The following is a 114,010-nucleotide window of genomic DNA, read 5'->3' on the forward strand; positions in this document are numbered from 1 at the left end:
GGCCTCCCTGTCCATCACCAACTCCCGGAGGTTACTCAAACTCATGTCCATTGAGTCGATGATGCCATCCAACCATCTCATCCTCTGTCTCCCCCTTCTCCTCCTGGGTCTATTCCGATGAGTTGGCTCTTTGTGTCAGGTGGCCAAAGTATTGGAGCTTCCACTTCAGCATCAGTCCTTCCAATGACTATTCCAAGTTGATTTCCTTTAGGAAAGACTGGCTTGATCTCCTTGCTCTCCAATGATGTAATGCAATTATGTTATACTAACAACAAGGATATGAATGCTATATTAATTATATTATAATAATTTATTACATATCACATGATATATGAATATAAACATACTGTGTAAATGTATTATATAATCATGTTTACAACTACATGATATATAATTATATAACATAAACCATATAATACTATATTAATGTATATATGTATGAATACATCATAGTAACAATAATAAATATATAGTAATAATAATTTATGTTGCCATATAAAAATATATATAATATAAATAATAATAATAATATAGTTAATAATATATTTTGTTTAACTCAGTATTTTTATTTCAGCATGTAATCAGCGTGAAAAATTATTACTAAGATCTTTTACATTTTACATTCTTTTTTACACTGAAGTATAGCTAATTTACAATGTTATGTTAACTTAAAGTGAACAGCAAAGTGATTCAGTTATACATATATATATATACATATATTCTTTTTCAGGTTCTTTTCCATTATAGGTTATTCCATGATGATGAGTGTCATTTCCTGTGTTATATAGTAGGCCCTCGATGTTTACCTAGTTTATGTGTAGTAGGGACGGGGGGAGCCTGGCAGGCTGCCGTCTATGGGGTCGCACAGAATCAGACACGACTGAAGAGACTTAGCAGCAGCAGCAGCAGCAGCAGCAGCAGCAGCAGTGTGCATATAGGAGAAGGCAATGGCTCATATGTTAAGAGCTTCCCACGTGGCGCAGTGGTAAAGAATCTACCTGCCAATTCAGGAGACACAGATGTGGGTTTGGTCCCTGGGTTGGAAAGATCCCTTGGAGTAGGAAAATGGCAAGCAGCTTCAGTATTCCTGCCCGGAAAACTCCTTGGACAGAAGAGCCTGGTGAGCTATAGTCCGTGGGGTGGCAAAGACTTGGACACGACTACATGTGTGTGTGTTAATCCCAGACTCCTAATTTATCTCTGTCCTCCAGGCCCTGCTCTCCTTCCTGGTAACCATAAATCTGTTTTCTATGCCTGCGAGTCTACTTTTGCTTTGTAAATAAGCTCATTCGTGTGACTTTTGTTGGTTCCACCCGTGAGTGCCGTCATATGATACTTGTGTTTCTCTCCCTGATTTACTCCACTTAGTAGGGTCATCTCTAGGCCCATCCATGTTGCTGCAGGTGGCTTCATTTCATTTTAGTTTATGATTGAGTAATATCCCAGTGTATGTATTTATATACCACGTATTCTTCATCCATTCATCTGTCAGTGGGCCTTTAGGTAACTTCCATGTCTTGACTTTTGTGAACACTTCTGTCATGAACATTAGGGTGCGTGTGTCTTTTCAAATTAGAGATTTCTCCAGACATATGCCTGGAAGCAGGATTGCTGGGTCATATGGCAATTCTAATTTTAGGTTTCTTTCTTTTTTTTTTTTAAGGAACCTCCATACTGTTCTTCATAGTGGCTGTACCAATTTACTTTTTTGGGGGGTTGAGTGGGTACTAAGTCTTCAAAATCCTGGGTGTGTGTTACACTCACAGTACATCTCCATTCAGACTGGCATATTTCAAGTGCCCAGGGAGCCACACAGAGGTGGTGGCCCCTGAATACGACAGTCACGTAGATATCAGCTCCTTCTTTCTCTTTGCAAGAGCTGGCTGAGTCTAGGGAGCAGCCTCAGCACGGGGCACTGGACATGGATGTTATCTGATTCTGATGGGAACTGAAGCTGAATCCTGCTATTACCATGTTGTCGTGTCTGCCCTGGGGACGATTTTATTAGAAGATGCTGTGTGAGCACCTAAGTGCCGGGTGCTTGGCAGGACTTCCAGAAAAGGTTGTGCGTGCATTTTGATAGTAAATGTTGGTACCCATACAGACTCTCTGGCAGCAAGGTCATTGGGGGAAGAACTGAGCCCCAGCTACCTTCTGCTCTGGTACCCCCATAAAGATGCTTGTGACCTTAGAGGTCCCTTCTACCTGGACAGCCCACTTGCCTCCTTCCGCCTTTCTCCCAGCCACTTGGGCCCTTCCCTGGCTTGTTCCAGGTGGGCTGGTTAATCTCTCACTTTCAGCATGATCTTTCTCCGCTTCTTCTACAGACTTTCTTCTGCCCTTAAATGTTGGCTTTCTAGAGTTCTCTTGAATGTGTGTCTTACTTTTGTGATGTCATCCAGTACATTCCCAGCTCTCTCGCTCTCTTTAGGGTCTGGCCTCTACACCTACCTCACTCAAAATGATCCCAGTGTCTTCTCCCAAACTTCCCCTTCCGTTCTCATACCCTACTCAAGGGCTTGCCCCCACGGTTCATATAGTCACCCAAGCCTCAGTTGGAACCCACTCTGGAAGCCACCCTCTTCCCATTCCACATCTTTCCTGGTTCAAGCCCTCCATCCTCTCCCACTTGGGTCCTTGCCTTTTCTCCTGCCTGGTCTCTCGCTGCCTGGTCTGTTTTTAAAAGACCGCCCCTGTTGCTGTTCTACCTTCCTTCAGGGTGCAGCCTCCTCCAGGAAGCTCTCCCTGACTTCTTCCTCCCATCTCCCTATCCCTGCACTCCATCCCTGTTCCTGGCCACCCTCAGGCTTTCCTAGGTTGGGGGAATAAGCTGTAGGCAGTGGGGTCTTTTCCTTCACCCTGATTTGGAGAGGAGTTGCTTCCTAGAACCTGGGCCTCACAGTGGTCTTCTAGAAAAACTTGGATACCAACATGTGGGATCCAAGTGGCTTTTCTAAGGCCTGGTGTTGATCAGTGCTGCCCAGGAGGGAAGTGGATTGATGGGCCAGGCGATTGCAAAATTGGGAGCCCAAGGAATCTGCTGGGTCAACAAGTACCAAAGAGGAAGTGGTGGGGAAAGGAAGTGGATGATGGGTTTGGCTAAGCTGGGAGGGCAGAGCTCCCAAATCCTCTGCATCTGGGCCATATGACCTTCTCAATTACCCCATCTCCAACCTCCAGGATGGTATTACTTCAGATTCGTGTTGTCTGAAAGGAATATGACGTGAACCACGCACATAATTTTAGATTTTTTTCAGCAGCTAAGCAAGAGACAAGCAAAGAGAAGCAAAACGAATCAGGTAAAATAATTGAATGTTATATTTTACTGAACCAAATATATTTCAAGTACTGTCATTTCAAAATATGATTAGTACAAAAAGTTATTGAGAGAGTTCACATTCTTGATTTTTCTTCACACCAAGTCTTTGAAATCTGGTATGTAGCTTTCACTCACAGCAGCTCTCATTTCAGATCCACCTCATTTAAAATGCTCAGCAGTCTCATGCAGCCAGTGGCTACCGTATTGGACAGCTCAGGGCTATATAATTCCTTGATTAATGTTCAGATCATCTACAAAAATTTAACATCTAATTGCTGGAGTTTGTACTTCTAACATGCGAAGATTCTGGTGTGACATTCTAGAATCCTGTGATTCAAATAGTGTGTGGCTAACATTGTAGGATCCCTTGGGTCAAGAAGCCTGTGATTCCAATGTTCTGAGAGTCTGTGATTTCAACAATTTAGGCTTCAGAGTCTTTGACCTAGCTCAGCCATCAGCAAGCTCCAGCCTGTGGACCAAATCCTGCCTGTTGCTTGTTTTTGTGAATAAAGTTTTATTGGAACACAGCCATGCCATGCAGTCTGTGGCCACCTTCATTCTGCCAGAGAATATGAATGGCCTCTTGACCAGCAAAAGCTAGCATACTTACTCTCAGTTCCCTCACCAAAAATTTACTCTTGAGCTAGAAATTCAGATTCTAAACTGGGTGGTGATTTTTACAGCTGCTTGTTTTGTGGTACTTTTCACTTCGCACGTTACAGACACTCTTTTTCATGCATCAGATATCTTGTAATAATATATATTATTCAAAAGAGACTGGTTTCCCTGTCTGGGCCACTCACCCTCTTGGGCTTCTGGAATTCTATTAGCCCCTGGTGTGGTGGTTTAGTCGCCAAGTTATGCCTGATTCTTGTGACTCTATGGACTGTAGCCCACCGGGCTCTTCTGTCCCTGGGATTCTCCAGGCAAGAATACTGCAGAGGGTTTCCATTTCCTTCTCCAGGGGATCTAACGGGCCTGGGGATTGAACCCTGGCCTCTTGCATTTTACAGGTGGATTCTTTACCGACTGAACCACTAGAGAAGTCCCATTAGGCTGAACTTTATGAAATTACCAGACTTCATCCTGTTTTGGGGTGAGGGGGTATAACAGCTTATTATTTCCACAATGTTGTGCAACTCTGACTATTTCTAACTAGTACCATTTATAACAGACTATTGTATGTAACTAGTTCCAGAACACCTTCTTTTAAAAAAAAACACATTTTATTTTTAAAATTTAATATTTTATATATACGTATATATATATATGCGCCATACTGTGCAACATGTGGGATCTTGTTCCCTGACCAGGGATTGAACTCGCGACCCCTGCATGGGGAGCATGGAGTCTAAATCCCTGGACCACCAGGGAAGTCCGTCTAGAACATTCTCATCACCCCCAAAGGAAGAACCCATTAAGCAGTAACTTTCCATTCACATCCCCCACTTCCCCTCAGGTTCTGGCCATCACTAATCTGCTTTCCGTTGCCACAGATTTGCCAGACTTCAACCTATTATGACTCACAAAAAATGACAAATTTCATATGAGTGAATTGAGCAAACTTCTAGAGGGCTTCCCAGGTGGTGCTAATGGTAAAGAATCCGCCGTACAACGCAGGGGACTTAAGAGATGAGGGTTCCAACCTTGGGTCAGGAAGATCCCCTTGGAGGAGGGCATGGCAACCCACTGCAGTATTCGCGCCTGGAAAATTCCATGGGCAGACGAGCCTGGCAAGCTACAGTCCATGGGGCCCCAAATAATCGGACTTCTTAGATGTTCTCATTGTATCCAGTGTTGAGGGGCCGATACTCAGCATCTCAAAGGGCGTCTATAAAAGGAACCCCACTCCCTAAATGACCCCCCAACTTTTCATAACATCTGTGTCCCTGTCTCCATTCACAGCATCCCCCCGCTCCCCAGATAAGAACCTCCAGCTCCAGAGACAGTGGCAAACCTTAGCTTCCTAGAATCCGAGAAACAGTGGGATCTGGGACTCGGTGATCAAGCAGTTTAAGTGATCTGAGAAATACATTCTGTAACCTCAAGATCAGAGGAGGTTTGAGCTCATAAAGGACAGCATCCTCTCCCATACCTGCCCCCACCCTCTGGGACTTCTCCCATGTTACTTTTCCCACGGGGAGCTTAGGGCTGGTGGGATGTGGGGGACGAAGGTGGTGAGAGGGAGTGGTCTAGGTCAGGCTCAGCCAAGACTAGGTCGCCCAGAGACACCCCTGCTCACACTGAGAGTTACTGTCTCTTGACCCCAAAACAACTTCCGCTACCAACGAGAGTTTCTTCTCCAAACAACAACAAAAGAGATGTATAAATATATCCCTTCAACCTCTGAAGCACGCACACAGTGGCGCAAACACCAAAACCACTGAATAAAGGATTCTGAGTCTGGAATAAGGGTCACTTCCTCTTGCTAAGCCTTTCTCCCTAAAATGTAGCTTTTAAGAATTGATAACATATGCTTTTTATTGTTCCTAATTTAACAAATGTGTACACAGCATCTCCTGTGTGCCAGGCGCTATTGTGCATGTATATTTTAAATCTCTTCATCCATTTAATGTTCATAGCTAGAATGTCCATTTCACAGATGAGGAAGTTGAGGCTCAGAAGGGTTGAGGCCCAAGCAGCTTGTCAATGGGGAACCTAGAATATGTACCCTATTGCTCTGGCTCTCAAATCCATGTTCTCAGACTCTATGCTAGGCTGGGAGAGAGGTTAGGAACCACTATGCTCAAAATCTTCCCATTTTATTTATTATTATTTTTTGTTAAGCTTTTGGCTAAGTTGTGCAGCTTGCAGGATCTTAGACTCCTGACCCAGGATCGAACCTCGAGCCTCGGAAGCGAAAGCGCAGTATTCTAACCATTGAATCACCAGGGAAGTCCCCCAAATCTTCCCATTTTAAAGAGGGAAAACCGAGGCCCACAGAGCAGATAGGACTTGTTTGTGTTTTGTCTGCCTCTGACGCCTCGGGCCCTGTGCTGGGCACCCTTGGCCTTTTACTGGAGGCTGTGGCCTTGAGCTGTCTCCCTCAGAACGTGGGAGGCGGGAGGTACACTGGTCTTCAAGGCTCTGCAAAGGGCAGAGGGGAGGGGAGGGGCTGAGTTGGAGTCTGAGAGTGGGTGGGGGTAGTGGGCTGTGGGGACTTGGTAGGGAAGACCTCAGAGGGCCCTGCTGGGACAGCGAGTCTAGGCCAAGACCCCCAGACCCCAAAGGTCAAGCCACATGTAGATCTGGCTTCCAGGAAGCTGGTGACATGGAGATTGGTGCTGGGGACACAGGGTCAGCTCCCACCCACCTTTGCCCGCTGCCCAGTAATTTTGGGATGTGTGAGTCATGGGAAGAATCCGGGACAGACGCTAGCGGCAGTAGGAAAAGGCCAATCCTGTTTTTCCCTGCTTAAGAGCGTTGGCTGGGACCTGTGAGGTGACAGTGCCCGGCGGAGTCCCCTAGGAGCTCTGGGAACCAGCTCGCAGGAATTCACTAGCTGCCAGATGCGGGAGGGAGAGACTTCAGAAGGTCTTGGCTGTCAGCCTGGATCTTGCCCCCTGCCGTGGCATCTGGCCCAACTGGGGACCATTCCTCAAGAGACGGTAAGGATGGAGGGAAGAAGGGAGGGGGGCATTTCCCCAGTCCTGGTTATATAGACTCATTATTTTCAGCATCTGGGAATCAGAACTAGAATTTCAGGAGTGGAGTCTTAATACCATCGCAGTGGAATCGCATCAGAATCCCAGACTCTTGGAATTTACTTGAGCAGGTCCACAGAAAGCTTCTGTTGAAGGATCCCCATATATTAATATTATCACACTCGGGTGAGCTTCCTGAGCTCAGGAACATTGTCATACTCAGGTAGCTCATTTGGTAAAAAAAATCCTCCTGCAATGCAGGAGACCCCAGTTCGATTTCTGGGCTGGGAGGATCCCCTGGAGAAGAGTTCGGCTACCCACTCCAGTGTTCTTGGGCTTCCCTGGTGGCTCAGTGGGTAAAGAATCTGCCTGCCATGCAGGAGACCTGGGTTCAATCCCTCGATTGGGAAGATCTCTTGGAGGAGGGCTTGGCAACCCACTCCAGTATTCTTGTCTGGAGAATCGCCATGAACAGAGGATCCTGGCAGCTGCAGTCCATGGGGTCGCAAAGAAATGGACGTGACTGAGTGACTAAGCACACAAGCACACACATAGGTATAAATATAGAAATACAATTTTTTTGGTGTATAAAATCAGAAGATAATAATACCATCCACGATGCTCCTTAAATGTCCTTTAGTCTGTGGCTGGTTAATAAGCATGGCACGCCCAGACTGGGGATTGATTTTGACCTTATTATGAAGAAATGAGTTGATTTGTGTCCAGATAGGGAAAGTAAATCTGAGACACATTAAATGGAAAAGATTAAGCAATGGCACAGGGAGTGTTTGGATTTCTGTTTAATGTGTTAAAAGGGAAATAGCATTGACTGAGTTGCTTACACAGGCAAAACTCAGATTTGAACCAGGAAGACCTGGGAAGGGTGGAGTCTCAGGGTGTCGGGAGAGGGTGCACGTGGATCTGGGGCTAAGCGGCCAACACACTTCCAACGCTCATGGTGGATGCGCTCAGCTCTTCATGCCTATTAAGTTGATGAACTCTCCTAACACCCTCGAAGGTGAGTCTATTGTTCTCATTTTTGAAGACGAGGAAGCTGCAACAAAGAGAGGTTTGGTGGTTTGCCCAAAGCCACACAGCTGGTGAGGGCTTGAATTTTTATTCTGTTGAAATGCAGATTCCGATTTGGTAGGTCTGGGGATGGGCCTGAGATTCTATACTTCTTCTTTTTTGGGGCACGCTGTATAGCATGTGTGGGATCTTAGTTCCCCAACCAGGGATTGAACTCTTGCCCCCTGCTGAAGAAGTGTGGAGTCTTAACCACTGGACCACACAGGGAAGTCCTGAGGGTTTGAATTTTTAAAGCCTGCACATAGCTTCATGTTAGAGATGAAAATAATATGGAAGCGAGGTGCTAAACTTCATACACACACGCACACACACACACAATGGCTTGCCCTTTTAGTAGCTACTCGGCATGGAGGGGTGGAAGGGGAGTGCCCCAACTTCCCTTCTGCCCTTCCTGTTGTGTCAACTCCAGCTGATGCCCTGCGGAGGGCCAGTCAGCCTAAAAGAGTCAGCAGAGAGCCGCAGGGTCAGGTTATCATGACATCATGCGGACGAGTCTATTTTCTACCTGAGCCCTTGATCCATGCCACAAGCTTTACAGATATTGACTCTTCAAAGCCTCCCCAAACTGGTGAGGTAGGCTCATCTCCGTGACTAGCTTCTCAGATGAGGAAACCCAGAGAGAGAGCCGGCCAAAACTGTGCACTCAGAGTCACAGAGGCCAGGTCTGCTCAGGGTCACTGGCTGTCCGGCCTTCCAACTCTCCTGAACCTAAGACTTTTGGATGATGATGTTCTAGGGCCTGGAGTTTCAGAGCGGGACTAACTAACACAGTTTGAAATTCAGCTCTGTTACTTGCTTAGCTGCGCCGCCTTCGGTAAGTTCTTTCTCTATGGCCTCAGTTTTCTTGTCTGCAGAATGGGTCTAACAATGATGTGAAAACTGGAGGGTTGTTGTATGGACTAAATGATATAATATGTAAAGGGGCTTGGAGCAATGCCTGGCACAGAACACAAAGTACTCACTAGATGGTGCTTAATAATGATAATAATGAAAGGGGATTTCCTGATGGCTCAGATGGTAAAGAGTCTGCCTGCAACACGGGAGACCTGGGTTGTAGTAGTAGTTTTGATTCTCATTCTATGGTAGACAATGTCATTTCTCTGTTCAGCACCTTCCCATGGCTCCCATCCCATGCAGAATAAAAGATGAGGAGCTTACAGTGCCTACATAGGCACTGATACCTCTGTTTTTACCTCCCATCTATTCCACAGGAGATGGAGTTCTAACGTGTACCATCCTGTCCCCGCCTTAGGGCACCTGCACTGGCTCTTTCCTCTGCCTGGGATTCACTTCTCCCAGATCACGGCACAGCTCCCTCCCCACCTCCTTTCTTGTTGTCCAGTCCCTGTTTGACTCTTTTTGACCCCACGGACTGCAGCCCACCAGGCTTTCTTGTCCTTTACTATCTCCCAGAGTCTGTTCAAACTCATGTCCATTGAGTCGATGATGTCATCCAACCATTTCATCCTCTGTTCCCCCATCCTCCCTCTTCTCCTCCTGCCCTCCATCCCCTCCTTTCTGGTTTTGCTCAAATGTCACCTTCTCAGAGAGGCCTTCCTTGACCCCTCATTTAAAGTTCCACTATAAGGAATTAAAAATTCCTTGTAATGCAGGAGACCTGGGTTCGATCCCTGGGTTGAGAAGATCCCCTGGAGAAGGGAAGGGCAGCCCACTCCAGTACTCTTGCCTGCAGAATTCCATGGACAGAGGAGCCTGGCCGGCTACATGCCATCCATGGGATCACACCGAGTCGGACACAACTGAATGATTAACACTTTCACATTTGTCTCGATGAATATTCAAGTTCCAATAGTTTAGATTCTAGAGTTCCAGTTTGCTAACTGGCTAGTGGTCAATGCTCTGGAGCTTCATTAGAGCCACCAGTCACGTGTAGCTATTTAAATCAATGAAAATGAAATAAGATAGAAAGTTTAGTTTCTCAGTTACCCTGGCTCCCATTTCAAATACTCGGTAGCCACGTGTGGCTGGCAGTTACTGTATTGGACCACAGATATGGACTATTTCCATCAACATTGAAAGTTCGATTGGACGGGGCTGGTCTAGAATGCCAAGCAATAAATGGCTAGCTAGCTACTAAATTCTAAGAATTTAGTATTTTGGAATTCTAAGATTTTTAGCATGTTAGAATTCTAACATGGTAATATTCTAGAATTCCAAGATGTTAATAAGCTGGGGCTCTTACACTGTAACATTTTAGAATTCCAAGATTCTAATGTGCCGGAGTTCTTTTTTTCTTATAGCTTTATTTATTTTGACTATGTTCAGTCTTTGTTGCTCTGCAGGTTTTTCTCTAGTTGCTGTGAGCAGGGACTACTTTTCCGTTCCGGAGCCCCAGCTTCTCATTGCAGTGGCTTCTCTTGTTGCGGATCACGGGCTCAGTAATTGTGGCTTCTGGGCTTTAGAGCACAGACAGGCTCAGTAGTTGTGGAGCACGGGATTAGTGGCATGTGAGATCTTCCCGGACCAGGGATCGAACCCGTGTCTCCTGCATTGGCAGGTGGATTCGTTACCACTGGGCCACCAGGGAGGCCCTGCACTGGAGTTCTAACGTTGTCCTGTCCTGGTTTCCGAGATGCTAATGGGCTGAGGTTCCTATCCACTAGGATTCCGAGGGCCTGACAGTTTTCGTCTCTTGAGTTTTCACACCATTGCTCGCCTTCCCAGGTGTCTGCAGCCTGGATGGAGAACACTTCTCTTGGCAACGAGTATGGGGATTACAGCGACCTTCCGGATCTCCCAGTGGACTGCGCTGACAGCTCCTGCATCTCCATTGACCTCCTCCACTCGACCCCACTCCTGCTGTATGCCGCCGTCTTCCTGGTGGGGGTGCCGGGCAATGCCATGATGGCCTGGGTGACCTGGAAAGAGGCCCGCCAGAGGGTCAGTGCCATCTGGTTCCTCCACCTGGCCGTAGCAGACCTGCTCTGCTGTTTGTCTCTCCCCATCCTGGCGGTGTCAGTCGCCCACAAGGGCCGTTGGCTGTACGGGGCAGCGGGCTGCCGGACCCTGCCCTCTGTCATCCTGCTCTCCATGTATGCCAGCGTCCTCCTCCTGGCCACTCTCAGCATGGACCTTTGCTTGCTGGCCCGCAGGCCCACCTGGTGGGGGGCAGCCGGGCGGGCGTGCAGGGTGCGGGCAGTCTGTGGGACATGCTGGGGGCTGGCCCTGCTGCTCACTGTGCCCTCAGCCATCTACCGCCGGCTGCATCAGGAGCATTTCCCGCACCGGCTGGAGTGTGTGGTGGACTACGGTGGCTCGACTGTGGCTGAAAATTCAGTGACGGCCGCCCGGTTTATTTTTGGCTTCCTGGCGCCGCTGGTGGTCGTGGTCGTCTGCCATGGTGCCCTTCTGTGTCGTGCTACCCGACGCCGCTGGCCACTGGGCCTGGCCGTCGTGGTGGGGTTTTTTGTCTGCTGGGCCCCCTACCACGCGCTGGGATTGATACTCACCTTGGCGGCCCCACACTCCACCCTCCTGGCCCAGGCCCTGCGGGCTGAACCCTTGGTGGTGGGCCTGGCCCTTGCTCACAGCTGCCTCAATCCCGTGCTTTTCCTCTATTTTGGGCAGGCTCAACTCCGCCAGTCTCTGCCAGCTGCATGTCGCTGGGCCCTGAAGGAGCCACAGAGTGAGGATGAAAGTATGGTCAGCAAGAAATCGACTAGCCACGACCTGGTCTCAGAGATGGAAGTGTAGGCCAGGGGGAAATCGGTTTCTATCCTCCTATCCCATTTTGCAAGACAGGCTTCAGGCATAGCTGGATCGAGGAGCTTAATGATATTGTCATTTGTTTTTATTCATTCAACAAACATTTGTTATGCCCCTGCCATGTGCCGTGCAGATATAAAACATTTCCATCATTGCAGGAAGTTCTATTGGACAAGGTTGCTCTAGAATATCACTTGTTCAGATCTTTGAAATCACATTGTAGTGATACCTTCTTAACTCCAGGACAGCACTTTACACACAGTTTCTCCTTTAAGGTAATTCTTACAACAACCCAGAGGTCATTTGCCCAAGATCACACACACAAGGAAATTGTAGAGCTGAGATTGGATCCCATGTTTACCTGACTCTAGTATCCATGCTCTCGATCACTGAAAATTTCCTTCAATGCCTTCTTCAAATAGTACTCCCTCCAGGGAGGTCTCCCTGATTCAGTCCCCTTCCTGGGGAACAGAACATTCTGTTCTCCAAGTTTCTGGAACAAACGTTCCCAGCTAACCTGTAAAATTTCCAAGGACAACATCTGGGCTAGTTTAACTTCTGTCTCGCCTCCACCCTTCCCAAACTTTAAAAAGAGCCAAACTACGTTTGTGTACAGAGTTTTCTTCCAACTAGATTGTGAGCTACCCCAATGATGGAGATCTTTTTCTTGCTTAAAAAAAAAATCTGATACAGGGACACGTCTTAGGTCAACAACACATATTTTATTTTTTGATATTTTATTCAGCATTCTCACGGAGAAGGAAATGGCAACCTACTCCAGTATTCTTACCTGGGAAATCCCATGGACAGAGGACAGAGGAGCCTGGCAGGCTGCAGTTCATGGGGTCACAAGAGTTGGACATAATTTAAGAGACTAAACCACCAGAATTCTCATGCATGATCCAAAATTGCCTTATCAAGTGAATCCTGTCCTGGGACAAAAAGTTGGAAGAAATCTTGCTGGTAATCCATTGGGGCCAGGTGCCATTTAGGAGAGTCCTTTGTACATTTGTAAATAGTCTTTTGTATTTTTCCAGATTTGTTTTCCTTTCTTAGTGCATCAGTGTCACTTCTTGTTAAAAAGAATCAATTTCATGAAACCTTTTAGAGTCTTTCTGAGCAACTGTCCATAGAAGTCCTTTGACCATGAAAAAGAGCCTTGCTTTTGGTTCGTTGTAACTTCCTCCTTTTGCTCTCAAGTTTCTTCTTCGGTTTTTGTTTATTTTTAGCATGAATGTATCAAGTTCTTTAGGGTTCCAATTAGAAGGTTTCCCAAGAACTAGTTTCACCTTTTCTACTCAATCCTTAGCATTGGTAGTTTGTTATTTTCTTCCTAATTTCATATTTGTTGTTTTCTTTCTCTCATTTTCATTAAAAAAATTGTACTTCTCTTTTGTACATTTTAAGCAGATGTTAGTCAATTTCTTCCCCTTCTTTTTTTGATAATGACATAAGAATTGACCCCTCGATGTTCTAATTGCTTCCTAAGGATTCAATAGTTACATACATCTTACCCCTTGACATCCCAACTCATTGTAGAATAAATAACTTAATATGCTCAAAAGAGAAGTATGGATTTTCTCTTTCAGCCGTCCTCCTGCGTCTTTTCCATCTCAGTTGATGGCAACTCTATTTCCAGGCACTCCGGCCAAGAACCTTGGGCCACCTCCGTTTCTCTCATATTCACAGTCCATGACCAATTTATTAGCCAATCCTTGCAGATTCGATCTTAAAGCATCAATCTTCTCCACCATCATCCTGGTCCAGCCATCTATTGTGGCAGCCTCTCCCTTGGGCCCCTCTTCTTATCTTGAATCCCTGTAAGCTGTTCCCCACATGGGAGCCAGAGGACTCTGTTAAAATCTAAGTCACATGGAACTCTGCCCATGGATTCCACCGCACTCAGATTGGAAGCCAAAGTCCTCACTTATATCCTCCTCCTCTCTCCCACCTCATTCTCTACTGTTTTCCAACCTTTATCCAACTACACAAGCCTGCTTGCTGACCCTTGAACCCTCCAAGTTATGTGGTTATCTCAGTCTTTGCCTCTGTTTCTTCCTCTGCCTTGAATGCTCTGGCCAAGGGATCCCCATGGCTTGCAACACTGTTTTTAGCTCTTTGCCTAAATGTTACTTTCTGGGAGATGTCTTCTCTTGACTATCACTGGACCAAATAGCAGCATTCCTTGTCCCTTCCCTGCTTTGTTTTACTTCATAGAAAATGCAGTTCTGCTTGACATTCTATATATTTATTTTAATCTACGTGTCTGTCTCCCTCACCAAAACATAAACTCCTTTGTTATGTTCATTTCTGTATCGTCAGTACCTATAACTGATTCTAGAAATGAAAGTTGTACCTTCTTAACCAAGACGCTATCCAAAGGAAAAAGGAGAATGATGGGAAGGATATAAAAAATGAAAGATTTGGTTGGGAAGATCCCCTAGAGAAGGAAATGGCAACCTACTCCAGTATTCTTGCCTAGAGAATCCCATGGAGGGAGGAGCCTGGTAGGCTACAATTCACGGGGCGCAAAGAGTTGGACACGACTGAGCTACTTAACAAACATTTATCAAGCGCCTATATGTATAATAGTGAAAAAAGTTTAGCTACTTTATGTATGTATACTTTTGCATTTGTTTTTCTCAACAATTGAAAAGTAGGCATTATCTTCGTTTTATAAATAGGGAAACTGAGGCTCAGTGCTGCAATGACTGACCCATCTAGGACTAAAGAGGAGTCACTTTTCTCCTGCAAGTAGTCATTCATTCAACATTCACCGACTATCTAATCCCTGTGTTTGTCTCTGGAGAACCTAGGACCTTCAAGACAGAAAGCTTGGAAGTTGAATTGTATTATTCATTAATGAGTTATAGGGTGAATTTTACATGAATAGATTACATTAATGATTGTGAATTATAATACATCAATGTAAAGACCCTGATGCTGGGAAAGATTGAAGACAGAAGGGGACGACAGAGGACGAGATGGTTGGCTGGCATCACTGACTCGATGGACATGAGTTTGAGCAAGCTCCGGGAGTTGGTGATGGACAGGGACGACTGGCGTGCTGCAGTCCATGGGTCGCAAAGAGTAGGACACGACTGAGCGAGTGGATGGAACTGAACACATCAATGTATTAATAATTAATACATTAATAATATGAATTATAATAACTAAATCACGGGGGGGGGGTGTTTTGATAGTGTCTGGGCTCAGGCCAGCGTCTTATTTTGGCTAAATCCCGGCGTCCAAGCGACCCACGGATACAACTAGCTGTTCCAGAGGCAGGAAAGACCAATTCTCCACCGTCACGCCTCCACTGGCCCCCAGAGGGCGCAGCGTCTCCCGAAGCTCCGCCCAAAGCGAGGCGGGGCCTGATCATTCTGTACGCAGGCGCATAGTGAGCCTTGGGCGCTCGCAGCTGCTCATTGGTTCCTCTGTCCGCCGTGGGGGCGGGTCGGGGCCGTGGGAATGGCGTGCGCAGGCGCAGAACAGGCTTCGGGCGCGTGAGCGGTCCTGGGGACCGGAAGTTGAGGCGATCTCGGCGGTTGGCGAGGTGAGGGGGGTGGGGCGGCTGCGTGGGGCGGTGGTGGCGGCGACTGGAGTCCGATCGGGATCGGGGACAGCTTGGGAGCGGGCTGACGGGAACGGGGAGACCCCGAGATGAGGCAAGGTGTTGGAGGAAGCCGAGCAGCCGGGAGAAGCAGATGGAGATGGAGAGAGTTGCTAAGAGAACTGAGGGTCAGAGAGGTTGAAAGAAATGGAGGCACAAAAAGGAGTTTCGAGAAACTGAGGGACTGAGAGACGGGGAGGTTGAGAGAGGAGAGAAGCTGAAAACTGGAGAGATCGAGGGCGAGAGACTAATGGATCCGATGGAGAGAGGCTCGCAGGGTCCATGAGAGAAGTGTGATCGCACCGTGAACTTGGGAGATGTAAAGAAAGTAGAAGGATGAGAGTGGAAACTAGGGTTTTGAGAAAAGTGTACATATGTGCGTGTATGGTGTATACGTAAGCATATAAATATATATGAGTGATGTAGAGTAGTGCCTGATATGTGTCAGCCCTAGGTAAATGTTGGCTCTTAATAGAGCTTCAAACTAGGTGACAAATTTTAGATGGAGAAATGAAGAGTCAGTGATGGAGAAAGAAGAAAACGGAGAGTCACCAAAAAAAAAATTCAAACAAAATGAGAGATGAAAAACTGAAGAGGAGGAGTGGAATCAAATGGAGAAAGACAGTTGGAGAGAAAATCAGAGTGAAAAAAGAATCAGGGTGGGAGAGTATCAGAGCAATGAAAACAGTTGGGACCAGTCAAGGAGAGGGAAGAGAGCTAAGGGTGGCGAGCAAGATGGACCAGAAAAAAAGACGAGACCTGAAGATGGAGAGCCAGAGAGGAGAGAGAGGGAAGTAGAGAAAAATCTCTAAAAGCCTTGAGCCTAGGAAATACAGGCCAAGAGATGGTCAGAGGCACAGTAAGAGAGAAGCTTAGTCAAGCCAGGAAGTCCAAAAGATAGCCTACAACTAGACTCCTTGAGAGCTTTAAGGATGCCCCCATTCTGGCCCACATACATACGTAAGGCAGTTAGCAGCCTGGGAAGAATGCTCCCCTCCATTTCATTGTCCCTGTCTTTTTCTGAGACTCACCGGCCCAGCATGGCAACAGACTTTCAAGGCCTTTTCCTTTTTGTTCCCTTGTAGACAGGAATTCCCTCTGAAGGTGCTATGGCATCCCCCAGCCCACGTGTTTACCAGGAAGTGGTAGGCACTCCCCACAAGGTTACTCTTTTATGGGTACAGCTCTGCCAGTCCACAGGTTCTTCAACTGGCTCTTCCCTGGCTCTGATAACGCCCAGGGTTGGTCTGGGTCCCTCCGAGACTGCAGAGATAGAACCTCTGAACTCTATTCTGTGGTGCCCCTTAGAGACTGACGGCTGGATAGAAGAAAGCGTTGCTAATAAACCAAGGTGAACTGTGGCCTTTTGAGTGTAAAATTCTTTCCAGGTTGTATGCCTGCGGTTCCTCTCACTGTTTTCTCTGTCAGTCATCGTGGAGAGAAAGCACTGGGCTTGTATGTCAGTTGCTGCTTAGCTTCTCAGTGTCAGGCTAGGTAATAAACATTGCAGTGTTTTGAGATGGGGATTGTTCCCATTTTACAGGTGAAGAAACCCTCAAAGGAGTTAACTTGCACGTGGACACATATCTGGTAAATGATAAAGGCGAGGCTGAAATTCAGATCTACCTGACTGTGAAGTCTTTTACCATGGAAGGCTCAGGACCCTTTTGTCAATTTTTTTTTTCATTAAAATTTTTTTCTGTTTTGGCCATGCTACATGGCATGTGGGATTTTTAGTTCCTGGGTCAGGAATCGAACCTGTGCTCCCTGCATGGAGGCTCAACCACTTGACTGCCAGCAAAGTCCCTTAGGACCCTTTGAAGATCATAAACTTTAAGAATCTGAATGGTGGGCTTCGCTCCAGAAAATAGCATATACAAGGGGATGTGCTTCATTAGTTAGGAGTTAGGCAGCTAAGAGAAACCAGGCCTTAAGGAAAAAGACATTTTCTTGTGTAACGGTGAAATGGACTTTTGGAAGGAACTCAAGCACTGAATGGTGTTGCCAAGCTTCTCCCCTGTCCCTCTTCCACTTCTCTCCTTGTGGCTGCTTGGTGACCATCCTTGTGTGTGCCTCCTTGTGCCTACATGCAGTCTTTTCTGTAGGAAAGATTTCTAGGAAAAGACTATTTAAGACCTGCTACAAACAGCTCCCTGCTTATATCATCCTTGCTTTGCCAACAGTAGATAAGCTTTTCTGTCCTAGCAGCCTAGTGTAAATTCCCGGGAAAGGCCCTGACTGTCTCTCCTTGGGTCGTGTGTCTACTCCTCAGACCAGTCACTGGTTAAAGGAGGAGTAGGGTACCATGATTGGCCAGGCCTTTGTCACTTGCCCAACCAATAGAAGCTCTCAGACTAGGCAGTGGAAACCATGTGGATTTCCAAGAAGGGCTACTCTCCCAAGGAAGGCGCATTTGTTTTTCAAAAAGAAAAAAAGCAGACAGTGCCAGGCAGGCAAAAACAAACCAGGCAACACTTGCAAAATCAAGCACTGGATTCCAAAGGGTTTCCGGGGATCCTGAAACTCAGTGGACCACACCTCTCTCGTGTTATGGTGTCTCATGACCAAGTTCTGCTGTTGACTGGCCATGTGACCTACATTTCTTCAGGTCCAAAATCCCCTTCCTGGGGATCCTTCCCTGACTCCCAAGCATGGTCAAGGAAGGCTCCTGCAGCCCCCAGGCTTCCTTTCTTGCTACCCCCATCTCTGGATTGTCAGAGTCTGGTGGCAGGACCCCCTGTGGGCACTCAGTGTGGTCTTACCCATTGCTGTCCCTTCCCCTAGTCCAGTGCTTGCAAAACAGCAGGCTGTCAGTAAATGTGTCTAATAAATGACTGTCTTCTGGTTTTTTTCCCGCAAACATCCAGGGCCTGCAGCCCCAGGATGAACTTGTGTCCATCCCAGAGGTCACCACAGGAGTCGTGAGGTGCCCTGTGGGTCACCAGCCTGACCCATGCTGCAGGCCATTGTCGACCCTGTAGCACCACTGAAGAGGAGATCAGCTCTTATAGAAGAAAGTGCTGCCTTGCAGGCACGGGCCTCTCACTGCAGGAAGTGGGGAATGTCCGAGAATATTTGGTCCAGGGGCTCAGAACTGAGGCCAGTTTTGTGACAGCCCTGGGATTGGCCACGGCATGCCGCCTCCCAGAACAAGGGAGGGCAGGGGTCCCCAGGACCGACCCCGGGCTCCCAGTCCTGAAGCGGCCCCGGAGAACTGGGACTGGAACCGTCCCGAGACACGGCGCCTCTTCGAGGATGCCTTCTTCGGCGATGAGGATTATATCCAGCAGGGTTCCGAGGAGTGTCAGAAGTTTTGGGCGTTCTTTGAACGCTTGCAGAGGTTCCAGAATCTCAAGACCACCAGGAAGGAGGAGAAAGATGCCAGGCAACCCAAGCACAGCCACCCAGCACTGGCCAACCTGCCTCGCGCCTACGACCCTCGAGACCGCATCAACCTCTCTGTCCTCGGCCCGGACGCTCGGGACTCTCGGGGGCCAGGCAGGCGCCTGCCCCCTGAGAGAGTGTCCGAGTTCCGCCGAGCCCTGTTGCACTACCTGGACTTCTGCCAGAAGCAGGCGTTTGGGCGACTGGCCAAACTGCAGCGGGAGCGGGCGGCGCTACCCATTGCCCAGTACGGGCACCGCATCCTGCAGACGCTGAAGGAGCACCAGGTGGTGGTGGTGGCGGGGGACACGGGCTGCGGCAAGTCCACCCAGGTGCCCCAGTACCTGCTGGCCGCCGGCTGCAGCCACGTGGCCTGCACCCAGCCCCGGCGAATCGCCTGCATCTCGCTGGCCAAGCGCGTTGGCTTCGAGAGCCTCAGTCAGTACGGCTCACAGGTAAGTGGGGCAGAACAGGCTTCCAGGTTTTCTCGCATAACCTTGTGAGATAAGTTAGTATCGATAAGTTACGAAAACACTACCCTTTTACCTAGCAATACTTCTCCTAGAAATGTCTTTATAGATTGGCCTGGATATGGTCCAGATGACAAAGGCGCTAACAGTAGCCACTTTAGTACTGTAAAAAAAAATTGGAAATGCCTAAATGTTTATCAGTCTTTCTCTAGGCAGTCAGAAAAAAGAGAATGGGGATGTTTCTTACTAATGATGTCTAGGGTTCTAATCCTGGCTCAACCACTTAAAAATTGTTATTGAGACTTCCCTGGCAGTCCGGTGGTTCAGAATCCACATTCCAACACAGGGGACTTGGGTTCTATCCCTGGTTGGGGAACTAAGATCCCACATGCTATGGGGCAACTAAGCCTAAGTGCCCTGACGAGAGAAACACATCTGAAATCGATGTGTGTGCGATGTAAGGCAGGGGTTAAGATATGTTTCCTCTCCATAACATTTTTTAGCCTGTTTGCTTCGGATGACTGGCTGTGAGATGAGGGTAATAATAGTGCTTATGTTGTGTGGTAGTTGTGAGGATGAAATGAGTTGATATACATAAAGATTTAAAGTAGTTCCTGGTCCATAGAAGGGACTCGGAGAAAGGTTAATCATTACTATTGTAATTAATTAGTATCATACATCAGGCTCCGTGCCTAGTACTTTATGTGCATTAGCGCATGTAATTCTCAGGGCATCTAGAAGGAAAAAGTATGTCTCCGGGATGGAATTGCCCAAAGTCGGCAGCACTAAGTGGCAGAGGTGACATTCGAACCCAAGCCTGTTGGTCTCCAGGCTCTAACGTGGGACACTTACTCAGGTTTTCGATATGGGGAGGGTCAGGGGCTACGGGACAGGCCCAGGGTCCTCTCTGACCACCCCCTCCCACCCCCCACCCCCAGGTCGGCTACCAGATCCGTTTCGAGAGCACGCGCTCGGCGGCCACGAAGATCGTGTTCCTGACGGTGGGGCTGCTCCTCCGGCAGATGCAGCGGGAGCCCAGCCTGCCCCAGTACCAGGTGCTGATCGTGGACGAGGTGCACGAGCGGCACCTCCACAACGACTTCCTCCTGGGGGTCCTCCGGCGCCTGCTGCCCCAGCGGCCCGACCTCAAGGTCGTCCTCATGTCGGCCACCATCAACATCTCGCTCTTCTCCAGCTACTTCGGCAACGCCCCCGTGGTGCAGGTGCCGGGCCGGCTCTTCCCCATCACGGTCAGCGCAGCCCACGCCTCCCGCCCCCCGCCCCCAACCCCAGACCCCCACCCGGTCCCACCCCCCAACCCCAGACCCCCACCCGGTCCCACCCCCCAACCCCAGACTCCCACCCGGTCCCACCCCCCAACCCCAGACCCCCACCCGGTCCCACCCCCCAACCCCAGACCCCCACCCGGTCCCACCCCCCAACCCCAGACCCCCACCCGGTCCCACCCCCCAACCCCAGACCCCCACCCGGTCCCACCCCCCAACCCCAGACCCCCACCCGGTCCCACCCCCCAACCCCAGACCCCCACCCGGTCCCACCCCCCAACCCCAGACCCCCACCCGGTCCCACCCCCCAACCCCAGACCCCCACCCGGTCCCTGGCCAAGCTGGGCTTGTCGCTCCTCTCCTCTGTTCCCCGTCCCTTTAATGACCTCTCTCTCTCTTTTTGCAGTTTGTCTGTGTTTATTGTTTGGCTGCTGCACTGTTGCAGGATTGCATGCGCTTCTCACTGCGGGGCTTCTCTTGTCGCGGAGCACAGGCTCTGCAGCTCGGACTCGGTAGCTCGGCGCATGGACTTAGTGGCTCCGTGGCACGCGGGATCATCCCAGACCAGGGACTGAACCCATGTCCCCTGCATTGGCAGGCAGATTTTATCCACTGTGCCACCAGGGAAGTCCTCTCTCTCTCTCTTTAAAGCTGCTATTTTCTGGGCATTTGCAGTGTCCTGGCGAGAGTGCTAAGTTCTTATTAGAGGAGAGCCCAAAATTTAAAGGCACAAGTAACACAGACATTTTTCTTATCTAACAGAATAGAACCAGCTGGTCCAGGCTGGTCCAGGTTGATTGGCAATTGTGTTGCACGTGGTCATTCAGGGACCCAAGCTCCTCCTTTCTCATCGCTTTACCGTCTCACTGGGCAGGGTTTCTAGGACTCAGCACAGTTGATATTTTGGGCTGGATAATTCTTGGTTGTGCCCTGCAGGGTGTTTATCAGCATCCCTCAGAACTGGCAGGGCCAGGACTTAAATCCTGCTCACAGATAGACGTGGCACCGCGCCGGGTAGCTTCCGTTTGCCCTTTCAGATCTCCTGTGCCCTTTCCTACCTTCCTGTCTGCCCCGGCAGGCACTAACGGACCCCACTTCCCCCGGCTTCTCCTTGGCCAGTGGGAAAGGAGAGGCCGCCCCCTCCCTTGAGGTCTGCAGTGGGCTGGGCCTCACACCCCCTTCCAGGATGCCTCTCCGCGCAGTCCTCTCCTTTATGGTTTCATAACCGCTCCTTCCTCTTGTTCTTTGGGGCCAAGGCTTGATAACAGCTCTGAGGCTCCTAGTGGCAGGAAATGCAGTGTTCCTTGTGGTTTCTGGATCTCAGTGCCCATCAGTCTTCTTCTAAGTAGTCATTAAAAACAGCGAGGGTGCTTTCAGAGAAGTGATTGTGAGGGTTTTAATTCTGACTCCACCCCTTAAAATTTTGTTATTGTTGGAGTTATACTCGAACTACAAAAGATTTATCTGTATCGCAAGTGTACAGCTCAATTAATTTTCACAAATTAAATATCTCAACGGGGACGTTCCTGGCGGTCCAGTGGCTAAGACTCCGAGCTCCCAATGCTGGGGAGGCGTGTTTGATCCCTGATCAGGGAACTAGATCTCACGTGCTGCAACTAAGACCTGGCACAGCCAAATAAATAAAAAAAATGTTTAGTTTTTAATCACAAGACAAATTTTTTTTAAATACTTGAATGGAGCCAGTATCTAGGTTAAAAGGCATGAAACATTACCAGCACCCCGGAAACCTCCTAGTTACCTTGATACTTTGTCCTTTTCTCACATCCTCTTCAAGCTGAATATTTGAGACAGTCTGTCCTCTTTCTGCTGCCTGGCTGGTCTGCGTCCTCTCCATCAGCCTGTAGCCCTCCTGCCCCCTTGTCACCTGGAGTGACCAGGTCTGCTCCTGCCTGGGGCTGTCTCCTCGCAGGTCGTGTACCAGCCGCAGGAGGCCAAGCCGACCACGTCCAAGTCCGAGAAGCTGGACCCGAGGCCCTTCCTCAGGGTGCTGGAGGCCATCGACAATAAGTACCCACCTGAGGAGCGGGGCGACCTCCTGGTGTTCCTCAGCGGCATGGCGGAGATCAGCGCTGTGCTCGAGCCCGCCCAGACCTATGCCAGCCACACCCAGCGCTGGGTGGTGCTGCCGCTGCACAGCGCCCTCTCTGTGGCCGACCAGGACAAGGTGTGGAGTGTAGCTGGGCAGAGTTGGGCAGGGGGCGTCTCGCTGCGTAGCCCAGGAGGAGGGGCTGGGGCAGCTGACAGGACTGAGGCCAGCCCGCGGCCCCGGGCTGTGGGCTGCAGAGAGGGGCCGCTCACATCGTTTAGCTGGGGGAGGATGCGTCAGGGCGAGCTTCCTGATGAGGTGGGGGGCACTGGAGCTGGGCTTTGGCAGACAGGAGAATTTTGAGTAGAAGAGGAGGGAAGGCAATCTAGGTTGAGGGCATTAGCTTGAGCAAAGGCCTGGATGGGGGAATCTGGGAGTCAGGTGTGGGGAAAGGGAAGAGACTGCCTGCTTGGAATGGAAGGGTGCTGGGGGACAGGCCTCTGGGTCACTGTCGGTCTAACAAAGTACCCCAGGACCTGGCAGCATGGTCCCTGTAGCATTCATTGCCTCACATGGCTTCTGTCTGTCAGGAATCTGGGAGGAGCTTAGCTGGATGGTTCTGGCTCAGGGTCTCTCAGGAGGTCGTGGTCAGGTGTCAGCTGGGGCTGCTGTCATCTGAAGGCTTGACTGGGGCTGGAGGATTCTCTTCTGAGATGGAGCACGCACTCACATGGCTGGCTGTTGGTGGGGGGCCTTTCTAGGGGGCTACTTGGGAGTTCTCACAGTGTGGTGGCCAGCTCTTCCCAAGAGACCAAAGTAGAAGCCACAGCATCTTTTATGACATAGCTGTGGAAATCACAAACCATCACCTCTGCCCTGTTCAAAGGAACAGTACCAGGTGAGGCTGTGAATCCCATGAGGTGAGACTGCCCCGGCCATCCTGGAGGCTGACTGCCATAATCACCTCCAGGAGAGTCCCTTCAGGTCACATGTCGTTTAATGATTAAAGAAATAACCTTTGAGGGACCTCCCTGGTGGTCGGGTCCTGTGGTTAAGGCTCCATGCTTCCACTGCAGGGGACCCAGGTTCCACCCCTGGCTGGGGAACTAAGAGCTCACATGCTGTGGGGTGCAGCCATAAAGTTAAAAAACCAAACAAAACACAGCCGAAAAGTAAAAAAAAAAGAAGAAGAAAGAGAGAAAAGGAAAAAACGACGTTTGAGCACCTCCTAGTGCTTCTCTTGCACCAGGGGGCCCCTTTGGGACACAGTGGGTGCTTCCCCTCAAGCTGTTGGTCTGCTGGGGGCTGGATGGGCATGTAATCAACGATTCTACAAGTAGTAGAGGAAAGCCTCGGACACTCTGACAGCAGAGTCTTGGTGGATTCAGGAAAGGCTTCCTGGGGGGAGGGACTTTGCAGATGGAGACCTGAGAAAGCCCCATTCTGGGACGGGGGCCAGGGAAACGCATGTTCCAACTAAAGTGTGCAGAGCACTTGTTTTGTGCTGGGTGGTGTCTGAGCCAGCCTGTCTGCCGTGTCCTGTGTCCCCATTCGACAGCTGCAGAAACTGAGGCGTAGGCACTCAGGCAGTCACATGATTGGCAGGGCCAGGCTGTAGAACTCGGTAATCTGGTATCAGAGCCCACGCTCTGAACCAGCTGTTGGCAGATTTTCTGTGGAGAGGGCGGAACCTTCAGGTTTCATGGGCATATGGTCTTTGTCGCAGCGACCCTGCTGTTACAGCTAGAAAGCAGCTGTAGACTCACCAGGTGAGGCTGTGCTCCATTAAATCTGATCCACAGAAACAGGTCACAGGGTGGATTTGGCGCACAGGCTGTAGTTGCTGACTGCCACTCTTAACCTCTGTGCCTGACTGTCTCTTGGGTCCATGAGAAGGGCTTGTGCAAAGGGCCTGGGGTGAGAGAAAGACAGGGCAGCTGGGAAACTACGCGCAGAGTGGCTGGGTCCAGATTGTGAGGGGGGAGTCCTGGGACCAGGGAGGTGGACAGGGCAGACCACCAGGGGCCTGGAAGACCCATGTAGGCCTGGACTTTGTCCTGAGGGCACAGGGGGATCTTGGGAGGGTTCTGAGCAAGGTGGCGGGCAGTTCTGTTTGCTTTAGCAGATCCCTCGGTTGGATGTGAAGGCTGGATGGCAGGGTGAGACCAGAGACCAGGGAGGAAGCTGGAGCAGGATCTGGCTGGGAAAGGATAGGCATGGACCAGGGCAGGGGCTGTGGGTTTGGGAGTATTCAAGGGGATCGGCTGTGGCTGGATGGGTGAGGAGAGATGAACACCCAAGATGGCCCAGGTTCTGACCCCAGTGATGCAGTACATGAGATGGGGGCCCAGGGAGGAAAGGGTTTGGTAGAAGGTGCTTAGGCTGTTTGAGATGTACGACTGTGAGGTCCCATGGGAGGTCCAGGAGGCATCCAGGAGGCCCCTGGACACGGGGGTCAGTGAGTGCCATGTTAGTTGTGCAAAGAGCCTGGGTGGGGTAGGACAAAGACAAGGCCCCAAGGCCACCTCTTGGCCGTCCCCCAGGTATTCGACGTGGCCCCCCCTGGAGTCCGGAAATGCATCCTCTCCACCAACATCGCTGAGACCTCGGTCACCATTGATGGGATCCGCTTCGTGGTGGATTCTGGTAAGGGCGCCCCCTGGCTTCCCCCAGGACCTGGCGGGGTGGGGGCTTGGAGATGTGCACGTGTGGTGAGGGAGCTCCACTCAGAGGCAGAGGGGTGGTAGTGTTTAGGGCTGTGGAGAGTGGCGGCGTCTGTCTTGCAGGCCGTCTAAGCTTGCCCCTGCCTCAGGCCTTCGCACTTACTGTTGTCTCTGCTGAGAGCTGTCTTTCCCCCAGATATCCACACGGCTCACTCCCTCACCTCGTTTCAGGACCTGTGCACATGTCTCCCCAGTAGAGAAGCCCCCCTTGTCCACGTTATCCCAGTGATCTCCTTTCACTGCCACCTCCCTCATGAGGCTTTATTTTTCTTCATAGTGTGGGACATTATATTTTATATCCCAGCTAGACTCTTTTCTGAAAAGTCAGCATAGCTTAGTGGTGAGGAGACCCTGGAACCAGCCTGGCCAGGTACCTTGCTGGCTGTGTGACCAAGGTCTGACACTCTCAGTGGGTCATTTGTTCATTTGTAAATAATAATAACAAATAATAAAGCAATAACACCTCCTTCAGGTTGTGAGGATTAGAAGAGTTAATATACTTGGGGGCTGAGGTCAGTACCTGGCACAGGGTGAACAAATGCTCAGTAAATGTTAGCAGTTACCTTACTGTTTGAATCTGGTACCATCGATGAGAAAAGACAAGGAAATGGCAAACCACTCTAGTATCCTTGCCTGGAAAATGCCACAGACAGAGGACCCTGGTGGGCTTCAGTCCATGGCGTTGCAAAGAACTGGGCTTGAGTGAGCGACTAACAGACATCATTTTATGTACTGTTAGAAAATGCTGTCTGTTAATCAATGACATGTCACTAATTTTAAGGTGCCTTCCATTTTGAGAGACAAAAAGTGAAAAAAGCGTGGTCTTGAGTTGATGAAATCTGGTGTTCTGTTCAGCCCGTGAGTGAAGGGACTTTGCTCTGCTCACAGCCGTGTCCCTAGTTCACGGTACAGTGCCCAGCACCTGTGCCTGTGTGCTTAGTACCTCAGTCGTGTCCGACCCTTTGCAGCCCCATGGACCGTAGCCCGCCAGGCTCCTCTGTCCGTGGGGATTCTCCAGGCAAGAATCCTGGAGTGGGTTGCCATGCCCTCCTCCAGGGGCTCTTCCCAGCCCAGGTCTCCTGCATTGCAGGTGGATTCTTTACCATCTGAGCCATCAGGGAAGCCTGGCACCTAGTAGGTGTTAATAAACTTTGTTGGATGACTGAATCTCTGAATAAAGAAGGGCTTGAAGAAGTACATGAAAAGACGCCAGAATGAAGAAGCTGAAGAATGCACTAACAGGATGGGAGGGTGGGGCCCAGACTGAGCTTGGGACAGTGTTACTGGAACAGTCGCAAGTGAGGTGGAGGGCCAGGCGCGTGGAGGGCCCACCTGGGTCCTGCTCACACCTTCCCTTTGCTTCCTGCTCCCCTGCTGCCCGCCCAGGGAAGGTGAAGGAGATGAGCTACGACCCACAGGCCAAACTGCAGCGGCTTCAGGAGTTCTGGATCAGTCAGGCCAGTGCCGAGCAGCGTAAGGGCCGGGCAGGCCGCACAGGCCCCGGCGTCTGCTTCCGCCTCTATGCTGAATCTGACTATGACGCCTTCGCCCCCTACCCTGTCCCGGAGATTCGGAGGGTCGCCCTGGATGCATTGGTGCTTCAGGTAAGGCAGGGGGTGCAGAGAGGAGACTGGATCCTGAGCGCTGGTGCCAGAGAGGGATCCAGGAGATAGTCAGACAGGGCTTCAGGGCCAGGAAGGGGAGGGTGGGCCCGGCCACAGAGGAGAACTCACTCCTTCCAAACGTCAGATCCCGCATTGGGGTGGGAACTGTTCCCCCCAGTCCACAGGGTCGTGGGAAGAAACTGGTGACTCAAGCAGAGTGTTTTCAGCTGAAACAGAAAACCCATCAGGAAGTGGCTTTTTCCTTTTTTTAGGAAGTGGCTTTTAAAACGGGGGTTTCTCAATGTGCTTTATGTCATGGCTTGTATCTCAGTACTTAGTTTTGCTTAGATTAGGCTGCTGTGATGAACAGACCCACTTACATAACCGCCAACACAGCAGAATGCTAGCCTTTGGATTGGTGGGTAGTTCTTTTATTCAGGTGTTGTTTAGTCTCTAAGTCATGTCTGACTCTTCTGCTGCCCTATGAACTGTAGCCCGCCCAGCTCCTCTGTCTGGGATTCTTGAGGCAAGAATACTGGAGAGGGCTCCCATTTCCTTCTCCAGGGGATCTTCCCAACCCAGGGATGGAACCCGCGTCTTCTGCATTGGCAGGTGGATGCTTTACAGTTGGGCCACTGGGGAAACCCTTTTTCAGAAACCCAGGCCTTTTCCCTCTCGTGGCTCCATCTCCCCAGGGCCTTCATCATTTGTGTCAGCCCGTGAGGGGGACAGAGCGTGGGACTTAGGTTTGGGAGGGGGAGGGTGGGTCCACAAGTGATGTGCCTCCCTTGCACTCACCCCGGTGAGAGCTCGCGGCCATGTCTCGCTGCAGGGGAGGCTGGGAAGTGTAGTCCCGTGCTCAGGAAGAAGCACAGAAGGACAGTGGGCGGCACGTGCCACGGGCTCACACGTGCCCAGGCCGGGGAGTGGCTGGAACCAGCCCCCTTCCTGAGGGTGGTGCACACCGATAGTCTGTATTTGTTTGATTTCCTTTGGAAAAAGTGCCAGTTCTGACCCACTTCTTGGAGTTCCTGACTCATATAACCTGCTGTTTGGAAAATATTGGCTTGAACAAAATTTCACATAATGAGAACCCTTAAGATAAGGAGGTTACAGCCTTGGTTGTTTAAATAGATTGGTGATGTCATACAGGACCTTTTTTTTTTTTAATTTATGTATGTATTCATAATTTTTATTTTGGGGCTGTGCCTCACGGCATGTGGAATCTTAGCTCCCCGACCAGGGAGTGGACTTGTACCCCTTGCAGTGGAGGCTTCCCTGGTGGCTCAGCTGGTAAAGAACCCACTTGCAACGCAGGAGACCCTGGTTCGATTCCTGGGCCAGGAAGATCCCCTGGAGAAGGGATACTCACTCCAGTATTTTTGGGCTTCCCTGGTGGTTGAGACAGTAAGGAATCCACCTGCAATGTGGGACACCTGAGTTTGATCCCTGGGTTGGGAAGATCCCCTGGAGGAGGGTATGGCAACCCACTCCAGTATTTTTGCCTGGAGAATCCCCACAGACAGAGGAGCCTTGCGGGCTGCAGTCCATGGGTTCACAGAAAGTCGGACACGGCTGAGCGACCAAGCACAGCACAGCCCCTGCAGTGGAAGCTCAAGAGTCTTAACCACTGAACCGCCAGGGTTTTTTCTAGCTTTCCAACCTCAGCTTAGCAGCAGCTCTCCTAATAACCGTAATGATGATGATGACAATGATAGAAAATAATTTTACCTAGTATTTCTCACGTGCTGGGCTCTGTTCTAAGTTACATATATAACTGTTTTGATCCTCACACAACTTCTGTGCAGTAAGTGAGCTTCTTCCAATTTGTGGATGAGAGAAAAGATGCACGGAGAGGTAAAATACCTTGATCCATGTGGCACTGCTGGCCAGGGGCAGAGCCTGGACTCCTCGGAGGCTCTCAGGCTCCAGAGCCTGCCTCGTGCATGCCCCTTCACTTCGGTAGCCACAGATAGCACCTCCTCCTCCTTTACCTATTTGGCAGCAGAAGTGATGAACTGCCCTTCTTTGTGGGTCTCATTTTTTTTAAGTAATTTTATTTCTAGTTTTGGCTGCGCTGGGTCTTTGTTGCAGCATGGGCTTGTCTCTCGTTGTGGCGCTGGGGCTTCTTGCGGTGGCCTCTCTTGTTGCAGAGCAAGGGCAGCAGGGCTCTCGGCGTCCGTAGCTGTGGCTCCCCGGCTCTACAGCACAGGCTCAGTAGTCGTGGCTTAGTTGCTCTGGGGCAGGTGGGATCTTCCCGCACCAGGGATCGAGCCAATGTCTCCCGCATTGGCAGGCAGGTTCTTTACCTCTGAGCCACCAGGGAGGCCCCTGTGGGTCTTGTTTTTTTAAGGCCATGGGAACTTTTCAGAACCCTGGCCAGTCTCCCATCCTGCCTTGCTGGTGGAACTGGGTCACGTGTCCACTCTGTGACCTGTAATTGACCTGTAATTGTCCAGGAGGAAGGGAGGGCATTGCCTGACTGGATCAGAGCAATGATTTGCAGTCCCAGTTACATGTTGGAATCACTGGAGTGCCTAAAAAGTCAAAATCATCCGTGCTTTATCCTCCCACCCAGAATTCCTAATTTGAAGGTCGTTTAACCAGTGTTAGTGGTCTGCCAGACAGTACCAGGGCTTGGTAACCAGGGAGGATGGTGGGATGGCTTGAGGGCTGGATGGCCTAGAACTTCTGGTGGCCTCCAGATCAGGGCCAGGGGAGAAGTCACTTCACCCAGAGACCTTGGCTGAGCCCCTGGCTCTGAGCTTTGTCCTTTCTCAGAGTCACGTGAGCCTCCATGCCAGCCTTACCTTCATCCCCTCTCCAGAGGGGTGCTGTTTCCCCTGAGCCGTGCCAGGTCTGGTGATGGGTACAGACTTCACCTCTTCCTCCCCACGAGTCCCTCTGTGCCACTGAACTAATCAGGATGCTCTTGTTGAAAGCGAAAGAAACCCGACTCAAGCTGTTGTATTCAGAAAAGGGGATTTTATGGATTTGTGAGTCCATGTTGGGGGAGGTCGGGCTTAGGAAAAATAAAGGATTTCTCCATCGGCTGTGGATTGGCTGATACCCAGGCAGTGGGAAAAATAACCTTAGCTGCTTGAGGCTTCCACCCTGGCCCCTCAGAACCAGAGTGGGTGCAGGAGCTCCTCTCTCTCTCAGCTCCAGGTTGCAAAGTCCCAGGGAAGGATTCTGATCGGCCCAGCTCAGGTCACATGCTCATCCCTTTGTCAGTTGCTGTGACCAGAGGCTGAGAAACCTCAGATGGTCCAGCTTAGATCGTGTGCTTGCTCTGTGGCCAGGGTCTGGGAGAAGAACTGCTTGGAGGACAGACAGATAATGTGGCCCGCCTTGTCCACTTCTGTACAGTGAGCCTTGGCATTGGATGTATTTTAAAAATTTATTTATTTGTTTTTAATTGGAGGATAATTGCTTCAAAGTATTGTGTTGGTTTCTGCCATATGCCAACATGAATCAGCCATAGGTACACGCATGTTCCCTCCCTCTGGGCATTTTGAAGAGTCACAGGTTTGTGATCCCTGAGTCCCCCAGTGTCCCCAGTGGCTCCTGTGTTGCCCATTCCTGAGGGGGTGTGACTGTCATTCCAGATGAAGAGCATGAGTGTGGGGGACCCCCGAACCTTCCCGTTCATCGAGCCCCCACCACCAACCAGCTTGGAGACGGCCATCCTCTACCTCCGGGACCAGGGGGCGCTGGACAGCTCAGAGGCCCTCACCCCCATCGGGTCCCTGCTGGCGCAGCTGCCAGTGGACGTTGTGATTGGTAAGGACCACCGCCCCCCGGGGGTGATCACTGAGGGTCCTGAAAGTGGCTGTGGGACCACACTCACTCTCTGAGTGACCTGGAGGCAGGGTGTCCTGTCTCTGGGCCCCGTCCATTTATTCACAAGTCCTCTGTGCCACACACAGTTCTAGCACCAGGGTTACAGCAGTAAACAAAACAGATGCTTCTTTCCTGTGCCCAGCCCAGCCCCAGCGTCACCCTGGTACCCGCTTTCCTGTGGTTATAAGGATGTCAAAACTGCCAGCCTCTTCCTCTTACTCATCCCTGAGTCATCCCAGCCCCTCCCAAGGAGCTTGCTAACCGAGGCATATTCATCTTCATCTTGCCCAATTTTCCTGACTCAGGACATTCTGCACCTACCAGTTAACTATCCACGGCCCAGAGAATAGTCCCAGCTGAGCTTTGCCACCTGGGGCATCATTTCCCAAGTGTGGTGCTCAAGGGAGCTTGCTGCCCTTGTCAGCATTAAAGTCCCCATCCTTTGACACGCTAGACCAGCAATATGGGCGTCAGGCTGGGTACCGCCCACCCCGAGGGCCACCCACAGCCATGGAAGTGGTTATTTCTGTTTGTGTTAGAAGAGGACAGGGCTAGTGCAAGAGTCGGATCTGAGAGGAAAGAGAATGTTCTGTGAGCCTTTGCTGTATGCCAGTGTGGGAGACTCCGTGGCCCGTATTTCATCTTCATCTGGTGAGGGTAGGCCCTCCAGGCGTCCCTGTTGTACAGATGAGGAAACCAAGGCTCAGAGAAAGCGCATCACTAGCTCGCCAGGGAGGCACGCCCCAGCCAGGCTGGCACCGTCGGTCCCCGGGCTCTGCGGGAAGGGAGGCACAGATGACGCGATGCTGGGCCCAGGTGGCTCATCACCGGTCTTCCTCCGTGCCAGTAAGCTCCCAGTGCTTCCCAGGTGAAACGGTTCATGCTCACAGCACGTAGACGCTGCTGTTAGCCTGTTTCACAGATGGAGAGACAGAGGCACCGAGAGGTGGAAGGACTTGCCCGAGGTGACAGAGCTAAGCTGGACAGCCTTGTTTTTCTGCCCACCTTTATCTTACGAGGCTAGCTGTGTAACAGGAACTTTTCGGAAAAGTGGGCAGGGGAACAGTGAGGATGAGTCAGGTCACTGACCTCTGGGCAGGTGGAAACAGTCTTCCATCACACTGGGAGCTGATTCTGGGTGTGATTCTGTCCCCCTGGCTCCCGAGGCCCTCTGGGGGTGAGGTGGAGGGTGGGTCAGGGGTCCCCGAGGAGTGAGGAATGCCGTCGGGCGCCCAGGAGGCTCAGCGCTGGTCCACCCCCAGGAAAGATGCTGATCCTGGGCTCCATGTTCCACCTGGCTGAGCCCGTGCTCACCATCGCCGCCGCCCTCAGTGTTCAGACGCCCTTCACCCGCAGCGCCCAGAGCAACCCCGAGTGTGCGGCGGCGCGGCGGCCCCTGGAGAGTGACCAGGGTGACCCCTTCACGCTCTTCAATGTCTTCAACACCTGGGTGCAGGTGAGCTTGGCAGCACCCTTCCCCCGGCCCAGCCGCCTGGCCGTCATTCTCACGGAGTCAGGACCTTGTGCCCCACCTCCACCCCAGGGAGGGCCCCTGAGGCCCCTGCAGACCGGGCTTGTCTGGGGAGAACCCCAAATCCACTTTTCATGGGACTAGCATGTGCTGAGGGGAGCCTGGAGTCTCTAAGCACTGACTAAAGCCAGGGCTGTCTGGCTTTTCAGATGCCTTAGGGGGTGTCTGTGTGTTGAACACATGTTCCCTGACCAGGCCTGGTCCCGTCCTGAGCTGTGCTAGGGACCCGGTGGTGACTAAACTTACCTGGCCCTGCCCTCTTGCAACTCCCAGTCCAGCACAGAGAGGCAGACCGTCCCTGGACAGTGACCACCCAGAATGGGCTGCAGTGGGGAGTCCAGGGGGCTCAGAGAGCCCCAGAGGGCTGTCTGACCCTGTGTAGTCTGGGAGGACTTCCTGTAGGAGGAGGCATTGGGGCTGAGACCTGAAAGAAGGAGGGCAGGTGTTGCTGAGGGAGGGCTCCCGCCAGCCTCACATCTTCCCAGCGGCTGGTGTTGTGGCTTGTCTGGGTGCTGGGTCAGCACCCGCACCCCTTTCCTCAGCTGGTCAGGCCCTGACCTCCTGGGGTCTGGACCTCCACTCAGGTGAAATCTGAGCGGGGCAGAAACTCACGCAAGTGGTGCCGCCACCGGGGCATCGAGGAGCACCGGCTGTATGAGATGGCCAACCTGCGGCGCCAGTTCAAGGTGAGGCCTGGGAGGAGGGGTGGGGGCCGGCCCCACTGTGGAAGGCAGCCAGGAACAAACTTGGGGCATGAGTGTGGGAGGAAAGGGAGAGTATGCGTGAACACCCTCCATAGCGTGGCATCGCTTCTTCTCTGACAGCATCATCAGAGCCCCTCCCCACACCCACCTCCTCCACCATCACATGGCTAGGTGTGGGGTGGGGTCAGGGCACAGGGGTGAAAATCCAGGAGGGCTTCCTGGAGGGGTGGACAAGGTCTGCCGTCACGAGTCACATCCTCGCAAAGAGCCTCGTTCTCGAGCTGGGGTGCTGAGGTGGCCGCGCAGGCCGCGTGCTGGGAGGTGTGGAGCATGGGCTCTAGGGCGGGTGGGCTTCCGTAGTGGTGGTTGGAGGCACCATCAGGAGCGGGACACCTCAGCCCTGAGTCTGAGCTCCGCCGCTTGCTGGCAGTTCAACCGCGGGCAAGTTACTGGGCCTCTCAGGGCCTCCGCTTCTCCCTCAGCAAATGGGGAAGCAAAAAATAGCCCTGCCTCCAGCATTCCCGTGAGGACTGAATGAGTTATACATGGCAGTTTTTTTATATCTGCTTTATTCGTTCGTTTGGGCTGTGCTAGGTCTTCACTGCTGAGTGCAGGCTTTCTCTAGCTGCTGCGAGCGGGGCCGCTCTCTGGTAGCCGTGCCCGGGCCTCTCACTGCCGCGGCTTCCCTTGTTGTGGAGCGCAGGCGCTAGGGCGGTGGGCCTCAGGAGTTGTGGCTCTGGGCCTAGTTACTCTGCAGCATGTGGGATCTTCCCGGACCAGGGAGCGAACTGCCGTCCCCTGCATCGCATGGTGGATTTGTAACCACTGGACCACCAGGGAAGCCCTGCAATTTTTATTGTTATTATTAAGATGTGGTTCTGCAGGTGGTTTGTGTCCTTAATATTCCACAGGCATCTTTCCCTTCGAGCACAAAAAAGCTCTGGTGCTGGGGAATTCTAGCCCCGGGTTGTGTGGCATGCCACGGAATGAAAATAAAACAGCCTCTGAGGTAGCCATTCCCCTTGGCTGCAGACCTCAGAGTGTGCAGTTACCACCAAGGCCTCCCATGCGTTAGTGGGTCCCCACGTTCAGACATCCCCGTTGTGCTTGACATCATCTCTCAACGTCTCTGACTTTTTCTAAAGAGTGGTGGTTCAGCCTTCGTTGGGCCCAGATGCTGAGAAACAGAAGGAAAGTGGGGGTGCTTTTCCTTCTCTCACTCTCTGTGTCCCATCAGATAACCTGCCTCTTCTCACTGGTTGGGGCTCGATGAGAAACAGGGTCAATCCAGTAGGGTCCCTGGGATGCTCTTTCTGGAGGCGTGGGCAGGAGGCCTCTCAGGGGTGTTGGAATCACGGGGAGGGTCCATGATGTCTAGATCCCACACCCCACTGCCCGCCCCCCCGCCCTGGAGGTTCTGATTCAGCTGTTCTGGGTGGGGTGCAGGTCTTGGCGTTTATTTATTTATTTACTTTTGACTGTGCAGGGTCTTCGCTGCTGCGTGGGCTTTGCTCTGGTTGGGAGCGAGCGGGGGCTGCTCTCGAGTTGCGGCGCGCAGCCTTCTGATTGCAGTGGCTTCTCTCGCTGCAGAGCACGGGCTCTAGGGTGTGTGGGCTCAGTAACTGCGGCTCCCGGGCTCTAGAGCGCAGGCTCAGCAGTTGTGGTACAGAGGCTTAGTTGCTCCGAGGCATGTGTGACCTTCCCGGACCAGGGATCGAGCCTGAGTCTTCTGCGTTGGCAGGCGGGTTCTTTACCACTGAGCCACCAGGGAGGCCCCGGTATTTGTGACAACTTTCCAGATGATCCCAGATGCTGCTGCCGCGACTGGCCAAAGCACCGCGCTCCGAGAAGCATTTTAGTGTAGGAACCTCATGGGGCTGGTGCAGGCCTGGAGGGGCATGTGGGCGTGTAACCAGAGCCCGGGGACAGCTGGGTGGAGAGGGCGTGTGACCTGAGCCCCCAGAGGGGACCCTGAACGGTAACGATCGCCCAGCCTCCTCCCTCCTGTCCCCCGGCCTGGGTGCTCCGTTGGCCAGCGATGAAGACAGTTCTCTTTTCTAGAACAGTCGCACGCCCAGCACCATGTAAAGAGTTGTTGTCTTTAGTTCCCTGACCAGGGATGGAACTTGGGCCCTGGCAGTGAAAGTGCCAAGTCCTAACCACTGGACCACAGGGAATTCCCAGAGAGTGGTTCTCATGTAGCCCCTTTCAGTCCCAGCTGGGAGTTCCCAGGAGGGTCCCCGTTTGTCATTTGGGCACAAGGGTGGTTCTAAGGGTGAGGTCACGTGCCAGCCAGCTGCAGGCCCCCAACTGGAAAGTGCGTCTGGGCCCAGAGTGCACCTGACTGTGTCCCTCACTCGGGCTCCATCCCCCCCCAGGAGCTGTTGGAGGACCACGGGCTGCTGGCTGGGGCCCGGGCCCCGCAGCCGGGGGACAGCTATAGTCGGCTGCAGCAGCGGCGGGAGCGCCAGGCGCTCTACCAGCTGAAGCGCCGGCACGAGGAGGGTGCGGGGCGCAAGCGAAAAGTGCTGCGAGTCCAGGACAACCAGGACGGCTGGTCCAGCGATGAGGACCGGGGTGGCTCAGCCTCCCAGGGGGCCAGCGACAGCGTGGACATCCAGGTGGGGCACCATGGGGTGGTCTGGGGCCTGGGGCGGTGGGGATGGCATTTATCAGAGCGGGGGACTCCTCATCTCAGGAGGTAGGTTTCCGTGGACAGGTGTCTACCGGACCCTTGGGATCCCCCGACTCCAGTACCAACCCCTTGGGCAGTGGGGAGGGCCTCAGGAACCCACCTTCCCCTGTGTTCCACCCAGGATGTGAAGTTTAAGCTCCGGCACAATCTGGAGCAGCTGCAGGCAGCTGCTAGCTCGGCCCAGGCCCTGACTCGGGACCAGATGGCCCTGCTCAAGCTAGTGCTCGGCCGGGGCCTCTACCCGCAGCTCGCCGTCCCCGACCCGTTCAACAGCGGCCGCAAGGACTCAGACCAGGTGTGTCTCCTTCCCATCTGTGTCTTGTCATCTGTCATCCCTTCCCAGTGCCTGCTCTGTGCTGGGGTTACAGCAGTGACCGAGGCAGCCCTGGCCCTGTCCTTGTGGGGTGCAGCCTAATAATGGGGGCAGGGGAGAGACTCATGCCCAGACAGTGACCCAGAGTGGGATGGGGACCCAGGGGCTGAGGGAACAGGGGGACCTGATCAGCATGGGAGGGAATCAGGGAGAGCTTCCTGGAGGAGGGAGTTTTGAGTTGAGATGAGGAGGAGGGAACCTGGCAACGGAAAGAGCAGGTCTGAGCCTCTGTCCCCTGGCATCCGCCTTCCACTCCTCCAGATCTTCCACACCCAGACCAAGCAGGGCGTCGTGCTGCACCCCACCTGCGTCTTCGCCAACAGCCCCGAGGTGCTGCACACGCAGGAGCAAGCGGCCAAGGGCAGCGATGGGAGCCGAGGTACCGGGAGCCCCGGCGGGGGTGGGGGAAGCCTTCTGTTGGGGGTGTGAGGGGGCACAGTGATCTCGGGGTGCCGCTTGCCGTCGGGGGTTAGCCCTCCATCAGGGGTGTGAGGGGGCACAGTGATCTCGGGGTGCCGCTTGCCGTCGGGGGTTACCCCCTCACACCTCCCACACTCCGCCTTCTCTGGGGCTGCTGACCTGGGACCCGCAGGTCCCTGGAGCCACACCTGGCTGGGTGGCCTTGGGGGGTCCACCCCTCTCTCTGCCGAGCTTCGCCCTCCCCATGCAGTGCTGGCTGCCTGGAGCCCGTCCCAAGGCTTGAGGTTTGCGCCATTAGAGCAGCGCCTGAGGAGCTCAAGGGAGCTCCGTGAACCTCAGGGCTTGGTCCTTCTCAGGGCGAGTGGTCCCCCAGCCCGCGTTCAGGCAGTTGCGTTCCGTCTACCTTCTAGTGGGATCCAGGCCGAGAGGTGGCCTCTGCTGAGGCTGTGCTCAGGCCAGGCCGGTCTGCAGGGGGCGCCCTTGCCCAGGTGCAGGCCCTGCAGTCAGGTGGGGGCTTCACGCCTTCCGTGTTGTGTGCTTTGTCTGAGCACTGAAACACGACTCATCCTTCTCTTGTTTGTAAAGAGAGTAACACACTGCGTTAAAATGGCAAATACTAACCCCACAAGATGAAGTTTATGATTTTAAACACCAAAGATAGAATTTGAAATTTTCTCGCTCATCTTTTTCTTTGTAAAAAAATTTATTTATTCTTTATGAAGGAGAATTGCTTTACAGTGTTGTGTTAGTTTCTGCCGTACATCAACATGACATTTTTTTTTTAATGTTTATTTATTTGTTTGACTGCACTGGGTCTTAGTTGAGGCATTCGAACTCTTAGTTGGGCCGTGTGGGATCCATTTCCCTGACCAGGGATTGAACCCGGGGCCCCTGCATTGGGAGCTCAGACTTTTAGCCACTGGACCACCAGGGAAGTCCCTCTAATCTTTAAGTTCCGTAAATTCCTAGTCAATTTATCCTCTTCCTATTACAGTAAGTCCCCTGCATAGGAACAAGTTCCGTTCCAAGAACATGTTCATAAGTCCTATTTGTTTATAGGTCTTAACACAGCTAGGACCCGTCTAACAGTCAGTTATGCAATACTATAATAGGTTTATAATATGTTCGCATCTTTGAAAGTTTGCAGCCTGGAGGTTTGTATGTAGAGGGCTCATTGTACATTGTTTTTCTCCTTTTTAAAAACTGGTTTTACTTGCTTATTTTATTCTGGCTGTGCTGGGTCTTTGCTGCTGCACAGGCTTTTCTCTAGTGGCGCGCAGGCTTCTCGTTGCGGCTCCCAGCCTCCAGAGCACAGGCTCAGTAGTTGCGGTGCATGGGCTTAGCAGCTCTGCGGACATGTGGGGTCTCAGTGGATCAGAGATCAAACCCATGTCTCCTGCCTCGGCAGGTGGATTGTTTACCCCTGAGCCACCAGAAAATCCCGTTTTTCTCCTTTTTTGAAAACATTTGGAAAGTTCCGGCCATCTCTTAAGTAGAGAGACTGTGATAAACCCTCTGTGACCTTACCCAGCTGCAGCTGTCAGCATTTTCCATCCTTGTTTATTCTGTCCCCTTGATTTTTTTTCCCCTGTCTTTGCTGCAGTATGTTAAAGCAGGTCCCAGACATCTTACCAGTTAGTAATAATAATAAAAATCCTATTCATAAGGACTGTTATTTTGTATCACCACAGTGCTGTCATCCATCAGCCCTAACAAAATTAGCAACAATTCTTAATATCACTGAATAGCTGAAATCACATTCAGCTTGGCAGAGTGTTTAAGAAGATGCCACAGACATTTTATCCTTATGCCTGTTCTTTGTGTGGGTGTTTGAATGGGGCTTCCCTGGTGGCTCAGACGGTAAAGAAACTGCCTGCAGTGCAGGAGACCTGGGTTTGATCCCTGGGTCGGGAAGATCCCCTGGAGAAGGGCATGGCTACCCACTCCAGTATTCTTGCCTGGGAAATCCCACAGACAGAGGAGCCTGGCGGGCAACAGTCCATGGGGTCACAAAGAGTCAGACAGAACTGTAGTGACTAACACTTCGCTTGAATAGCGGGGGCGGGACAGACCGCCCCTGGGGGGAATGACGGGTGTGTGTAGTGGGGGAGAGGATGCTGAGCTGTCCCCTTGACCCTCTCAGACGACAGGGACAAGATGAGCAGCAAGCACCAGCTTGTCACCTTCGTCTCCCTCCTGGAGACCAACAAACCGTACCTGGTGAACTGTGTCCGCGTCCCCGCTCTACAGGTGGGTCCCGCGCCAGCCTCCCCGCCTCCCTCCCAACTGCTGGCTGCCGTGGCTATGTTCCTCGGGGCAAGAGCCCTGGGGGCATTGGGGGGCGGTGCCTGGAGGAGCATCTTCCCTCAGGCTGGCTGCCGGCTCCTCCTCCTGGTATCCATTCATTACTGGCCGAGCGCCTGCCCGGTGCCAGCACTTGGGGAAGACACACGAGGCGAGGCGGGACCCGGTCCCTGCCCCCCGGAGCTCACATCTAGCTGGGAAGGGCGGGCAGGAGCAATAGACACAGTGCAGCTCTGACTGAAGGAGCAGAGAGCGGAAAGGATGGGGCAAAGGGCAAAGGGACGGTGGGGGGCGACACGGTGCAGCACACGGGGCAAAGGGACCGGGGGGCACACAGTGCAGCTCTGACTCACAGAGCAGGGAGCAGAAAGGATGGGGCAAAGGGACGAGGGGGACACAGTGAAGCTCTGACTCACAGAGCAGAGAGCGGAAAGGACCGGGCCAAGGGACTGGGGTGGGGAGGGGAGGGGAGAGGCCCTGGTATGGACTGAGGCCATCTGGGTGGCCTCACTGAGAAGGTGCGGTCAGCAAAGGCCTGAAGGTGGGAGGGCTGCAGGGACCTCTGGGGGAAGAGCCACCTAGGCGGAGGGAAGAGCAAGTGCAAAGGCCTTGGGGCACCACAGGCAGGGTGTGGACAGGGGACAGCTGGAGCAGAGCCAGGGTCGGGGAGAGTGGCTGAGGTGAGGTCAGGAGGCAGGTGAGACCAGATCTCCTCCTCCCCACCACCAGAGGGTTCTGAGCGGAGCTGGATCAGGGACTGACACGGGGCAGAGTCCGCAAGCCCAGTGAGGAGGCGACTGCAATCACAGGACAGGAGGGGATGGTGGCGGGGACCGAGGATGGGGCTGGGTGAATGGGGGGCGGGCAGGAGCCCAGTCCAGCGGGCGCCGCTCTGAGATGCCTATCCACTGCTTCCTGTCTGCTGCCCCCTCTCTTCCAGTCCCTCCTGCTGTTCAGCCGGTCCCTGGACACCAATGGTGATTGCTCCCGCCTGGTGGCCGATGGCTGGCTGGAGCTCCAGCTCGCAGACACTGAGAGTGCTGTCCGGCTCCTGGCGGCTTCCCTGCGGCTCCGGGCCCATTGGGAAAGCGCCCTGGACCGGCAGCTGGCCCACCAGGCCCGGCGGCGGCTGGAGGACGAAGGGGAGGAGGAAGAGGAGGAAGCCCCTGTCAACCACAAGGAGGTGGCGGCCCTGAGCAGGGAGCTGCTGCAGTTCACGGCATCCAAGGTACCTGCCTCCTGGGCACCTGCGCCCTTGGCTGGAGGGGCCGTCAGCCACAGGGATGAAGGCTCTGGAGGGCCCTGGCTTCCAGCTCATCAAGATGCCCACATTTGGGGGTTTTCAAACCAGAGAGGTTGATGACAGGCTCAGGGTTACACAACTGGTAAGGGTGAACCCAAGATTTACTCCAGGAGCCACCGCCTTAACCCCTGCAGCCCTCATTCAACAGGTGTGTATTAATACCTGCTGCATCTGGGGTGCTGCTGCTGCTGCTAAGTCACTTCAGTTGTGTCCAACTCTGTGCGACCCCAGACGGAAGCCCACCAGGCTCCCCTGTCCCTGGGATTCTCTAGGCAAGAACACTGAAGTAGGTTGCCATTTCCTTCTCCAATGCATGAAAGTGAAAAGGGAAAGTGAAGTCGCTCAGTCGCGTCCGACTCTTCGCAACCCCATGGACTACAGCCTAGCAGGCTCCTCCGTCCATGGGATTTCCCAGGCAAGAGTACTGGAGTGGGGTGCCATTGCTTTCTCTGCACCTGGGGTACAGGTTACCCCTTAGTAGCAGTTAAGGGCGTGTGAGATATGATAGAGCTGTGAGGTGCATGGAAGACAGATGTTCATGGAAGACAGATGGGAAGAATTGGACAGAGCATGCTTGAAACCGAACCCCCACGTCTTTATGTGGTACGCGGGTTGAGAATTGCTTCTGATTCTACTACACGTGGATGCAGTGGGACCCAGAGGACTGGAGAAGGGGGAATGGGCTGACATGCCAGAGAAGGGGCAAGGTGGCCACACTTGAGGGTCAGACTTGAGATCTGAATGTGTTCTCACAAGGGATGAGGAGGGAAGGGGCCTGGGGAGAGCAGGTAAGGGAGCGTTCTAGACAAGCCTTTGGTCATGAGTATCTGAAACCAGGCTGTGAGTGGCTTAAGCAATTGGCCCCCTTAACTGAAAAGTCCAGGGGTGGACTTCAGGCACAGCTGGATCCAGGTCCTCCCATTATGTCTGCCTGTCTCCTGTCTGCTGATAGAGTCTGTCTGCTCTGTCTCCTGTCTCTCTCTGCTCAGGTTTCCTACAGCCTCCGGCGGCTCACAGGGCTGGAAGCCCAGAACCTCTATGTGGGACCCCAGACCATCACGGCTGCCCCCAGTCTCCCTGGCCTCTTTGGCAACTCTGCCCTGTCCCCCCACCCCACCAAAGGGGGCTACGCAGTCACTGACTTCCTTACCTACAACTGCCTCACGGTGAGCATGGATGCGTACCTTGGCCCCTCATCCTCCTGCCCCTGAGAGTGGGATTTTAGAGATTCCCCCCAGCACCCCCAAACACATTCCAGCTTAGTCCAGGGATGCAGTTTCAGAAAGGGCCTGCAGCCCTGAGGGCTTCTGGGAAGGTCCCAGGCTGGCGGTGGGGAGCGGGGCAGGGAGCCAAGCCCTGACACAGCCTGCTGTCACAGAGCGACGCGGACCTGTACAGCGACTGTCTCCGCACTTTCTGGACCTGCCCGCACTGCGGCCTGCACATGCCCCTGACGCCCCTGGAGCGCATCGCCCATGAGAACACCTGCCCCGAGGCCCCGCAGGATGGCCCCCCAGGTGAGGCTGGGGCGTGGCCCAGACGCCTGTGTTCACCCCGCTGTCCGTTCAGCCTGGGGTTCTTTCCGTGCACCTGGGGGTTCATGCCACACTCCGGGGATCCATGACCTCAACCCTCTGCCTGGCTGGTGCCACGATGGGCTTTGTCCCTGAGACCCAGAGCCCGGGACACGGGGGCCCGGAGCCACCTCATTCCTGCACCTCTGCCTGCCTCTCTCTGGAATCCGCCGCCGTCTCTCTGATCTCTGCCTCTGCTCTTCTGTCTCTTTTTCTCTGTTGTCCGAGAGCCGTTTCTGCCGCGGCCACACCCATCCTGTTGTCACCCGGAGGACGCCGCAGTGGGCAGACCTGGGCAGAGTCTCCTGTGGTGCGTCCCACGCCACACACTGGCGCTCACGGGGAGATGGCTGTGGGGCCAGGTGGTCCTACCCCAGGGCGCTCTCTGTCTCGTTCAGTGTGTGTGTCTCCACTTGCGTTTTTTCTCTGTCTCTCTCACCCCGTGGGGACACAGAGTAAAGACTTGCCTCTGTGTGTGTGTATTAATCAAGGAAGGCTTCCTGGAGGAGTCAGAGCTGGAGTTCCCCAGAGGCCAGGAGAGAGCCTGAGCCACAGAGGTTCCTGGTATTTGGGTGGGGGTGAGAGCACGCGGTGGAGCACCCCCCTCAACCCCCTTCTCCTCTCCCCTAGGGGCTGAGGAAGCTGCCCCCGAACCCCCCCAGAAGGCATCTGCCCTGCAGAAGCCCTACCACTGCGAGGCCTGCCAGAAGGACTTTCTGTTCACGCCCACGGAAATCCTGCGGCACCGGAGGCAGCACGTGTGAACCCAGCCCATCCCGGACCAGGGCCAAGGCCAGACTTCCGCCCTCGCTCCCAGCCTAGGCTCGGAACTGTGGTCTGAGCCCAGCCCCGAGGTGGAGGGAGCATAAATACGTGAATAAACTCTCACAGATGGACTTGGGTCTGTAAGCCTGCCCATCCATAAAGTGCGCTTCCCAGGTGGCGCAGTGGTAAAGAACCCGCCTGCCAATGCAAGAGACGCAGGAGAGGCGGGTTGGATCCCTGGGTCGGGAAAATCCCCTGGAGAAGGAAATGGCAACCCACTCCAGTATATTTGCTGGAGAATCCCCATGGACAGAGGAGGCTGCCAGGCTGTGGTCCGTGGGGTCGCATAGATGTGACTGAGCACGTGTGTACACACATCCAGAAATCACAACCGTCTCTGCTGGTCCTCCCCGTGGCCTGACTCTTATCCCTCCTGTTGCAGCGGCCACCTGATGTGTCCTGGGGTAGATCCCGGGAGTTGAGGCTGAACAGGGACCTCAGACTCCAGGTCCAGGGTCTGATCGCCCCTGACGACTGCTCTCTCTGAGTCTGTCTCACGGCCTTGCTTTCCCTCGAACTCAGAGACCCCGGCCTGGCCCATTCATGTGTGTGGCTTTAGGAGCTGGGTGGGGAGGGGCCAGTGCTCTGCAGCCCACGGGCTGCCTGGGCACGGGGGCCATTCTGCTGTGCTGTCCGTGGGCCGGTCTCAGCCGTCCCCTCGGGACTCCTCGACCACGTCTCCCCGACGGACGTGAAGGGAGAGGGAATGCTGTAAACAACGGTGGAAGTAAATTCTGCAACTCAGGTTTGAAATCTGGGTGAGGCAGGTGGATGTGGTCAAGACAGAGACTGTCGTGGGGTGGAGGAAAGAACGAGACCCAGCGAGAAGGAAACAGACACGAACTACCTGAGCCCAAGAAGAAACAGATAAACGGCACAATGCTGTGTATCTGTTGGGTTGGCAAAGAAATTCATTTGGGTTTTTCATAGCAGCCTACGGAAAAACTCGAATGAACTTTTTGGCCAACTTAGTACTAAGGCAATCTAATTCGTAGTTAGAGACGCAGAGGACAGGCTTGGATGGGTTCACTGGTGACCTCCAGCAGACGGGGACTGAAGGCATGACACTCAACAGCAGCTCATTCACGGTGTGGAAGAGGACGCTTCTGGGCCAGCACTGCCCTGATGCCAGAACCAGACCCAGAACCCCTTCCTCAAGGTTACAATTCACAGTCAGCCTCAGATAAAGAACAGTAGTACATCGTGGCCAGGTGGCATTTACTCTAGTGAAACAAAGTCGATTCAACATTTGAAAGTCAATTAATGTGATTCACCCTATTAAAAACAGAAAAGGCATTTGACAGATTTCAATACCTTGTGGCCTTGGATAAAGCCCCTTAACTTCTCTGCTCCAGCGTTGTTTTCCTCTGTCAAGTGAATGCAGCTGAACTATTTTTCTCAGAAGGTTCATTTTGATACAGAAGTCCTGGACTTAAGTTTAATAATTAAATAAATATAAAAATAAAATTAATAAACAATTAGAATCAATAATAAAAACAAAAGTACAAGTAATAAAATGATAATTAACCAAATTAGAAAACTGCCCTACAAAAGATACTAAGAAAAATAACAAAAAATGCAAAGGCAAGTGTAGACTTGGAGAAAATATATATATGGCAAATATGTCATATAATTAACTGTACATATTACATAAATATAGAAACCATGTTATACAAAAAATTCAAATCAATAAGGTTTGAATTTGCTTTATAAGTGGCAAATACTGAATATAAACCCCCAAAATAGAAAAACATGGTTAATAAGCCCATGAAAAAATACTTGTCATCATTACCTGTCAGGGAAATGCTATTAAAACTGCAATAAATATCACAATAACGCTCATTAGAACGGCTAACATAAAAAACCCAATGCTAAGTCAGTATGTGGCGCAAGCAGAGTTCCCATACGTTGCTGGTGGGAGTGTTAATTGGTAAAATGACTGGGGAAAAAATTCAAGAATCTCCTAAAATTGAGCCTGGGCGCGTCCTCTATGACCTAGCAGTTCCACTTGTAAACGCACACTCTGCAGAAGTGCACAAGTGTGTTGTGTGTTGGCAATAACATTATTTGTAACTAGAACCCCACCAAATGCCTATCGACAAAAGAATAGTTAAGTAAATTGTGATCAATTCTTACAACAGAAGGGCCTAAACCACAGCTCCACGCAACCTAGTGGGGGTCGCGGCAGCACCAACCAGGTTGCTGGAGGGGGCGCTCATGGTTTGTTTCTTGATCTGGATGCTGGTGGCGCAGGTAGGTTTCATTTTCTGGGAAAACTCACCAAGCCAAAGATGCATGCACTTTTCTGTATATCATGCTTCAAGAGCAAATTTTTAAAGGTTGGTGAATGAATGCCTGTCAACTTTGCATTTTGAGAGATCCTGCTACACTGAAGTGGTACAAATTCCCCTCAAAGAAGATGAAAGCACCCTTTTCCCCAAGAGCCTCACCAGCACTTAATCCGGGTCAGTCTGGGCCACCTATCAGAATAGACATGTTTCTTTGGGGAACTAATGGATAGTAAGAGCTTCTGGAACTGTTAAGGAAGGCCATAGAAATCACCGTTGAGGAGCTGGGACCCAATTCTGATAGATGCTCTTCCGGCCATCTCTGGGCATTTAGAGTTTCCTCCCTTCTTTCACATATTTTAAAATCTTATAAAATTTATTTTATCTTAATTTTTGGTTGAACCGGGTCTTCCTTGCTGTGTGCAGTCTCTAGGAGGAGCGAGGGCTACTCTCCATCACAGTGCGGCTGCTTCTCATTGCCACGGCTTCTCTTATTGCAGAGAACGGACTCTAGGGCTCAGGCTCAGTGGTTGTGACCCACAGGTTTAGTTTCTCCACGGCATGTGGAATCTTCCCAGACCAGGGATCAACGCATGTCTCCTGCATTGGCAGGCAGATTCTTACCCGCTGCACCACCAGGGAAATCCCTATTTCTCTAGTTTCAGTACCTTGAGTTGGGAAGTCATTTTCAGGGGCCATAACAGAAAAGGGATAGAGACAATAAAAGAAATGTTTTGAGGGGGTAAAGTCATCATAAACAAAGCCAAAAGACAAGCAGCAGACTGGGAGAGGTGTTTGTAACATCTATGATGAAGCTTAAGGTCTAGAATATATAAAGAGCTGCTACAAACCAATAAGAAAATGACAAAGAGCCTAGCAAGGACAGCGTCAAAAGATTTGAGTCCACACAGAAGAGGAAATAGAAATGGCCCAGAACAGTGGACAAAGATGCTAAGATTCACTTGCAATTAGGGGAAATAAGAATGATTAATTCAGTACAGCCTGTTTGGTAGGACATTCGAGAATCTATCAAATGACCTGGTAAAAATGCCCCTTCCCTTGGACTAGTGATTCCACCTCCAGGAAGTTATCCTATAGATACACATATGTCTGAAAATGACATACGGTCAAGGATATTCATGCCGGCTTTATTTGTAGGAGCAAAAGATGGGAAACAGCTTAAATGTCTCTCCATATGAAACCGCTTAAATATTAATAAACCCCACCCAATATAATGGACCACTATGCAGACATGCCAAACAAAAGCAGGCTTTGTACTGATACAAAAAAATATCTCCAAATTATACTAAGTGAAAGGGAGCAAGTTACAGAACCATGTGTCAGATGATCCCATTTTTTGAAAAATGGAAACATTTTGTGTGCCTGCATGCGTGTGTGCTTAGTCATGTCCAACTGTTTGTGACCCCATGGCCTGCCAGGCTCTGCTGTTCATGGGATTCTCCAAACAAGAATACTGGAGCAGGTTGCCATTTCTTCCTCCAGGGGATCTTCTCAACCCAGGCATCGGACCCACATTTATTTTGTCTCCTACACTGGAAGGCAGATTCTTTACCCCGAGCCACCCACCCGGGACGCCCTCTGCATACCTGGATGCCCTTTGCATATACTCAGGTACCTGAATAGCATTACACACCAGCTGAAACAGGTTCACCGCAAACTTAACTAATGGTCGTCTCTGCAAAGGGGAGGGAGGGAGAGGAGGGGAGGGGAGGCAGGAAAGAGAGATTTTCTTTTTAACTGTATTGAGGTCCAGTTTACATACAATAAAACGTCCGTGCATTTTGGCAAACACAGCTGTGTAACCACCATTCCAATCAAGACAGAACATTTTCTAAACTCCAGAAAGTTCCATGGTTCCTGCCTCTTATGGTCAGTGTCTCACGGCAGCCTCAGCCCCAGGCTGATCTTTTTTCTGTCACCATTTATTAGATTTCTCTTTTCTAGCTGCTACTGCTGCTGCTAACTCACTTCAGTCGTGTCCAACTCTGTGTGACCCCGTAGATGGCAGCCCACCAGGCTCCCCCATCCCTGGGATTCTCCAGGCAAGAACACTGGAGTGGGTTGCCATTTCCTTCTCCAATGCATGAAAGTGAAAAGTGAAAGGGAAGTCGCTCAGTCGTGTCCGACTCTTCAAGACCCCATGGACCGCAGCCTACCAGGCTCCTCTGTCCATGGGATTTTCCAGGCAAGAGTACTGGAGTGGGGTGCCATCGCCTTCTCCATCTCTTTTCTAGAATTTCACATAAATGGAGTCATACAGCATGTCCTTTTTGTGGTATTCCATTGTCTGAATATGCCACAGCCTCTTCATTCTGTAAATGTTTGGGTTATTTCCAGCGGGGAGGTACTATTTATGAAATAAAGTTGCTATGAATGTTCATATGTAAGGTTTCATGTGGACCTGTTTTCATTTCTCTTGGGTAAACACTTAATGACCGGAATCGCTGCCTTAGGTAATTGCTACACTTAAGGTGAGTGTATGTTTCTGTTTAAAAGAAGCTGCTGAACAGTTTTCAAAGAGGTTCCTCCATTTACCTTCCTCTCACAGTGCGCATGTTCCAGTAGATCCACTTCGTGGTTTTTAATTTGCGTTTCTCAGTTCCCTGATGACAAATGATGACGGGGGGGGGGGCATCTTTTCATGTGCTTATTGGATATTTGGATCGTCTCTTTTGTGCAGCACCCATTTATGTGTTAGATCTATTTTCTGTTGGGTTGTCTTTTTTCCCTACTCGTTTGCAGAGGTTCTTTAGATAGTCTGGATGCAAATACTGTATTGTATCTGCATTGGTAGTCTGTACTACCAATGTCTTTTTATTTGTGGTTTGCCTTTCTATTTTAACGATGTCTGTTGAAGAGCAGAAGTTATTAGTCTTAACATACTTCAGTTTGTCCAATCTTCCGTACAATTCGTTTTTCTGTGTCCTGTTAAATATATCCCACAACTGTTTATTAAGCATGTATTATATCCCAGGCTGGAGAAGGAAATGGCAACCCGCTCCAGTGTTCTTGCCTGGAGAACCCCGTGGACGGGGGAGCCTGGTGGGCTGCTGTCCATGGGGTAGCACAGAGTCGGACAGGACTGAAGTGACTTAGCATGCATGCATGTATTGGAGAGGGAAATGGCAACCCACTCCTGTGTGTTCTTGCCTGGAGAATCCCAGGGACGGAGGAGCCTGGTTAGCGGCCGTCTGTGGGGTCGCACAGAGTCGGACACGATTGAAGCTGCTTAGCAGCAGCAGCAGCAACTGCTCTAGGAATCTGGACGGGAAGTCTAAACTCGGCTTTTAGGAAGCTTTCCACCGCAAACACTTGCACACGTGTGCAGACCGTGTGACGTGCTTCTGTGCCTCTACTTGCTTCGGCTGTTTCTCTAGAGGGGAGTTTACTGTGATGCTGGTGCCATCCGAGGCCTCAGGACCCTTACTTGTTCGGACCTTTTTCAAGATCCTGCACCTTATGCTTTGGTAGTTCTATATTTTTCCAAAATAGGGCACCCCAAATCGTATGAACCTCAGGCCCCATAAAACCTGGATCTACCTCATTATAACAGAAAATTCAAAGCCACAAAGACTCTCATCAGTTGAGTAATGGCTGAGTAAATTTGGCCCTGGAGCTCTCCTTGGTTGTAGAAAAAGCAAAGTCTCCACTCAGGGTAGAATCATGGACTCAGCATGGACTAGGGGACTCACCTAGTGAGTCCAGTGGCTAAGACTCAGAGCTCCCAATGCAGGGGCCCTGGGTTCGATCCCTGGTCAGGGAACTAGGTCCCACATGCCACAAACAACTATGAGTTTGCATACCACAACTAAAGATCCCACATGCCACAACTAATACTTGGTGCAGCCAAAGTAAATAAATAAAAATAAATATTAAAAAAAGAAAATGGACTCAGGAGCCAGACGATCTAGATTCAAATCCTAGCCTTGCTACATACTTGCTGTGCAACCTTGGACAGGTTACCCAAACTCTCTGGGCATCACCTGCTCCATCTGCAAAATGGAGGGTAATGAGAATATCTTTCTTGCTGGATTGTTTCAAAGATTAAGTTCATCTGAAAAGATTAAGTGAATCCATATATGTTATATAAAATGCTTAGAACAGGGCCTGGCACATAGTAAGCATTATTTGGGTGTTTGCAATTACACCAAAGTGCGTGCAACTTCACTTGGAAATTGGAGAGAAGTAGAGATGGTTCAAAGAGCTTCCCAGGTGTCACCAGTGGTAAAGAACCCACCTGCCAATGCAGGAGATGTAAGAGACACTGATTTGATCCCTGGGTTGGGAAGATCTCTGGAGGAGGGCATGGCCACCCACTCCAGCGTTCTTGCCTGGAGAATCCCATGGACAGAGGAGCCTGGAGGGCTACAGTCCATGGGGTCACAAAGATTTGGACATGACTGAAACGACTTAGCATGCATGCTTGGGCACAGATGGTTCAAAGGAGAGGAAATTCTGCAATCGGTGCTCAAGACTTCTGACAAATGCTCTTAACTTTTGACCCACTGCTTGTACAAGATCTTGGGAATGTATCCTAAGGAAATGGCCAGGAGTTTGGGGAAAAGTATAAGGAAGAGGCAAGTGTAAGGCAGGTCCATCAGAGCGCTGTATAGGACAGAAGGAATCATCGTCATGGTCGTGGGGGAGGGAGGCCTCTGTGTCTACTAACCCAGGGGTCAGACGCACCTGTAATAACCGGAGTGTGTCTATGTTTGGATGCTTTGTGCAGAAAGCATATGGGCTCTGCCTTCATTCACAATGGGATTCATTGAACTAACCTCATGCTCAAAGCCTCTTGGGTGTGGCATTCCAGAGGACTTTTTTCCCCCCTTATTACTTTTTCCAGCTTTTCTAAATTGTATATAATGAAGAAAACTTTAAAAAAAAGAATTTCCGCAAAAAAAGAATATGCAAAGATGTTTGCTATCATGCTATTGGAAGAAAAAGAGACCAGAAACAGCCCAGAAGTGGAATAGGAAATAGGTTTTTTACAATCATTAGAATGGCACACCAAACAAAGCGATATTGCACAGCTTCCAGCAAATTTAATTTAGAAAGAATTTAGAATGACCTGGAGAAATACTCATGATTAGCTACAGAGAAGAATTAAATGAAGAGGACACACAATGACACCCAGTAAAACCCTTGGGCTCATATAGAAGACTCACGACATGTCCTCTTCTCCCAGGGTTCCCCCTACACACACACACGCGCGCGCGCGCGCACACACACACACACTCACAACTGCTTTGGTCAAGGTCAGTGGTGGCCTCAGTGGTTAGTCTTTGGTGTTCATCTAGGTCGTCCTCATCTTAATAATAATCAGCAGCCAATGGCTCACTCCTTTTTTCCCAGGACTAACCTCCTTTTCGGAGAAGGCAGTGGCACCCCACTCCAGTACTCTTGCCTGGAAAATCCCATGGACGGAGGAGCCTGGTAGGCTCCAGTCCATGGGGTCGCGAAGAGTCGGACACGACTGAGCGACTTCCCTTTCACTTTTCATTTTCATGCATTGGAGAAGGAAATGGCAACCCACTCCAGTGTTCTTGCCTGGAGAATCCCAGGGATGGGGGAGCCTGGTGGGCTGCCGTCTATGGGGTCGCACAGAGTCAGACACGACTGAAGCGACTTAGCAGCAGCAGTAGCAGCAACCTCCTTTTCCCACTCCCAATGCCAAAGCAACCATCTTCTCTGGGAGCAAGTGCGTTCTGCCATTTCCCCACCTGCCACGAGCCAAGGGTTCAGCACTTTATCTTCAGGTGCCATGTAGAAATTGGGTGGCGCTCTTACTTCTAAAAAGTCTGGCCCTGGGACTTCCCTGGTGGTGCAGTGGTGAGCACGCCACACTCCCAGCACAGGGGGCCTGGGCTCAGTCCCTGATTGGGGAGCTGGATCGCACACGCTGCAACTAGAGCTGGCTGTGCACCGCAAAGACAGACTGGCCCTATTTCCCCACGTCCCTGCCCTGGCCTGCTGCTGCTGCTGCTGCTGAGTCGCTTCAGTCGTGTCCGACTCTGTGCGACCCCATAGACGGCAGCCCACCAGGCTCCCCTGTCCTGAAACCCACAGGAGAAGCATTCCCTGTCTCGCCCAGCTTCTGGTGATTTGCTGGCGATCTTTGGCATTCCTTGGCTTGTATCTACACCACTCCAGTCCTCCGTCTTCATGTGACTGTCTTTTCCTTCTGGAGTGTCTGTCTGTGTCCAAATGTTCCCTTTTAATAAGCAACATTTTTATAAGGAACATATTAACAGTCATGTTGGATTAAGGCCCACCCTCCATGACCTCATCTGAACTTGACCATCTGCTAAGACTCTCTTTCTAAACGAGGTCACGTTCACAGGTGAGGATTTCAGTATATCTCTTTGGGAGACAGAATTCCACTCGTAACACCCCCTAGTCCACTTTTCCACGTGGCAGCCTGAGAGGCAAAGTGCAAACCCAATTCTGTCCTTTCTCTGCTCTACATTCTTCCAAGACAATGGAATATTATCAGCCACGAGCCGGAGGAACCTTGAAAATACTGTGCTGAGTGAAAGAAGGGAGACACAAAAGACTTCATGTAGTATGATTTCATGTATAATCAAAAGATTCACATTTATTATATTTTGCTTAATAAGAAATGTCCAGAACAGGCAAATCCATAGAGTCAGAGAAGGGATCGGTGGTTGACTGGGCCTGGGCCTTGGGATGGGGAATCCAAAGCGAGTGCTAAGGGGTTGAGAGTTTATTTAGGGAGTGATGAAAATGTTCTAGAATCGACTGTGGTGAGGGAAGCACAACTCTGTGAACACACCGAAGGCACTGAATTATACACTTTCAATCGGTGAATTTTATAGTATGTGAATTATAGCCCAATAAAGCCACCCAGGTGGCGCTAGTGGTAACGAACACGCCTGCCAATGCAGGAGACATAAGAAACGGGGGTTCGAGCCCTGGGTCGTAGATATCCCCTGGAAAAGGGCATGGCAATCCACTCTGGTATTCTTGCCTGGAGAATCCCATGGACAGAGGAGCCTGGTGGGCTACAGTCCATAGGGCCGCAAAGAGTCGGACACGATTGAAGCGACCTAGCAGGCACAAGCCTGCTATCTTTCTGGCGCCCCAGCGCCCTCTGGAGGAAGCCCGAGCTCATTGCCTGGTCCTACGTTCTAGCGCGTCCGCTCACGACGACCCCACACTGCTGTGGACACGAAACTCACAAGAGGCTACAAAGCCACACACACAGAGAAACTGCTGTGTACAAGGAGGTCCCCAGTTATAAAGACTCGCTTGGCCACAGGATCCCACCCAGACACATCCCCAGACACAGCTATGGGCCATACCAGGTAGCCCCGTGGCCTCGTCCACCATCCCAGTCAGACACCAAGGTGGGCATTCTGCCAGCTGTTGAGAATGTGTACCTCAATTGTGCATTCCAGAATCGGGCAAGTTATCACACGACGGATTCGGGGATGCCCTGGGCCACGGTGAGACGCGTCTGAGCAGAATAAAAACTAATCACCTGAAATCCACGAGGTCCCTCTGACTGACGGCCACGGTGACATTTGAGGTCTTCAGAAATCAGCGTTAGCTCAGATAGCAGTGTCTGGAAGTCCCTGAAAGTCTGATTATTTATTTTCCCCCAGTGCACAGTGACCCTGGTCAAAGGCTCTAAGTCCCTTTGGGGAAAACTGGTAAAACGATTAACTATGAATTTGGGTCAGAGTACTGGGGTCCTTAATTGAGGGGTCCTGGTCTCCCCTCATTCGAGGAGTCCTGGATCTGTGACCTGGGGATTGATGGAGGAGCCGTGATTATCCGGTGTTAGGATTCGGGTTTGACTTTTCACTAGACCCAGAACTCTCCCACGCATACAGACCAAGTAAGAACTTAGTGGACAGGGTATCTATTTTCCCCTAGGAGTGTCAAAATCAACTACCAGGGCCTCTTCTGATCGCCGTTTGCCGGGCTGTCCCTCGTGGTGGCCACGCCCACACGCGGTGGTCACGCCCATCACGTGGTGGTCACGCCCACCCGGCCTTTGGCTGCTCGGTGCCACGTCTTGGTCCCAGCCGCCCGGATCCGATGATTCTCCACTGCGTTTAAGTTGCCCAGTTCAGGGGCGGCCACCATGAGGTCTGGTCTGCAGAGAAGAGCTGCGGTGGGGACACAGCCAAGGCTATGGACACACGCAAGGTGGTCCCCAGTTACAAAGACCCACCGTGCCCCACAGTCCCACCCAGAGGCTCGTAGTCATGGACACACGCTCACACGGAGGCATACAACCTATATCGAGGGACAGCGTGACAGCCACAGCCACCACACAGCCCTTCGCCAATGACATACATCCCTTTCAGGAACAGGCTCGGCGGCGGACTCAGTCCTGGTGGCGGCCACTACACCAGCAGCCACGCACGCACACACACACACACAGACACACACAGACACACACACACACACCACCCGGACCCACTACCACCCAGCATGCAGGCCACGCCGCAGACCCGTTAGAGTCCCCACCTCCCTGGGCCCGCCCCACTCAGCAACACCCACCCGCTGCGCAGGCTGCCCCAGAAAGTAAGGGTTCAGCTGGTTCCTCACCTCAGGAAGTGGGGGGAGGTATTTTTAGTTACAATTAACCTTCCGTCCAATTTCTCTTCTCCCCCATGGCACATTCAATTGGTTTAATTAGAAAGGATTAAATGAAAGGTATTTCCAGTCGGCGCTGGAGAAGGTGGGGGAGGGGGAGAGAGGAGCTTCCCCTCCCCCACTCTCCAACCTCCCAAGCTGCCCCCTCGCCAGCCAGGCCAGGTCACACCAATGTGAGAGCTTCCTATCGGAGTTGCTCTCAGGTCTTGGCCCAGCCCTGTCCCCTCCCTCTAATCCTCCCCTGTGTATGTGAGTGTGTTCAGACACGACTTCTCAGACTCCTGGCCATCCTACGGGCCAGGCTCCTCTGTCCGTGAGATTCTTCAGGCAATACTACTGGAGTGTGTAGCCATTCCCTTCTCCAGGGGATCTTCCCGACCCAGAGATCAAACCCAAGTCTCCTGCATTGCAGGCAGAGTCTTTACTATCTGAGCCACCAGGGAAGCCGCTGGAAGTCCTTGCTGTCTAGCTCTCATCCATCCCATTTCAGTCCCCGAAAGTTTGGGGAGAGACAAACTCTAATCACAGTCACTAGAACGATATCTGACTCAGAAAGCAGTTTGTGGTAGGATTCTTAGAATTAGTATTTTTTTTTAATGAGAGGCTGTGAAGCAAGTGGTTAGCGCACAGGCTTCTGAGCTGCCAGACTACGCAGGTTAGAATGGCAACCTCCACTCTCCAGCTCTGTGACCCCGAGTGAGCGATTTCACCTCTCTGGGCCTCAGTTTCCTCATCTGGGAAATTGGGTCAGTGATCACACCTCCTCCTGGGGTTTAGTGTAAGAGTTTACTGGGTTGGTAGATATAAAGCTTCTAGAACAGTCTTTGGTTGTTTTAGTCGCTCAGTCATGTCCGATTCTTTGTGACCCCATGAACTGTAGCCCACCAGGTCCTCTATCCATGGGATTTCCCAGGCAAGAATACTGGAGTGGGTTGCCATTTCCTTCTCCAAGGGGTCTTCCCAACCCAGGGATCAAACCCGCATCTCCTGCTTTGCAAGCAGTTTCAGGTAAATAAATGTATGAAAGAAGCGTTGGCACTCCACATCCCTACCCTGCTCTGCTTCTTAAGACACCATCAACTTCTAACAGACTAAATGACGTGTTCATCATGGTCTTCCCCACTAGGATGTCGATCTCGCCCCAGGGTAGGGTCGGTCTCTGTCTTGTTCACCGATGAGCAGAGGGTGAGTGCCCAGGATATGCCTGCAGCCAAGGAGGAATGAAGGATGAGGAAAAGCAGCTGAGTCTCAGAACTACAGAATTGCTTTCTCTGCTCTCCACCTGTTTCCCAGGCACCTGCTGGGTGTAAGGTGCTGTCTGGTGCCCCTGGTCACTGCAGTGACAGAGAAAATCAAGTTCCTGCCTTCCGGAAGGGCTGAGATTCCAGCCAAGAAGTGTTAGTCACGCAGTCGTGTCCGTCTCTTTGCGACACCATAGACTGTAGCTGGCCAGGTTCTTCTGTCCATGGGATTCTCCAGGCAAGAATACTGGGGTGGGTTGCCATTCCCTTCTCCAGGGGATCTTCCTGACCCAGGGATTGAACCCAGGTCTCCTGCATTGCAAGCAGATTCTTTACCACCTGAGCCACCAGGGAAGCCCCCAAGGAGATGGGCAAATAGGTGATGGAGAGTTCCAGGGAGGGGCTGACAGCGGGCAGGGAAGGAGGTGGTGAGAGAGCGGTGAATGGAAGGGGGTCCTTTGCTTTGGCTGTTCCTGTGTCTTCACAGAGGTGACCTGTGAGCCAGGAGGCTGTCCCAGGCATAGGGAAGAGCTAGGACAGATGCCCTGAAGGGGGACAGAGTTGGTCATTTACCACAAACAAGGTCCAGACCTAAGCATCTTAGAATCTACACTGGTGTCTTGGGAACAAACGCAGGACCATCAGACCCCAGAGTCAATAGCAACCGATCCTCAGATGAGGGGGGCTCCCAGGTGGCGCTAGCAGAAGAACCCGCCTGCCAATGCAGGAGGTATAAGAGATGCAGGTTTGATCCCTGGGTCAGGAAGATCCCCTGGAGCAGGGCATGGCAACCCACTCCAGTATTCTTGCCTGGAGAATCCCATGGACAGGAAGCCTGGAGGACTACAGTCTATAGCATCGCAAAAGAGTCGGACACGACTGAAGCAGGTTTGGATGAGGCACATTTGACCCATGACCACCTCATCCGGGGCCGAGTGGCTCTCCCTGGAGCTGGGCAGCGAGTGGGCAGCAGACATCTGCTGAGCAAATGAATGAACGAATGAACAAAATCTCCTTTTACAGTCTTAGGATTTGGGTCTCCTGAGTCATGGCCCCTTCACACCAGTCATCTCAGGCCTAACGCAGCCTTGGACAGAGAAGACCTGAGGCCCCAAGCCTCAGTTTCCCTGTTGCACAGTGCAGCTTGTTAGGAGATGTGTGTTTGGGGGGGTGGGGGTGGGGGGGTGCTTGAAGGAGGCTGTGAGGGTCTCCATATGTCTCCAAGCATGTCTGAGACCTCCGAGTGTGTGTTGCATGGCTGGTAAGTATCCGAGTGGGGATTTGAACCCAGAAATGGTGGGCTGGAGTCTGGATTCGTGACCTCCCTGCTGTCTGGCTGTTTCCGAGGAGAGTTCTGGGCAACTCTGTTTCTGGAACTTTGCCCGGGTCACCAGCAAAGCCACCTGCTTGACTGTGTGTGTGTCAGCCTCTGCCACAGTCCTGCGGGCACCCTTCACGCGGGTGTGACATGCTGGGAGTCTGGGAGAGTGCGAACACTGGCGTGTGTGAGCACAAGTGTGAATGAACTTGCGTGTGTGTGAGTGGGAGCATTGTGGTGTGAGTGTGTGTGTAAAAACCGATATGTAGGTGGCTGATCTGTGGCTGCTCCTCGAGTTCCCCAGCACACGTGTGTGTGTGTGTGTGTTTCCACATCTCTCTGCACGTTTCCGAATGTACTCGACCCCCCAGGGGGTGGGTGAGCAGGCAGATGCCCCTCCTCCTAGGGAGACAGGTCATCGAAACCCAGAAAGAAAGGAGGCAGAGAGCTCAGAGCAGGGGCTTGAGGTGGGGAGACAGAAACTGAAAAAGATAGAGAGCGAGCGAAACAGAGTGGGAGGAACAGAGCTAGCGTGGTGCCCGCCTTGTCTGTCTTCTCTGGGGAGGCAGCTCTGGTAAGCCGAGAGCCCCAGCTGGCTCAGTCTGCCCATCAGCGGGCAGACTGAGTCTCTTCAGTGACAAATAACAGCTTCTGCCCTTGGTGAGCATAGACGACCTGCCAGGTGCCCTTCTGAGCACTTCCCTTGGGAAACCTCCATGAACCAGCACAGCCATCCTATCAGGTAGATAACTGCACGCCCACTCTCCGGATATGGACACTGAGACCCTGCAAGGTGAAGCCACTTGCTCAATGCACCAGAGCCATTATGTCGCAGAGGCGGGGTCTGAACCCACACTGGTCAGCACTGCTCTCAATGGGCAAGGCTCCTCGCCTCCCAGGCTGTTCGTCTCCCAAGCGGCAGGTGGAGAAAGCCATCTGTGAGCCACCACGTGGGAGGTGGATGCAATAGTCCTTCATCCCTCCCTCTATCCATATCTCTTTCAATTTGAGCTTGCAGCTCCCCACACACCCCCCGTAAAGGGTGGACGGTATTTTTCTTCCTTTGAATCTGGGCTGGCTCTTCATATTTCTGGGGGTCAAGAGAAGATAGTGGAGATGGACCAGATCTGAGCCGGGGCCTCAAGAGGCCACGGGCCCCTCTGTTCTCTCTTAGGGTCCAACCAAGCCTGTATTCTAACTGAACAAACCAAACAGCCTGCTGGTCTGTCACCATGCAGCCCAGTCACTCCTGTTGTCCCCACTGCCTACCAGCAGAGCCTCTTTGCTAACCCCTGACTGGGCACAGATACACAAGAGAGCCCTGTTGAAGCCACCAGAACTACTCAGCGGAGCCTAGGACACTAACCCATAGAAAAATGAGCTAAAAGTTAATTGGCCTTTTGAATCATGAAGCTTTGGTGTGGTCTGTTACATGGTGAGAGCTGACTGATACACGCGGAGGGCCTGGGGAGAGAGCAGGGGAAAGACTATCAATTACTGTTATAATTAGCAACTCATGAGCTTCACACTATGAGAATTTGAATCCTGGAAGAGACCCACGAACTCAGATTGGTGACTTTTTAAGACTTTATCATTAAAAAAAAGAGAAGACACCAGAAGAGGGAGGTAGGGGGAGAGGGGAAAGAGGGTGGCGGGCTGGGAGGATGAAGGGAACCTCCCCAAATGTCAGATCCAGGTGACCTTCCTTCCCTGATGGCCCCAGCCCACCCCCAACCCCTTCTCTGTCCTGGGTGTCCCCAGCCGGCAACTTCTGAAGACCCAGGCCTGAGATCTCAGCTTGGGTTTTGAGCAGAGGTGATGGCACAGTGGGGTGCAGGGCTGGGAGGCCTTGTCTTTGTCCGTGAGAGACCCTCGAGTGGGCGCTCAGGCCCCTCATGTCACAGCAGGGTCCCAGGGAGGTAGGCGTTGAGTTGGGGGGGGCGGCGTAGGAGGTGGGCCAGGTGGTAACCAGAAGCAGGTAAGAGCCTGAAGCGGTCACAGTCCAGAGGGTGGGGTCTGTGAGGAGGAGAGGAGAAGCCAAGTCAGGAGGCAGCAAGGGGTCTGGACCTCGATCCGGCCTTCTGTGCCATCAACCCTAGAGGGAGAGGGACACAGAGAGAGAGACAGAGGCAGAGAATCGGGGCAGACATGGGAGAGGGAGAGAGACAGAGAGGAAAAATAAAAAGACAGGGAGGCAGTCAAGACAAAGCGATAGAGACAGGCGAGAGGGACGGACAGAGCAGGACAGAGAAGAGACACAGAGAATCAGAGCTGGAGATGTGGAAAGAGAAAGAGTGAGAGAAACAGAAAGACAAAGGAAAAGGCAAGGGTTGGGGAGAGAGAGAAAAGAGTGGAGAGAGAGGAGAAAAGGCAGCTTCCTGGGGCAGCAGGAGGAGATGCTCCCTCCACCACTGCTGTCCCAGAGGTCCCCTGGGACCAGGGCCTGCCTGTCCATGGTTGGTCAGGGCAGAGCTGTGATGCCCATGGACCCGCCAGGCCCTGAACAAACCTGTCCATCTCTCTTCCCAGGCTCAAGCTTCCAGAGTCCTCCATATGCCAGCCCTCGCGGGTCTCCACTCTCATCTCCCAGCCTTTCTACGGGCCCTGAGTATGAACTTATTTACCCATTTGACTTACCAACCTCAGGCTGGCCCAGCCCTTTGTTATGTGGGGTTGTGGGGGGAAGAGGCGTGTGGCCCAAAGGACTGTCTCATAGCCTTTGCACATACTGTTCCTTCCTTTCCTGTTTCACTCCTCTTATTCTCCTGGTCTCAGCTCCAAAGTCCCCTCCTCCAGGAAGCTGTCCCTGAACTTCCCAGCCTGGGTCCAGTGCCCACTCTGGACTCTTCCAGTTCCTGGGTTCCCTCCTTCCAGCCCTGCTTACTGTAGGTCATTACCATCTAGGGGCAGGCCTGTCTGGACTGTGAGTTGCACATGGGCAGAGCTGAGGTGGCATAGTCACTGCTGTGTCCCCAGCACAGGGCTGGGCACCCTGCTGTGGGTGGGCTCACTACGGGAGTCTGAAGGTCTTACAAAGGGTTGGGAGTAGCATAACCCCCAACCCAATGTCCCTAGACCTAGGACACTCACATTTCTCCTGACTTCAGCCTCTATAGATAATGCCACTCTCCTTCTAAGTTCAAACTCATCCCCATTGATCCTGGAAGACAAAAGTAGGATATTAGTGGGTGTTCACCAGACACCTCCATATGCCCCTCCCGCTTCTTTCCTGAAGAGACTCCTCTATCAGGACAAGCTGAGTCATCATTTGAGAGGCTGGTGGTGGTTTAGTTGCTAAGTTGTATCTGACTCTTGCGACCCCGTGAACTGTAGCCTGCCAAGCTTTTCTGTCTGTGGGATTTCCCAGGCAAGAATACTGGAGTGGGTTGCCATTTCCTTCTCCAGGGGATCTTCCCGACACAGCGATCGAACCCGTGTCTCCTGCTTTGGCAGGTGGATTCTTTACTGCTGAGCCACCAGGAAAGCCTGTTTAAGAGGGTGCTGTTCCTTTAAGCGAATATGGAGCTTTCCGCTGGATGGGTGAAGTCTGGAAGAAGCAAACTCTGGGAGGAAAACACGGAGCAGGAAACCTGTGTTTGCATCTCCAACTCCCCTCTTATGCAAATGAAGCATTTCAACACCGTAATCCCAGAAGGAGGGGCATCATCTTGTTCAGGGGCGGGGCCTGGTGCCCTGGGGTGCGGCTTAGTTAAGGAGGCGGGGCCTTACCTGGAGGCCTGCCGGTCACGTGTGACTGAGTTTCGGTGTAGCCCGCCATGGGCTGGCCCTCTGGGCTGAAGGCCGCACCCTGCCCTGTTGAGGGATGCAGGCTGAGCCCCAGGATGCCTGGTCCAGGCTTCAGCACTCCCCTAGAAACACGAGGCCCCCTGTCCCCACCTTCTCTCTGTACCTGTGCGGTTGGATTGATCGATCATCGGTTGCACGATGCGACGCCGGGCGTTAATGAACCTGGGAGGGGGTCATGGAAACGGAGGAGGGTGCAAAGAGTGAGTAGAAGAGAGGCCGAAATGAACACTGAGAGGCAGAGAGCGAGTGGGCTAGAGAGGACAGATAACAGGGGCCGCCGGAAGAAGAGAGGCTCTGAGGGGCTGCGGGGCCTCCTTCAGCACCGCGGACAGCGCCCGGCCTCCCACCCCGGGCAGGCCCACGGACGGCCCAAGCCTCCTGTGAAACTCACCAGTTGTTGACTTGCAGGATGGTGAGCCCCGTGTCCTGCGCCAGCTGTTTCTTCTGCTCCTCTGAGGGGTACGGGTGCTGTAGCCACCAGCGAGAGTTACCTGGCTTGCCTGCCTGCCCTTTGATCCCCAAGGCCTGGCCTGCCCAGGTTCCCCAGAGGGCTTGGCGTGCCCAGGTGGGGGCAGGGCTGGGAGAGCCTTCATGTCTAAGCTTCTATGCTCCCCGGAGCCCAACGGATGGAGGCAGAGCCAAGCTTTGGGCAATTACCCTTGCATCACCTCTCCCCCCGCCACCCCACAACCTCTTCCAGCAATTAGAGGCTAATTGGCCAACTCTCATTAGGGAGGTGGAGCTGGGGTTGGGTGGGACTCCACCACCCCGGGGAAGGGAGGCAAAGCCCAGCACCAGCCCTTGCTGAGTCCATTAGGTCCTTGTGTATGTCTCTCCCTGTCCCAGTCTCTATCCTTCCTTGTGTCTGGCTGGCTGGCTGGCTCTCCCCCTCTGTGACTCAATCTCCCCTTGTGTCTTTCTTGCTCTGATTCAGTGCTCCCTAAATCTCCCCATCCCCATCTTCTTTTCAGCCTCCCCTTGTCTATCTTCCTGTCTGTATTTTACCATCCCTGTCTGAGAGGCAGAGGGGTGCAGTGATTAAGGCCGAACTGCCGGCATTTGAACCCACTTTGGGCGTGAGACCTCGATATCCTCATCTGCAAAATGGAGCTAATAACATCCCTGCCCTCAGAAGGATATGTTTGGCTGGATGGTGGATGATTGACAGGTGGGTGAATGGATGGGTGGGTTGGAGAGGAGGACTGAACGAGTCAGGAGTCCTTGGTGGCACCCGGCACACAGGTGGCATCCACGGATGTTTGCTCTTGTCAGTTCCCATCTGCTTGAGAGTTTCTCTCAATTTCCCCCTGCCTCAGCCTCCCATCTCCAGGTCATAGTCTCTAGGCAGTCATCCTGCCCTGTCTCTCTCTTTGCCCATCCCCTGCCCAGGGCCCCAGCACTCTCACCGAAAGGTGCTGGAACAACCAGGCTCTCATGATGTTGGTGGCCACCTTGGGGAAGATCCCTCTCTTCTTGTTCTGCCGCCGCTCCTGGTCCAGCTCCTCATCCTCTCCCCCAGAGCTGGGAGAGGCCACACTGGTGTCCAGTCCGTCTCCTGAGTGGGGAGAGGGATGCTGTGCTTGTGGACAGGGAAGTGGGGGGCCAGAGGGACCCAGAACCCTCCTCTGAGGCACCACACCACACCCCAGTGACCCTTGCCCCTCTGGAAGTCCCACCTGCTGCCTAACTGCAATCCGCAGCCTGACCCCTGCCTTTCCCCTCTGCTTCTCAAGTTTCTTACCTTGGTCACTGGAGTTGTCCCCACTCTGAGAGGCCAGGCCCCCGCTGGATGGACCTGGGGTCCCCAAATGTACAGACCCGCTGTCTTCATGGTCTCTAATCCACGTAGTATTCTGGAAAGTAGGAGTTGGAAGTCAGTGTCAAAGCTTGGGATGCAATATACTACAGTGACTAAGACCACAGGCTCTGGAGCTAGGACTCTTGAGTGTGAAGCCTGTCTCTGTCTCTTTGCTGGCTGTGTGACCTTGGGCAAGTCACTGCACCTCTCTGTGCCTCAACTGGAAAAATAGAAAACAATAACCGTCCAACCTACCCCCTCCCAGAGTGGTATGCAATGAGTTAATTTACATAAAGGCACATAGCAACTGTTCAGTAAAGATGAGCTTGTACGGATCTCCCGAACCTTATCTGAAATCCTTGGAAACCAGCACTGTTGCAAAACTCTAAACTTTCCACATCTTTCAGCAGTAAAACCAGTGCCCATGCCCATGCCATGTATTTCCTAACACCCACAGCAGGGAATGGGGCATAACCTCGTCATCAAACTCATTAACATTTCTGCAGCAAAATGGATGAATACTTAACTAAGTGGAATAAATAAAGGCTATAAATAGCCTCTCATTAGTTCAGGTCAGATTTTGCTGCCAAATGAGTTTGCACTAAACTTGAACGGGGAAAAAAACCCCACCAACTTTCAGTTTTCAGAGATTTGGGGGGTTCCAAATTACAAATCAGAGAGTCCAGAGCCATATTTTCTTTATCCAAATTCCTACAGGTTTTGAGGAATTTGACGATGCATTGAATTCACCTCTGTCCCAGCTTTGTGTCCCAGGAGGCCTACCGACCCGGATAGATACATCAAAAGCATCAAGACTATCGTTCAACTGTTGGGAGGCAGCTTGGGCGAAAATGGGGGTGGAAACAGCCACAGGCAGTTGTTGAGCCCCAGAGTGAGCCTTTCCCCTGCTGAATGTCCTAGACCCTGCTCACTGCGTTGTAATCAGTCCCCCAGCCCTGCAAATAACCCAGAGTGGATGTATCATCTGCCAGGGCTCAGCCTGAAACACTTGGTGGCTTAGAGAAGTTTCCTCTGTGCTCGGAACATCTGTGCGGAATTTAGAGTCTGTGGGCCTTGGGGATGGGTTGTGTGTAGACGGTAGGATCATCAGGTTGGGAGGCTTTTGAGCATCGTTCGAACTGTCACCCTCCCCTTCTGGCTCTGGATCCATTCGGATGCTGCGGGTGCATGCGTGTAAAGTCGCTTCAGTAGTGTCCGACTCTTTGTGACTCTATGGACTGCAGTCCACCAGGCTCGTCTGTCCATGGGATTCTCCAGGCAAGAACGCTGGTGTGGGTTGCCGTGCCCGACCCAGGCATCGAACCAGTGTCTCTTATATCTCCTGCATGGGCAGGCGGGTTCTTTACCACCAGCACATCAGTGCGCCCGATGCTGTCCCGAGTCTGCCGTGAGGCATGTAAGTGTAAACGTGCTTACGTCCCTGCCCATCACGGCAAGGGCGACCCTGGAGAGGAGGCATCTGTGGCATGGTTGTCACCTGGGCAAAGCTGAGACACGCAGCAGTGTTTGAGCATGGTTGTGTCACTCTCGGAACTGGCCAAGTGGCTGTATCTGACGAGGGCAAGGCTACGTTTAGTTTTCTAAGCTGGTGGCTTTAGTTCGAAGGGCCGGGAGTGTGTGTGGTTATCGTGATTCCTGCATGAGCTGCCCGGCGACTCCATAATTCTGTGTGTGTGGAGGGAGGTGTCATGGCCGCGGGAGTGTGCTGGTGGCTGAGTGAAGATACGGAATGTGACTGTGCATCCGAGGGAGCTGCAACGGGTCAGCACACGCACAGGGTGTGCCACTGAGAGTATTATGGGTTGTTGAGCTTCCCTTGTGGCTCAGCTGGTAAAGACTCCAGCGGCAATGCAGGAGACATACAAGAGACGTGGGCTTGATCCCTGGGTCGAGAAGAGCCCCTGGAGAAGGGAAAGGCTACACACTCCAGTATTCTTGCCTGGAGAATCCCATGGACAGAGGAGCCTGGTGGGCTACAGTCCATAGGGTCGCAAAGAGTCGGACACGACTGAAGCGACTTAGAACACGCACTCATGGGCAGAGGCTCACCTGTGACTTCTGTCTGCGCGTGCTCAAGTCTACGCAGTTGTGGTGCGGCTATGTGCCTGTATCTGGGGGCGGGTGTCGTGTTGTAGAATTGAGTGTGTGGGTAGCGTGACTGCCTTGTGGGCGTGGGCCTCCTTGGGCTCTGCATGGCTGTTGTGTGACTATTACCTGGGTGCTCAAGTCTATGAAACTGCCGTCTGATGGCATCCGAGACTGAATGGATCTGGAGCCACGTGGTCATGGACTGGCAAGGTGTGTGCCCACGCCAGCTGAAGTCCGACTGTTAGGGGACTGGGGTGACGTGTGTGCCTGTGGGCAGGCACCGTGGTTGCTCTGGGTCTAAGTGTGACTGCAGCTGAGTTTGTATGGCAGGAGCTGGGGCCGTGTGGGTGGCTGTTTTGTGCCTGGGGTCTGTGCACCGCGCGCACGCACACACACACACTCTAGAACGGCAGTGTCTCGGGCAGGCTGTGAGATCTACGGCCCTGTTATGCTGCTGGGCTGTGTGTGCTTAAGAGTGCATGCATGTTATCAACTGGCTGTGAGATGTGGCTGTGTGTGAACCTGTGTGGGTGTAGCCCAGTTCACAGGGGGTACCTGCAGCTGTTGGGGTGTACGTGCGTGCTCCCGTCCAGCTGTACCGCAGTCTGCACAGCTGTGGCACCGTCGGCGCCTATCCCATGGTCAGGCTGTGCCTGGCTGTGCCTTGCCTGAGGCTGTGTCACGGTGCGCATGACCCACCCCCGGCTCTCCGGGCATGCCTTTGGCGGCAGGGCAGTGCCTGCTGCCCCATGCCGAGCCCACCTGGTCTGGGAGGCTGGGGCAGGAGGCCGGGTAGTCGTCGAGGTCCTCTCTGCAGCTGCTGTCCCGATCCTCGATGACCAGGTCGATGGGCATCTTCCCCTTGAGGCAGGTGATGTAGCGGTGACAGAAGTTGTCGCACAGGTCGTGGACCTGAGGGGGCACCGGGGTACTGGGGGGGCCACCCGGGGGCCAGGGCTGGGGTGCGGGGGTGGGGGTGGCCGCCTGCTCCAACTCTGGTAGGGAGAGAGCCTGAAGGAGGGGCAGAGGGGGCGAGGAGGGGAGGGATGGGGGGCAGGGGAGGCTGTGCGGGGAAGTGAGAAGCACTTACCTTCTCCAGCTCCAGTAGGTGGAAGCGGAGCACTTGAATGGCCTGTATCATCTGAGAACAGACAGAGGAGGGGAGAGAGGGAGGGAAGAAGGGAGGGAGACAGAGAGGAGGAGGAAGAGGCGGAGGTGAAAAAAAGAAGGCGAGGAGGAGGAGGAGGAACAGAGACAGAGAGACAGAAGAAGTGCATTGGATGACAGAGAGAGTACAAAGAGCAAAAACCAGTCGACAGAGGCAGAGAGAAATTGACAACAGAGTCGGAGGCCCAGGAGTAAGGAAAAGGCAGTGTGAGGTTGAGATCAGAAATAAAGAAATGAAGCAAGAGGTGCCAGAGGCAGAAGAGGACTCATCACAAGAGGCGTGAGCTAAGGTCAGCTCTAATAAAAACACCCCATCCTTTGCCTGCGTGGCCTCTGATCTAGGTCCCACCCCTCACCTGAAAACTACATTTCCCAGAGTCCTTTGCCAAAGGGTTCAGCCAATAGGAAGCCCTGGTGGGAGCTGGACCAAGAAAGGAAGGTACAAGCTGGGGTATTTATCCCTCTCTGCTTCTCCTCTCCTCTCTTCTCTTTCTCTCCCTTCTCTCTCCTCTCCTCTCTCCTTTGCAGCCAAGTGGTTTCATTTATTTAGGTGTGGACTCTGTTCTGCTGACTGATAGAACTAGCTAACTTAATGAGTCCCCAATCTATGCCAGGCATTGACTCAGTCTATACCCAGAATGGGGCTTCCCAGGTGGCGCTAGTGGTAAAGAACCCTCCTGCCAATGCAGGAGATGAAAAGAGAGGTGGGTTCGATCTCTGGGTCAGGAAGATCCCACCTCCCTCCCTGGAAGAGGAAATCCTACCCACTCCAGTATTCTTGCCTAGAGAATCCCATGGACAGAGAGGAGCCTGGCAGACTCCAGTCCATAGGGTCGCAAAGAGTTGGACACGACTGAAGCGACTTAGCACGCACATACTCACAATAGCCTTACACGATAGAAATTATTACTAGCTACACTTTACAGATGAGGAAAAAGGGCCCAAGGAGGTAGACCTGCTTGCCCTGGATCTTAGAACTAGTAAGTGTAGTTGAGATTTGAACTGAGGCCATCGAATCCCTATTCACAAACTCTAAGCTACACTGCACTGCACATGGCAAAAATTATCACTATTTGAGGATGTGGGTCAGGTGGTCTCCTCTCTGCTCCCACAATCAACCCCACGGCTACGGAGGGTGGAACAGGAGACTCTCTTCGAGGAGGGCGTGTTGGGGAGGGCCCAGGTCTCACCAGATTGTCCAGCTCTGGGTTGGAGGAGAAGAGGGGCCTCTCGGAGCGGACCTGGGAGAAAGAGAGAGGCAGGGGAGGGCACATCCCATCTCCTGCCCACGCCCCCCACCACTTCACTGGCTCTCCTGGGACACCGTGGATGGTGCGTGCCCACCTGCTTGGCAAAGGCTGCAATGTCTTCGTTGAAGGAATCGGAGGAACAGACGTCACCGCCCGGGGGTGTGCCCAGCCCAGTCCCAGCCCCATCACGGGGAGAACACGTGGCCAATTCACATTTCTCAAAGACCAGGGCTAGCAGCGGGAAGAGCGGGTGGCTGGGAGAAGGAGGAGGAGAGAGGGTTCATGAGGGGTGGGCAGGGGTGGGGTGGGGCTGGGAGGTATGGTGCAACCCGGAGGTGGACAGGAGACCCAGAGGAAAGAGGTGGAGAGACAGACGTAGAAGGAGAGAAACACATCCAGAGAGACAAGGAAACGGGGTGGCGGGGGGCGCATCCCTTGTCCCACTCACCCATAGATCTCATCTTTCTCCCTTCTCAGGCCGTCACTGTCCAAGCCCGGGGGCTGGGGAGGCCGGTGGGGGCCATAGGGCCCGGGGGCTCTCGGTGCCGAGGACACTGCCTCCGAGAAGCCAGCCAGGGCTGCGGTGCTGTCCACGATGCCGGGGTAGTGGGGCAGCTCATCGTACTGGGGGGGAGGTGAGAGGGGAAGCCCCAGGGAGGTGTCGACACAACAAGAAACCTCCCTACCCTCTCACCCAGGAGATGCCCCCGCCCTGCCCAGCCACCTGCCCTCCTGTCTGCATAGAGCTGTCCGGGTGGGACTGAAGGCTCCATCCTCAAGCTTTCACTCGGACCCAAGGACTGTGAAAAATGTCCCATCAGAGATTCCCGATGTATGGGCAGGAGGGTCCAAGGGAGAGAGACTGACCCAGGTCTCAGATCTGAGGGTCGGAGCATCAGGGATTGGCTAGTTGGTAACTGTCAGCTTCTCCCAGAGTGAGGAGGGGAGAGATATTCAGAGAGAAGGGGAGAGAAGAGAGAGACTGGGAGGGAAATGAGAGAGAGAGAGAGAAAGCTTAGAGGGAGGGAGAGAGAGAGAGAGAGAAATGTTGGGAGAGGGTAAAAAAAAGAGAGAAAGAGACAAGAGATAAGGAGAGATGCAGAGACAGAGGGAGGAGCAGAGAGGGAGAGGGACACAGAGAGAAGATGCAGGAGGAACAGGCAGAGAGAGATGGAGACCGAGAGGCAGAGGAGGGGAGAGAGGGGAGCAGGAGCGAGAGATTGATTTTTGCTCGTGGACACTGCCTCTCAAAGCAGTGCACTGTTTGTACACAAATGTACACATACCATCTCCCCGACTTCAATTTCATTTCACAGACCAGTATGCACGTCTGAGTGCATCTTAACAACTTGTCACACTCCACTCCCCATGTGAACCCACACACCCACACACACACCCACCCACCCACACACACACACACACACACACACACAGAGCCAAAAGCCAGGCTCAGGAATGAAGGAAGGAAGGGAGGGAGGAAGGCATCAGACATTCAGCACCGTGCCTGGCACACATTCAGTACACACTTGTTGAAACCAAGTATAACCCAGCAAAACCACACAAACCCACTTGTGCGGACCGCCCCAAAGAGAAGCCAAGCTTGAGATTTCTCTCTCCTATCATCACAGAAGCAAACGCACCGGGGAAGCCAGGGAAATCTGAAGGCACCCGGGTCCCACCCTTTCCTTTGAGGGAGAAACTGAGGTTCGAAGAGGCGGAGAGACTGAACAGGGTGTGTGTGTGGGGGGGTGGGTTTCAGCGTTCCTGCCATCGCGGAGGGCTCTGAGTGTGTGTCTCTGCCCTCTTCTAACTTCTCCTGAGTCCTGAAGTTGAATCCAACCGCCCCCCACCGCTCCTCGCGGCACATCTTAGGACGGCCTGGAATCCTGTGGTGTTCCTGTCCCCTCCACCCCCCACCTCCACTTCCAAAGATGCATGCTCACCTCTTCGCTGACCTCTCATCCCCCAGGACCAGGAGAGAGAGAATCCCTTGGCTCTGCCTGGCCAGACGCACCTCCCCAGCCCTGTCCCCACCCCTAACCCTCCGAGAGGACTTGGAACAAAAGTAGACGTGGGAGAAGGATGGGGGAGGGCAGGAAGAGAAAGGGGGTGGGATAAAGGGCCTGGGATGGAGGGGGAGGCCGGGGCAGAGAAGCGGGGACTGAGGGGCAGGGAGAGGGGACGGGAGAAAGGGAGCGAGCGCGCGGGGCTGAAGGGGGCCACAGCTCCCCAGGGAGGCGATGGAAGGATGCGAAGGGGGGTGCGGGTGCGACGACCGACCGGGGCGCAAGATCGCCCGCCCTCACACCTACCCTCCGGGCCATGGGCTGATGCCGGCGGCAGCTCCCGGGTCCCTCCAGGGCCTGGCCGGCGGGGAGGGCGCAGCCGGGGGCAGCGGCCGCAGATGGCCCGCGGGGCCGACGCCAGGGGGTGGGGCAGGAGGCTGGGTGCCCGGCCCCCCCACCCCCACCGCTGTCAGCGGCAGGCGCCCGGCAGTGCGGAGGCTCCGAGCATGGACCCCCAGCCTCCTGCCCCCGCGGGGGTCACGGCGAGGGAAGGGGCGAGCGGGCGAGGGAGGGCCGCCCGAGGCCCCCTCCCCGGGGCCCCCAGCCCCTCCCCCGGGTCCTGGGAGGAGGGAACCAGCCCGAGACCCGGGGGCCGCGAGGCGGGGGACAGAGGCGCGCGGGGGGCCCGGGCCCGGGCGGCGGGGGGCGGCGGGGGGGCGCGCGGCGGCTCCCAGCGCGGTGCGGGGTCCCGGCGTTGGCGGGCCGGAGGGATGCTGGCGGCTCCGTCTCGCTCTCTCCCCCTCTCCCGGTCTCTGCCTCTCTCTGTGGTCACATCCGGAAGTTCCACAGCGGAGATGCTTAACCCGCTGTCCGCCGGCGGCTCGGCCGCGGGCCGGGCGGGGCGGGGCGGGGGCGTCCGGGGCCCTGCCGCCCTCCCCCTCCGCGCTCCCCGGGGCTGCGGCCGCTTTCTGCACGGGAGCCTCCGCGCGTCTGCTCCGCCCGGGTCCCCACCCCTCCGGCCTCCCTCTCTCCGCGGCGCCCCCTCTCCCCGCGCCGCGCTCGGGTCTCCTCCGCCTTCTCCCCCTCCCGGCCGCCCCGGGTCCTTGTCTGTCTGTCTCTCTCTCTCTCCCCCTTTTCCACCCTTCCCCGTCTCTCTCTCTCCATCTCCCTGCTTCACTCTTTTCCTCTAGATCTTCAAGTCTGTCTTCCTGTCTCTCTCTTTGTGTCTCTGTCTCTCGCTGTGTCTCTCCTTTTCTCTCTCTCATCTCTGCCCCCTCGCCATATATCTATGCCTCTCTCCAGACCCCCAGGCTCCCCACAGCCCTCTTCCCGCCTCACCTTTTCCTTGCTCTCTCTTTCTCCCTGTCTGTCTGTCTGTCTCTGACTGTGAGACAGATCAGAGGAGAACCAGAGGCTGGAAGTCACCAAACCCCTTTTTCTGCTTTCCCTTCTTGCTCCAGACCACCCCTCCCCAGCCCGCAACTTCCCACCTCTGGGAGACAGGGACACTTATGTGCTTCCCTGAAGCCATCTGTGTGTGTGTGTGTCTTTGTGCCCGATGGTTGGTTCATGCCTGTTATGGGTGTGTTGTTTCTGTGTATGAATATGGTGAGTTTGGGGTGTTTAAGTGTGTGTGCCTAGAAACCTCACTCTATCCCTCTGCCCACTTTTGACCTCTGCCTTTTGCAAGTTTCTTAGCCTGTATCCCCCTCAGCGGTTCTCAGGAGTTAGTGGTGGAATCTCTGAAACTGAAGGTTAAGATGTGGCTGGTTACACATCTGCTGGAGATCAAAGGATTCCCGGAGGAGCCTGGGGCCCAGGCAGCCTTTGAAACTGGTGTTCTAGTGAAATAAAGAAGGTATCTGCAACAGAAGTTTATTGAGCACCTACTGTGTGCTGGGTGATGTTCTGGAGATGTCACAGGGAGCGAAGAACAACCTTTCCTGGCCTCCTGGCCCTCACATGCTCCTGGGGATGGTGTAGGGGAGAGAGGAGAGTCAGGTGAATAAATGCGTAAGTATAAAATCACACTTGGAGGTGATAGGTGCTCTGAGCTGAAGCAGAATAAAGACAGGGAGATGACAAAAGCTGGACAGGCAAGCCCTCAGGGGAGGTGTCATCTGAGGGGAAACCTGGAGAAGGGGATGGAGGGAGCTCTGCAGGTGTCTGCCTATCATGCCAGGCAGAGGGATGGCAGGTGCAAAGGGCCTGGGGCAGGAATGTTTTCCAGGCCAGCAAGGGCAGGAGGGGGCATGGGGAGGGAGAGCAAGACTTGGGATTCATTCTCTCACTGGCTTTTTCTACAGTAGGGTCTTTGGGGAAAAAAAAAAAAAGGCATGTATTTTGTTTGTTTGTTAATTTTACAATTTTATTTATTTTTGCCTGTGCTGGGTCTTCACTGCGGTGTGCAGGCTTCTCTTGTGGAATGCGGGCCCAGTACTTACAGCACGCCGGCTCAGTGGCTTAGGTGCTCCGCAACACGTGGAGTCTTCCTGGACCAGGGACTGAACTGCGCTGGGAGGCAGATTCTTTGCCACTAGGCCACCGGGGAAGTCCTTACATGTGTTTTTCCTTAATTTTTTTTTTCATTTTATTTCTGGCTGTGCTGCATCTTCACTGCTGCATGCAGGCTTTCTCTAGTTGCGGGGAGCAGGGCTGAGTCTCCAGTTGGGGGGCATGGGCTTCTGACTGCAGTGACTTCTCTGGTTGCGGAGTACGGGCTCTAGAGCACAGGCCCATGAGCTGTGGTGCATGGACTTAGCCGCTCCTTGCCATGTGGGATCTTCCCGGACTAGGGATCGAACCAGCGTCCCCTGCATTGCAAGGCGGATTCTTAACCCCTGGACCACTAGGGAAGCCCTTCAGGAGGGTCTTTATCCTCTGGTGACCTCAGATTCTCAAGGGGATGTGTAAGTGGGCATCAGGAGGCCTGTGAACTCCCTCAAGTCTTCCTGGCAAAGTATGGACCTGGTGCCTACATGATTTTACAGGGAGATGGCCCATAGTTTTCATCTTATGACCAAAAAGGATGTTTGACCCCAACAGCTAGAAACCATCACCCCAGAGGAAGAACTCTAAAAAAGAAATGAGGCAGAGATCCAGAGAGAAGGGGACAGAAGTTGGAGGAGACGAAGACCCAGGGAAAGGAGGGGCAGAGGTGGGCAGACGGAGTCTGAGAGAGAGAAGGGGGCTGAGAGGGCTGGCTGGAGACCATACCCCCACCCCTGCTGGGCTCTCTAAGGATATTTTTATGACCCTCATAAACAGCTCCATCTCTGCCACACCCTGCTGCTCCCTCCTCCTCCTGTCGTGTGGAAATTATAGGAAACCACCCAGGCCCCGGGGAAGAGGGTGAGACCGCTGGAGTTACAGCAAGAAGGACTGAGGTCAGGACAGCAGCAGCACTTCCCAGAGCGGGAAGGCGAGGGTGATGGCCCGGCCCCCCAGCCTCCCAGGAAGGCCCCTCTCATCCACCCAGGGCTCAGCTTCATATCCACACGACCCACCCCCTTGCCTCTGTCTCAGACAGGAGGACTGTCCCTGTCTTTCTCTGTGTCCCTGACTCTTGTCCTCTGACACCACCCCCCCCCCCCCCCCCCCGCCTCGGCACACCATCAGCCTTCCTCCCTGGCCATCTCCAAGGATCTGGGGTCCACACCCACCTCATATCAGCTCTTTCTTTTCTAAACCTCAATTTCCCTGTCAGCTGAATGAGACAGGGGCCTGAGAGAGTGAGTGATGGCTAAATGGTTAAACTGGAAGGTGCCGGGACACCCAGACTCCAGCCGCCTTGACTGAGTCTGGGGTCCTCATCCCAATGGATGCTCCCCTTGAAACTCTCCCAGGCCTTGTTCCTCGGTGACACTGGCCCTTTAAGGAAGGCAGAGGGGTAGAGAAGAGCCTTTAATCACTGCCACACGCACCCCGCCCCCCAGATAGGGGTTTTGGAGCAGAAAATTAATTTAAATCACTTTTTAATTAAAGATGCAAAGCTCTTCTGGGTGCGCCCCCTTTCCCCGCCCTCTACAGCCCTCAGTCGAGGCTTAGGGTGGGGGAGTCTGGGATCTAGGCCCCCAGCTTTGCTTTGGATCTGGAGGGGCGTGCTGAGGTCCCCAGGCCCAAGCTGGTCCTGAAGACAAGAAGGATGGCCCATCTGATTGTGATGGGGGTCGGGGGTGGGGGGAGTGGATGGAAGGAAGGAAGCAGTTGTGTCTTAACTGGGTGGGGGTCTGGGTGAGGCCAATTTGAGGGGCTGAGTGGCTCGAGGAGAGGTGAAAACAGAGCAGCGGAAAGAGAGAAAGAAGGAAAGGGGGTCAGCCCGAGTCCCAGAGCGACGCGGAGAGAGGAGAGAGGAGGGGGAGAGACCAGGAGAGAGAGGAAGGGAGGGACGCACAGAGAGACAGAGACCAGAGTTATTCCTCTCGTAGCTCTGAGCTCAGCCCCCAAACAAGGAGGAGGGGCTTGGACTCTGGAGCATAAATCTTTTTAATTAAAGAGAAGAGCAGGGGAAAATAGGAATGTCTGAGAGAGAAACTGATGGGAAAGGCCAGAGGCTGGAGGGGGGACAAGGGGGGAGGCGGGCTCTCTCACTCCCTCTGCCCTAGTCTGTCTCACCCGGACACACACACACACACACACACACACACACCAGCCCAACTCTCTGCAGAGCTGTCTCCCTTCAATGGTTCTTGGCTGGACCCTTGGACCCTTAGTCCCAGGCAGGGGAGGGTGCCAGTGTCTGCTGGCTGTCTGCATCCGTGAGGTGCTGTGTGGGCCCCGGTGTGCAGGTATCTGGAAGCCTCTTACCTGCTCTCATGCCTTTCTCTCTGGATGTGTGTTTGGGCTTCCCTCGTGGCCCAAATGGTAAAAGAATCTGCCTGCAATAAGGGAGACCTGGGTTCAATCCCTGGGTGGGGAAGAACCCTTGGAGGAGGGCATGGCAACCCGCTCTAGTATTCTTGCCTGAAGAATCCCCATGGACACAGGAGGCTGGTGGGCTACAGTCCACGGGGCCGCAAAGAGTCAGACACGACTAAGTGACTAACACACTCTCTGGATGTGTGTGTCTGGATGTGTTTCTTCATCTGTATGTGTGTGCGTGTGAGTGCATCTCAGCAGAGGCGCAGACTCCCACGTGAACACCAGCCTTAGGAGGGATCTCAACCCCTAACCTCATCCCAGGCCTTAGACCCCCGCTGTTGATCTGGGGGGCGGGACCTCCCAGGTCTCCCCAGCCCCAATTCCTCCAGCGTGGCATCCAAGCTGTCAGTGGGTGGTGGGAAGGAACCGTGCCAGGAGCCGCTCAGCACTCCCGCATCTTCTCTCTTGAGCCTGCCCGCTCCCTGCCTCAGTTTCCCCCTTTTGTCATCAGCTGTGTCCCCCTTTGTTCCCTCCCCCACTCCTGGTCTCTCTCCGAGGGTCTGTATCTCAGAGGTAGGGGAAGACAGGGTCCTGAGTCAGGGGCCCCCTGTGGCTGTGTCTGTCTTGGGTGTCTGTCTTTCCAGCCACCTGCCTCATATGTCTCTTGCTCTACTTTTCTGCCTCTGTCTCTCTTTCTCTGGACAATCTCTCCGTGTCTCCATCTCTCTCTCCTGCTCCCAATCTCTCCTTGTCTCTTTCTCTCCCGCCGCCGTCCCCACTCCGTCGTCTCTGGGGACCCGTGTCTCTGGCCTCTGTCTCTGCACCTCTCTGCGCCCCCACCCCTGCCCCCGAGTTTCTGCCTTCCTGCACCTCGCTGCCCAGGCCTCTCGTAGACTCCTCGCCAGTTCCTCCCCCTGTGCCTGGCCCGGCTCCAGGAGAAGGAAACATTTATCTTGATGGGCGCCCCCCGCCCCAGCCCACACCCGCCCCTCCTGCCCGCCGCCAGGCCATCCATCACCAGAGCTGGTGACTCAGGCGGCTCATTTGTCACCCGCTGCCTGCCGCCCCACCAAGCAATCATACCATTAGCCATGGCTCGGCAGAGGCCACGGGGCGGACTGGGCCTGACCCGGACGGGGGAGGGGCACAGGCCGCGACTCCCCCCGCCCCAGCCCCCTTCCCATCTCTCTGGCCTTTTTCTCCGAATCTACCTCCTGTCTCCTTTCTGAGTCTCCCGCTTCACTCCTTTATCCTCGTCCCCCTCCTCTTCCCTTCCTCTTTCACTGTGTGCTTGGCTGTGTGTCTGTCTGTCCGTCTGTCCATCTGTCTCTGCATCTTTTTCTCTGTGTGCGTGTCTCTATCTCCATTTCTCTCACACATTCTTTCACTTTCCATATCTTTTTCTGTCCCCCCTCCCCCACCCACAGCCCCGTCTCTGTCTCTGGGGGTCTCTGTCTCTGGGGACCTCTTTCTCTCCATCTCTTTCTCTCTCCCTGTCTCCACCTCTATGCCCCAACCCTGGGTCCCTGGGGACTGTTTGTCTCTGTCTGTCTCTGCCCCTGGGTCTCTCTGTAACTCTGCCTCCGTTTCTCTCTAACTTCCTCTGTCTGTATCTCTCCGTTTCTCCCTTTTCCCGCCTTGCCCTGCTCAGGTCCGGTCTCTCCGTCTCTCATCTCTGGTTTTCTCCTGTGCATCTCCAAGTGGTGGCCTCTCTTTGGCTTTGTGTGCTGGGTAAGAGGCCGGAGGATTACATTCAACCTGGGGCCGTCTCTGCCGGACTCTCTCAGCCTCTCCCATCGTCCTCAGCGCTGTGTGTTAGGGCTCTGGTTACCCTCTCCTCCTCCTCGTTCTCTGTCTCCTCGTCTTTCTCTGCTACCCTCCCCACACCCGATGATGTTTTGTTCTGAGCCCTCTCCCTTCCCTGCTCCCTCCCCCCTGCCTCTTGTGTGTTCCCCTTCCCCTCCACCCTGCGGTCCCTCCTCTCCTGACCCCAGCTGCCCCCTTTCAACCATCATCCTTGACATTTCCTTCCCTCCACCTTAGGGAGAGAAAATTGCAGGGAGAGGGCAAGGGGGGAGGAGCTAGTTGGCAGGCGCCCTGGAAGCCCCTGGAGGCCTTCTCCCCGGCCCCCCCACCCCGGCCCCCTAGTCTTGAGTTGTCTGGAAGTCCTCCTGAGAGTCTGACTTCAGTCCTCAGGGGGATGGGAGGACACAGAGGAGATGCTGGGAGCAAGCCCATCCCTGTTGCTGGGATTGCAGAAGCCGAGTGCTGAGAAGGGAGCTGGGGTGTGGGGCCAGGGGAGGGAGGAGACCTGGGCACAATTGTGCCCCCCTCATTCCTTGGTGCCTAAGGAACTTCCATGGTGGCTCAGATGGTAAAATATCTGCCTGCAGCACGGGAGACACGGGTTCGATCTCTGGGTTGGGAAGATCCCCTGGAGAAGGGAATGGCAACCCACTCCAGTTTTCCTGCCTGGAGACTCCCATGGATAGAGGAACCTGGCCGGCGACAGTCCATAGGATCACAGAGTCGGACACAACTGAGCAACTAACATGCATTTTCCTGGGGGAAGAGGGAAGCCCCATTCACACCCCTCTGACCCAACAGCAGCCCCCAACGCTGGCACCTGTGACTCCCCACTGAATGAAGCAGCCCTCCCTTTCATCAGCCGGGAGTTAATAAAGACCCCAACTTCTTTACTCCAGGTTGGGCTCCCAAAGAGGGTTCTAGAATCCCCAGTGGATCTCACTGCCCATAGGAAGTAGGTGACCCGTTCATCAACACACCCTTTAATGCCTTCCTTCCCTGTCTCTCCTCCAGTATTTCCTGGGATCACCTTACAAACAAGCCTGGGACAGCGGCCAGCCAGGGACATGGTGGATGAGCAGAAAGGGGGTAAAAGGAGAAGGGAATCCCCACCCTTGGCTATGATGGTTAATTGTATATGCTCATTCGACTAAGCTATCCTGCCCAGAGTTGGGAGATTACCCTCCATAATGTGGGTGGGCCTCACCCAATCCGTTGAATGCCTTAAAGAAAAACAGACTGAGGTTCCCCAAGCAAAGGGGAATTCTGCTTCCAGACCGTCTTCAGATTTGAGCTGCAACCTCAGTGCTTCCCCGAGTTCCACTGATTTTGGACTTTTCAGCCTTTACAATCACATTAGCCAATGATTTAAAATAAATCTTTTATTACCTATTTACCCATGCATCCTGTCGGTTCAGTTTCTCATGCTACCACGTGGATGGACCTCGAAAACGTTACTCATGCTGAGTGAAAGAAGTCAGTCGCAAAAGACCACCTATTGGACTTCCCTGGTGGTTCAGTGGCTGAGAGTCCGCCTGCTAATGCAGGGGACGCAGGTTCGATCCCCGGTGCGGGAAGAACCCACGAGCCGTGGAGCAAGTAAGCCCAGGTGCCACAACTACTGAAGCCTGTGTCCTGCGACAGGAGAAGTCACCGCCGTGAGAAGACTGTGCACCCCAGCTAGAGCGTAGCCGCCGCTTGCAGCAACGAAGACCCAGCACAGGCAAAGATGCATACACGAAGAAAATTCAAACATTGAAACAAAACCCCACATATCGCAGGATGCCATTTACATGAAATATCCAGAATAGGCAAATCCATAGAGACAGGAGGAAGATTAGTGGCTGCCTGGGCAGGGGTGGAGGGGCGAATCGGGAGTGGCTGGGTATGGGGGTTTGCTCGAGGGTGGGGTGTGATGAGAAAGATCTGGAACTAGACAGTGATGGCGGCTCCACAACGTGCCCTTCAAAACGGCTAGAACAGTACATTTTATGTGAAGTGTTCTTGTCATTTAGTCACTGAGTCGTGTTCCAGCTGTTTGTAAACCCATGGATGAGAGCCCACCAGGCTCCTCTGTCTGTGGGATTCTCCAGGCAAGAATACTGGAGTGGGTTGCCATTTCCTCCTCCAGAGGATCTTCCCAACCCAGGTCTCCTGCATTGCTGGCAGATTCTTTACCACCTGAGCTACCAGGGAAGCCTCAATTATAAGCGCGTGATGTGTATTTCCTCATAATTTTTATAAAAAGAGCTCAAGATATAGAGATCTATAGAAGCTCACAGACAAGTGGCAGTGGTGAATTAACTCCAGACACGGCGTAACTGCTGCTGTAACAAACCAGCCCAACGTCAATGGCTTATAACAGCACAGCTGTATTCTCTCACAGTTCCAGAAGCTGAAAGTCCAAAATCAGTCCCCATGGGCCAAAATCAAGCAGGGCTACAACCCCTCTGGAGGTTCCAGGGGACAATCAGTTCCTTGCCTCTTCCAGCTTCTGGGGGCTGCAGCATTCCCTCGCTTGTGGCCACATTGCTTCAATCTTCAAGGCCAGCATCTTCAAATTTCTGCCCCATCTCCACACAGCCTCCTCCTCTGTGCGTGGCACTGTCTCCTGTCTGTCTCCCCCTTCTGAGGATCCACGCTGATCCAGGCTGATCCCGGATCATCTTCCCATCTCAAGATCCTTAACGAATCACACCTGAAAAATCCTGTTTTGTCACATGAGTGAACACATTTCACAGTCTCCAGAAATCAGGACGTGGATATCTTCTTGCAGTGGGGGGGGGGGGGGGTGTCTATCATTCAGCCTACCACGGATGGTCTCCAATAACTCCTCCCCTTCTTCCAAGCACTCTCTCCACCCACTGAGAGGTGGTGTCTATTACCCCGCCCCTTGAATCCTGTGACTTGCTTTGACCCAGGGGATATGGCAGACATGGGCTTACAGCTTTCAAAGCAGCTCTCTTGGAATCCAGATACGATGCCCTAAAGAGTTCACTTAGCCAAGGCGGCTCCAGGGAGAGCTGAAGTGGCCCAGCCCACGGACAGTACCCACTGCCAGCCACAGATGAAGGCACCTTGCACGTTTGAACCCCAGCCAAGCTCCAAGATGAATGCAGCCACACGGTGACCTCAGCCACCACCAGCAGCAACACACAGAATTGTGAGGATCATTGTTTTAAGCCACCAAGTTTCAGAATGGTTTGCTGCTCAGTCATAGATAACTGTTACACACAGAGAGACACAGACACGGGGGAGGTGGGGGGCGGGGGGAGACTGACACTTGGAAAGAGAGAGAGAAAGAGGGAAGGCATGAAGACACAATCGAGAAAGCAAAGCAGAGATACACAGAGGGGAAATTAAGGAAATGGAGGAGACAGCATCAAAGAGAGACAGAGACCTCTGGAAAGAAACAGACAGCATGGTGGGGAGGGAGACAGCAGTGCACAGACAAGATACAAAAGAAAGGGAAACAGAAATTGTCAAGAAAGACACCGGCTCCGGTCAACAGCCCCAGCTCAGCTTTCAGCTGACAGTCAGCATCAACTGTCAGCCACACGAGGAAGTTATCTTAGGAGTTAGTGGGTTGCCTTCATAACTGTAGTCTCATCTGACAGCTGATCACAATTGTGAGAGAACCCAAGTCCACCCAGAGAGGCTAAGTGAACTGGGGCCAACCACAAGACCACAAGAGATAACAACTTGTCATTTTTAAGTCGCTAAGTTTGGGGTGGTTGTTAGGTAACAACACGTACCCAGGATGAGATGCTTGGACTGTCACAGAAAGGTGGGTGAGGAAATTGAGGGATTAAGGGGAGGTTTTAGGCTGAAGATTTATTTGGATGAAATAGATTAAGGACTCAGGGAACTGTTAAGACAGATGAAGCAGAGGAAATGCGCATTTCAGAGTCTGGGAACGTTAGAGGATCAGGACTGGATCCAGATGAAGACCTTAATCTCGGAACAGGTGATGCACAGACTTAGACAACAAGCTGATGGGTGCCAGAGTGGGGGAAGGATCGGGGAAAGGATAGTTAGAGAGTTTGGGATGGGCATGTACACATGGCTATATTTACAATACATAACCAACAAGGACCTACTGTATAGCATGTGGAACTCAGCTCAGTGTTGTGTGGCAGCCTGGATGGGAGGGGAGTTTGGGGGAGAATGGATACATGTATATGTATGGCTGAGTTCCTTCGCTGTTCACCTGAAACTATCACAGCATTGTTAATCGGCCATACCCCAATACAAAATGAGAAGGTTTAAAGAGCGGGCGATACAAAGAATCTGGGGCTCTTTGGCATTGATTTCAGTGGTGATTTCATACCTAGAATCTGATTGCTTTTCAGAGCATCAACTCTATGAGTTTCTGCAAAGCTTTCTGCAGAAGAGACTGTCCATTGCTCCTCAACATCCAATCTCTCATCTTTCTTTCAAAATCCTCTATGACTTTTAGCAAGATGACTCAGAACTAAAACGATATTTTCCCTAGCTCCTCTTCCAGCTCAGTGAAGCCAGATGGTTCAGCCCTGGACACTAAGATGTCGAAGGAAGCAATACGTGGAACTCCTGGGTCAAAGCCTTGCAGAGGATGGTGGATCCGGGACCTCTCCTCCCCTCTCCCTCCTTCCGGCGGCACGATGACGTCACGGAGGTGCGCCATCTTGGACCACATAGCTGAGGGTCATAGACCAGCTCTGTCAGAGTGACTAGTAGAGCAGCTGCTTTGCTGCTTCCCTGGCAGCTCAGACAGGAAAGACTCCGCCTGCAGTGCAGGAGACCTGGGTTCGATCCCTGGGTCAGGAAGATCCCCTGAAAAAGGGAATGGCAACCCACTCCAGTATTCTTGCCTGGGAAATCCCATGGACAGAACAGCTCCAGTCCCTGGGGTTGCAAAGAGTTGGACAGGACTGACCAACTAACACGTTCACTTTCCTGAAATAGAGCTGCAGACCCAGCTGTAACTGTTATACAAGAGAGAAGTAAATTCTAATTTTACTTAAACCACTACTATTTTGGATCCCTGCTAGTCACATCTAAACTCATACCTAATTGCTATTAATAAAAATATGAATAAGGGAGCTCTTACAGGGCTCCCCTGGTGGCTCAAAGGGTAAAGAATCTGCCTGCAAATGCGGGAGACCTAGGTTTGATCCCTGGGTTGGAAAGATCCCCTGGAGAAGGAAATGGGAACCCATTCCAGTATTCTTGCCTGGAGGATTCCATGGACAGAGGAACATGGCGGGCTACAGTCCATGGGGTCGCAGAGTTGGACACGACTGAGCGACTAACATTTTACACTTAAGAGGGCTTACATAGAGCACCTCTCCAGATTCCAGAAACCAGCCCGGCAGGATAGGAGTGGGAACATCTTATCTTCTAGCCCCAGACTGCCCACCATCCCTTGTCTGTTTCCCTATACTGTGCACAGCCTTGTTAATATCTCCTTTTTAACCCTTGCCTAAGTCACCCAGTTCGGTGACATGGGCGTCCTGCGGTGTCTTACTACAGAGTCCTTGCCCTCTTGTGGCACCCTGGCAAGTCCCTCTGGCACCCTGTTGGGCATCTGTCCCCTCCACCACACTGTCAGCCTGGGAAGAACAGGGCCCAGCGACATTTTGGTCCCTGCAGTGTCCCATGTACGGTGCCAGACACAGGCAGGCACCCAATGGACAAGAGGATGAAAGAATCCCAGGGTCTGCAGGGAGAGGAAGGCATACTCCCCCTGTCTATTTCTTGTCCCCTGGGCTTGATGATTGAACAACTGGGACTCAGGTGACAAAGCAGGTCATGGAAGTCTTGCATTTCTCTGTCCTTTTGAGGCTAGTTGTTCCTGGATGGGGTGTATGTGTGTAAATGAGCAAATAAACTGGAAAGTATAACTATTCCCACCTCCTAAGCTCTTGCTTTGTTGTTCACTCACCAAGTCGTATCCGAGTCTCTGGGACCCCATGAACTGCAGCACACCAGGCTTCCCTGTCCTTTACTATCTCCCAGAGTTTGCTCAGACTGAATGTCCATTGAGTCAGTGATGCCATCCAACCATCTCATCTTCTGTAGCCCCCTTACCTTCTTGCCTAAGCTCTTACTGTTGTTAGGTATTAGTCTAAATATATATATATGTATATTTAATACAATAATCATACAATTAAATACAATACAATAATCCTGTGAAACAGGGCCTTCTTATTATTAGTTCTTATTATTATTAGGCACTGTTAGTTCCTATTATTATTGAAAGTGAAACTGTTAAAGTCGCTCAGTCATCTCCAACTCTGTGACCCCATGGACTGTAGCCCACCAGGCTCCTCTGTCCATGGGATTTCCCAGGCGAGAATACCAGAGTGGGTAGCCATTCCCTTCTTCAGGAGATCGTCCTGACCCAGGGACTGAATCCAAGTCTGCCCCATTGCGTGCAGATTCTTTACCATCTGAGCCACCAGGGAAGCCCCATCTTATTATTCTATTATGCCCATTTTCCAGATGAAGGAACTGAGACAGTGAAGCATTATGCTCTGTCATTTCCTATGACAAAGAATTCAAACCGCTCCCAAGCTGCCCCTGGGAACCCCTTGTATCCAGGCGAGGAACATGGCATTGCTGGTGGGGTGAACTGGCATCTGTAATGCTCTTTTGTGTCCACATCCCAAGCCCCGGAAACGCCCCTGTTTGAAACAGAGACCTCACTCCTTTTCCTTTCCCTGCCTCTGTCCCCGCTGTCCTGGTTCACGTCTGGTAGAATTAGAGGTGTCCTGCTCCCGCTCTGCACCCTGGACGTCATCTCTGCCCTTCCTCGCTGTGGGACTGTGGGCAAGTTGCTTCCTCTCTCTCAGCCTCAGTTGCCTCAGTAGAAGGAATTGACTCAGGACTGGTGGCAGACCACGTAAGGCTGAGCCCAGCACAGTGCCAGCATCATGGCCCTCCTTAGTGCCCGCCACTGTTGGCACTGTTCTCACCAGCTTCAGACCCCTTGCCTTCAGTGCCCTCTTGCCCCACTCCTCTTCCCACCTTGCAGGAAAAGCCCTCTCAGGCCCATAACTCCCTCTAGAAACTCTCTCTCAAGATTCTCCCAGCTCTGATCTACATGCTCGGAGTCAGCTTCCCCACCTTCTACCCACTCCTCACTCTACTTCAGTCTGACTTCTGCTCCCACATTCTCCCCTCAACTGCTTACATCAAGATCTAAACCCAAGGGGAGCCTCTAAGCTCTCATCTTCCTCCACTTCTTCACAGCCTTGGGTCCTGCTGACCATGCCCTCATTCTAGAAACTTCTCTTGGCATCACCCAAGCGCTTCCCTGGCCACGGCCCCACGCCACCCAGGAACTTGGCTTCCCATCAACTTCTCTGGCTTCTTCTCCTCGACAGGTCTCCCACCTTCCACGTGGCCCTTAGATGTGAGGGGTCCTCAAGGCCACTGCTTTCTTCTGCTACCCAGACCCCAGGGCAGCCCCACCCCCTCTGGGGGCTTGGTGACACCTCCTTGCCAACAAATCCTGAATCTCTCTCAAGTGCAGCTCCCTGGGCTGAGCTCAAGGTGTCCCCACCGATGTCTCTTCACCCTCTAGATGTCTCACAGGCATCTCACGTTCGGCATGAACTCACCTGAATCCTCTAAGCCTGTCCTTTGTACTCATCCCCACTTGGCTCTCCAAGCCCTCACTCTCCCGGCTGGAAATTCTTCACACTGTCCAGTCCCTCCCTCCCAGATCCACTCCCCACGTGTCGACACTCCATTCTTGCCTGGAGGATTCAACCACTTGCAAGACAACCAGTCATTAACTCACAAGGCTGGACACTTTTAAACAGGCCGTGCCCTTTATCAGGACACACACACACACACACACACACACACACACAAATTCTCTGAGAAAGTTACCTGATTTCTTTAGGAAACCCATCAACCCCAGCTCTCTTCCTCAGGCAACGCAGGATCCTCTTTTGTGTTCCCAGGATACCCGATGACATAGAAGTTTGTGGCGGAGGGAATGGGGGCATGGCTATGGAAAGTTTCTGGGTGGCGTGGGGCCGTGGCCAGGGAAGCGCTTGAGTGATGGGTGGGGGCGTGGCCAGGGAAGCTCTTGGGTGACGGATGGGGGCGTGGCTAGTGAAGCTCCCGGGTAATATGTGGGGGCGTGGAGAAGGGAAGCTCTGGGCGGACCTTCAGAGTGGCTGGTGCAAGCGGGCGTGTCCTGCAGAGGATGCTGGGAACATGGAAAAACCCAGGTTACTTCGTGTATTTTCCAGTTGCCCAAATCTTAAAGACTTCATTAGCTCTCTCGTCGTGAATTCCAACCTCCCACAGGGAGGCCGTTTTTCCAGGCAAAATTTCAGTTTTATGGCAACTTTTACAGAAATCACAGAGACAGCGACTAGTGCTGATGAGCTGCGTGTAGAGAAGGGAGTAGGCAACAGGTCTGGAATGTTGGGGGTGATGCACAACAGGAGGATAGGACGCTAAAAACCGGTGGGAAGCAGGGTGTTATGGGGGTTGCAGGGTCATCCTCAGGGTCCCAAGAAGTAGACAGCACTCCTCACACCCCAAGTATGTCCTTTGGGCAGGAAGCATCAACCGTAAGAATATGTACATGGCCAGCCAACAGATAGGTGGCCTCCAAAGTTAAAAACGCCCGCCCAGACCCCCCGACCACCCCCACCCTCCCACCCACCCCTGCTCCCCATCAGGCAGAGATGTGGCAGCATTTGCTGGCTTGTAGCATTGGTCCTCTGGGACCCTCGGTCTCCTCTTCGAGGGTCCTGCCCGAATTGGCTGGCACTGAGGGCAAATTGAGCCTTCTAGATTGTCGGGGGAGATTGGCTATACTCCCGTGGATCCCCGGCCTCCTCCCCAAAGCCGCTTCTCACGGCTGGGGGTGTCTGCTGCCCTCTCAAAAGAAAAGTCTGTCATCGCCCCCTTTCCCCAAGTCATGCACCCTCCCGCATCCCCCCTCCCCCAAACACACTATATACACACACAGGCCCCCTCCCCTCCAAGGCATGGCTGGGCTCTTAGAGGTAGTGGAGGCAAGTGGGGGCTCTGGAATGTGAGAAGTGACAGGTCCAAAGTGCGCCTCCTCCAGCTCTGAAACCCCAAACGTCTCCCCTTCCCTCCCTTCTCCAAGCCTCGAGAATTAGAGAATTAGCGTCCTCCCAAGGGCCTGAGTGGAGAAATCGGAGGTGGGGGAGGAGGGAGGTGTGTCCCCTCCCCCATGCACGCACCCACCTGTCCCCCTACCCCCAGGCCGACGAAGCTCCCTGAGGGTTGGGGGAAGGCCTGAGATCAGTGACATCCTAGGATGGATAGGCCTCCGTCAAGGGCCCCTCAGGGAGGGCTAAGTTCTGAGGTCCTGGGGCACAGGTTCCTGGAAGGAGGTGGGGGTGTTCCTCTTGAGGCCCGGGGACTTATGGGATAGAGCAAGGCTGGCAGTCTCAAGGGAGAGATGGAGAGGGTCACAGATGGGGTAGGGTTCTCAGGGGAGGGGCCTCCAGGAACATAGCCAGTAACTAACAGGGATGGGCAGGAGCTGCAGGTAACTGGAGGAGCTGTTCTTTGCAGGAGGACCTGGGGAGGCTCCGCAGGGGAAGAGTGAAGGCTGTTAGTGGGGACGGAGGAGGGGGTGCGGGCGGTGGCGGGCAGGGGGCGGCGATCGCGTCCCTGGGGGACGGGGGGCCGAGTCCCCGGAGAGGAGGTTGCGTCTCCGGAGGACCAGGGAGATGCAGCCCAGCACGGAAGCAGCGGTCTCGAGGCTGGAGGCCGAGTCCCTGCGGAGGCCCCTAGAAGCCCCGGATGTGGCAGTAAGCCTCGAGGCTGGCGAAGAGGATGTAGAGGAACCAGAGGCCCAGGAAGAGCGCGGTGGTGGCGAGCTTGGGGCCCCGCGGGCCGCCCAGCTCGCCGCCGATGTGCGGCCGGCGGCGGTAGAGCAGCACGGCGATGCCCACGAAGGCGAAGACGGTGAAGAGCGTGACGGAGAAGGCCAGCGTGCCAGTGCGCACCTCGAAGGGGCGGCCCTGCACCGCCCAGTACACTGCGGCCACCGACCAGGCCACGCCCAGGCCCAGGAACACGTTCACTGCGTTGGAGCCCGTCACGTTGCCGATGGACGCGTCGGCGCACTGGTCCTGCAGCGCCGCCACCTTGCTGGCGAACGTGTCTGCGGGGCGAGGACACCGAGGGTCAGAGGGGGCTCAGCGGGGAACACCCTCCCCCCATCGCAAGCACTGGTCAGTCACCTGGTTCCCAGATAGGCCCACCAGCACCCTGCTGACCCCGAGGATCCAGCGTGATCAGAGCTCCAGCAGAGCGCCCCATGGATTCAGTGTGTATGAATCCTTGCCCCCAAAGCCACCAATGGGATGTCCCATAGAACTAACGCGGTGGGAAACGGTAGAAACCAGACGATTTCCCCTTCTGGAGGTCTGGGCCCTTGATCCCACCCAGGAGGCAAAGCGAAAGTGTTAGTCACTCAGTCGTGTGGGACTGCCTCTTTGCAACCTCCATGGACTGTAGCCCGCCAGGCTCCTCTTGCCCGTGGGATTCTCCAGGTAAGAAAACTGGAGTAGATTGCCATTTCCTTCTCCAGGGGATCTTCTCCACCCAGGGATTGAACGTGGGTCTCCCGCACTGAGGGCAGATTGTTTACCATCTGAGCCACCAGGAAAAGCCAGTCAGTTGCTAGACCTGTGCCTGCTGGCCACAGGCCCGGCTGCCTGCTTTGTTATGGCAGGTGTCTACATCTGATGGAATACACTACCTGCTCTCTGGAACTCATCACCTGTCTCTAGGGGACCCACTGCCTGCTTTCTAAGGGACTGGTCTGCATGCAATGTCTGGATCCACTACCCACTGTCTGGAACTCAGCGCTTCTATGGGACCTGCTGTGTGATTTCTGTCAAGTCCTCACCTTAGTCTATGAAACCCTCTCCCATCACCTGTCTCTTCAATGGCCAGCCACATTCTTTGTATGGAATCTATCGTCTGGTTTTTACCATTTCCCACCACCTCTATGGGACATCTCACTATTTGCCTTGGGGCGAGGATTCCGTTGACACATTGAATCAGTGGGGTCCCCTGCCTACTTTCTATTATTCCCGGCCACAGTCTCCATTTCTATGGGCTCTGCTGCTTGCTCTATATGGGGCTTGCTGCCTGCTTTCTGTGGGATTTGCTGCCTGCTTTCTGTGGGATTTGTTGCCTGCCTTCTGTAGAACTCAGTCTACTTCGAGTGGGACACACTTCTATATTGTTATGGAAACCACTCTATTCTATGGGGCCCGCTGCCTACCTTCTCTGGGACTCGCTGCCTGCTTTCTATGGGAATCACTACCTGTTTCCCATGAACCTCCTCCTGCCTGTTTCCACAGGCCCGGTCACCCCATTGCCCCCTGCCTGGACAAATGTCAGGCCCCACCCGGCACCTCTTGCCCATCAGTGCCCTGCTTGGCTTCTGTCGAGCCTACAGCTTCGCTGCTCTGGCCTCCATCCATTTCTAGGTATCTTGCTAAGTTCGTAGGTCTCTAGAGTGGAGGGCAGGCCTCAGAACTGTTCACCTTGGTGGCTTTCTGCAGGCCCCATCACCTGCTTTCTGGGCCTACAGCGCCACCACCTGGCTGGTGAATGCCTTTGATGAGGAGGAAAAGAAAAGTGTCAGGCTCGGAGCTTAGTCTTCTCTCTCCTGTAAGAATTTCTGTCTGTGCCGCCTGGTTTCTCAGGGACCCTGCCTCAGACTTGGGGAAAAGAAGAGATTCCTGGCCATGGTGATTCAGTAGAATATATGCTGCCATCTCTGAGTCTTCTTTCTATGGCATTTCCTCCCATATCTGGTTTCTGCTCTGCCCCTTATCTTAGTTGAAGCTTTGATGGCTTTAACTGGTGGGGTTAAAGCCTGGTGGCCTGGTTCAGATCATGCCCAGGAACAGAGGTCCATGGACTCTCCCATCTGGTTCCTTGGCAGGGGGAGGGGAGGTGAATATTAATATCTTGTTTCTGTGGAACTCACTGCATGGTTTCTACGAAGTCCCCACCTTCTTGCTATGCCCCTCCCCTTCCAACACCGTCTCTTCAGTGTCCTGCCACTTTCTTCTGATAAAATCCATCATCTGGTTTCTACCATTTCCTATCACCTTACTTCTATGGGACAATCTACCTGGTTGCTTTCAGGGAGAATTCACGTCACATGGCTCAGGGGTTAAAAAAAAAAAAAAAATCCACCTGCCAGTGCATGAGATGTGGATTCAATGGGCCAGGATGATCCCTTGGAGAAGGTAATGGCAACCCACTCCAGTATTCTTGCCTGGGAAATCCCATAGACAGAGGAGCCTGGTGGGCTACAGTCCATGGGGTCACAAAAAGTGAGACTCAACTTAGTGCCTAAATAACAACAACAAACTGAATCCATGGGCTCCCCCTGCCTAGATTCCATTATACCCAGCTTCCTATTTCTAAGGGACCCACCAGACTCGGTTCTGTGTGATTCTACCACCTTATTTCTGCAGGGCCTTTCTCCGAGACTCCTCCACCTGCCTAGCTTCTCTGAGACCCTCCCCCAACAAGTGGTCTCCCAAGAGGTTACCGGGGATGGAGGTGCCCAGGGCCACGAAGACAACAGCGTTGACAGAGTCCTTGAGGCCAACGGTGCAGCCGAAGTGGGAAGCGAGGTCCCCGATGAGGGCGGTGAGCAGCCCGATGACCAGGATGCAGACACCGAAGCAGGCCCAGCCATGGCAGTACTCGGTGGGGGGCACGCAGGCAAACAGAACCTTCCAGAACACCGTCAGGAAGTGCATGACGTAGTCAAAGCACGATGGCAGCCGCTCCTCCCGGGACCCGTCCTCCTCCTCCTCCTCGTCCCCTGTGGGCACACAACCCAGCTGGGGCACACGCCCGTGCCTCCTTCCTCCCCTACAGAGCCCCCCTTCTGTTCGACTTCCAGACAGTCTCACTCCCAGACGAATTACTTTCCCAGAATCCCTTTCAGCTAGGAGACTGTCTGGGCCCAGGTAAAAATATTCACTTTCCCAGAATCATCTGAAGCTAGAGGAGGCCGCGTGTCCAGCTAAAAATATCCAGTTTCCCAGGATCCCTTCTGCTAGGGGTGGCCAGATCCCTAGCTAAAGATATGGCTTTTTCCAGAAGCTTTTATGGTCACTGGCAGTCATGTCTGCACCTGGAAGTGTTCACTTCCTCTGATTCATCGCAGCTGATGGTAGCCACATGCTCAGCTAACGGTGTCCACTTTCCCAGAATTCTCTGCACCTAGAGAGAACCCCGTACCCAGCTAACATTAGTCACTGCCCCAGAATCCCTTGAGGCTATCAACAGTGCTGTCCTTGGATATAAATATTCACGTTCCCAGAATTCCATGCAGCCAGCAGCAGTCATGTCCTCAGCTAAACACTTGCTTCCCAGAATCCCTTGCAGCAGGGGCCATGTGACCTAGTCTGGCCAAGAGACATAAACAGAGGGTTTTGGAAAGCTCTAGCTTTCCCGATAGGGGTACTGTTATCATGGGTGTGTTTTCTGAGTTTTGTAAAGGATGCCTCATCCTTAGAGTTGTCTGTGTCACCTATGGTGACCAAATTTAACCCACTTTTGACCTGCAGTGATTTGTGTAATGGGAAAGTGCAAATGAAATGTTTTCCTACCCTCACCCGAAACAGATAAGCAGAAAGCAATGAATGAGAAGCAATGAACACGCTTGAGTGTGCCAAGAATTACATCTGGAGGGGTACTGATAAGAAACACTGCAACCCCTGACCAGCAGCTCAGAGCAAGGGAATAAAAGACCAGCCACCAAATGATGAAGCCACTTGCCATGGTCTCACCCACTGGCTCCTTGGACTGTCAAGGAGCAGAGGACAGCTGGTGGCCATGAAGACAGAGAGAGCCTGGTGCATTTGCCTCATACATCCCTTTCCTACTTTTCCAGCTCACATACCCACTTGGCTTAAAATAAGTAAAATGGAATTGGGAATTAAAACTGCAAACGCAAATGCAACAGGCACTCTGCTCCTTTCTGCTTCCTTGCTTTTTCTTTTTTTTTCTTTCCCTGCCTGGAATATGGACTTGTGACCTGGAGGTACAGCAGCCATCTTGTGATCATGAGGGCAACAGCTGAGAATGGGAAAGAGAAATAAAGAAGGAGCCTGGGCCTTTAATGAACATTGCTAGGCTGCTGCTAACTTTTTATTGCCTCCTACAGATTTTTTTTTTTTGTTCCATGTAAGAGATAAACTAGTGTGCTTAAGCCACTTATGGTCAGCTTTTCTGTTGTCTGTCACTGAATGAATCCCTAACTGACCACATGGCTCAGGCTGGAGCAGGAAGGACACACTTTTAGGAAGGAGGGGGCTGCTATCACTGCATCTCTTGGGGCTTCCCTCTTCCCTGTTCCAAATCCTGCCTTAGCTCTCCATTGCTCTCAGACCCAGGCCCACAGTCCCACACCTCCAGGACCCACAGGCTCTGGCCTCTGCTTACTTCTCCAGCACCTCTCATCTAGAGGGAGCTTTATGAGTATGCTGTGGTTCTGGATCTGACGTTTTCGTATCAAATGCTGGATCTGCTGTGTGATCTTGAATCAGTGTCTTAACCTCCCTGAGCCTCCAGATAGCTATTTGAGAAATGGAAGCAATAATTGGACCTGCCTCGAGAAGGCTGTGATGATTGCATGAGTCAGGCCCTGTGATGTGGTCTCCCTGGGACCTGGCACACCTCCACTGCGATTGCTATTGTTCTGGCCATTGCTGTTGAAGGCCTTTTCCAGTGCCTGGAGGGATTCAGAGATGCTCAAAACCAAGTCCAGCCTGCAAAGAACATTCCACCGAGAATGGGAGGTAAAGGAAATACAAAAGCTCCTCTACGCAAGGTGGGACACGATTCATCCCCTAAGGAAGCGAGAACCAGAATGCTTTGTGTTCACATGGGGAACCAAAAGCCATTTGCAGAACAAAGCACAGAAGGCTCAATCCCCAACCCGGATACTCTGGGGACACTCATTAAATGACTTCCCACAGGAAATGGACTTCAAAGCTGCCTGGCACTCAACACATCTTCACCATTATCATCATCATAGTGATTATTGTTACTGTCATTATTATCACTATTTCCTCTAATCACCTGCTTTCTATAGACCTGTGGCCTCCATGACCACCATCTCATGTCCACAGTTTCAGTTTTATGAACCTTCTTAGGTTCACTACGTCCCTACAGACATTGTTCTGGCTTCCCACTGTTCTTGAAGCTCAAACTGTTTGCCACATCCTCTGAAACCTTGCCTGACCCACCTCCTGCCAGTTTTTTATTTACTTATTTATTTGATCGTGCTGCATATGGGATCTTAGTTCCCCAACCAGGGATGGAACCCGTGCCCCCTGCATTGGGAGCCTGGAGTCTTAACCACTGGACCGCCAGGGAAGTCTCTCCTGCCAGTTTTGACAGCCTCAGCTCATAACCCCTCCCACCCTCTCCCACTTCCTTCTATAGGCCCTCTCTCTCCAGAAGCTTCCCTCATTTAAAACATTCCATGGCTCCCCACTGCATCTAAAATGACACCCCAGCCCCCTCCTGTGGCCTCTAAGGCCTTTGGGGTCTGGACCCTGCTACCTCCAACCTCATCCCAGTTCTCTTCTTCATGCCTGAAACCAATCACCGTCCCCAAATGTGCCATAATCTCCAACATTTCCATACACATCACTTCCCTCCACCTGGCACTCTCTTCCTGGCCAACTCCTATTCCTATCTGAAAACTCAGATCAGACGCCTCCTCCTCCAGGAAGCCCTCCTTGACCTTCAAGCTGGGTCAGACACCTGGTCTGGGCTCCCCCAACCCAGGCCTGCGCACTCTGGCTCATCATTCTCTTGTGACAGGTCGGTGTCCCCCACTGGACAGTGAGCTCTGTGAGAACAGGGCCCAAGCTGTCATGAGCATTTCTTTGTCTCCAGCAATGTCCCTACATCAGACTGGGGTCAGAGAATCCCTTCACAGGTGGTGCTAGTAAAAAGCCTGCCTGCAGATGCAGGAGACCTAAGAGACATGGGTTCAGTCCCTGAGTTGGGCAGATCCCCTGGAGAAGGAAATGGCAACCCACTCCAGTATTCTTGCCTGGAAAACCCCATGGACAGAGGAGCCTGGCAGGCTACAGTCCATGGGGTTTCAAAGAGCCGGACACGACTTAGCAACTGAACAGCAATGACAAAAACAAGTGTACTATTTAGGTACTCAAAGCTGATTGATTCTAATGCAAATAAATGTACAATAGAATAAACGCATGGATGATACATATATATGAAAGAAATAGATGTTGAAAGAAGAATGTGGCTCCAGAGGGGATGCCCCTTCCCTTCTATTAGGCTTCCAGTCTGGTGTCTCTGGGCCCACTACCTGGTACTTTTCCATCCCTGATACCTGGCTTCTTCTGATCCCATCAACCAGTTTCTTTCTAACCACAGTTCCTTGTGTGTGTTTATTTTCCACCAGGGTTGGCCTCCCTGAAGAAAACCTGATGCTTGCAAGGGACAGAAGTACTGAGTTCCACCCTGGCCCTTTCTCGATTCCCTGTGGGACTTCAGGCCAGTCCCTCCTATGTCTCTGGGCCTCAGTTTCCCCAGTCTCTATCAGAAAGGGTCTCCAAGATAGCCTGTGAATCCATGTCATCATACATCTGGCCACAGGGGGGCAGTGTGGGCCTTCTGAGGCCTAAGGGGTGAGACCCACTGGGGTGGGAGAGTTGGGTGCCCTGGTGACTGTCTCCATGGTAACAGAGGAGCTCAGGCCCAGTAGGGGAGGCCGCATCATTTAACCTGTTTCCACCTTCCAATTGCCTGAATGCCAGGAGAAAGCCCAGGCTGGGACCCCTCCTTCCCACAGAGCTCCACCTCTGATCCTGTGTCCACCAACTTTCTGCCTCTCTCTGGCCTTCTGCCTCCTCATTCTCTACATCTTTCATGTATCTGAAAGATGTCTCTGCATCTCTGTCCTTCCTCGGGATTCTGTGTACTTTTCTGTGTGTCTGTCTGTCCTATTTGGCTGTCTGTCCTATTTGCATTCGTTCCCTGCCTTCTCCTTTGTCTCTCTGTGTCTTGGTCTTTCTCTTTGCATTTCCCTGTGTCTCTCTTGTCTTCTCTCTGATCTTTTCTCCTTGTCCCTCTTCCCTTCTCCTTTTTATGTCTCTCTCTGTCTCTTCATCCCTCTCTTCTTCCTCTCTCCTCCCTCCCCACTTACCTGCGCTCACCGTAATTGCCTCTAAAAACTGCTCTCTCCACGAATGAGTCCCAATCACCAAAGCCAAGTTCGTTTTCTTGATGAGTTTATCCACCGTATTCTGGGGATGAGAGGGTAGGGAGAGACCATGGTCCATGACCACCTTAGGGCAGCTCCATGAGGGGTCCTGGGGATGGAGGCTCACACCCCATGCTCAGGGGTCCCCAACTTTCCATAGCTGGGTTCTACTAGCAAGAAGGGACAAGGGAGGCGTGTGCTGTCCATGGTGCTAACAGAGGGACTTGGAGGGTGCCCTCAGACCTTGGGTGCCCCTCCCTGTGACCCTCATAGTTGATGCCCTCTTGGACTAATGATCCCCAAATAAATGATCCAGGCAAGACTCCAGAAAAGTGGGCCCCCGGAAAATCACCTTAAAATCATATGACTCCTCAATGATGACTTCCAGTCGACAGTTTTCCCCGAGAACCGGCTTGCCCATTTCTGCTATCCTCCGAGCCTCTTCCTCCTCAGCCGTCAGTTTCCTGTCCCCGTCCCCTGCAGCGTGAGGGGCGGGAGTTAGACTCCAGGGCACCTGCGATGCCTTCACTACCTCTTCCCGTCCATAAAGAAAACACCGCTCTTCTCTGGGATGCCTCTTTGGTAAGGCTTCCTCAGCCTGTCCCTACCTCCCATCTGACCACCACTTTCCCCAACCAGAGGCCCAGCTCCCACACGCTGGTCCATGAAGTTCGGTTGGTGGACTCTGAGGTTCATATAGTAGAGGGGCTGTGTGACCATGGGCAGTGCCTTAGTCTCACTGTGCCTCAGTGTTCATATCTACAAAATGGGTACAATAACTACCGATCTCATAAGGTGGTTATGAGAGTTAAAGAAGTTAATTCATGTGAAGGGCTTAGAACAATGCCTGGCACACAATAATTAAAAAATGTTAGTTTATTATGATCACTGCCATCACCATTACCACCCTGTGGAAGAGGTTTTATATAATTATATATAGTAAAAAATACATTATCTATCTATATAAATTTATATTGATATATAAAATAGATTTATATTGATTATATAGATTAAATAGCACACACACACACACACATATATATATATATGTATGTATATATATATATTATACTGACCCTTTGCTCCAAGCCCAGCACTGACCCAATCCTAGGTCTCAAAAGAAAGCCACCCACCAACCAAGAACATTCTCAAAACTATGCTTGAGTGAGAAGTGACTTTGATTGTGTTAAGCTATTGGGATTTGTGGGCTTACTTCTTACAGCAGCTTGTATTACTTACCCTAACTAATACAATCTTCAGCCTATCCCTAATCTTAACCCCCAACCTCAATTCTGATCTCAACTCCAAAACTACTCGGTCACTATCTCCAAGCCCCTGACCCTAGTCCCAACTCTCACCCCAAATTTCTGACCTTGGCCTCAGATCTACCCTCAAATCCTTCAAACTCACCTCAAATTCCATACTTAGCTTTGACCTCAGTCTGGCCCCAGTTCTAATCAGATCCCATCACAAACTCAGAAGCCAATATCCGTTTTAATTTTAGCTTTGCTGCTGCTGCTAAGTCGCTTCAGTCTTGTCCGACTTTGTGCGACCCCATAGACGGCAGCCCACCAGGCTCCCTCGTCCCTGGGATTTGACCCGGTCCTAATACTGATCCAAGACCCCAACCCCAACCCGGTTCTATTCGACCCCAAACCTGATTCCCTCTGATGCCACCACAAACCCACATCAGATTCTATGATGGACTTTCTTCCCCATCTTAACTACAAACAAAACATGATCTTGACCTTTAAGCCTCTGTCACCCCAATTTCACACTGGTCCCACCAAATTGATTGCACCTGCAATCTGCCTCAAACCTGATCTGGAGGGGAGCTTGAGGCCTGACCCACCCCCAAGACCCTCCCTCCAGTGACCCCCCCTCCCAAAGCCCAGAAGTAACTCCACTCACCTTGGTTGAGTAGCAGAGCTGGGGAGAGACAGAGACAGGGAGAAAGTGAGATCTTCTCTGGGAAGCTCAGATCCATGAACTTGAAGGGGCCACAACTGAATCTCCAAAACTGAATCTCCAAAGGTCCCCCAACCCTGGACCCCTTACCTTTCCCACAGCCCACCCATCACCCCTCACCTGAAATCCCTCGTTTAAGCCACTGTGGCTGGCCCAGCTCGATGAAGAAATTATCCTTTTTCTCATATTCCTCGTCATCAACTATCTTCACCTGAAGAGTTTTCCTGAAGGAAGAGGCAGAATCCCCAGCATAAGGCCCCCTCCCCATGACTCACCAATAACTCTCCCATTAGCCAATTGGTTTCTCGGGCACTCGCTCCATCTCAGGCTCTGTAATCTCATTTCATCCTCACAGCCACCCTGGGGGGAAGGTTCTCTGCTTATCCCTATTTGACAGAGACAAGCTCAGAAACATCTGAAGAAGCTGCTATTATTGTCCAGTTGCTCAGTTGAGTCCGACTCTGCGACCCACGGACTGCAGCATGCCAGCTTCCCTGTCCTTCACCATCTCCCAGAGTTTGCTCAAACTCATGTCCATCGAGTCAATGTCGCCCCCTTCTCTTGTCCTCAATCTTTCCAGCAAAAGGGTCTTTTCCAAAGAGTCGTATCTTTGCCGAGTTTGTATTGGATATTGACCTGAGGACCTCCCTCGTGGTCCAGTGGTTGAGATTCTGCACTTCGAATGCAGGGGCAGGGGTTCAATCCCTAGTTGGGAACTAAGATCCCACACGTGGTGTGGTGTGGCCAAAACAAAAAGAACAAATTAAAAAACTCAAAATAAGTATCAACCTGAGGGATCCTGATAAAACCAAAGTTAGACTGGGTGCTTCCTCTGCTCAAAACATTCACACAGACTTCCCTGGTGGTCCAGTGGTTAAGAGTCTGCCCGCCAATGCAGGGAACATGGGCTCGGCCCCTGACCTGGGAGGATTCCACATGCCACGGGGAACTGAGCCTTTGTGCAACAACGATGACCCAGCACCACCAAAAAAACAAACAAACAAAAAACCCCAACAACAAGAAAACCCCCCTAAAAGAAAACAACATTCACATGGTTCCCGTCTCACAGAGAGTAAAAGCTGAAGTCTCGAGAATGACTCACAAGGCCCCCTGAAATCTGGCCCTCATTCCCTTCCTGGCCTCTCATCCCTCTCCCCTCACACACTCATCCCAGCAACATTGGCCTCCTCAGTGTTCTGAGAATGTAGTAACAAGCCTGCTCATGCCTCAGGGTCTTTGCACTGGCTGTTCCTTCCACTGAGAACACGGTTCCCCCATGTTCATTCCCCCAATTCCTCCAGTTCCCTGTTCAAACTTTACCTTCTTTCTCAATGAGACCCACTCCCTCCACTTTTAATACTGAAATTCACGCCTGGACCTACCCCAGCACCCCTGGCCCCGTTCCCATGCTCCATGTCTTTGTTGTTTCAAATCATCCTCTACCGCACCACCAGATGGGTTTATCTTGTTTGATGTTTGCCATTTGCCTCTTCAGATTAAGACGCACGTTCCTCCAAGGCAGCAATCTTTGTTCATTTATGTTCTTTGCTGTATCCCCAATGCCCAGAATAGTGCCTGGCATATAGTGTGACCTCCATAGACAGCTGTTAACTCAAATTCTTCAGCCTGGAAGACCCTCAACTTCCTGCCCGTTGTCTTCATTTGCAGGGGTAACTGAGCACTAACTGATTTTCCCAGCATCCTGGCTGCCATAGCAACCAGGGAATGGGAGGGGAGAAACAGCCAGAAGTTATCCATCCCCTTCAGGTACACCAAGCCCCCCCCAAGTATGAAGACCCACAACCCCACAATAACCCACAGCTCTGCCACTAGCAGCTATCTCAGCTGTAGGAACCACAAGGCTTGGCCCCAGAACCCAGAAACACAAACACCCAGCCCACACAGTCACCTAGCAGAGGAAGCACAGCCAATCACACCGCCCACACCCACACACCATCATACCCCGCAGCCATTCCCCATGCGGCGGCAAAATCGCACGGAACCAGATGCCAATTAGCACAACACCCCCACCACAGCCTGGGCAACAATGCCAACCTGTAGGACCCCTGCTGTGATTCCATGTAGAGTCTCCTTCCTTATACCTCACTCTTTATGCCTCCTGGCGTCTCTGTTTATTCAGTCTCTCCCCAGTTCTCTGCCTTTCTCTCCGTGTTCTCCCCTCCCCATCTCCATCTCTCAGTGTCAGAGAGACTGAATGGAACAGCCAAACTCGACACAATCTAAGCAAAAGGGTCTCAACCATGCAGACATATCTAAACACATGAACGCCCAGGACACAGTGACACCCAAAGATGGACACACAAGACAGTCACGAGGGGGCATACGCGCACCTCCACCTTCACCCACTCTCGGTTTCAAGACATTTAAAAGTTTCTGTTGGTTGAAAGAATGGCAGGCCCCCGCGTCCAACTTAGGAGTGGGTTGGGAGCTGTCCGTGGTGCTGAAACACTGCAGCCAGGTGGAGTCGTCTCCTGACACATGCTCCTCACAGACTCTGACACACGTAGACAGCTGCTGACACACTGACACACTGACAAGGTGATACACACACCTCTGACACTCATTTGCTTGCAGACATGCCGTGGTCCCCTGACACCCAGTGACAACGCGCACCAGTTGGCACTCTGACAAGTGTGTCCTCACGGGACCCAAGAGGAGGAGAAACCCAACCGGCAGGAGACAGCAAGAGGAACTGCAGCTAGATGAGGGTAGGGCTTCCTGAAGTCAAAGGAAGCAGCTTTAGGAGTATGGAATTAACAGATACACACCATTATATAGAAAATAGATAAGCAACAAGGATTTACTGTATGGCACAGGGAACTATATTCAATATCTCGTAATAACCTATAATGGAAAACAATCTGGAAAAGAATATATATATGCTGCTGCTGCTGCTAAGTCGCTTCAGTCGTGTCCGACTCTGTGCGACCCCATAGACGGCAGCCCACCAGGCTCCCCCGTCCCTGGGATTCTCTAGGCAAGAACACTGGAGTAGGTTGCCATTTCCTTCTCCAATGTATGAAAGTGAAAAGTGAAAGTGAAGTTGCTCAGTCGTGTCTGACTCTTCACGACCCCATGGACTGCAGCCTAGCAGGCTCCTCCGTCCATGGGATTTTCCAGGCAAGAGTACTGGAGTGGGTTGCCATTGCCTCCTCCGATACATATATATATATGGCTGAACCACTTAGCTGTACATCTGAAATGATCACAATATTGTAAATCAACTATAGTTCAGTTAAAATTGATCATTTTTAAAAAAGGAAACAGCCTTCCTCCCCAGCCTGACATTCTGCCATCCTCACGCCCTCCTTGTTTACTGGAAACTCCACTTTCCCATCCCTCACAGGCTCTGATTTCACACCCAGTCTCTTTCTCATCCTATCTCCCATTCTCTCGTGCTGACCTGAACTCCTCTCTCTGTAGCATCAGCAGGAGTCTTCCTCCCCTGAGTCTGCCTGGATTTCTCTCAGAGAGAAGAATGTCTCTCTTTACCTCCCCGCACTTCTATTCCTTTCAGTCTTCTTCCATCGCAGTCTCCAATCCCTATTTCCCTCTTTGTTCTGGCCTCACCAGGTGACAGGAGGGATCTTAGTTCCCCCACCAGCGATTGAACCTGTGGCCCCTGCATTGGGAGGGCAGAGTCTTAGCCACTGGACCACCGGGGAAATCCCTCTTTCCCCCTCTCAGCTTACATCTCTCGTGGCACCTGTCTCTAGGTCTGCGTGTTTCTGTCTCGCTCCTGCCCTCTCTCTTTCTCACTCTCCACGACGCTGGCTCTCTTTCACTGGGTCTCTCCCGTCTCCCTGTCTTTCACCCATCTGGTTGCCTCTCTCTCTCTCTTGCATCTCTCCCTTCTACCCCATATCTCTGGGCGTCTCTCTTCCATCTCCGTGTTGATCCTGCCTGGGGTCAGCCCTCCAGCCTGGCTGTTTCTCGAAGCCTCTCTAATTAGCGCCTGCCCATCGGAGAAAGGATGTGTTTCCCTGAACGCTAATTAGCCTCCTGCTCTCTGTCTCCTGAAACCACAGCTGGAAGCCTGGGCGGGGGAGGAGGGCAGAGGGTGTCCCAGCCTGGGGAAGCCGTGGGGGCGAGGGGAGGAGAAGCCCTGTGGAAGCCCGCGGCCGCAGGCGAAAAGTTGATTAGACTACCAGTAGCACTGGGACGAGCAGAAAGACAACTCCCTCCACGCCCTCTGCCTCTTGGGTGTGAGCGATGGGGCCTGGAATGGTGCTCTGGGTCCTCAACCCAAGTCAGAACAGAGAGAGATGGAAAGGTGTGGAGAGGCTGTGAGTGAAATATAACCCGCGTCAGAGAGCTGCATCCTGCAGACAGAAATCCAGAGATGGACGCAAACTCTCCCGAGAGCGAGACGCAGAGACGCACAGCGAGAAGAGGCAGGGTGAGCACTGAGCAGCTGCGCTGGGAGGCCGAGCCACAGAGGCTGGGATGGGGAGAGGGAGGGGGCGCGGTGGGGACTCTGCTCGGTGGGGTGAGCGTGGGCGGCGGGAGGAGGGAGACAGACGGGCGCGCGGGGGCGGCAGGGAGCGGGCGGGAGCCGGGATGTGAGGCTGCCGGCACACGCACCGGGGGACTCGGGCATCTGCTCAAGGGGGTGGCCGGGTGTCTGGGCTTGAGAACAGTCCTGACTCTGTGTCAGTGACTTTGAGCGTCTGCATGTGCCCGGTGCGCCTGTTGGTTCTGTCTGTCTACATACGCACTTAGCCAGCTCCTCTCCGGAGACTCGGTCTCCCACATCCCAGCCCTCCTTTCCCGTGTCTCTTCCTAGCCACCCCCCCCCATATTCCTACTCCGGCTTTCCCCAAAGCCTCGCCCACATTCCCCCTACCCAAGAGCTCCACTCCTTCCCCCTGCCCACCTCCTTTAGCGCACGCCCTCTTCCGCCGTCCTCAGCCTTTGCCTTGCGTCCTAGCCATGAAATTAAAAGACGATTGCTACTCAGAAGAAAAGCTATGACAAAGCTAGACAGCATGTTAAAAATCAGAGACATTACTTTGGCTGACAAATGTCTGTATAGTCAAAGCTATGGTTTTTCCAATAGTCATGTACAGGATGTGAGATTTGGACCATAAAGAAGGCTGAGCGCTGAAGAACTGATGCTTTTGAACTGTGGCGTTGGAGAAGACTCTTGAGAATCTCCTGCACTGCAAACAGATCCAACCAGTCAATCCTAAAGGAAATCAGTCCTGAATATTCATTGGAAGGACTGATGCTGAAGCTGAAACTCCAATACTCTGGCCACCTGATGCGAAGAGTCAACTTATTGGAAAAGATCCTGATGCTGGGAAAGATTGAGGGCAGGAGGAGAAGAGGGTGACAGAGGATGAGATGGCTGGATGGCATCATTGACTCAATGGACACGACCTCGAGCAAACTCCGGGAGACAGTGAAGGACAGGAAGCCTGGCAAGCTGCAGTCCATGGGGTCGCAGAGTCAGACACGACTGAGCGACTGAACAACCACCACTCAAACCCCACCTAGATCCTTGGGCCCTGCCCCTTCTCTGTTCCACGGAATCGAAAGGGACCTCAGGGCACACTCCTCCATTCACCGGTTAAGCTCGCCACGTCCCTCTGCCCAGGCCCCACCCTAATTCCTCTCCTCTCTCCTTATTTGGCCATTCTTCCCGGTGTCCCACTCTCTTCTCCCCAAACCAGCACAGTTCGAGCAGGACCCGCCAACATCTTGACCCCACTCCTCACTCCAGTCACCTCCCTTCTCTCCTTCGTCCCACCCCTTTTCTGGGCTCTACCGCCTCCCCAGGCCTCCCCATTTCCAGGGCTCCATCAAATCTCCACCCCGTTCCAAGACTGAGTGTGTGTTAGTCGCTCAGTCGTGTCCGACTCTTTGCGACCCCATGAACTCTAGCCCTCCAGGCTCCTCTCGCCATGGGATTCTCCAGGCAAGAATACTGGAGTGGGTTGCCATTCCCTTCTCCAGGGCATCTTCCCGACTCAGAGATCGAACCCCGGTATCCCGCATTGCGGGCAGATTCTTTACCATCTGAGCCACCAGGGAAGCCCTTTCCAAAACTACGCCTCTCCGAGATACTCCCACTCGGAGGCCTCGCCCGAGTTCGGGCCACGCCAACTCTCGACCGCGCCCACTTCCAGGCCCCGCCCTCGTGCGGACCGCGTCCCGGCCTGGCCCCGCCCGGCTCGCGGGCGCCTTGTCTCCCCCGCGAGGGGCCGGCGGGCTCGCGCGCTCACATGGTCTCGTCGTCGCCGAACTCGAGCTCGCCGCACGCGTCCTCGTAGTGCACGCCGCCGCCGCGCGCCGTGCCGTCCACCGTGCGGTAGGGGAGGCGCACCGTGCCGCGCGCGCCCGAGCTGCGCACGACGCGCACGTCCACGGTGCCCATGCACTCGCTCACGTGCAGCAGGCGGTCCTGGAAGGAGAAGATGCCCGCGTGGTCGTCGTCCAGGATGGTGACGGTGGCCAGCAGCGGCGACACCAGCCGCCCCTTGGGCCGCCCGCCGCCGTCGGGCTCGAACATGCCCTGCGCGTCGCCCACGCGCAGGTTCAGCAGCCGCACGAAGAAGTGCTCGTCCTCCTCGAAGATGTCGTCGTCGATGATGCCGATCCGCAGCTCCTTCTGCGTCTCGCCCGGCTTGAACACCAGCGTGCCCTCGCTGCGGTGGAGGAGCGGGGAGAGAAAGGGGTGAAGTCGCTCTCAGGGCTGTGGGCCGGGGAGGTGGTGGGGGGAGGGTTCAGGGTGGGCTTCCTGGAGGAGGGGGCCGCATCACCCGAAGAACTTACAAGTATGATGGTGGACAGACGTGAAACAAACAATACCGAGGGTGCATGAAGGCGGGCTTTTCCCGAGCAGGAGATGCAGAGGGAGAACAAGAACCATGGAGGGGTTCCCTCCCACCATGGAACTCATCAGGAGTAGTGGCAGGGGAGGGGCATAAAACAGGTGATGAAGGTGAGATCAAGGCAGGCGTCATGGGAGAAGATTTAGTGGGGAGGAGACCTCCCGGCAGAGGGAACAGTACATGCAAAATCTTAGGGTGGAGAGGGAGGTTGGAGTGTTTCACAGCCATGCTTCTTGACTCTCAGTGTCCACAGGAATTCTCTGGGACATCTTGTGAAAATGCAGACTGTGGTTCAGTAGCTCCGGGGTTTCAAGGCTGTGTATTTCTACTTAGCGCCCAAAGGACCCTAATGATTCTGCAACATGGACCATACTTGGAGTAACAGGGACATAGGGCCCACAACTGACATTGTCATACTTCCCATAAAAACCATTCTGTGCTCCCAGATATCCCCAGGAGAAAATCCACGGTCTTTAACTTGACATCATTCAGTCATTCGACACATGCTTTCAGCGTGGGAACATGGGAACAGTGGTGCTGGGAACACTGGAAGAGCCCCATGGCACAGCCACATCACAGTGGCACTTATACATCTCAGGGCTTAATTACAGTCCATTCACTCAAGAGACAGGTAGTGAGCATCTGCTGTGTGCCAGGCACTGTTTGTAGTGTTGGGGAAACAGCAGCAAAACCAGATCAGGGAAGAATCTCTGCCCTGGTGGAGCTTCTCTTCCAGGGCGGGAGATGAGTAATAAAACATATGAAGTCAGGTGGTGATGATGCTATGTGGAGAAAATAAAGGAACAAGGGTAGAGAGTGCAGAGAAGGAGCTGTGTGAAAGTGGTCAGGGAAAGCTTGTCTGGGGGCGGGGGTGCCATCTGAGCAGAGGCCTGAGGGAGGGAGCCACGTGGAGGAGATCTGGGGAAGACTGTTCCTGTAAAGGGAACAGCCAGTGCAAATGTCCTGAGGCAGCAGTGGGCAGGAGTGCTTGAGGAAGATCAGGAATGCCAGTGTGGCCGCATCCAAGGGAGCAGAGAGGGAGAGGGTGGGAGATGGGATGACTGAGGGACCAGGGGGAGATGTCATGGGGTCTTGGTGAGCCACGGTGAAGACTTTGGCTATTACTCCAGTGAGAGGAGAGCCATGGAGGCCTCCGAGGAGAGGAAGGACATCAACTGGCTTAGGTTTAAAAGAGTGTTGGCTTTGTAAGCTGCTAAAGCACAAGCGAGATGCTGTATAATGGGCTGGAGGAGGGAATGAGGCCAAGAGATTCATCAGGGTGAAACTTGGGCGGGACAGTAATGACTCTGGGGTGTTAACGAATGTCAAAAATCTGTCATTTACCCCTCCCTTCCTCTGTGGGGGAGGTAGAGAGACCCCAGGGTTCTGGCAGGGGTAGAACTGTATGGCAAGACCTGGATGGAGGCAATAAGAGCTTCCTGTGGCTGCAGCCCTCAGCTCAGAGGGCGCTGTCCATGGTAGCTAAGGCAGGCCAACCTGCTCCGAGCTGCCTGAGCCAGCTGTGTGGTCTTGGGCAGTTAGGACTCAGCAGCCCTCGGAGCCTCGGTTTCCTCATCTGTAAAATGGAGTTAGTAACCCTGTCTTCCTCGTGGTAGTGTTATAAGGATTGAGTTAGTACAGGGGAACTGGACATTGTCCGTAAAGGGGCACACGGGCATCATGTGCCTTCTGGCGTGATGCCCTGAGGACATTTGGATTCCTGCCAACGTGCATCACCTGAATCTAATCATGAGGAAATATCAGACAAAGCCACACTGAAGATTGTTCGAGTAAGTGGCCTATCATTTGCCAAAGTATCAGAGTGGGACTTCCCTGGCGGTCCAATAGTTAAGACTCGATGCTTCCAGTGCAGGGGGTGTGGGTTCGATCCCTGGTTGGGGAACTAAGATCCCACATGCCATGTGGCACAGCCTAAAGAAAAATTCAGACCAAAGTGTTGGCGTCACCAAAGTCACGGAAAGACCGAGGGAGTGATCCAGATTGAAGAAGGCGAGAGAGACATGACAACCAAATATGCCAAGTGGTTTCTGGATCAGATGGGAAGAGAGGGAGGGAGTGAAAACACAGCTATAAAGGGTTAGACAAGGGCAACTGGGGACATGCAAGCGTGGACTGTAGACTGGGTCATAATACGGACTCAATCTTAAATGTCCTGTGTGTGATCACTGTGTTGGGATGATGTGGGAGTATGTCATTATTCTTAGGAGATGCATGCTTCTGTTGATGGGTGAATGGTCATGCTGTCTGCACCTCACCCTAATAAAGTGCCACCATTATTATTTTTTTTTCAAAAACAAATTTATGGTTACCAAAGGAGAAAGGTGGGGGGGGGGTGGAGGGATAAATTAGGAATTTGGGATCAATGTAGACACACTACTATATATAAAAGAGATAATCAACAAGGACCTACTGTATAGCCCAGGGAACTCAATATTCTGTAATCACTTACATGGGAAAAGAATCTGAAAGAGAATGGATATATGCATATGTATAACTGAATCACTTTGCTGTACAGCCACAACTAACACAACACTGTAAATCAACTATACTCAAAAAAATTTAAAAAGTAAAGTAGCACCTCAAAAAATCTATTATTATATATTGAAAAGCGTGAATGCCCACAGGACAAAATAGGCACAATTGGTGAATATCTGTGTGGAGGTTATATAAGGGTTCACCAGGCTATATATTTGCAGCCCTTCTGCAGGTGTGAAATTTTTCAAAATAAAAAGCTGGGGAGAAAAAGAACATGGGGATTTTAGAAACCAGGTATCAGAATCATAGAAGGCTAGGTTCCCAGGACTCATTTTGTGGATGCACAAAATCTGAGAAGATGAAAAACCTTAGAACCATCAGATCAGAGATGGGCTGGGGTACAGATTAGAATACTAAAACCTTGGAATCCTGGAATCTTAAAACCTTTGACCCTTAGTGTGTTAGGATTATAGAGGCTTAAATCTCAGAATCTTGGAAGAGCTGTGCCATTTGGGGGTCATAGAGGTCATTATTAATTTGGAGAAACTAAAACCCCACAGAACCACCCGAGCCTAGTGATGCCTGCGGGCAAGTTAGAAAAAGGTATCCCTTCTTCAAGACACTCTTTCCATGAATCTGGAACTGTCGCCATAGACACAGAACTCTACAGTGTCCACTATGTGAATAGCACTTCCTTAGACATGTTGCTCTTTTGCAGTGCACAACCTCAACAACTGTACGTGACAGCCTTACCTGCCCAGACTGAGGCAGGAACTTACCCCAGGAACAGGGGGCAGGGCTAAGCTGGGGCTGGAACTTACATGTCCTCCCTCCCAGCCCTAGACCTAACCTGCCTTGATAAGTGATGCCAGGCCTGTGACTATCAGCTGGGTTGGGAGAGCAGAGACATAGGGAAAGGTGTCAACTCTTCCTAGCTCTGGCTCCACCACTGAGCAGCATTTACTCCTTCACTTCAAACATCTCCTTCCCGAGGTCATTTGCAGGTGAGAAGGCAGCCTCTGATCCCAGCAAGTGATACCTGTACTCACTTCCTTTTGCAAAGGCTTGGGGTTTTGATGAGGGCAGTGCAGACCAGAGGTGTGGGTTGGAGTGGAAGGATGAAGAGGCGGGCTGACTGCAGGCCCTCACATGGTGAATGCCTTCTCTTCAGTCGAAGGAGGCTAGAGATGTGGGATGAGGGGAAAGGATGGAGGGAGGAGGTCATGGGTGGCCAAAGGGGTCCCATGCTGCAGGATGACAGAACAAAGATGTGAACAGTTCGGTTTCAACTTAGTAAGTGAAACTTATGAGAAGATCAGCCATCAGTGCTCTCTCCTGTATCCTGCTGTATTTTTCTTTACTCTTCACACCACTGATATTTTAATACACTGAAGGTGCACTTTCTAATGACCTGTCTTTCCTAAGAGAGTGTCAGCTGTGTTAGAACAGGCAGGGATTTCTACGTCTTTCATTTATTGCTGGTCTCCATTGCCCAGGTTCGTTGCTGGCACAGAAAAGACACATGGTACATGTTATTATTATAGGAAACCACAAGAGCTGGGCTGGATGAAGCACAAGCTGGAATCAAGATTGCTGGGAGAAATATCAATAACCTCAGATATGCAGATGACACCACCCTTATGGCAGAAAGTGAAGAAGAACTAAAGAGCCTATTGATGAAAGTGGAAGAGGAGAGTGAAAAAGTTGTCTTAAAACTCAACATTCAGAAAACTAAGATCATGGCATCTGGTCCCATCATTTTATGGCAAACAGATGGGGAAACAATGGAAACAGTGAGAAACTTTATTTTGGGGGGCTCCAAAATCACTGCAGATGGTGACTGCAGCCATGAAATTAAAAGACGCTTGCTCCTTGGAAGAAAAGTTATGGCCAACCTAGACAGCATATTAAAAAGCAGAGAAATTACTTTGCCAACAAAGGTCTGTCTAGTCAAAGGTATTGTTTTTCCAGTAGTCATGTATGGATGTGAGAGAGCTGGACTATAAAGAAATCTGAGCACCAAAGAACTGATGCTTTTGAACTGTGGTGTTGGAGAAGACTCTTGAGAATCCCTTGACTGCAAGGAGATCAAACCAGTCAGTCCTAAAGGAAATCAACCCTGAATATTCATTGGAAGGACTGATGCTGAAGCTGAAGCTCTAATACTTCGGCCACCTGATGGGAAGAACTGACTTATTTGAAAAGGCCCTGATGCTGGGGAAGATTGAGGGCAGAAGGAGAAGGGGGCAACAGAGGATGAGATGGTTGGATGGCATCACTGACTCAATGGACATGAGTTTGAGTAAACTCCGGGGGTTGGTGATGGACAGGGAGGCCTGGAGTGCTACAGTCCATGGGGTCTCAAAGAGTTGGACGTGACTGAGTGACTGAACTGAACTGAACTGCATGGGAGACTTGCACATCAGTTAACAAAACATACTGTAAACCTATAATTCTTGAAAGAGTGTGGTATAGACAGATCTATTGCACAAATACATAAAGAATTTTGTGGTCCCATGAGGACACAGAAGTTATTACCTTGTTTACTTGTCTATGTTGAACCCTTAAAAAAAAATCTGAATGGCAGATGAATAAAAAACAAGGTCCTACTGTATAGCATAGGGAACTATATTCAATGTCCTGTGATAACCATAATGGAAAGCATATGAAAAAAGAATATATATATGGATAACTGAGTCACTTTGCTATACAGTGGAAATGAACACAATATTGTAAGTCTACATTTCAGCCAAAAATTTTAAAAAACTTCTGGCACCTAGTAGGTGCACAGTAGGAATAGCTGGCTAAGGTCACAGTTCTGCTCAAAGAGGGGTGAGGAGAGGGGCTGGCAGGGAGACACAGGAGGGCTCAGAAGGCGGGTGGGTTTATGGTGGAACCAAAGACCCAGAGGCAGTGAGGACACCGTCTCTCCTCTTGACCCCACTTCGTTTTCCCCAACAGCACTTGCCATCACCTGATGGTTTTGTATGTTTCATAGTTTATAACTTTATTGCAACTTGAAGGTAGGGACCTAAGCCATCTTGTTCACAGAGGTATACCTGGCACATGTAGTAGGTGATTGATAAACTTTTTTAGGACTTCCCTGGTGGCGCAGTGGGTAAGAATGCACCTGCCAAGGCCAGGGACATGAGTTTCATCCCTCCAAGAAGATTCCACATGCCCCAGAGCAACCAAGCCTATGTGCCACAACCACTGAGCCTTCGAGCTGCAACTACTGAACCCTGAGCGCCTAGAGCCTGTGCTCCACAAGAAGAGAAGCCACTGCAAGAAGCCCGCACACCACATCCAGGAGTAGCTCCTGTGAGCTGCAACTAGAGACAGTGCCTGCAAAAGCAACAAAGGCCAAGTGCAGCCAAGAAAAATACTCATTAAAAAAATATTTTTTTACTTTAATAGTGGCGTGGTATGGAGCTATGATAAGGAACGCAGAGCAGCGTCAAGCACAGGACGGCACAGATGTATCATGGACCTGGGAGCAGGAGCCCACGGTGGTCAGTGGACAGCCACGCTGTCCGTCTTGTCCAGCAGCCTGTGCCAAATGTCTAGAATAGTACCTGGTTCAAAGTAGACTCTCAGCAATGAATGAATGAATGGATCCAGCAAGTCGGCCCATCGCAAAGTAAGGATGGGCGCCAGACGCAGCCAGGAGACGGAGGAGCCTGGAGGCTGCCGGACGGCGGAGCCTGTGACCCGCGGACCGCCAGCCCTCCCTGCCCACCCGCCCCCAGGCGACCCACCTGTACTCGTAGTCCGAGCCGGCCTTGGCGGAGCCGTCCTCCGTGCGGTAGTCCACGTAGAAGGTGCTGTTGCCCTCGCCGCCCTGGCAGGTGACCGACAGCAGCACGGAGCCGCAGTTCTCCAGGCAGTGGTAGAGGCTGGGCTCGAAGAAGATGCGGCTGGCGCCGTCGTCCTCGTCCTCGCCGGGGCCGTCGGCCGGGGCGCCCCTGCGCGAGGCGTCCACCGCGTGTCTCCGCAGCACGTTGCCCGCGCCGGTCATCAGCCGCGTGGCCTGGATGCGGTAGAAGGCGCGGCTCTTCTGCTGGTGGAGCAGCGCGTAGTAGTTGGCGATGCCCACCAGCTGCTCCAGCTCCTTGTCCGGGTGCTTCTGCTTCAGGTCCTTGAGGATCTGGATGACCTCGCGGCGGCTGGCGTCCAGCTCGCGGGCCTCGGCGGGGCCCGGGCCCAGGCCGCCCACCTCGCCCGGCGCCTCGGCGCCCACGAACGTGCCGTCCAGCTCGATGCTCTTGGGGGGGTCGCCCTCGGCGCCGATGATGATGCCGCTGCGCGGGTCGGTGCGGTAGCGCTTGTACACGTACTTGTAGAAGAGCAGCCGCTTGTCGGCCATCCAGGCGAACACCACGCACACCGGGAAGAAGACGAGGGTCAGCAGCGCCTCCCACACCTGCGGGCGGCCGCGCGGGTCAGGATCGCCGCGCCGGCAGGGGGCGCGCTCGCGGCCCGCCCGCCGCCAACCTCCGCAGCGCCGGGTCCCTGCCCTCACCCGAGCTCCTCTTCTGAATCTCTCCCCATCCGGCCTTCCTGCTGTCTCTGCCTCCTGTCTCTCTTCATCTCAGCCTCTCCCCGTTTCTCTGTGTCTCTGTCTCTCCCTCCATCTGTGTCTCTCCCTCTCTCTGGCTCTCGTCTCTGCTTCTCCCTGCCTTTCCCCATCTTTCTGGCTAGGTTGGTCCTTATCTCTTTTTCTCCCTGCCTCCAGTCTCATTCTCTATGTCAGCTGGCTTGTTGTTTGTTTGTTTGTTTAAGCTGTAAAGGTATTTATTTATTTATAACTAATGTTTATTTCTTTATTTGGCTGCACCGGGTCTTAGTCGCAGCATGCGCGATCTAGTTCCCTGACAGGGGTCAACCCCACGCCACCTGCACCGCAGCGCTCCGCGTCTTAGCCATTGGGCCGCCGGAGAAGTCCTTATGTCAGTTGGTTGTCTATCTTTCCTCCTCCGTTTCTTCCTTTCTGGTGGCCCCTGTCTCCTTGTCTCCGTTGTCTTTTATATCTTTTTTAGATACCTACCTCTCTCTCCTATGAGATTCTTCCCTGTACCCCCGGCTTCTCTCTTTATGTCTTTATGTCTCTCCTGCCCTCACCCTTTTTCTCTCTCCCTTGGTCGCATCCATCCATCCACCCACCGTTTGTCACGCTGCTCAAGTGCAAAGAACACAGACATCCTCAGCCACCACCAAGTCAGGGACACGCCCCACCCTGTGGTCCCAGCCCCTGTCCAGGGGCAGTGCTGGTCTCTCTCTCCATCTTTTTCTCCCACCTCATTGCCCCTCCGCCCCTCCTCACCCGAGATGCCTCCACTTCTCCAAACTCCACCCATCACCCAGGGTCTGCCCTCTTCCTTTCCTCCAACTCCTCCCCCCCCCCCACCCCCAGTGAATACAGCCTTTGCCAGATTCTCCTTCCGTAGGATTTTTTTGGCCCTTAGGGATTGGACTCTGACTCTAAAAGAGGCACAAGTTTGGCTCATCGTCTGACAGCCTCATAAAGCAAGTTCTCATGTTTACATGCTACCTCCCCAGAGAGACAGGGCAAGGCTGAGTTTAGACCCCGGTTCTAGAATAGGGATGCCCAGGCTCTTATAAGTAAAATGAGGACGTTCCAAGACTGAATGAGCTCACGCACTCCTAGCACTCAGCCTTGTCAGTTACTGATACGTGGAAGATAGACAAAATGTGAAATTAATGTGATCGTTATTACTAGTGGGCTTCCCAGGTGACTCGGTGGTTGATCCGCCTGCCAATGCAGGAGACCCGGGTTCGATCCCTAGCTCAGGAAGATCCCCTGGAGGAGGCCATGGCAACCCACCCCAGTATTCTTGCCTGGAGAGTCCCATGGACAGAAGAGCCTGGCCGGCTACAAGCCATAGGACCACAAAGACTCAGACACGGCTAAGCCCACATGCACTGTCTCTACTTTTATAGTACCGTCACTATATTACTATTATCTTGAGCTCTTTGCACTCTGCGGCTCAGGCTGTCCATGGTCTGGCAGAAGGTACACACAGGAAACATCCACCAATACCTGACAGTTCTCCTTGAAATATTCATGTAAAGATGCATATGTCACCTTTCTCATCAAAGATAAGGAAGAGAAGATTAAAGAGCATTTACAAATCGGATGGCCCCAGAGGTATCTTTAAAATGAGCCTGGTAGGGAAAATATCTTTAAGCTCTCATTGCACAGCCCCTTGTTGCTGTGTTTACTGGTTCAGAAAAAAACTGGACTTGGAAATAGTACAACCACACAAAGCCACCGGCAGGTTTGTGAAAAGAAACTGAATTTTCCACGCAAGCTGTAAAATGAGCTCTTGCCTTGCACTCATTGAACTGGCCAGTGTCTACGCTGTGGGCGATTCTCTCTTAATCAGAAGCGAGATCTCCAACACCTGAGATCTGCTTTCTTCCCTGCAGGTAAACAAAAGGTGATTCTAATAGATTCATATCTGCCTGTGAGGGCACCCACTGGTGGTCCAGGGGCTAAGACTGCACTCCCAATGCAGAGGGGTCTGGGTTCAATTCCAGTTCAAGGAACTAGAGCCCATATACCACAACTAAGAGTTCGCATGCTGCGACTAAAGATCCTGAGTGCTGCAGTCAAATTAATGGATTGAAGAAAAAGAGAGCCTCGCTAAAATCAGAAATGAAAAAAGAGGACCTCATGTAAAGAAGAAGGGCTTCCCTGATGGCTCTGTGGTAAAGAATCTGCCTGCCAATGCAGGAGACATGGGTTCGATCCCTGGTCCGGGAAGACCCCACACGCCTCGCAGCGACTAGGCCCATGCACCACAGCTGTTGAAGCTGTGCTCTGGAGACTGTGCTCTGCACCAAGAGGGGGCCACTGCATTGAGAAGCCCAACTAGAGAGGAGCCCCCATTTCTGTGCAGTAAAAGAAAAACCCTCGCAGCAAAGAAGGCCCAGTGCAGCCAACACATAAAACTGTTTAAAGAAGATGAACCAACGGTCTAGTCCAACCCCTTCTATGGTTCAGATGTGTAAACCGAGGCCCAGAGGGTATGGGCTTTGCCTGAGGTCACACAGCACTTCCAGAGAAAACTCTGAGCCAGACCCATCTCCTCCCTGCCCCCGTTCAAAGCATCTAGGAGGGACTGTCATCATCTTGATCTCATGCCCATTCTTTCGGTTATTTCATGAAAGCATTCCAGAAGTCTGGTCTCCGTGTTACTCCAGAAGGGATCCTCCAGAACCACTTCTGCACCCAGACCTGCGGCATTTCACACTGTCTTCCCTTTGATGGAGCCAGCTCCTTCTCAGGAGAAACCTCCTCCCTCCCGATCCCACCTCCTCCCCACAGTGTCTAAAATCCATTTCACAGTTTTGGTGTAAATCCTTGTCACGGATCACTTGGGACAACCTGAGTCAGGATAGCATCCTTTTTAAAATAGTGCCTGAGACCATGGGAAGCATAGTCTGTACTTTTCACCTTGGCAGCCAGGAAACTCAGCACCACAGTCAGGAGTCAGTCACAGTAACCGTCTCCCTTCCTCCCTCATCCCTGTCTTCTGGTGCTCCACCTCCCTCTTTTCCTCACTGTGGTTTCTTCCTTCCTCCTGCCTAGATAACATCTGCAAAGAATATTTATACCTCTAACTTTAGATCTTTCCTGGAAAGAAACTATAGCTGGCAAAACTTGACAGATATGTCTGAGTAGATTATACACTTGGATAAAGGAATCCTGGGTAGCCTCAAATAAATTATGCATATGTGTGAGAGAATTAAGCCAGGCCCATGAATAAATTATGCAAATGTAGGTGGCAATCGTGGGGCTGTGGGAAATAAATTAGGCGAACGTTTTAAAGGAGACTAAGCAATAGGCCCGTTAAGACACTGGATAAATGAGAGGCAAGTGATTATGTGAATGTGGGTGTAAATTATGCAGCTATGGTTCTAAATTTTTTTCCTACTATTGGAATAAATTATGCAAAGTGGTCTTTTCAGTGGGCTGGGTTTATGCCTAGGTTGGACTCGATATGGGTATGAATTACAGTGAAGTGGTATAAATTATCTCAACGTCAGCAATCAATTATTAATAATGACTGAACTATGTAAACCACGACTGCATATCTGGCAAACACAAAGCTAGATTATGCAGATACAAAGTCCATGGGCAAACTATGCAAATTGCACCAAGTTACTCAAATCAATTAGCACTGTCAGAAAACACAGGGCTGGATTCTGCAACTGTAAAATGAATTATGCAAATGGGGGATGTCTAGTTGCAAAAGTGGAAATAAATTATGCGAAAGGCAGGGAGTATAGGAAAACACGTGACCATACCTGGCAAATACCTGACTAGACTGTCACATGCCTTACACGGATCACTAGGACTCTGTTAGCACACATGGCACCCTTGAGAGAGTTCAAAGATGCCATTTCCAGATGGGCATATTACAAAATGGCATCTGGTTCTGCATGGATGAGCTCTTTCCAGAGTTTGCAATGCCATCCAGACCTGGCTTGGGGAATACCCACCAGACTCCAGCCCCAATTTGCCCTCTCTGGCCCAATGCCTTTGTGCAATGCACGACCTGGACAACCGTACCCGGTGGCCCTCTCAGATGTGAGCATATGCTATGCTAAGTCACTTCAGTCGTGTCCGACTCTGTGCGACCCCACAGACAGAAGCCCACCAGGCTCCCCCATCCCTGGGATTCTCCAGGCAAGAACACTGGAGTGGGTGATGTGAGCATGCGTTTCGGCAAACACAGGCATTGACTCTCCAAGCCCAGGAGGCCACCCCTCTGGACTGTGCAGACACACATGCGCCCAGGAGATGCCCGTGCATCCTTGCTCACCTGGACCACACCCGGGGAGAAGACGGCCAGGATGAGATAAAGCCAGACGTAAGCGAAGATGCTCCAAGAGGCGGTGACAAAGAAGACCCTCAGGTGCTTGATCTTGCGGCTCTCGCCGGCCGGGATGACATAGATGCACACGGCAATGACCACAAACATGTTGAAGGCAGCGCTGCCCACGATGGTGCCCGGGCCCAGCTCGCCCGCCTGGAAGTTGTGGCCGCAGACCTCAATGACAGACAGCAGGATCTCTGGGGCTGAGGAGCCGAGGGCCATGAGGGTGAGGTTGGACACTGTCTCGTTCCAGATGCGGACGGTGCCCACGCTGGTCTCGCCGTTGGCCTTGGTGATGGTGATCTCCTTCTCCTTGGATGTGATGACCTCGATGGAGGCCATGAAGCGGTCGGCGATGATGGACACACCCAGGAACATGTAGACCATGGCCACAAAGTAGACCACGGCCCGGGCTGCCTTGTCCCCCAGCGACGGGTCATCGGGCTCCCAGACGGGCAGCAGGACCCCTGGCTGGCAGCGGTTGGAGCCCTGGCAGCCCCCTGTACTGCTGGCATCGCTGTCATTGGCTGGGGGAGGTGGCAGGGAGGGGGTCGGGGTGGCCGCCCCTGAGCATGGCGGAGTCCCCAGGAGGAGTGCAAACCCCACCAAGGCCAGGGGAGCCATGGAGGGGGGCAGGGTCCTGTGGGGGAGGAGGAGGAAGTCTGGGTGAGGGGAGCAAACCCCTCCTCCCTCTTGCTCAGGAGTCAGAGCTTGTTGCAGGCGGAGAATGGGGGAGAAGCTGGGGACTAACAGAGGGAGGAGAGAGACCAGGAGAGACAGAGACAGAGATTCAGAGACAGGGACACAAAGAGACACTCTCTCTGTGCTAGGCAGAGGCTGAGAAAGACATAGAAAGATAAAGGCACCATGCGCTGCTGATGGACATGTAGCCTCTATGAGAAACTACAGTTGACATCACATATCCCAGGACTCAGCAATTCCACTCCCAGGAATGTACCCAGGGAAATAAGTCAAGGGTTCAACGAAAGACCCATACACAAGTGTTTACAGCAGCTTCATTGATAATAAAGCTTGAAACAAGCTGGATGCCTATTGGTAAGAGAGGTACAGGGCAGAAGAGGCACACGGTGGAATGTTATACAGCACCGAAAAGGCGGTGCACAACTGATACAGCCAACATCGCAGATGCATCTCACAGACATATCACGGAAGGGGGAAGCTAGGCACGGAAGGACGCAGAATGAGTAAGTCTGTGGGTGAGGCAAGGTGCTGGGGGGGACCCTCAACTCATTCGGTGATTCCTATGCTTCCCAATTTGGTGCTCGGAGGGCTCCTGCTTGGGATTTGGGCTGTATAGGTGCTTCTTTGTTCTTCCTGTCTCAGGTAGGGCTGGGGAGGGGCTGCTGGCGGGCCTCTCACTCACATTCTGCCCCGCAATGCTAGCACGTGTCTCTCTCCAGGATACCTGGGCCTCTGGGAAGTGGGAGATTCCTTAGAAGCCGTGACATCGTGACCCCCAGGTTGGTTTTTTGCCCCGTGTGTAGGTGTGGGGTCAGTCCTTATCTTCCTGCCTCTGGTCCTGGGCTTGAGTGGCTATGTCTGTGTGTCTAGGTGTCCTTTATAAATGCAAAATCATTTCACATCTTTCTATCCGATCAGAACCACGAGCACCACACGCCCCCCATGGCTCCGGTCTCTCTCCAAACACTGAAGTCCAAGGTCTCGCACAATCTGGTCCCCTCGTTCTCTTTCTGGTCTCATTTCT

At 52.7% G+C, this 114,010-nt stretch overlaps 4 protein-coding genes and 1 long non-coding RNA gene across 12 annotated transcripts; 3 read left to right on the top strand and 2 right to left on the bottom strand.

The window, feature by feature from the left end:
- The first annotated feature begins 8,291 nt into the window (after positions 1-8,291).
- C5AR2 (complement C5a receptor 2) lies at positions 8,292-13,342 on the top strand. The gene is made up of 2 exons (XM_070289299.1): positions 8,292-8,866; positions 10,738-13,342. The coding sequence occupies exon 2, from the start codon at positions 10,753-10,755 to the stop codon at positions 11,764-11,766; it is 1,014 nt and encodes a 337-aa protein (XP_070145400.1). The 5' UTR covers positions 8,292-8,866; positions 10,738-10,752; the 3' UTR covers positions 11,767-13,342.
- Positions 13,343-15,232: 1,890 nt separating this feature from the next.
- DHX34 (DExH-box helicase 34) lies at positions 15,233-42,548 on the top strand. 3 transcript variants are annotated; one of them, XM_069551074.1, is made up of 17 exons: positions 15,233-15,334; positions 18,259-19,230; positions 20,184-20,495; positions 22,462-22,716; positions 25,122-25,224; positions 26,688-26,905; positions 30,514-30,688; positions 32,011-32,204; positions 32,864-32,965; positions 35,362-35,604; positions 35,800-35,973; positions 36,313-36,430; positions 38,615-38,721; positions 39,716-40,003; positions 41,068-41,244; positions 41,457-41,595; positions 42,283-42,548. In XM_069551074.1, the coding sequence occupies exons 2-17, from the start codon at positions 18,526-18,528 to the stop codon at positions 42,414-42,416; spliced, it is 3,444 nt and encodes a 1,147-aa protein (XP_069407175.1). In that variant the 5' UTR covers positions 15,233-15,334; positions 18,259-18,525; the 3' UTR covers positions 42,417-42,548. The 3 variants fall into 3 exon arrangements, with proteins under 3 accessions (XP_069407175.1, XP_069407177.1, XP_069407176.1); XM_069551076.1 differs by having other exon boundaries at positions 20,184-20,468; XM_069551075.1 differs by lacking the exon at positions 15,233-15,334 and adding an exon at positions 16,940-16,981.
- A 1,522-nt stretch (positions 42,549-44,070) lies between these two features.
- LOC138419006 (uncharacterized) lies at positions 44,071-47,173 on the top strand. Its single transcript, XR_011248835.1, has 2 exons — positions 44,071-46,397; positions 46,731-47,173. It is a non-coding gene; the product is annotated as an uncharacterized lncRNA (long non-coding RNA).
- A 10,376-nt stretch (positions 47,174-57,549) lies between these two features.
- MEIS3 (Meis homeobox 3) lies at positions 57,550-69,085 on the bottom strand. Of its 5 annotated transcripts, none has more exons than XM_069551081.1 (13): positions 68,420-69,085; positions 66,556-66,731; positions 66,202-66,361; positions 66,048-66,098; positions 64,781-64,831; positions 64,453-64,551; positions 61,525-61,636; positions 61,190-61,338; positions 60,175-60,251; positions 59,887-59,945; positions 59,706-59,789; positions 59,067-59,136; positions 57,550-57,992 (listed from the first exon to the last, which is right to left on the bottom strand). In XM_069551081.1, the coding sequence occupies exons 1-12, from the start codon at positions 68,429-68,431 to the stop codon at positions 59,087-59,089; spliced, it is 1,080 nt and encodes a 359-aa protein (XP_069407182.1). In that variant the 5' UTR covers positions 68,432-69,085; the 3' UTR covers positions 57,550-57,992; positions 59,067-59,086. The 5 variants fall into 5 exon arrangements, with proteins under 5 accessions (XP_069407182.1, XP_069407181.1, XP_069407179.1 ...); XM_069551080.1 differs by having other exon boundaries at positions 64,453-64,602; XM_069551078.1 differs by lacking the exon at positions 59,067-59,136 and having other exon boundaries at positions 64,453-64,602; positions 68,420-68,920.
- Positions 69,086-83,094: 14,009 nt separating this feature from the next.
- SLC8A2 (solute carrier family 8 member A2) lies at positions 83,095-112,908 on the bottom strand. Of its 2 annotated transcripts, XM_069551084.1 has the most exons (10): positions 112,231-112,908; positions 107,137-107,801; positions 100,274-100,696; positions 94,146-94,249; positions 93,969-93,986; positions 92,410-92,534; positions 92,001-92,100; positions 89,897-89,899; positions 87,351-87,629; positions 84,556-84,932 (listed from the first exon to the last, which is right to left on the bottom strand). In XM_069551084.1, the coding sequence occupies exons 1-10, from the start codon at positions 112,906-112,908 to the stop codon at positions 84,556-84,558; spliced, it is 2,772 nt and encodes a 923-aa protein (XP_069407185.1). The 2 variants fall into 2 exon arrangements, with proteins under 2 accessions (XP_069407184.1, XP_069407185.1); XM_069551083.1 differs by lacking the exon at positions 89,897-89,899 and having other exon boundaries at positions 83,095-84,932.
- Positions 112,909-114,010: the final 1,102 nt, after the last annotated feature.

This window comes from Ovis canadensis, chromosome 14 (assembly GCF_042477335.2).
Source record: "Ovis canadensis isolate MfBH-ARS-UI-01 breed Bighorn chromosome 14, ARS-UI_OviCan_v2, whole genome shotgun sequence".
Lineage (NCBI taxonomy): Eukaryota > Metazoa > Chordata > Mammalia > Artiodactyla > Bovidae > Ovis > Ovis canadensis.

What these genes read in the sequence shown, in the direction of transcription:
- C5AR2 (XM_070289299.1), top strand. Translation starts at nt 10,753, where the DNA reads ATGGAGAACACTTCTCTTGGCAACGAGTATGGGGATTACAGCGACCTT.
- DHX34 (XM_069551074.1), top strand. Translation starts at nt 18,526, where the DNA reads ATGCCGCCTCCCAGAACAAGGGAGGGCAGGGGTCCCCAGGACCGACCC. An exon ending in TGCAGTTCACGGCATCCAAG is followed by an intron (nt 40,004 to 41,067) that starts GTACCTGCCTCC and finishes CTCTCTGCTCAG; the next exon opens with GTTTCCTACAGCCTCCGGCG. An exon ending in CCCGCAGGATGGCCCCCCAG is followed by an intron (nt 41,596 to 42,282) that starts GTGAGGCTGGGG and finishes CCTCTCCCCTAG; the next exon opens with GGGCTGAGGAAGCTGCCCCC.
- MEIS3 (XM_069551078.1), bottom strand. An exon ending in GCCCCAGCCTCCCAGACCAG is followed by an intron (nt 61,637 to 64,452) that starts GTGGGCTCGGCA and finishes CCTACTTTCCAG; the next exon opens with AATACTACGTGGATTAGAGA. An exon ending in CGTGACCGGCAGGCCTCCAG is followed by an intron (nt 57,993 to 59,705) that starts GTAAGGCCCCGC and finishes TCCTCCTCACAG; the next exon opens with ACCCCACCCTCTGGACTGTG.
- SLC8A2 (XM_069551084.1), bottom strand. Translation starts at nt 112,908, where the DNA reads ATGGCTCCCCTGGCCTTGGTGGGGTTTGCACTCCTCCTGGGGACTCCG. An exon ending in TCTCCCCGGGTGTGGTCCAG is followed by an intron (nt 107,802 to 112,230) that starts GTGAGCAAGGAT and finishes GGCCGCCCGCAG; the next exon opens with GTGTGGGAGGCGCTGCTGAC. An exon ending in AGGAGTCATATGATTTTAAG is followed by an intron (nt 92,101 to 92,409) that starts GTGATTTTCCGG and finishes TCTCATCCCCAG; the next exon opens with AATACGGTGGATAAACTCAT.